Source organism: Coptis chinensis, chromosome 9 (genome assembly GCF_015680905.1).
Source record: "Coptis chinensis isolate HL-2020 chromosome 9, ASM1568090v1, whole genome shotgun sequence".
NCBI lineage: Eukaryota > Viridiplantae > Streptophyta > Magnoliopsida > Ranunculales > Ranunculaceae > Coptis > Coptis chinensis.
Window position 1 is genome coordinate 54,209,442 of NC_141464.1, and position 144,179 is coordinate 54,353,620.

Sequence of the window (144,179 nt, forward strand, 5' to 3'; positions counted from 1 at the left end):
CGTCACCGACGATCAGGTGAAGCTACGAGTGTTTCCTTTCACTCTAGCTAGCAAGAGTCATGCTTGGCTTCTTTCATAGAAGGCTGAATTTTTCAATACATGGAAAAAAGTTGTGTTCTCCTTCATGAAGAAGTACTTTTCGCCAAAAAAAATTGAAGAGATAAGAAGCAAGATACAGTTCTTCAGACAGAGTCCGAGTGAGACATTTTTTGAAGCATGGGATAGATTCTCTGACCTACTCTATTCATGTCCTCTCCATAAACTAGAAAAATCCACTCTTGTCCAATGTTTCTTCAAAAGCCTTCTCCCATAACACAAAGTAACCATCGACATCATGAGTAATGGTAATTTTTTGGATAGAGGTGCAACTGATGCCTTAACCTTTCTTGAAAACCAAGCTGAAAAGAGTACCCATTGGGGTGACATAAACAATTCCAGAACAGCCCAACCCAGTACATCTAAGGCTAGTGGTATTTTTTAGGTGAAATCAGATCCAGAAATCAAAACCCTAATAGAAACCCTCACAAGAAAGATAGATGCCCTCACAACCAAACAAAAAGACCAAACCCCTCATCCTGTCATGAACGTAAATACCTTACCATGCAATTTATGTCTAAGCTTAAATCATATAGATGCCACCTGTCCCTTGATACAAACCTATCATCACTTCAGCCAGAAGAAGTATGTGCTTTCAATGTACCAAATGCACCGTGGAGACAACATCCAAACTTCGCATGGACCAACATTCCACAAAACCAAACACCACCAGGTTTCAACAAACCAACAAATACCTTCAAACAAGGACAAGGACAAGGTACCTATAACAATCAAAACAGAGCATTGGTTCCATCCCAGTTTAACCAAAACTATCAAAACCCACCTATCAACAACCAAAGAGACCTAGTTCCCATTACACCGTCAACTAGTGTCCAAACAGATAAGCCCACTGAAATAATGCTATCTGTCATGCAATAACAAACCCAGATCCTAGCATCCATGCAACAATCTCTGAACTTGTTAGCCCAAGATAAAACCCGGAAAGGTGTGTTCCCAGGTCAAGCTATTCCTAATCCTAAACCAACAAACACAGCCTTTGAAGCAACAAGTGACGTGAACGAAGCTGGAGTGCTTAAAACTCTTTCTTAATCATCCTATCTATGAAGATTAACTCCTCTTGTTCTGATGTATTCTTTTCTATTCCATCTTTTGCTTTAAGAGGATACATCAATAAGGTAACCGAACCTCTCCACTTGGAGGGTGTGGTTGTAAGTGCCAGAGCCTTAGTCCACAGTATATCTAACATATTTTTTGTAAAACACTTTTTACTCGTCGTTGGAGTAAGTGTGAACATGTGGAGCGAGTATACAATTTTTCTTTTCTTTATTTTACACATCTTTTTCAAAAATGTTTGTTTTCTTTGTGCTGTTAATGATAGATTCTTGATACATCAATAGTTAAGTGATTTTTCAAAAAATGGGCAATGGATTTTACACAGACCAACCCCTAGAATAACGCAATCTAGGGGCAGTTTGAGATCAACTTTTCTTACTAAGGGTCGCCTATATCACCGAGCTATTCGCCCGGGTCAGGACATTCCATGTCTTGCGCAGTAAATCCCCAAACTCGCGTAGCTGAAGCTCTGTCTGTCTAGATTGGGTTCGCCACAGAGCCGACATGAAAGTTGCCTAAGATTATCTGTTTTGTTTTTAAAGTAAGTAACACCTAGAATCACTGCTTTTGAGTACGAGTTTCTTACAACATCTCGCCATAGTTTTCAAAACCATAAGATATAAAAATGAAAGTTATACGTCCGTAGTAACCAAAATAATACCGGATTAACGTATAATTTTATCTTCTTGGCAAAACCTCTATATGGATAGAAATATATTTTGAATGAGAAAACCAACCCAAAAGGAAAAAAAAAAAAAAAAAGACGAGGAATCTTCAAACGAGAATTAAACAAATACAGTGACCCAAAGTGATACTATTCTCTGTTTAATTCTATCTTTTTACCTCCACCTCTCTATTTTGTCTTGAGAATCTGACGTTAAAAGACTCAAAAAATTTCCAAAAATTTCAAAAATTTCCTTTCTTAAAATCTTTCCCCTCTCGTTTAAATCTTTTCCCTTTCTAAATCTCTCTCATTTCTGAAAAACTTTTCAAAAATGTCTTCTGTAGCAAACAAAAACCCTCCACCAAGCAAGACTAGATGGATCAGTTTCAATGATCGTGTGCAAGCACCTTCTAGAGAATTGCAGCTTAAGATATGGACACATATACTGAAAATCATTCCTGGTTTAGGTAAGAGTTCATACGCACGTAAGAGACGAGCTAAGAGAGAAGGTTGGTGCTTGAATTGTCAAACACCAACTTACCCTGATCTTCAATCTCATAACAATTCTATTTATAAAGTCTACATGTGTTACCCTCAAGTGCATTATTAAGAGAGTAATCCAGCCGTTTGGTTGGGATTGACTCGAGTTTTCAAAAACTTCCAAGTCTTGAGGATCTGACTTAAAACGACACACTTTTTTTAAATTTCTGTCAAACTTATTCAAAACCCAAAAAAATTAATTAAAATTTTCTTTCTATTATCTATACATATTTTTCTACAGTTCCTGTACAGTTCTTTCCATCATCTGTTTCTCATCTACCATTGGATGTGAGTGTATCCTATACCGTTATGTTGCATTTTTGATGTTGATCATTTTGGTACCTCACGGGATAAGATCGGATGAGTAACGAAGCATGGATCGACTCTTGAAATTGGTAAGGCACTGAAGACAAGATCAAAATTTCCTAACTCATTTGGGTTTGGGCCAAAATTTCGAACTCTTAAAAGAGGCACATGCCATCAAACCCTTAACCCCACGTGATCGCCCTCGTACCTTCCTTTCTTCCTCATCACAAATTTCAAACCCTAGCCACCACTAGCCGACTCGCGCTCGCCCTCTCCTAACTCGTGCCCGCGACCTCACCCCAACACACCACCATACAATTTTTTCACAACCTCCCCCATTTTCAACCCCATTCCAACTCAAAACCCCAATTTTTTAAATCCCTACTCTAAATGGCTTGAATTCTTAAAATCGTGCCAGAGCAAAATTTTCAAGGCCTCTTCTGTTCCAATATGTTTGAAGTGCACTTCAGTGCTGAGATTAGAAGAAGAGGATGGGAACCCTTGGTTTTGATGGAAGATGAGGTTTATTCTCCATTTCTTACTCTTTCATTTTATAATTGCATGATCAGAGGGGAGGATGACCGCATTACGATTGTTAAGGATGGCCACTCACTGGAGGTCACCAAGGAGGTGGTGAGTGGAGTTCTGGGGATTCCTATAAAGGCCTATGTTTAGACAGAATAGTCCCCAGATGGTAAGACCATCGACATGATAATGGTAGAGACACTTCTCAAGGGGTTAAAAACCCCAAGTCTCACTGCGCTTATCAGAGTTTGCTACGAAGGAACCAGCTAGCAGTATCTCAGTGGATAGCCTACAACCTGCTAGGTTCGACCAAGCCTTCAGATATAGGTAAGGCGATGCTTCATCTTTTATGGATTATTCAAGAGCAGAAGAACAACTTTTGCATCGTCTCCTTTATCTTCGAGCAACTATGTAAACCGAAGAAGTTAACTGCCCCTCTACCAGTGCTGGTCACCAAGATCATCCAGCACTGGAGGTTCCAAGCCACATACGCCCTAGTGGAGGTCAAGGATGCTACCATAGGTCCTATCTATGCCCACAACGTTCAAAAGTCATGGCTTCCACCTGAAGCCATAGCCGCTGAGTAAGCACGCCCGACTGAGAGGGTGGATTACTTCGCTGAAGATGCCACTCGATAGTTCACTCAGCCCATGGACGAAATTCACTTCCTCCATGGAGGCCAGAGGATTTTGCACTCATATCTCCACCAACTTAGGGAAACTCAAGGTAACATCATAACGGAACAGTGGAATATCAGAGCGGAACAACATACCCTTAGAGAGGAGCAGCGGACCTTCCAGTAGGAGCAGTGACATTTTCAGCACAGTGTTACTAGAACACTACAGAGCATCAGAGATGTGCTCTAGCATAGTGGTAGACATGCCAGGCCTCGACGTTAGCAAGGAGAAGGATCTTTTAGACGTCCAGACAAGTCACGCACAGATTCTGACTAGGATTCCTAATGTCCGTATAGTTGGATCTATTTTATTTTTATGTTTCTTTTTCACGTGTATGACATAGTATAAGTTTAATTTTATGCTTACTATAATCTGCTTGTTTTGTTTTTCTTATGGAATTTGGTTTATGAGTAAAAGGTAAAACAAATACGTCATTCCAAAATTTTCCATTTTTCTTTCATGCATGTTTTCAAAAATGCAAAAACCCAAAAAGATTTTATAGTAGAATAAATATCCCTAGTATAATAAATCATATATTTCTCGTTCTATATCAAACAACCAACGCCCCAAACTTATTTGGGGGTGGCGTATTTTCATCATGAAGAACAAAATACAGGTGTGTCGCTATTTTTGCTCATGTTTCTATGGTAATCTTTTTCCTTATTTTTTCATACTTTGAGGACGTTCTATTTGGGGTATAGTAACATTTTGCAAAAACTATGCATTTTCTATATAGTATATATAATAGTATATTTTTTCATTTCAATTTTTTTTTTCGAAAAAGACCATTTTTTTTTTGTTTAGTATTAAAAAGTCTTGTTTTCTTTTTTATGATAAATAAAAAGTTTAGAAGTCTCATTATAGCAATAGAATAAGGACTTGTTCTTTGTACTTAGACTAATATACGTACAATAGTTTCTGCATCTTTTCATGAATGGCATGCATCAGCATTTGTGTGTATATAGCAGTGAGTTTTCGAAGCCAAGGCTAGAACAATTAAGTTCCATATCCTATGAGAATCTAACCAAAAGCCTCATTTGAATGATTATTGAGTGATGACACAAAGGATGTCCGGATAGAAAGACCACACGTCCACTTGCTTGATCACCACACCATATCCTATGAGGGAATTTAGGCCATTTTTGGATCGATATAGCTAAATAAACTTTAAAAACCCAAAAATATAGTTTTCCTCTAGTTACCCCTTTTGAGCCTTTACCGTTTTTTAAAAGCTTTTTTATTCTTCACAAAAAATTCCTAACCCATTACAACACACAATAAAAAGCTTATCCAGTTGATGAGTTGAGAACTAGATGGATATTAGAAAAAGAGAAGAGATGTCATATATCATTTTTCTTACCGCGCGTGCCTAATGGATGGGGTGGAAGTGGACAACGCCAACTCAGAAATCAAAATCCAAAATCCCCCAAATTGAAACCCTAGTTCTCAAGTAAAAATTCCCATGCCCACAAATTAAAAACCAAGCCCAGCCCAATAGGTTAATACAGACAAACATATATCTCTTCTCTAACATCAGAACTCAGATAAGTTATTCAATCAAAATCTAAAATCAACTATGAAGACCTAAACCCCCAAATTGAAACCCTAGTTCTCAAATTAAAATTCCCACACAGATCCTTCCCACGCCCACAAATTAAAAACCCTAGTTCCATGGAGAAATTCTACCTTTTACAAATATTCTATGGGGGTAGGTTTGAGACAAGTCCTAGCTTACAGTATATTGGGGGGGGGGGGGGATATGAAAAGCGATTATGAAAGTTTTCCAAGTAGTTTGAATGTCTTCACTCTGAAGGAAATGGTAAAATGACTGGGGTATAATGTCAATAGTTGTAAGTTATATTATAACAGTCCTAGTTTATGTCTTGAAGAGGGTTTGAGAATGATTCTGAAAGATAATGATGTTAATGAGATATTAAAACTGACAGATATTTTTGCACGCATTGATGTTTATGTTCAACACATGGAACCTAGTGAGAGTAGAAGTGACAATGAAGAAGACAGTGATGAGTATAATGACTCTGATAATGATGTGGCTAGCTTAGACCATGTCAGTGATGATGATGAACTAATTGAGGTGAGGAAGAAACTTATTAAATTGAGGAACGCTAAAGATAATAAGAGAGTTAGTCCTGGTGAAGGTGTTAGTGGTGGTGTTGATGAAGGTGAAGTTGTTAGTAGTGGTGTTGGTGAAGGTGTTAATGGTGGTGTTGGTGAATATGTTAGTGGTGTTGGTGAAGGTGTTGGTGCTGTTAGTGAAGGGGAAAAAGTTTTGGAAGGTAACAACACTGGTGACTTTGAAGATAGTGATTATAGAGACTAAGATGACTATGACAGCCCTGTGGAGACTGGTGATGATAGTGATGGGGTGTGCATTAAGAGAAAGAAAGCTAGTTGGCCTGTGTTTGATCCAAATATAGATATGAAATTGATTGAACCTGTTTTGGGGATGAGGTTTTCTAGTAGAGATGAGTTGAAGAACTGTCTCAGGGATTATGGAGTTGCAAATGGCCATCCTATATTCTTTAAGAAAAATGAAAATGGGAGATTAACAGCTAAGTGTGCTGATGGATGTAACTGGAGATTGCATGCCAGTCCTATGCAATGTGAGAATAGCTATTAGATAAAGTCCTACGTACAAGAGTGTGCACACATGTGTCAGAGATTTCAATTCAAAAGTTTGTAATTCTAGATGGATTGCAAGGAAATATCGTTAGGATATACAATAATCTAAAGTGGAAGTTGACTGACTTTAAGCAAAATGTGTTGAACACGTATGCAACAATCGTTTCAATGAGTCAGTGTTCTAGAGCTAGGAGGATGGCATTGGGGGAGATCGACTCAGTGATGGTTAAACACTATGCCAAGCTTTGGGACTATGCTCATGAGATATTGCGCAAAAATCTGGGAGTACTGTTAAAATTAATTATGAAAATCCCCATATTTTCCAAAGAATGTATGTTTGTATTGATGCTTTGAAAAAAGGTTGGAAGAAAAGTTGTAGACATATGGTAGGGCTTGATGGATGCTTTTTGAAGGGTTATATCAAAGGTGAACTGTTGACAGCTGTGGGTAAAGATAGGAATAACCAAATGTACCCAATTGCATGGGATGTGTTTGAAAGTGAGAACACAAAATCTTGGGTTTGGTTTCTGGAATTGCTGCTTCAGGACATTGGGGAGGTAGATGGGCTTGGGTAGACTGTTATCTCAGACCAACAGAAGGGTCTCATAGCTGCAATGGATATGTTATTGCCTTTGGCAGAACACAGGTGCTGTGCAAGGCATATATATGCGAACTTTAGGAAGACTTTTAGCGGTACTTTGTTGAGGGCATTATTTTGGAAAGCTAGTAAGAGTCCTATTGAAGAAGAATTTGAAAGTGTAATGACTGAAATTAAGGTTGTTTCAAAAATGTTGAAGATATATTACTTGCGAAAGAAGCAACCCAAAGCAATGGTGTAGAGCATATTTCCTTAACACGTCTAGCTGTGATGCAGTAGAGAACAACATGAGTGAATGCGTTAATGGCCAAATCATTGAAGCAAGAAGGAAACCAATCATTCCTATGCTGGAGGACATTAGAGTTTATTTGATGACCAGGATACAAAAGAAGAACACGGAAATTCAGAGATGGACTAACAAGTTGGTACCAAGAATTAGGAAACTTTTAGAAGAGAATAAATTGGAGAGTAGAAATTGGACTAGTATTAACTCTGGGTAATATGTTTGAAATAAGAAAGCCAAACTATGATGATTCCTATGTTGTTGACACATGAAAGAGGACTTGTTCTTGCAGAAGGTGGGACTTAAATGGCATTCCATCTGCTCATGCAATACTAGCCATTTTTTTGTAGAAAAGAGAATCCTGACAGCTATGTGGCATCATGGTATACAGCTGATTCGGTGTCCAAGGCTTATGAAGAGTTCATGCTTCCTTTGTGTGGTGAAAGACAATGGAAAAAAACACAATACCCTAAGTTATTACCTCCAAAAAAAGATAAGAATGTCTAGAAGATCATCAAGGAATATGAGAAAGCATCCACATGAAGATTTGGACAAGTCAGGAAAACTATCAAGGAGAGGAAAGCAAGTGTGATGCTCCAATTGTAAGGAGTATGGGCATAACAAAGCAGGGTGTAAAGAACCACCTCTGAACCACCTGTAGAACCAGTAAGTATGTCTATCTTGTTTATTTGATGTATATATAATAATAAATTGTCTAATTTAATTTGTGCTCATACAATTTTAGGTCACTGAAGTAGAGAATGCAATACCAAGCAATGATGTACTAGGCAATGAAGTGTCGAGCAATGATGTACCAACCAATGAAGTCTTAAGCAATGATGTACCAGCCAATGTACCTGTTCAACAAAGAAAAATTAAAGAAAAGGCGCCTATTGGATTCGGAGTGCATACATCCGAAATAACTGGGAGGACTTTTGTGAAGGTATCATATAAGTTTTGATATACAAGTGTAAAAGAGTTATTTTGTGAAATATGTAGTTGGATTTAATTTGGAAATTATATTCTTCTTTTGTGCAACTTGTGGGGGCAGAAAGGGCAAATGGTATGAGCCAGGTACGTATGACCCAAGTATGATGCCAAAAAAGAGGAAACCACCTAAGACAAGTACTGATTTGCATACATCTACAAATGCTAGTAGTGCAACACCGTTAGGCACACAATCATCAGGTGCTTCCAGCCCATCCAAGAATACAAGATCTCAGGTTGCCGCAGTTTTGAAAGATGGAGCAACATTAGGAACACAGTCATCTAGTGTTGGCAGCCCTTCCAAGAGTACAAGATCACAAACTGCTACAGGGAAGAAGAGTTTGTGTGCCATGGCTAACAAGAAGGGATATACATAATGTTGGATTTATTTCTTATGTTTTGGGGTTTGTTTTGTTTTTTACTTATGTTTTTGGGTATGTTTGTTGGTCTAAGACAATGTATGAACCATGTTTGATTAATGCAAAGTGCGTTCTCAAATTGTTGTATAATCTAGTAATTATGGTTGTATGAATGATGAATTTAAACATGTAGTTTCAGAAGAAAAAGACCGTATGGAGTATGGACTATGGACTTGCAATACTTATCAGTATCCGAGACCAAAATAGTGGCTGAGAGGTTTATACAGGTAAGAAAATAGTGGCTGACAGGTTTATTGAACTTCTGAATTTTGTAAGAAAATAGTTGTGTTGTTAGACGCAGTTTTTAGTGAACTTTGTCAAATGCAGTCTGACTTAGTTAACTTTGTTGTAACCTTGTAGAAATACTATCATTAGCATTTAACAACGCCCATGTTGAATTATAAGCTTTGTGTGCAGTTTGGGAGTATCAAGTAAAATTTTGTACTTATCAAAGTATAGTCAATATTTGAGCTCTTTACTTCATAAGAAATTTGAAGTAGAATTATGAACAACACTAGCTAATGTTTTGACCTTGTACTATGTGCACTTGTTGGTTCTTATCTGAGAACTTTAAATTGTTTTCAGGTTCAAGTAGGTGGTTCCCCTACTTGAAATTGAAATTGAGAACTTGAAATTGTTATGGAGGTAGTTCTCAGTCTATTGCATTTCATGTAAAATTATTTTTTTCTATATTTTCTGAGTTGGTATGCATGCTGCTCCTATTAACTTTTATGAGCAGCAAAGGTTGTTAACTATAGTCCTCCTTATGAGTGGCAAGTTTACAAGTATGTATGATAGCCTATTTTGTGTCTATGTGATATCCTTTTGTAACTTCTGAATTTTACAAGTTGTGAGCAACTATCTTCTTACCTGTATAAACTATATAGTTCCTTAGAATTTTTTGACAGGTTGATAATAGTGCCTGAATGTTTCGGTCTACCGACATTGGCCTGTCTCGCGACTATTACCTCATCTGGGGAGTCTTATATTGCCAAGGACAACGGATTTTTTATGATATTAATTTGCATTTCATCCTCTTTTAGATGAGGCCATTGTTAATCACTACATTCATATTCAAAACCTTGTCAGAATCAGAACAAACCTATTCATGGGAAGTTATTCACAAACCTTGTCAAAACTCGAATCGACCATCATTTTGCACCACGTTACTGAACAATACAATGTATGAACTGAACTGAACAAAGTTATTCACAAATTTAAGGAACATTTCATCCATTCATGGCAAGTATTCAAATACAAATTCCAACAACATTTCATTAATAAAACTCCACTACATCACCATTACAGTCACTAACAACACTCCATTACCACATTTTAGACTAAAACTCTATTATATCACTCCATTACAGTCACTTAAATAAATAAAAACATATGAAACAAACAAGAATAACAATGATCATTTTTTTCATTTCATTCGCCTTCTTCAGCTTAGAAACTTGGCTCTCCAGTCTTTCCTTTTCCGTCTCAATTGCTTTGATCTTTTCATTCTCCAGCTCATCCGCCTAAGTGAAGAATTCACATCTTTTTCGGATAGTAACGTATCTACACCCGATGAATTTTCTACCTGGATTTTTTGGTGTACCCGACCTTCTTATTTTAGTCTCAACCCCACAGAAACAAGAACCAATTGAATTCACTGATGCAGATGACATGATGTAGTTGAATTCAAAAGTGTTAAGAAAATTGAAGGAAATTGATAAGAATTTGGGAGAATTTGTGATAGGATTTGGAGTTAGAGAAGGGATTGGAGTTGGAGAAGAGATGGATGTTCGTCTGTCTGAACATATTGGGCTAGGATTGGTTTTTAATTTGTGGGCGTGGGAATTTTTACTTGAGAACTAGGGTTTCAATTTGGGGGATTTTGGATTTTGATTTCTGAGTTGGTGTTGTCTACTTCCACCTCATCTATTAGGCACGTGCCGTAAGAAAAATGATATATGACGTCATGTGAAAAATGAAATACGTCATATATTTCTAAGAAAAAAAATGCATAGATGGGTAACGAACTATACCCTTAATCAAACATTGGGGTTCAAACTTTTTTTTGAGCAAGTTTGGGTATCCCATGTCTATCACATTTTGCAACGTTTGGTTCTGTTTCGTTTCCGTCCATTTTTTTTACATGTGGCATGCTATTTTTCATTTTCTCTAATTATTTTCCTATGTGGCTATGTACAACTTGCCACATCATTGCCACACGGCAGGGGGTGTTCATTCGGGTCGGGTCGGACACTCTGTCTGTTTTAGTTTCAATTTCGGGTAACCCGATTAAAACCCGGTTCTTCAAGACAAAAAAAAAACAGATATGAGAAGAAGGTGGTGGCTTAAATAGTTATTCAAGATCTAAACCCCAAACATTTAACAATAAAAACAAATCCAAATCCCAAACACTTAAAAGTTATTTCTTTCTTGATTCCTCCTTTCAAACTTATAGTTTGGACTTTGGAATCAGAAAATGAAAAATTGAAAACCCAAATCTCTAATCGAATCGGAAAAAGTTTTGAGTTGATGATTTATTGTGGGTAGTGATAGCTTTATCTAAACTAATCAACTTTTGTTATCGTGTTTTTTTTTTTTTGATAGTGTATCGCATGTTTTTGGAAAGTAATAAATTGAAAGCCAAAGATGGTGGGGCAGTTCAAACAATGAAGACGCCACCTTAAACCGCCGATAGGTTCTCTTTCTGCCATTAGAGAAGCTTGAAGGATCGAAATAATGTTTTTTCTTCCCGAAATATTCACTAGGTTGCTATGGCGATATCTGCCGAATAATCGATATATGTCGATTTTGGAGGATTCTATATGTCAGCATACCACAAGGCAACTTTTACATAGCCACATAGGAAAATAATTTGATAAAAAAAAAAGGTATGCCACATGTGAAAAAAAGGGACGGAAGTGAAACAGAACCAAACGTTGCAAAACGTGGTAGACATGGATACCCAAACTTGCTCAAAAAAAAGTTTGAACCCCAATGTTTGATTAAAGGTATAGTTCGTTACCCATCTATGCATTTTTTTCTATTTCTAACGACATCAAACAAACTAACAGTCACGTTTGGCATTAGCAATTTCAGGGTTTTTTTTTCGCTTAGAAATAAGTTTAGGGTTGTAACTGGTTATCGGGGGCAAGTTCAGGGGTGACTTTTGTCAAAAATCCAATGTTATGCAATTGGTCTAAATCCCCCACATTTGTAAACATCACGATTTCCCTCTGCGCCGTCTTACTTCCATTCCAATTCTGTTGGTATTTCACTTAATACCAAAAGTACCCCCTCAATGATGTACATTGACTAAATTAGCCTTGATGATTTCTTTTGTCAAAAATAAAACACACCAATTTTTTTTTTTCATTTTTCAGCGCCAAACCCGAAAAAAACACCCGCACAATATTCCAAAGTAATCATAATCCTTCCAAGCTTGAGATACTCACAAACCCCAAGATAAAAAAGAAGAAGACAAAATACAACAAGAAAACGAAGAAGAAGAAGAATGAGTCACCACCCGAAAGTAAACGTAATACATTGTCTAGGTGTAATGATGATAATGGAGGTAGAATATTTGATTGATTCTCAAACGGCAAAACATGTCACCATGTAATTATTATTATCAAAATTTGATATATATATATATATATATATATATATATATATATATATATATATATATATATATATATATTTTTTTTTTTTTTTTTTTTGTTTTTATTTTATTGATTGAATGTTTTTTGTTTATGATATGTAGTGTCGACAAAAAACAATGGATTTTGTAATTGTTTGCAAGAGGCAGATTAACGAAAAGCAATGCTGTAGTATTAAGTTTTGTCATAAATGTTTATTAAACAGGTTAGGGTTAGGGTTTAATAATTAATTCAATTTGTTACATTTGAGTTGAATTTGTGTTGATTGATGGAAATTTGTGTTGGGTTTGTGGAAGATATGGGGAGAAAGCGGAGGAGGCAATGTACATTAGACGGCGCAGGGGAGAATTGTGATGTTTACAAATGTAGGGGGTTTATTATAAACTGGTGACAAATGTGGGGGATTTAGACAAATTAACCCTTGATAATTTTAGGTTTCGATGGATATGGGGGTGACACTAGCGTTCACTAAGGTGAGGAACTTGAGACCAGGACAGACCATGAAGGTCCACAAAGATACGAAAATGAATGCAAGGAATCACCAAGGCTTCTCTGTTTTATTTCATTCATTCTCAGATCATGCATATTACTATTTTCTTTTTAGATTGTACAGTTTCCAAATTGGATTTGTAGAGATAACCTATTTTTAGCATATGGACTTGTACGGTAATTGGTTCAAAGGTTTTCCAAGTTCTCACCTATTTTTTAGCAAATTTTGGACTTGTAGAGAATATCTTAGGTGGAAATTTAGCTTTCCCAGTAGAGAGTAACTCTCCTTCCAATTAGAATAACTCTCCCACATGGTTTCCTATTTTATTTTAGTACAAACATTTGAACCTTTTGAGGCTCGATTTTATAAGAGAAGAGATTCGATCAACTTAGCACAACAGCAGTAGATTGGAAGTACCTTCCTTGAATCTACAGCATGAGGTATCGTCAACATGCTTCAATCCTTATTCGGATTGGTTGATTTTAGTGCAAAAGATATTTGTGCTTTTGTTTCCTATATAAAGTCTAAATTGTTTTGGATGTTTAACAAATTTAAGGAAGGGCAGGACTCTTCACAAAGCACTCCTAAGCAACGTGGGAGGCTCTTTCATGGGGAAATCGGTGGATGATAGTAAGGAAACTGCATAACATTCCATTCTAAAAAGAGTTGTACTTATAATAGGAAAATAATTTATAAGCTAAATTTCTCATACAACTAGCTTAAATATGGGAAGGGCCATGAATTGTAATAATCTACAACTTTTTGAAATTCATAATAAAATAATAATATTTAGTTGGTAAGTTATTGGAATTCGCTATGGTTGCTTATATATTATAGCAGAGAAACTAAACAAATAAACATTGAGAAGTATAGCAACAATTGCGAGCATGTGAAGGAATGTAATAATCTGGTGGCCTGGCAGTTGCTTTGTTATAAGTCGAGAAGGGTTTCTAGATCAAACACTCATTGCACTTCCATTCGTGTTACAAGCTTACGGGTTAGTGATACATGCAGTTCCCACCGCAAGGGGCGGATTAGGGGGATAGGGTGGTTGCCCCCCACACCCCCCCCCCCCCGAAAGAAAAAAAAATGATTGTTCTTTAATGATGTCCTATATATATGGGCTACCCTTGGTATTACACAGGAAAGTTAGTTATTATTGAATTTGCATCACAGAGGATGCCAGTGGGTAAAGGAATGTGCAAAGAAAATTATGGGAAATGCAATCGGTGAGCCCAAAATACAAGATACTTAAACGTCTATCAGGTTGGACCTGGGGTTACATGATTTTGTACGATAAGTTCTTGGAATTGGCACCAGACAACTACTTCGCCAGCATCAAGTATGTTGAACTAGAATGAATGCGCATTTTAAAGGGATGGAACTACATTTGAACTTGTAGTACCTAAACAATCTTTATTCTATATGCAACAAAATTTGGTTAAACTTTTTTTGGTTGTAGGAATTTTAAATGATTTTGGAGTAAAATGTATCTAAGCTTAAAATCTCTTAAGAGTATTCTACTAAATAATTAATGGATGGAAATCTTGGATGGTTATTGTCACACCCCAAATTTCCAGACAATATTTAAAATAATGATATTTAATCATCTGGAAACTCGGGGTGAAACAAAACCCAATACCCTGTTATCAAACACGATATAAAAAAAAAAAAAAAAAAACTGAAATCAAAAGAAAACTAAAATGAACAACTTTTCATCACATTATTAAACTACAAAGAAACTAACCAACTCTATTACATCTATCTCAAAACAAAACCGCATACACTTCCCCATGAAAAAACTTAAACCAGAAGACTCCAAGAGCAACTCCAAATCACGTGTCCTCATCCACTGCACTCCACCATCTATGTTTCCAAAAACACACCCAGGTTGCAAAACAAAGCAAACATGGGTCAACAAATTGAATTTGCTGGTATGAGTAAGACTAAATATAAAATAACAATACGTTCATATCTTTCGAATAAAAAATATACTATTCAATCATTTCAACTTGGAAGACAAGTTAGTTCAGTATTCTCAAAACGGCATGCAGTTTCTTCCCAAGTAAAATTTCAACCCCCAATATACATTTCCAAGAAATATCAAATAACAGTATTCATCATGCTCACTTTCCAAAATAACTCACAATATAATTTTCACTTACATTCAACTTATTACATACACATATGATAACTTATTTAAATATGAGTTTGATACACTTTACCTTTAAGCCATCACGTCGTCTTAGGGTAGGACAATGTCTCTGCATAAACTTGTCCTACCCTCCTGCAAAACAAAGTTAGATTTTCCAAACGTAATCATTTATAGTATACATCTATTTCACTCTCACTGCAACCATCATGAGTATATATAATCTGGCATAATATATCGCCAATATTAACATTCATGTCACACCACCATATCCATTATATCATAATATATCACCAATATTAATTAACATTTATATCACACCACCATATCCATCATATCATAATATATCACCAATATTAACTAACATTCATATCACATCACATCACCATATCCATCATATCACGCTAACCATATTCACATTCCTTCGTAAGAAATTATATGCATCATATCATAATATATCACCAATCGTATCCAACAACTCACTCATACTTAAAGCCAATATAATATTTTTCTTAAAAACCACTCGTCTACTAAGGAGAACGAGAAACTATATCACAACTAGTGAGTACATTCATCCCTCGTGAGTATCAACTCACACAAACCACGTATACATTTCCTTGTAAGAAATCATGTACATCATAATACATAAATATTCATATGCAATAACTCAGTCACATGTAAAATCAATGTTTTACTTTGATATCATTCATCTACTTATGAGAACAAGGAAAAAGTCACAACCAGGGAGTACATTCATCCCTTGTGAGTATCAACTCACACAAACCACATAAACATTTCTCATAAGAAATCATATACATCATATGCAATAACCCCAGCACACGTAAAATCAATATTTTACTTTGCTTATTAATTATCTCGTTGACTCATTTATTAAAAGACACAACCCAACCTTTAGTTCCTACTCCACGATTTGCACTTCACACATTTGCCAAATCACACATATCCATGTGCCTCACTCACACCGAGTACCACTACAAGACATATGTCCCAAGTGGGGATATCGCTTCCAGGAAACATATTTTCATCTTGTAAATTCGTAACTTGTAAGTCACAGCCATCTCTGGGCTTTCCATACATATACACAAAATTCACAGCCTCTTTGGGCATAAAATCTCAGGTCATTAATGGAACATTCAATGAATACCTTAGGTCATTCCCTCCACATTCAAGGAATACCCATCATATCACTAACGGGTCATTCATGGCACATTCAATGAATACTCGGGTCATTCATGGCACATTCAATGAATACCCATACCTACATTCCCGTACACTCAAGGAATACAGCCCACCCACAAGGCGAATGTCTTAGTTCCCCTTTAAGGCAGCTTTTCACATGACATCATTAGTCATAAACATTTCTTTTCATCAAAGAAGCGTGGAGAGATCTAAAGATGTGGGCGACACATTAAATTTTCACCGAACACTTTTACACTGGATTTTAACACTCAAGAGTTTTCATTTATTATAATATTTTCATTACAAAACAAACATTGTCTCAAACAATAATTCATTGCTAAATATTCCAAACACAATAACTAATCAACTCACCTCATTGTCAATTATATAAATCATAGATATCAAAAGGTTCAATCAAGAATAACGCATTAGTTAAATATCTCGTGAATACATTTTAAACAACCACAATCATGTACACAATTAAGTACTAACATTGTTCACATATATTTATCACAATAACTAATAACTAATATATAATATATAATATAGTGACTGCACTTTTGCTCGAAGCTGCCTACGTATCCAAATCTTTCAAGATTGGAATCAAGCCTTCGTAGTTCTTATTAGCCACATAGTTAAAGTCAAAGAATAATAAGAATCCATGCTTTAAGGTTGCACACTTCATTTCCCTTTCATTCCTCAATTATATATATATTAAACACAAACTTTAATGTAACATGTCACGTGAGATAACATAAATCTATATTAACATTTAGTGTATATGAAACAATTGTACTTGGAATATAATACAAATGTGAAATTAAGTAATCAAGATTCAAGACACTCATATGTCTAAGTAAAATCATTTATCTCATTACAATAAGAAAAGTTAACTAGAGCTCCCCTAAAAAGAAAACATGGTAGGTTATCTAGGTAACTTGCCAAAACAATAACATTTCCTATAGCCATCCAAATGATACACCACTTGATTATTTGAAAACTAGGATAGGTATACTTACTTTTTTTATGTATAACTCAAAGTCCCAATGTCATTCTATCTCAGAGTAAAAATAGTTCAAAATTGGTAAAAATCCTAATTTTTAGCAAACTAGATTTCTGACGGACTATCTTCTGAATGACACAATGCTTTCCACAGGTGTCCAAATACATCAAGGTTTTTTGCGTTGAAAAGCTAACACATAGAATTTACTTTCTTATGTTTTACAAAAATAGTCAATCTCATTCTAAATGTTTGAAAACTAAGCTCGAACACAGTGCGCAGAAACTGATTTCTGACGCACTGTTTTATGCCACTCAAGCTTCCAGACATCATATCTACCACCACAGACCTTGGAATGTGACGAGGCCAATTGGGTTGGAAATAAAACTCAGAAAGCTCACTTTTTCATGTTTTGGCAAGAGTTTGAATCTGACCCTAACTAGATGAAAACTCAATTCCAAACCAGACATAGATTCGGCCCAAAAACAAACTCTAACCCAAAGCCCATCTAAATTAATAGAATCTGGCCCACTTAAAATAAAAAGGATCCAACCCACAAAAATAATAGAAACCAGCCCAACAACTCAAGCCCCAAAACCATAAACTGCTTAAGCCCAAAAGTTTATAAAACAACTCAAGCCCGCCATTCAAATTCGGCCCAAGCCCAACTGAAACAAAACTTAAGCCCACAAGTTCTAATTTCGGCCCAAGCCCAAACAAAAAAAGAAATTGCTACTCTCCTTCTTCCTCACCAGCGCACCACCTCCACCAATCAACCACCACAAACCGCCAACCCTACTCCACTCTAAACCCATCGGTTTTAATCCTCCTCAAAAACCCAACATTTTGCCATAACCAAAACCCAATTCCACCACTCCTCAAAAATTCGATCTCAACGCCATTGACAACCCATTAAAAGCTTCAACAACACCCAAACCATTAACCCACAATATCCACTTCAAACAACAACCAACCAACATAAACCAACAACCCAAATCAACCCAAACAAATAACCCGACAGTAAGCTACCCGCCAGTTCATCACATAGTATTGTAACCCAAATAATAAATATACATCTACATAGATTGATGGCAGTTAAATCGAAGAACAAAGGAATTACATTCAAATCCCTTAAAGAGGATTTTAAGAAAAATAAATGATAATTTAATGAGATCTAAAACTGTTTCTCTGAAGTTTTCTGCATTTATTTGTGATGATAATAAATCATAAGTATACTAATTATAATCGGCATACACGATAATATATAACCATCCAACATAACATATATATTCATGATAGGCTATAAATATCATGTTTCATCGCTAGTCCTATAGAAATTTACACGTATACAAAATATCTACTCACCTCTCGTATCCCGCAGAAAAATATATAGAAAAGAACGCCAAAAATCCGATCGAAAGCTAGATAAGAGGTGCACAATTCCGCTCATTTCTTCTTTCTTCTCTCTGTATAAAACTTTTCCGTGTAAACTCCTCTCTGTGTTTTTTTTTTCAAAACCCCCCGAAAACTCAAGGCCGAAAGTTTCGGGATTTGAAGATATTTCGGACCCTCCCAAAACCGATACATATCGGAAAAATCGAAAAATCGGATCGATATATCGTTTTTCCCCATTTTGGTGATAATATTCAAAAATCAAAAAATAGGGATATATCAGAAATATCACTGATATATAACAATATATATCGGGATATATTGGTCAACAATCAACAAAATCGGTCAAAAGTCAAACTGTCCAAGCAAGTCAAACGATATATATAGAATATATAGGAATATGTCGGAATATATCGCCGATATATATTTTTATATCGGTTTTACCGGTATATATTGGTTTAAAATTAATTTAATTTTCAGAGCCGGTATTTCAAATGTTTCAAAGTCGGTAGGTTGAAAAAATGATAAATATCGGCGAAAAATCAATTTTTCGACCGATATTTTGGGCCTGTCGATGCCGAAAACAGGGAAGAGGGTTTATCCTCTTTTCCCCCGTTTCCTCTCTCTCCACTAATCTTTATCCTATTTATTTTATTTTATTTATTCTTATTATTAATATTAATCATATATTATAAAAATAATAAATATAAATAGCCGGGTGTTATAGTTATGCAATTAATAATTCTTTAGTCCAAAAGAGTGAAGAATGTCTGTATGAATTATTGTTATACTGATTTTTGTGGCTCTTTATTCATACCATCAAATTTAACCCTTTTAATATTAGTGCAATGTTGGAAGAAATTTTTGGTACTATTTTTTTATTATGAACTTCGTTTTGTAATGTGCTTGCAGAAGCATTAAGAATAGATAAACTACTATATATAAGAAAGCAAGAGGTGGAATAAGATGGAGTATTTGAGCACTTTATTGCAAGTTCAAGGTGCGTGCTAGAATATAAACTAAACCTGTTAGTGCTTCAGGTTTGGAAGAGGAATGTTATTTGAAAGACACTCTTCTTCCATCTATTTGATTATTAGATTGTTCAAATCTGAACCGGCCATTACTCATTTTACCCACTCAATCTAATATTAGCTTTGACATATTCACATTGACAAAAGACATAGAACGACATGATCTTCTCCACTATTCATGTTGTAATTGAATAGATTTTACGTTCATTTAAGTGTATTTTGTATATGTATACAAATAATCAATCTCGAAAAAGAAAAGATACTTGGGGGAGCAAGTGAAGGCTCTTGAAAGAGAATTTTCTTTGTATTCATCAATCCATTGAAGAGTACGATCATGTGATAATTAAATCTTTTCGGGTTCGGAATAGGGTATTCTTTGAGGATAGGGAAACAATCAATCTGCTTTAGTGATTTGTTATTAGTAAGTCTGGAGGTGGTAATTGATAAAACACTAGAAATTTAAAACAAAAACTATTATACAAGTTAAAGTTTAAGATAATTCTATTTGAAAATTAAAAAATTGCGGATTAATATCCTAAACCACAAAGTGAAGAGGTTATTCAATGACAAGTACTTAAACACCATACAAATCACTACTCATTAACGTATTTCGGTTTATTTTCAATAAATATATGTTATGATCGATGATTTGAAAATTAGTGTGAGAGAATTTGTAAGCACGCAAAATATTTAATTTGAAAAATTTGTGTGAGAGAAGTTGTAAGCACGCAAAACATATAATAGATCACGGCATATGCCGGGGTCCAAAATCTAGTATTATTTATTTCGTAACTTTAGCCAAAACACTACCTCTTTCAGTCGTCACACTATCACTTCAAAGTTCAAACATCAACTCATGAGACATTCTACCTCTAACATTTGAATTGTACTATGGACCATTAAACGTAGGGTCGTACGATTTGTATCCAAGGCTCACACTGTAGACGTACAAGAGAAATCATACGAACAAAATCAACTGGTCCCACATTTCTGGCTAGAATTGGCCGGCACTTTTGCATTCTCGATCTAGTGAGTGCAGATGATAACATTGCCTTTTTCTTCTAGGCAGGGCTTGCTTTTGTGTTTGTCTCCATCACCTCTGAGGCTCTGACTCTCGACCTACGCTTTCCTCTATGTCTCTGGGTGGCTGTATTTTTTAAATGCTTCTGCAACATTATATTCATCTATAAGTAATTACATCATTAGTTTAAGAAGATAAATGGAATAAAATCAATAGATTACCAAGTTAAAATTCAAAATTTTGAAAAAACATCATGTAAGATTTATTTTTAAAATATGTTTTTGATTTCTTGATTCTATAGTAATACGTAGTTAACTACTTGACTAGAAGAAGAATTACATTGTACGTATTTGAAATGTGAGGGATCTAGTAGGGAAAGACCTGATCGAACGTATTATATCAAACAGAATGCTAACAGTGACAGCAACTGAAACATAACCTTGTTACGTTATTACGTTATTATTATTACAACATAAACATTCATAATGTAATCTCTTATAAACCCTTAATAAACATAACATGATCATCGACTATATATTTGATTAGTAAGCACCCCCACTGGCGGTAGTAAAAGCAATGATATCAGGCTCACATTCAAATCTATCCATGTCTTCCTCATCCAAGGCCACCCATGCTTCTATTCCAATGCCACATTTGGTGTCCATTAACGTTATAAGATTCTGAGTAACCAAATTCACAGTACTTATCCATATAGGCTTCTCCCATCCGAAATCAGCCTCATAGAAAGGGAACCTGCACCAACTAGTAAAAAAGAATGGTACCAGTTCCCTTCTGACAAATTTTTCAGTCGCCCCTTTGAAATAATTACCAAGCGCGAAATGCCCATAATGATCAACTTGAAGTTTTCTCGCATGGTCACCGTCAATTTTCCTTAGTGCTTTCCTGAACTGATTCACCAAACAATGCAACTCTGGGGGGCTTTCAATTTTTAATGTTGTCATTGCATAAGTCATGACGTTTCCGAAAAAAAGATTGGACAATGGCGGAACCATTCTTCCACGCAGATTCACCGTATGAATCGCCACAGATACAGAGTTTACAAACTCTGGTCTCATTTTTAGCACATTCATAGCACACCTCCATATGAGTGCAGAAACAGCCTCTACCCTTGTTGGATGTTTTACATATAAGTTGTTGGAAGATTTAGCTTTGAGTGCAGCTATATTCGATGCATTGAAAACAAACCTTTTAGTAGCAACCTTTTTTGTTGAGCTTCCATTTGAAGGCGTAAACTGTAATTCATCTTTATTAGGAGGAAAAAGAGATGCCAGGTCAAGTTCTGAAGGAAGAATTTCACTGTCTTCTTTCCTTGTGATGGCAGCCCATTGGTTGAGGAATAAACCTAGAGACGAGGCATCCGCGGCTTTATGAGCTATCAACACACCAACTGCCATTCCTCCACAATTAAAGATATTGACTTGAATGGATAATAGTACCTTAGGCCCCAAGCCATATAAGTTATTTTCTTTTGGAAGTAACTTGTTAAGCTCTTCAGGTATAGGATGGTTAAGCATTTCGGAGACCTTACCATTAACTCGTGCCTCAAAGAAGTTGACACCCTCATCATTACAATCGATAAACTGATTACCATCAATTCTTCCTCCTAATATGTAAAAATGAGTTAAGATCTCCGATAAGGATTTCTTTAAATGATCAAGTCTTTTATCTTCTTTTACATCATACTCGCCTTTATTACTCCCTTTATTAGTAGAGTAGAATAAAACCAAAGGAACATAAACTGGAAAGGCATACTGATCTATGCGGGAGAGTTTGAAGGTTCTGAGGTGAAGGGGTGTTGGAGAGGATGGTTTGATGGTTTCTTTGGAGATAACTTCAACTATAAGCGGCATCTTGCTGCCCATGTATGTGACACTTTGAATCAACACATTTTGATCGATCCTATATATGGTTTTTTGTAGACATTAAAATCAACTGATTCAGTGTCCCTAACTTACTTAGTATGGCATATTGTCAAATAATTAAATTCAACCAGGCAGTTCAATATATTAGACACTAAAAACGTCAAATTGAAAAAAGCCAAAAAAAAAATTGTAGCGTGTCGTATTTTGCAAGTCACCAAGCATCTGTGAATCCAATATATCTTTATAATCGGATGAACATCTAGCTAGCTAATAATTAGCACTGAGTAGAATATCTTCGTTTGTTGTACTATTGTTATCAATTCATTAGTTAATCTAAACACCTTTAAAGAGGTGATTAGCACTGAGTAGGATATCTTTGTTTGTTGTACTATTGTTATCAATTCATTAGTTAATCTAAACACCTTTAAAGAGGCGCACCCGAGCTGCCAAGCCAAGATTAGCCGCCATAACATAGAGGCGTGGGCGTGTTGTTTTTAGCCTTCTAAGCCTCTCCGCTGTAATCAAATCAATTCAATCAAAACTTTTTATCTTCTCAACAGAAAAGGGAAACCCCCAAAAAATTGCTTAACATTTTTTTTTTCATGAAACCCAATTTCTTCTTTTTAAATCACAAAGAAGAAAAAGAAGAAAACAAGTAACAAGAGGTAAGAAGACTGTTTCTTTCATTACTTATTCTTATTTTATTCATTATTTCAGTTTGTCAATTGGGAACAATTGGGAATGGGAATGTTATTTTTTTTCTGCATTTTTTATTTAATGGGGTTCGAAAATTGGATCAAAGCAATATTCTTATTTTTGAACCAATATTCTGATTTTGTAAACTGAACAACTTTTTAAAAATAAATTGCACCTACTGGCAAATATACTAGGAAGAGGCATTGATGAGAACTTGAGACCGGAACAAAATTCCAAGAGTACATGGAAGGTGCATCCCAAGATCCGAGAAGCCAAGTGGAAAGTTATTGAAACAGATGCCAATTAAAATACTTAGTGGGTTATGGTTGGTTTCATACCATTTTCGTCTTAAATTAAGTCTTAAAGCTTAAGGATAAAATGTCCCCTGAACTCACTTGAAGATACAAGCTACAACTAAGATTTCAAGATTCAAGATTGAAATTCTCGAAGAGGGGCTACAGAGAGGTATATTGACCTCTAGGACCTTAGGACACTAGCAGATTGATGGATGCTCCAGCTTTAATTTGTAAAATCGTTTTGTTTGAGAATTGGATAAAACCAATGTTCTGCCTATTGTCCACTAAATAGTATATATTGCGATGAGCTTGCAATTTGTATCGAGTCTCCAACTTTGATACTTGGAGTGTGATACGAAACCTCCTCAAAACTCTATTCATGCACCACTTTTAATCAATAGTGAAAGTAAATTGTATTAAGAATGTCATTTTGAATGCTTTTTTAGATCAATTATATAATTGTGATTGTGTATTTATTTTCGATCAGGCCATTGCGGAAAGTTTTAACATCAACATCCACTCTTCTTATGGCAGATATAATGCGTGATTTTAATATTTGAGATAGTTTTGCACTACACTTTTATCGGTGCGTAAAATTTCTTCTATCTATACTACTTATATATGTATGAAGCATATTCATTGCGTCCTTTATTAACACTAGCTAATTTGAACTCCTCCGATTACCTAATTTCTCCATTGCTAATTGATTGATCGCGCTCATGTTGTTTTTCTTTTGCTTCTACATCTCACTATAGACTAGCTAAGTAGACCTTTCTTGCTTTTTGACTCTTTAAAGAAGAAGAAATGGGTGGGACTTTACAAATTCAGTCCTTTATTTTCTAATTGCCCAATGCTTATTGTTTAATTTGTTGTCAAAATATGTGATGAAATGGGTGTGGAACGTTTATGAAGGTGTTTAGATGCGTAGATTAGATTGATAATTATTTGTTTTTATGGGTTTTTTAGGTGTAAAAGGAAGAGGATGATAATAGAGGACTTCGTTTGAATGCTCCAACTCAATTTTCTTGATACAAGTTTCATCGAGAATTTTCTGTTTGTAGATAAATTTTCTATGTACCACTTTACAGTGTTATCATGGTTTTGATTTTTGGGATTGTTCATTATGTTTTTTTTAGTTGTAGAAGACATTGTAGAATATGACTTTAAGCTTTTCGACTATTAAATATCAACCAATAGTTGTTTGGTTTGTTCATTTTCACCATCCAGATATTGAACTTTTGAAAGACATCTTCTCACTTACAATACTATACGCTTTTAGATATATATATATATATATATATATATATATATATATATATATATATATATATATATATATATATATTTTGAAGAAGCTAGGGTTCGTGACCCAACCTTGTATTAGTCATAATCTCATATACATTCTATCTTGCGCATCCTCCATTACAAGTTTAGTTAGATCACCATCCAAAGGAGGTAGAAAAAACAGCAAGGAGTCATGTAAAACATTACATAGCTTTGACAAAAAGTCAGCTACCCGATTAGTCTACCTATAAACATGTTTGAACTCCACTACTTCGAACTGATCTTTCAAAGCAATAATGGAAGCGACGATATTAAGGCAGTACCAAGGGGGTTCCTCTTTGCCTATGATCACCCGAATAGCACACTGTGAGTCAGACGCAATAGTTACTCTTGCAGCTCCAATGTCTACCGCACCCTTCATACCAGCTTCAATGGCTAAAAGCTCCTGGGTCATAACTGACTTCTTAGTAGAACTGCCTGTGAATACCAGTTTCACTGCCCCTGTTTCATCTCTAATCACTCCCCCAAATCCATTTGAATCCTCGGTAACCGACCCATCAGTATTTATCATCAGCTCACCTAGTTTAGGCCTAAGCCACGAGCACCAGTTGGGGTTCCTTTGTGTAAAGGAGACTTGTATACCGATTTTGTCAATCAGTAGTCTTGCTGCTACAGTCTCTGGAACTTCCTTCAACACAGTTTGTAGATATATCTTCATCTCCTTTTGCACTCTGCTGAAAACTTGCTCTTCAAGATGCGTTGTTCTTCTTTGAAATCTCCTCGCATTCCTTTCTCTCCAGATGGCGTATACTGTTGCACAAACAATAGCTTTTATAATTTCAGCTTCCATAGTAGTAGAACGACATAGCCGCAACAATCTGTACCATTCAGAGGTTGACGCTCTAACACAACAGCTCAAACCCATCCACCTCTTCACTTTTGCCCACACTCCTCTTGTAAACTGGCAATCAAAAAACAAATGTTTCGAATGCTCTCTTGAGGTGTTGCAAAAACAACAATTCGACTGGGTTAATACCTTCCTCTTAACCAACCTGTCCTGAGTCGGTAATGCATTTGCAAAGAGCTGCCACCCTGTAAACGAATGTTTCGGAAGAACAAGCCCCATATCAACCTGTACCACTTCACCTTGTTTCGGATCTGCTTAAGAGCCTGGTATGCTGACTGGACAGTGAATCTACCCGTTACTGTTGGCGTCCAAATCACTTGGTCTAGAGAGAGTAGAGGGTTCAAATCAGTTCCTTCTATTTTCCTCTTGAGCTCACTGTCAGGCAAACTGGTAATGATCTGGTTCCATCTCCCATCTGTAATAAGCTCACTCACAAGCGCATTATCCGGAACATGAAGTAGTTGGACTGCTTCGGCCCACTGAATTAATGGAGCGTCATGACACCACGGATCATGCCAGACATAGGTCTGCCCACCCTTCGCTATCTGATGCCTTACAAACTTTTGAGTTGCTCCTCTGTGCTTCAAGACATTTCTCCAGACCCACGAGGCATCGGTTGGTACTTTCATAGTCCAAAAGTGTTGGTTTCGGATATGATTTTCAACTGTCCACTGAACCCATAAGGAATCTTCATAGCTCGCAATTTTGAAAACTAGTCCACAATAGGCAGCCTTATTCCATGTCTTCGGATCCACAATGCCCAAGCCACCCTGATCTTTACCAAGTCTGAGAGTAGCGTGACTTGCATGATGCATTTTGGAGTTCATATCTGGCCCTGACCAAAGGAATCTATTGCAAATCTTTGCGATGTCCTTCAAAGTTCTCTGGGGTAGGATGAAGGTTCTCGCCCAATAGACATGAAGAGAGGAAAAGACAGATTGTATCAATTGGAGTCTTCCAGCATGTGTTAGAGACTTATTCTTCCAATTTGCTATCCTCTTTGTCACCATTTCTATCAACGGCAGGCACTCCTTAATTCCCATTCTAGAAGCAGTGAGAGGAAGGCCTAAGTATGTTACCGATGGCTGGACTAGTTGCACTTCCATTACATCCGCTAATTCCTGGGCTTCATGTTGACTCATACTACCCGCAAGCAGTGTAGTCTTCTGACTACTCAACTTCAGACCAGTACATGCAAAGAACTCCTCAATGGTACTCTTCACAGCTTGAACCGTATTGGGATCACCTTTACAAAACAGCAAGATGTCATCTGCAAAGCTAAGATGCGTAATGCTCAATTTCTTACATTTAGGATGGTAAGAATATTCCTTCGCTGCCACCTTATTCTTCAACATGCCACTGAGCACTTCCATTACTAAGACAAAAAGATAAAGGCGAAAAGTGGATCCCCTGGCGAAGACCTCTAGCACCCGACAAAATAACCACCTCGAGGCGTTCCATTTACTAAAATGGAGAAAAAGGGTGAGGAGTAGCACATTTTAGTCCACACAATGAACTTATCTGGGAATCTAAACCTTGCCATCACCATCTCAATAGTTTGCCAGCTCACGGTATCATATGCTTTGGTAATATCAATCTTGATAGAGCATCGTTTAGTCCCATGAGCCCTTGTGTATCCTCTAATAAGTTCATGAGCTAGTAAGAGGTTATCCTGAATGGATCTGCCCGGAATAAAGGCGGATTGTTGCATGGAGATGATATCCGGCATAAATAGCTTCATTCGATTAGTGAGCATTTTGGAGACACACTTATAAAGAACATTGCAGCAAGCTATCGGTCGGAACTCCTCCACCCTGGATGGTGTTGCACATTTCGGGATGAGACACAAGTGAGTTGAGTTCACTCCTCTATGCACAGACTGAAGAGAGAAAATAGAAAGAATAGCTTGAACAAACTCATCTTTCACCCATTGCCAGTTCTTCTTAAAGAAAAATGCATTGAACCCATCAGGTCCTGGGGCCTTATTATCCTCCATCTCAAACAGAGCTTGTTGAATCTCGGCCTCTGTAAACTCCTATATCATAGTCTCTGCTTCATCTGGGGACAGAACCCTAGGAAAGTGCAGCCTCTCAAGGTAATCAGGATCATATCTAGCTGGGGACGGTTGTCCCAACAAGGTCTTATAGTAGTCAACAAAGGCTGCGGAGACTTCTTCATGCCCTTCCCTTCTAGTACCAGTATCATCATTAAGAGCCCAGATCAAATTACGACCTTTTCTCTCTTTAATCATCTTATGGAAAAACTCATTACATTTATCTCCATATTTCATCCAGTCACATCGAGTACGGTGCCTGAGATCCTCACCTTCCATGATGATAAGCTGACAGAGTGTTGACCGTGCTTCTTTTTCCCTAGTGCATAGTAGAGCATCCATTGGATTACTTTGCTTGTGCTTTCTCAGTATATACTTGAGTTCCTTCCTAGCGACCTCGATCGCTTAGTTAAGTCCGGCGGAAGAATTTTGCCCGACTTTTCAACTTGCTTTTCAACGGTTTGAGCTTTTTATGTCGAATGAAGAGAGGGCTGCCATTCACTTGCACCCTCCAACATTGCAAAAAAGCGCCCAAGAACTCTGGATGAAGGATCCAAAAGTTGCTAAACCTGAAAGGAGGACTAGCGGCAATTCTGTTGATGATAGCGATAACTATTGGAGAGTGATCTGAAGTACCCGAGGGCAGGTATTCTGCATAAGAGTAGGAGAATGTAGTACTCCAGGCACTATTCACCAAACATCGATCAATTTTAGACCACTTCCTATCAAAATTGGTCCATGTATAGAACGCCCCAATAGCTTTGAGATCATACAGCTCAGATGTGACAAGACAATCCCTAAAAGGGTTGGTTTCCCTAGGGTGCATCGCTTCTCTACCAATCCGTTCAAATGAATAAAGAACATTATTAAAGTCTCCTGCAACACACCACTCTCCTTGAGTGCCATTGTGAATATTGCAAATTTCAGCCCATAGCCTCGTTCTATCTGCATTATTGTTACTTGCATATATCACAGTAAAAAAGAAAGATTTCAAAGAGGGGAGCAGATCAATCTTACAATGTATAAGTTGCTCAGTCTCCTTTATTTTCGATAGTGCTATAACCCCCGGATCCCATGATATCCAGATTCGCCCACTCACATCTCTTCAGAGTTGTTTACAAAAGGCCATGAAGGACAACAGAGACTACTGATAAGCTGAAACTTCTCTATTCTGACTTTCGTCTCCACCATAGCAAAAAGACATAAGTTATTCACCCTTCTAAATTTATTCAGGTAACTAGCTTTATTGATGTCATTAAGGCCTCGTACATTCCATACAACGAGCTTCGACATGACTACCGTTTATGTTTCCCCTTCCTCCCAGAACCCTTGTTCTTACCCTTCCCTTTGTTCTTTGGAATTTTGTGGATTACATTTCTTTGCTTAGACCGAGCCCTTGTTATCACTTGCAAAGGAAGTAGGGCTAAGTCTTGTGGACTATGCTCATCATCAAAGAATTCTTTTTCAGTTTCGGAGAGGTCATCATTGATGGTTTCTTCCTCCAGGGCAGCTGCTTCATATAGAGCCTGTTCTCCTTGGAATTGTGCTTCCCCGGCATCTGTTGATTCATCATAAACCACTATCTCATTGTTGTTCCCGGGAGACTCTTCATCCTCTTGTAATAAGAGAAACCTATTCCCATACCCAGCTTGGTTCTCTTGTACTATAACTTCACCCCCCACTGAGTACCCTGGTTCTGGTATTGACTCCTCCTCCACATTGACTGCTACTGGAAAAGTAATACCCATCTCCCCTGTTATAGGACTATTACCAAGGGCATTTTCATTATTCAGACCGATTGATCGCACTAGTCCTTGCACTGTAGCATCCCAACAAACTCCTCCTTCTTGTCGAGTATAAGGGCCTACTGTATTATTTTGATCCTCCTGTAGTGCTGGTCCTAATATCCCAGTCTAATTGTTGGCCCCCAAGTTGGTGCTATTCCGCTGGTTTTCAATCCCTTCAACATTAGTTTCTAAACTAGTAGCTCCACTAGTTTCACCCCTCACCATATTTCGAGCATTCCATCTCCTCACAGTTCTAGCCCCACATCTGCTTGTGGAATGACCAAACTTGTTACACTTCTCACATGACAACGGTTTCCATGTATATTCAACTCTCACCGCTACTTCTCGTCCTTTCACCTTAAGCCGAACAGTAGGTTCGTATTTATGGTTTACAGGGACCTCTACACATACCCTTGCAAACGACAGTCTCTTTCTTTTTGCCGTTGCGTCATCCATGAACATTGGAGCTGCTATCAAACTGGCAGTATAGGATAATCCATCCAAAGTCCACATTTCTTTAGGAAGGTCATGCAGTTTCACCCAAACTGGAACTGTGGTGAGAACACTCCTCTGGCAGTCCATCTCAACACTCCACGGCTTAATAACAAAGATCCTTCCTGCAATAAACACCGGCCCCGATTCCAGAACCATCTGTCGATCTTCATTACTGGTAAAGCTCAAATAAAATAGCTCCTTATCAGTTGTAATTTCAAAGCTTGCTTTAAGCTTCCAAGTCTTAGTGAGAAAATCCCTGACAAATGGGAAAGACAACCTCTTATCTAAGAAGTACCCAACTAAATAGTCATCCCATTGCTGGATACCTTGATCGACCAGTTCGTCAGGAACCATGGCAACCCCATCATTGAAGATTGGTGAGAACCTCCTCAAAGGAGTGAGAGATGATACCACCCCAGAGCCATGGAACAGAGCACTCCACGAAGATGGAGCAGCATCTCTTACAGGAACAGCATTACTAGCTTGATTGTTAAGACCGCTAGCCATACTTACAGGAAAAGAACGGTACAAATCCAAGAGTTCGAAAGGAATGAACAAAACCGGATATTGCTTAAACTGGAAAGAAATGGAGGGAAGAAAGAGATAAGAATCTATTACCAACCAAAAATTACCATTCCTTTGAAGTTAAAAAATAGACTCCATTGTTAAAAAATATTAATCTAACCAAAGTACTTTTTTTTTTTTTTTTTTTTGCATCCGGAAAGTCGGTAAAACCTTTGGGTGAAATTTTTTTTTTTTTTTTTTTTTTTTTAGGTGCCGAAAAGTCGGTAAAACCTTTGGGTGATGATACCAGAGGTCTGGGGCTCGAACCCCACCAGCATCAAAGAGTTACTGATTTCATTTAAAACAGGCTTGCCAAAAAAAATACTTTTTTTTTCTGTTTTCATATGTTTTTAGTATATCCACTAAAATGAATTAGATGTGTACATGAGAAACGAAAACTAGGTTCTGCATAAATTTTATAATCTTTCTTTCATCACTTATATGTATGTTGAGTGCTAAAATCAAGTTTTGATTTCATATATCACCCTGTAAGACTATAAAATGTAGAATTTTTTTGTATCTCGATCTCTTTTCATTAAATAAGTACTTTTGCGAATGATGCAAGCTCCAACTTTGTAAAATCGTTTTGTTTGAGAATTGGCTAAAACCAATGTTCTGCTTCAGTCAACTAATTAATATTGCGAGCTCACAATTCGTATCTAGTCTTCAACTTTGATACTTGGGGTGCGATACGAAGCCTCCTCAAAACTCTATTCATGCACCACTTTTGATCAATAGTGAAAATAGATTGTATTAAGAATGTCATTTTGAATGCCTTTAGATCAATTGTATAATTGTGATTGTGTTTTTCTTTTGGATCAGGTCATTGCGGAAAGTTTTAGCATTAGCATTCACTCTTCTTAGAGCAGATATAATGCACGATTTTAAGATTTAAGATAGTTTTGCACTACACTTATATTGGCGCGTAAAATTTCTTCTCTCTATGTTGCTTATATATGTATGAAGCATATTCATGGCGTCCTTTATTCACACTACTTATTTGAACTCCTCCGACTCCCTAATCTCTCCATTGCTAATGGATTGATCGCCATTTTTTTTTTTTTTTTTCTCTACATCTCGCTGGACTATAGTTAAGTGGAGCTTTCTGGCTTTTTGACTCTTTCTTGGATTTCCTTGAAGAAGAAGAAGAAGAAATAAGGTGAGACTTTACAACTTCAGTCCTTTATTTTTTGATTGCTCAGTGCTTATAGTTTAATTTGCTATCAAGATATGTGATGAAATAGGTGTGGAACGTTTATAAAGGTGTTTATATGTGTTGATCAGATTGATGTTGATTTGTTTTGATGGTTTTTTTAGGTGTAAAAAGAAGAAGATGATAATAGAGGACTTCGTGTGACTTTGCTTCAGCTCAGTTTAATTTCTTGATACGAGTTTCATCGAGAATTTCTTGTTTATAGGTAAATTTTCTATGTACCACTTTACAGTTTTATCATGGTTTTGATTTTTGGGACTGTTCATTATGTGTTTTTTTTGTTGTAGAAGACATTGTAGAATATCACTTCAAGCTTTTCGACTATTAAATATCAACCAATGGTAGTTTGGTTTGCTCATTTTCACCATCCCAACTTTTGAAAGACGTCTTCTCACATACAACAACTTTCACTCAATTTGATTTTCAAACTAAAACCTGCTTTCAAACCGTCCTAGCAATTTTAACATAAATGTTGATTTCACATTCCTGAAATGTTAAAGTTTATATGCTACGTGAGAACTACTTATTTTACGCTTGGGTTAAGTTTGTTTTCACTAACTTCATATAGAGAGGAATTAATTCAAAGTAATTAGATATAAAGTCCTAATAGAACTTATTCTGTCTTTGAGCATTGGTTAATTTTGATTACCCCCTGTGAATCCATCATTGCGCACATTTGCCTATATCCAGTCCTGCCAAGGATATACTACTTCCATTGCCTTCAATTATGAGGTTTAGCCCACCTCTTCCAAATAGTTTACAAAGGCAAAGCTTAGCCACTTATTGTTGCCTAAATTCTACTCAATGCATTTGTGTTAGGCTACATGGCTGTAATTTCATCTTTGAATGTTGGTGCCACTAAATGAGTGAATGGCTGAATTTCATAATGTGACTTGAAAACAAAGCCCTGAGGATGAGTCTCGAAAAATAAGTTAGTAGTACATCGAGCCTTTGTGCATTAGTGTCTTATTTTTAGCATGAGGTGAAACAACACCTATCTATCCCTTTACTAGCATGCAAAAAATATCTATGCCTTTCAAAGTAGTAAGATGCTAAGAAGTTGATTTGAGGCATGTTCTTGATCGGATGAGTCTCAGAAAATAAGTTAGTAGTACGTCAAGCCTTTGTGCATTAGTGTCTTATGTTTAGCATGAGGTGAAGCAACACCTATCTATCCTTTTACTAGCATGCAAAAAACATCTATGCCTTTCAAAGTAGTAAGATGCTAAGAAGTTGACTTGAGGCATATATTATCTAATGTTCTTATCCCCCCTCCCCTAAAAATATTATTGGCTGACATTTTAAAAATGGCAGTATGCATTACTGTTTTTCTTAAATCTTTAATTATATATAGTGGAAGTCTTAAGTTATTGATTGATTATAGTAATTACGGAAAACTATTATTTGAAGAGCTTATTAATTAGACAATTTTAATTAAATTATTTTCAATTTTTGGTAAAAGTTTTCCGACTCTCAGTTGAAAGTCTCCCAATCTCTGCGACATATTTACAAGTTCCACTTTTGTACACTTTCTTCAACATAAGCAAAAAGTTCTTCCACTTTTTCGTGTCAAAGGCCTTCAATAGATTCTCATCTATGTGTTACTTGTACATGAGTGTTTCATATCTTTTAAATGATATGCCACTGTCATAATGTTGCTAACCATGCAATCGATAACTCATGGTTCTTGAGTGTGTGAACAACGTATAGGATGTATTCAAAAAAAATCATGACTAAATACTAATATTGTCTGCTGGTGTATGGACAACACTTTCATGTTGTAAGAAAATGTACATTCCGATCTAAATGCATATTTGTGTTATTTTTGTGAACTAGACTTTACAAGATACATTTTTTAATTTCTAAATGTATTTAATCATTACGTTGTAGACATTTTTGAACTAGCTTAATATACTAATACAATTTATGTTCATATGTTCACCATATTGTGTTGAAGATGGGAAGATGATCTATCTGGAAGCTAGAGTAGTGGGATATGATGCTACTTGAAATATTAAGATGGGTCTCCTTTTGTTCAGGTATTACTCATAACTTCATATGATGTGTTTGGATCCTAGACCTGTGGCTTTTTATGTTAACGCCTATGCCAAGAGGATAAAAATGTGTCACACTTCATGACATGCTTTAAGACAAAGATATACTTATAAAAAGGATAAGGTCTTCACATGTTTTGATATAGTGTTTGGAATAGTCAACTACTGGACTCTATAAATCTAGAATCTAGAAAAATGGCTTCATTCACTACTGATAAACTGATAACTTAACGTTTCTATATTCTATAGAATATAATTATTTATGCCAGGAATAAGAAAGCTATTTATTTATTCGTTTAATCAAAGTTTCTACTCTCAATTATCATGTAATACTTAGAGTAAAGATTTCGTTCCACTTTTAACTGTTTAGAACGTAACATATTTACTAACTTAAACAATTTTACAATATCAATGAGAGCAATGATTTAATTATACTAATATGGCGAAAATAATTAATTAAGATATTCTAAATTATACTATGACAATTTAATGAGAAAAAAAAAATTGGGGGGATTTAATTCCACCTTGATTAATCCTTAATATGCTAGTATAGATTTGTTGCAACCCTAATATTTATGTTTTCACATAAAGGTTAAGTATTTTTATCTCTAATTATTCATGACATCTCTACCAACTAATAATTAGCATGTAAGGCAATTGAAACTCATTCTCATGGTGAATTAACTACCCTCTAGAGTGGAATATCTTATTACAACTATTCTATACTAACACATTAAGTCTTCATCAAAGTTTTAATCAAACCCTTCTAATAGAGGTTTAGCTAAGATTCATTAGACTATCATAATTAAAAGAATAAGAATAAGACATCATAAAAACAATAACAATAACTTGGCTTTTATTAATGGTGGCTAGGCTAGAAGACAATAATTAGGTTTAGACTAAAGAGAAGAAAAACTAATTTATTATCTAATGGGAGAAAGTCCAAGAGAGTCCAAGAGTTTTCCCCAGTCCTCTTTATATAGGAGATATTAGGTTTACAATTTTCATACATGGGCTTTAGAGCCATGTTTTGGGCCACTAAATCAAGCCCAAAAAGGGTTTATCTAATGTAAATTATTGCAATAGTCTTTTCGTCAACTTTTGCTCATCTGATTGGATCAAGGCCTGAACCATTAGAAAGCTCTTTCTGAGCCAGTCGTTTTGACATATAATAGGCCTAATTCCGAGGTCTAAGTCTAAAGATACGGCCTACGTAAGTTCTGTTGACTTTTATGCTTTATTTCTGCTCGCGTTGACTTTGACTTTTCAGTTTTGACTGGGCTTTAAAAAGGGTTTTTCTCCTTGAAACATGTTTTAACTATAGAATTTTTAGCAACCAACCTTTGCTCCTTTCTCTTGCAAAAGTGACATATTTCTTCACATAATTAACTTCAATACCTTAAATACACAAACATACGTAAACAGTACTAACTCTTATTTATTATAAGCATAATTGGTCTAAATATAATATTATTAAGGGATTAAAACTACAGTTTTGGGCTCTTATCAACTACCTCCATTAAACTGTAAGTCATGGTATTTACTTTATTTCTTCATATGGTTTGCACAAAACTATGGAAAATGCACTATTATTAGAAGCGATATGAAGCTATGCAAGCAATTTATTTAGTTATTTAGTTGTCTCTTAATTAAGTATTTGAGTTAGTTAAGTCATAAATGCATGTTAGAGGCATCTTAGTTGTGTTAATTGAAGGGGTGTTCAATAAATTCACATGGAGTACCAGTACCAAAAGGGTGATAAGCCAATACTATATATGCGGTTGCTTTCTTTTACACCCCACCCCTTGATCAACCAAGTATGACACAGTAATTGGTCAGGAGGTTAACCTTTCTAGTGAGATGTCAGATTTTTTTACCCTATGCATATGTGCTTTTGATTACCCCGATGTTGTGTATTTATGTGGTGATACATAAATGATATGTATTTTTCCTGAACACATCACCCTGATAACCAACTTTGATTACCATGAAACACCAAGTTTTGACTAATACTAACATATATAAATACATCCTAGCATATACCACCTGAGCCAAAACACTTTAGATGTGTCATCTTATGTGGTGATCAGCATGTTATGAAATCATGTAAGCTTAGTTATTTTTTTTTATCCTTTGTTGTATTTCCAATTGACTTATGCACAAAGCTACAATTTGGTTAGTAGGTGCCTATGAATGCACTTTGGGCAGTTTTATTTTGACGCTCTAATTGTTAGTGTAATGTGATTTAACTACACCCACGTGCATTAAAACTTTAATTAAAGGAATGTGATTGTACTTGGTTTTGGTTCTTTTCGGAGTTTTTGTAATGCGTTCTTATAAAATTTGATATTTCTGTAGACTCTTTCAACTTCATAGGCTTGATGGATTGTGAATTCCTATAGTTACCTCTATGAATTTGTATTTGTGCTTATATTAGTCATATTATCATGTTATTTTCAATACAAATTATGAAGCAAGGGTTCAGTATAATGCAAGTTTGCAATTAAGGTTGTGTAATTGTTCATTTTATTAAGTCTTAAGGTTTTACCCAATTTAGGGTCTTTTGCATAACATGTTGAAGAAATCGTCTATTGAAGATGAGGTCTAGCAAATATGTTTTGTTGCAAAATTATTTGCAACTGAGCTACTCTAATATATGTAGAAATTTGAAATACATTTAAAAAAAATTGAATGAGTTTTTCTTTATGTTTGGATTTTTTTTTTCCATAGCCTAATTTATTTTTTCTATGATGGTTTTAGGAGTGTCGTGGACCAATTTATATGATTTGAAGCTTTTCATAAGACAAATGCAACATTTTAAGATGATAACCAGGACAGACAATCCTCCTTTTGTCCCATTGAATCTACACTTCAACTTAAAAGATTTGCTTTAAACACTGTATAGCAAGATCAACAACACTTGTGTCAACACGCGTCCAATCAAGTCGAGCTCTCCTGCGGCTAAAAGCAGCTCCCTCCTACCTCCCCCCCTTTTTTTTTCTTCTTCTTCTTTGCTCAAGTGATCTCATCTCTTAGTCATTTCAAAGTCTTTGTCTATAGTTTTATCAGTTTCATCAGCTATATAGATCTCAGGGTCTAGTAGTGGTTAGTCCTTGTATCTCTTTCTTAGCTCTCTCAGAGTCTGAGAGGAGATTTCTTTTGCAGTTTGTGCATCATATCAGTTTGTCATAGTGGGAGGCTGGTTTCATAGAGAAGAAGCTAGTAGATAAGGTTCGGTTCCCCCGAAATCATTCTTTTGCTTATCCTTGGCTCTTGCCTTTGGGGTGTGCCAGGGTGTGCTGATGGACTCTCCACAAGCGGCAATGGTGGATCTGTCTAAACAAGATGGATTGAATAGAGCTAGGATAGAAAAACTTCAAGTTGATATGAAAAATCTTTTTTGCTCAAAAGAAAAAAGGGTGGTAGCTATTAAATGTAAGAATATGGAAGAAACCACTCTTGAGCATACTACCTTGATGGGTAAGTTGTATGGAGGTAAACTCATCTCGTTACAAGAACTTGTGGATGAGTTGCACAGATGTTGGCAAATAAAGGGAAACACAAAGGTGGAACTGATAGCCAAAGGCTATTACAAAATGGAATTTGAAGAAAAGAAGGAATTTGATAATGTCAGTAAGAATGGCCCTTGGTTGATACAAGGGTTCATATTTTCAGTAAAGAAAGGGATACACATAGATAAGGTGGATACATCAAAGAAGTTCGATTTGGTGGACTTCTAGGTCCAAATTTACGGGATCCCGAGAGACCGAATAAATGAAGAGAACGTTCGAGTCTGGGACTAATCCTTGGTAAAGTAAAGGATGTGGATCTCTGCTGCAAAACATAGTTTAGAAATCCGGTAGCCAGGGTGAGAGTAAAAATGGACATAAAAGAGCTTCTGATGAAAGGCATAGATCTCCGTACTGAGATGGGGGAAGTGATCCCAGTAACATTCAAATATGAAAAATTGGAGATCTTCTGCTACTTTTGTGGATGTATAGGTCATGATATCCACTACTTTAACCAGAGAGAATCATACAGTCTGGAGCTGCGCAAACACGGAGGTTCCCCCAGAGATATTAAGAACAACTTCTCCTTCATGATGAGAGCAAATGTCTTCTTCAATGGAGCTGCAAGTACTGGCCCAGCATCTGTAATTATATCTGGATCCCCACAAAAACCCAGATCTTATCAAATTTCGGCCAGGACTAGGGGCTCACCGGCGAGAAGGCTATGGTATGGGTCAAGAGTGTTGTCATCACCACCAAGAGTTGGCACGGTCGGAAAGGAATCTGATGTCAGGGTTTGGAGTACGGAGGACAGAGCATCCTCTGTATCATATATCAGAATGGATAGTCCAGAGGATGAGGTGGGAGTGTCAGTAACCGTTGGAGATTCATATTCAAATTATGGGGGCCTTTTGACGCAAGTTTTAGCTCAGAATGGGGAAGGGCAAAATCAAGCCCAAAGCCTCAGTCTAGAGAAATTGGTAGAGCTTGAGGCCCAAAGCGGGGCAGTAGTGGTTTGGACCTCAGAGCCTGGGCCTGCGGGCATGGATCTTGATAGAAGCCCAAGGGAGCATGAGGTTGGACCCGGCCTGCTACAAAATAAAGATTTGGTGGAGGGTCGCGATAAGGATAGGGAAAAGGTGGGGTGCCAAGCTGTCGAGCTAGGGATGCTAGCTATGGAGGGTGGTTTTTTGGGAACTAGAGAATATCTTCTGGTGGAACACGCCTCACCAATTTTGGGCTCTCCCCTTTCCCAAGCCATCATTCCCATTCTTGAGAACAACGATATTGATGGGAGAGATCACGCTTCTTTATCCTCAGGTGATGGGAAACCCAACTTTTGTTTTATTGGGCTACCAAAATGTGGGAGGGGATACAAAACTCTTGTCTCTAAAGGTTCCAGAAAGGGAAGAACAAAGAGAAGGTTGAGAGAAGTGCAAGGGATCAGGGTGGGAAGTAAGAGGAAACTGTGTAGTGGGGTGGGAAAACAAGTTTAAAGTATGGATGATGAGAGATGGCGTAGGCACAGCTTAAGACTAGCGGCAAGACACTAAAAAAAAAAGCTAAAAGAGAGGCTGATGACTTGAGGGCAAAAGGGTTGGGACACTTGTTGATTCCGGAAGAAGCACCAATTATTGCTATATCCAGTGACTCGAGGGAATTAGTGGAACCATCTATATCAAACAACTCTTTAAGCTCTAGTGGTCAATCAGAAGAAGGATGGGGACCAGAAATACTAGAGGAGGATATCCCATCTGATGCTTTTACAGATGAAGAAGAGGAAGAGCCCTCAGAAGAAGAAGACTTGGATATGGTGGTGTTCAATGCAGACTTTCAAGAGGAAGTCTCGATGGGAAATGCTCCTTTGGACCTGACTCAGGGAAGCCAAGATGGGGGTGGGTATGATTCTGATAGGAGTGTCTCTCAGTCTCAACTTGAACAACCAAAACCTCTGGCTATAGATGATTCCACAGTAGTGAAACAACAAGTAGGCAAGGGAAAGCAACAGTGTAATGCAGATAGCTCTAAGAGGGTCAGAAGTGATACAAGTGGGTACAGTGGTGATGGCAGCTTGAATGATGAGAGTATAGGGAAGGATGTCAATAGCAAAGAAAAACTAGGGGAAGATAACCCAGAAAAAGAGAAGAACTGTGAAGTAAAGAATGATGCAACCAGCAGTGGGGGTCTGTGCTTGTCTCCTCCAGGGTTCGCGGTGGCTGTCACATCATAGCTACCTTGGTACCCATGACGATACACGCCTGGAATTGTCGGGGGATAGGTACCACCACGGCAGTTCAACAACTAAAGGACCTAATAGGGAAGTTTGATGTAGATATTGTTTGTTTGTCAGAAACCAAGGCTTCTTAGGAAAGTATAGAAAAGCTAGGGAAGCAGTTGAAGTTTAGTGGAGTTTTTGTTGTGTCAGCCAAAGGTCTGAGTGGGGGTTTGGCTATTTTGTGGAAGGAGGATGTTGAACTAGAGATTTTGGGAGCATCTCGCAATCAGGTGACAGGTAAAATTTTAAATTATTTTCATAAAGATCCTTAGTTCTTTACTTTTATGTATGGGGGAACCAGTAGCACATAACAAAATAAGGTGTGGGACGAACTGAGGGATGTTGCTCCCTTAGTTCCAGGCCCCTAGTGTATGTTTGGGGATTTTAATGCTATCTCAAGCTTGGATGAGAAAATTGGAGAGAAAAGCAGAATTACAAAGAGCATGCATGAGTTCAACAACTTCATTAATGATTTGGGGCTAGTGGACTTGGGTTTTAAAGGACCCAAGTACACATGGAGTAATAATAGAAAGCCAAAAGATCACATTCTATAAAGGTTGGACAGAGCCATGGCTACGCCTGAGTGGCTTGTGGTCTTCCTTTATGCCCAGATTAGAACTTGGGCAAATGTTATTTCTGACCATATCTCTTTGTTCATCAACCTTGAGAAAAAATAAGAAAAACTTCCAAGACCTTTTAAATTCTTTGATATGTGGCTTAAGCATGAGACCTGTCTGGAGGTCATTGAAAAAGCTTGGAACTCTATTTCTCATGATCTCCCTGACAGAAACTTTATGAATAAGTTGGATAAGACTAAACAAGATTTATCCATGTGGAATAAATATGTTTTTGGTAACATATTTACCAACATCAAAGCTACTCAAGCTAAGCTTGATTTTGTTCTGACTAAACCCTTTAGCATTGCCAATTACAACAAAGCTAAAGGGCTTAAAGATGAGCTGCTTGATTGGTATACCAAAGAGGAGGATTTCTGGAAAGAAAAATATTCTAATTCTTGGCTGAAAGATGGGGCCAGGAATCCTAAGTATTTCCACCTCTCTACCATCTACAGAAGAAGAAAGAACAATATTGATAAGATTAGAAATAATGATGGGGATTGGAAAGAAGGAAGGACTGAGGTGGGGAGCTCTCTAAATCAGTATTTTATGGAGATCTTCACCTCAGACCATCCTAAGAGAAATGAGCATATCCTTGACCTTTTCCAACATTGTGTTATAGAGAGAGAAAATGAGATTCTCACTGCCATTCCTAATAGTGGTGATATCTGGGCTGTGATGAGAAAGATGGGTAGTTATAAGGCACCTGGTCCTGATGGTTTCCAAGGCATTTTTTATCAAAAATGTTGGGATATCATAGGTCCTGCTGTGATTGCTTTTGTTCAGGACTTCTTCATCCAAGGGGTTCTTAATCCTGGGTTGAATGAGACTCATCTCACCCTGATTCCCAAGATTGAGAATCCATACCATGCTTCTAAGTTTATGCCCATTAGTCTTTGCAATTTTGGGTACAAGATTATCTACAAACTTCTGGCTAATAGACTTAAAAGTTTGATGAATAGAATTTTTTTCCCATTCCAAGGGGCTTTTATCAAAGGCAGAAGCATAGGAGATAATATTGGTTTAGTCTGTGAAGTCTTCCATAATATGAAGAATATGAGGAATAAGAATGAAGGCTGGCTTGCCCTAAAGCTGGATATGGCTAAAGCATATGATCGAGTGGAATGGTTTTTCCTAGATGGTATTTTTGAGAAGTTGGGTTTCAATCAAAAGTGGAGGCACATGATTCAACAATATGTGTCTACTGTGTCCTTCCAGGTCATGTTAAATGGGTCTATTCTGGACAGGTTTATCCCTGAAAGAGGGGTTAGACAAGGGGATCCTCTATCCCTATATATGTTTATTTTAGTTTCTGAGGCCTTGTCTAGATGGTGGCCAAAGCTGAGCAAGGGGAGGAGGTGCATGGGATAAAAGTTAAAAGGCATTCCCCTGCTCTAACTCATTTGTTGTATGCAGATGACCTTATCCTGTTTACCAAAGCAAACGTGGTTGAAAATGGGAATCTAAAAAGGATACTAGATGACTATTGTGAGGCCTCAGGCCAAAAAATAAATTGTGAAAAATCCAGTATCTTTTTTAGTAGGAATGTCTCTTATAGGCAAAAGATCAGGCTCAAAAGATTCTGAAAGGTGAGAAATTTTGCCCCAAAAGAAAAGTATCTAGGTGTTCCCATTATGTTAACAAGGAAAAAATCTGAGGACTTTGATTACTTGGTGGACAAGATACATAATAAGATTAGAGGTTGGAAAGCCAAGGTCCTGTCACAGGCTGGGAGAACAACTCTTATCCAAGCTGTGATCCAGGCCACTCCCCTTTATGCCATGTCAACTTATTTGCTTCCAGTCTCTACTTGCAATAAGATTGACAAGGCTTGTAAAGATTTCTGGTGGTCTGGAAAGGAACATTCTAAATGTGTCCACACCATAGGGTGGGATCATATATGTCAGCCCAAGGGCTCTAGAGGCTTGGGTTTAAGAAAATCAAGAGATATGAACAAAGTCATGTTGGCTAAGCTGCCATGGAAAGCTGCCACTGATATTCACTCTCTCTGGACAAAAACTATGTTTAGCATCTATGGTAAAAGTTGGATAGGGGACATGAAAAAACCCCCTGACAAAACTTCCTACTTTTGGAAAGGCATACATAAAACTTTTAATAATATAAGTGGAGGTCTGATTTGGGCCATTGGCAATAGTAACTCCACCTTTATCATAAAGAATCCATGGCTTAAATGGAATGGAAAACCCACTACCCTGGAGGAGTTAGGGGTGGAGGTACCAGCTTGGCAAGACAAGGTGGTTTCTGAGCTGTTTAGGATAGACAAGATTGGGTGGGATAAGGCTAAGCTTAGCATCTGTCTCGACCCTATCATCTGTAATAAGATCCTAGAGATCAAAGTCAGACCACAAGTGAACTCAGCTGATAAGCTGAGATGGGAAAAAGATAGATATGGTTGTATCACTGTAAAATCAGCTTACTATCTTCTCATCAAGCCTAAGGAAGATGTGGGGAAAAGTTCTAGTTGCAACCCACTCACTTTAAGGCATATTTGGAAGGCTCCTATCCCAACACATATACAATTGTTTCTATGGAAAATGTGTATGCATGTGTTACCTATGAGGGACATCCTATCAGAGAGGCATATGACAGGAGATTTCTCTTGCCCTTATTGTCTCAAGGAGATGGAATCTGCAAAACATTTGTTCTTTACTTGTGAATGGGTGAAAATCTGCAAAACATTTGGCTCACAAATAGGATTGAGAATCCACAAGGAGCAACAACTTTCTCTAAGAGAAAAACTGGACCTGGTTTTGACTTGGTGCTGCAATGATAACAAAGAGCAAAGGCTGGCTGGCACCCATTTTGTCACACCCCAATTTTTCGTAGAATTCGAATCGACAACAAATAGATATTTACTCTATTTCCACGTCATCCAAATCCTACAAATCCCGAGGCGTGAACCGAGATCATACATTTATGATAAACATGCATTTAAATCCAGCAAAAAAACAAATATTGGAATAAGAATACTTGCATAAATCCAAAATTTATAACCTCCAAATTACAATCATCCTGATATGTCGAGGAACGTCAAACCGAAATAAAGATAAACAAGAACATCCCAACTTATTAACTCAAAATCCAACATACAATCAAAAAGGTAGAATCTCTAAAGAAAAATAGCTCCTAAGCAAAGCCAGCTACTCCAACTGTAGCTCCATGGTTTTCCAACTCAAACAGCTACTACTGTTGCGGTTCCTGCGAAGGGTCTAGGTTCCATAAGGAACATACCCCCGAATGCAAAGCAAACTGGGGTCAGCATTAAAAATGCTGGTGTGAGTGCCCTAAATGCAATGCTCATGATAGTTCATAACAATACACATTATCGCCATGAAGTTACGTATACCATGTCTACATCATTCGGCTACGTTAGAGACATCGATCCCTTGTTACCAACTGACAAGAGAAACCTAGTTTCTTTTAACGTGCAATCCATGTAGCACATACCAATATAATACATAAAATTTAATATAACATTGTAACCAACTATCTAAATAATAACTTTAAGAAGTATACAGTACCTTAGTGCCTCATAGTCTAGAGTGGGCTTCATCCCTGCAATAAGGATTAGGTAGCCCACCCTCCTACAAAATAGAGTTAATTCAATGATAACAATAAAATATAAAAATAATGTCTCAAGTATTATATAAATTATTAATACACTTTTTAATTAAGACCCCCTCCCCCCATGATTTATTAAATTATCTTAGACATCTTTTATATTTCCTAAAGGACCATTTCCCATTTCCGCACTATGAACTCGTAAAATACCAATATCATGTAAATTCACATAACCAAGGTTTACGTCACATCTCTTAGTGAGGCAAAAGACATTTAGTTCCTCCTTTAAAAGATGGAACCTTGCCATAAATTTTAATCCCGCATTTACGTCACATCTCACAAGGATGGAATGTGTCATAAAATATCATATGAATCCACATATCCAAAGTTTACGTCACATCTCTTAGTGAGGCAAAAGACATTTAGTTCCTCCCCTAAAAGATGGAACCTTGTTATAAATTTTAATCCCGCATTTACATCACATCTCACAAGGATGGAATGCGTCATAAAACATATCCAAACCCGCATTTACGTCACATCTCACAAGGATGGAATGCGTCATAAAATATATCCAAACCCGCATTTACGTCACATCTCACAAGGATGGAATGCGTCAAAACATCAAATATATCCAACCCGCATTCACGTCACATCTCCTAGAGATGGAATGCGTAATCATCATATCATTAATATGGGAAATGTCCATCTTATTCTAATATTGTCAGAATTTTTCTAATGATTTCACATCCATATAGTATATATGCTATACAAAACAAAATAAATTTCCACGATCAACAATACTTTCCAGGCAATATTTCTTATAACACACTCCCAAGAGCAACAGTTTGCACAAGCTCAATCAATTACCATGTTTATATTCAAATAAACCAAGGTTACACTTTTATGTAAATATACTAATTTCAGGGAGTAGCAAATCATGCACAATGATCATAAACAACAATCCATTCAATAGATTAACCCTTTTCCATTCATTCACAACTTTATCCAAAATCAATAGTCTCGTATTGCAATGCCTCGACTGAGATCCCACCGTCAGATTGCCCTCCAATATTAATGGTTATGACTACTGTGTGTTGTAAATATGCAGATCAAATTTGAGGAAGATCCAATACGTGGTCATCCTTCATCTATGCCTAAACCTATGACTGCATAGTGCAGTTTTCTGGCGTAGTATATACTACGACCAGTCACGCTTATGCGTGCCTCGAAAGAAACTCCACCGTTGGATCTATCTAAACTTTATATATGTCATAGTTAAATGTATCAGGTAACTAAGGATTAAATTTGTGAGACATCCGACTAAGGGAAGATCTCCATCTGAACAGAATAAAAAGACTGTGCAGACAAGTTGTTTTTGGAATGATGTTTATTGTTAACTATTCATCTTCTTCACAAAACTCTATACAGTTCATTAATGGCTTTATACTCCCAATATACAATCTATATGATCACACATAACAAACAACATATCATATTTCTATGGAAACAAAAAAAAGAAATAAATATAACTCACCTTATTAAATCTACAAGATGTAAACAACTATGAATATCAATAGTGCGGTGAGCCCAATACTTTGCATTCCCCTTTTCTCTTTTCTTCTTCTCTTTTATTTTCTTCTTCTTTTTTTTAGTAGGGTTTTTCTTTTGTTTTTAAAACGTGGGAGAGAAAGAAAAAGTTAGCTACGTAAGTTATCCTTGATAACTATCCCACGTTTCTCTCCTAGAGTCCTAGTTTTGCTAAACCAAAATTTCTATTTTCTATATTCTCAAAAATTTCAAAAATTATATCAATAAATAATAATACCACACTTAACTAGATAAAAAAAAAAAAAAAAAAAAAAATTTAAAAATTTAAAAAAAAAAAAAAAAAAAAAAAAAAAAAAAAAAAAAAAAAAAAAAAAAAAAAAAAAAAAAAAAAAAAAAAAAAAAAACGGGTTTTACTCATTTTGTGTTCATGCTCCAACAGATTTGGCAAACTAGAAATGAGATCAAGTTTGAAAATAGAAAAGCAAATCGAGACAGGATGATCAGGGAGAGCAGAGGTGGAGCGGACAAATGCTATATGGCATACAACGAAGATTTTCCCAGCCCTCAACCTATCTTAAATATAGAAGATAATCATTTTGAACAAGTTTTTCCTATTATACCAAATGATAGCATAATCATTCGGTTTGATGCTTCTTTTTGCAGGCAGACTGGATGGGCTGGAGCTAGAGCTGGAGCTATTGCAACAGATAATGAAGGATGCATTATGGGGGCAGCAGTTAGAAGATTCAAGGCTTTGGAGGTAGCAGCAGCTAAGTTGGAAGCAACAGAAGTGGCAGCTATACTGGCAAAGCATCTAGGCAGACATTATTTTGTGTTTGAAGGGGATAACTTGGAAGTTATTGGAGCTTTACAAAATAGCTCATGTAGATGGGAATGAGAGGTCATCGAACTTATATTAAACCTGGCCGGTGTCCGGGTGTAGGTCCTATGAGTTTAGATGGATCAATAGGACTTTTAATGGGGATCTTTGATTTGCTAGTGCGTGGGTAAAACAAAGCAATTAGGAAACTCAGATCTTCCAAGTTGTATGTTGTTTTCAAACTGGCGTCCTTTATTTGTGTAAGTTGGTTTAATATATATAGTAGTATGATTTGCATTAAAAAAAAACAAACTATATAGCAGAGTTGTGTAAATGTTATTTTATGGGCATTACTTATTTATAGGACCGAGTTTTTCATTTGGTATGAAGGTTATTATGTTGAACAACAATGCTATTGTTTTTTGGGTTTTTTAGACCTGCCCCCCATTTCAAAGATGAATAAGACCCCCAAATTCAGGGAAATTAGACTTGCCCCCCCAAACTCAGACTCCGTCTAAGTCAATGCAGTTTGACCGTCATCTCTTTGTGAAATGTCCTAACTACCCTTTGACGGAGTCTGAGTTTGGGGGGGGGGCAAGTCTTATTCATCTTTGAAATGGGGGAGCAAGTCTAATTTCCTTGAATTTGGGGGGCAAGTCTTATTCATCTTTGAAATGGGGAGGCAAGTCTAAAAAACCCTAAATATAAATATGTTTTTGTGAGGCCGGAGAGGGTAAACTATTCGAATAGGTTTTGGTATAGTGTGGCGTAGGGAGGGTTCGCTCTACGTCTTGTGGTGAGGCCGGAGAGGGTAGTCAGACTCTGACTAACCCAACCCCATCTTGTGGATCACTATGCGTTTTTAGATAATTATATTTCATTAAGACTGAATGATCACGTTTGGCGATAGTGGGATTAGCTGTTTGAGGACTCGAGAATCTATGCCCGCTTATATTGAGAGAGAATAGTTTAAAGAAATTTCTTAAGTTAAGGTTAGTTTTTAATTTGGGTTAAAAGGTTGGTCTCAAGGCTTTCGGTTCATTCCCACCTTCGCCGAGGTTTGGGGAATAAAAGTTTAAACTACTGAAAAAATAATATAATAGTTATAAAATAAGGTTACCTATTTGGGCCTGGAAAAATAAATTCAGTGTACAAAGAGATCCACATCTTCTCATTGTTTTGATGTTTTTATTTGTTTATTGTTGCCTTTTATCACTAGCATTACCATTTTAGGTAAGGGGTTTCAAAATAAAACTCAAGGGGCTATTTAGGTAATTTTACATGCAAAAGGGTAGTTAGGACATTTCACAAGAGATGACGGTCAAACTGCATTGACTTAGACGAAGTCTGAGTTTGGGGGGCAAGTCTAATTTCCCTGAATTTGGGGGGCAAGTCTTATTCATCTTTGAAATGGGGGGCAAGTCTAAAAAACCCTTTTACACGCGAAAGGATAGTTAGAACATTTCACAAGGAGATGACGGTCAAACTGCATTGACTTAGACGGAGTCTGAGTTTGGGGGCAAGTCTTATTCATCTTTGAAATGGGGGGCAGGTCTAAAAAAAACCCCTGTATTTTTTTTCAGTTGGTGTGTGAAACTCTCCTTATGTGGGTTTGCTCGAGTATCGCACTAGAATATATCTTGTCTTCATCATATAAACTTTTTCGTTAGTTGTTCCTTCAAAATTTGCAAAGTTGCTTGAGTTTAGAATGTGAACGCCTGTAATACAAATAAACATCAAGATGTGCGGCCAACCCCTAGTGAGAAGTGTGTGTGTTCGAGTCTACTAGCGTCGTTGTGCTGTTGTTGTGTGTGGATGTGTGGACCTGCAGAATCTGAATTGCTGTAGGATGTTGTGGAGCCATAACTCATGGTACACCTAAAAATTTCAAAGATGATATTTCCAGGGCTAGTACATTAAGATCAAAGAATTTACTAGTGTCATAGTGTGAAATACAGTTTTATCCTTCGATCTACATGTCTTTCTGGGCAAATGCTAAGAAGCAGTCCTTTGAAGAGTTTCCTCGGACTAAAATGACCTGTCGTACCGGTTTTGATCAACTCTTAGTAGAGATATTTGTTTGGGTCAAGAGACTTTGCCAATGGGGAGTATGGCTGGCCTCTTAGCAAGAAGAAGGGAGGAGGGAGAGATTGACAGGAGATCAAGATGGATCAAAGACAGCTATGAAGGGGAAAAAGACGAATAATTAAGGAGGAAACAGATATGAACTGTGGCATGTGGCTTCAGCTTAACTAAATTCTTAATGCATCCCTCCATTAGCTATCTTAGTTTTCTTACTTCAAATTCAAAGAAAATGTGGAGACCAAGTAACAATAACAACAGTGAATGTCATTCACAAAAAAAAAAAAAAAAACGCAAATCAGATAACTATACTAGAAAGGCCAGTAGTTTATTCTTTCTCCCTTTTTTTTATCCTGAACTTATAAATGTATCTCGAAAATCAGAACTGAATTTACGAACGAGACCACACTCTTCAACTCATCCAACTTTAAAAAAAATACTAGCCACAACTTAACAGGAATTTCACGATAGCTAACTAGCTAAGTATGGCTTTAAGACATTATGACGACTCATATGGAAGTATAAGAACCAACAATAACTAAACACATTCTTCTTGGTAGAGCATGAGCTTAAGATGGTCTGAGACACGAATTTTCCTGATAAATACTATCATTCCAGCATTTGATGTTAAATTTCTTCATCCCACCATTTTAACAACCATGGGGATAAATTCAAGTAACAACATGACTTTACATTTTCCTTAAACTCACCAGCATACGTATAGTCCTAAAGTTGCTCAGTCTAATCTTCAACTACAAGAAAGTTTTGCCATCTCAAGAGATACAGAATTACCGGGATCTCTGCCTCTGTACCTCTGCAGCCTTATTTTACAGCACATCCTTTTGAGAATAAACACTGCAATGAACTCATCAAAAGCGGGATTGCAGCAGGAACCTGAAATGTATCATGATTTCCACAATCTACAACCTCAAAAATATTAGTTCAAGGTGAATGGAAATACAATACAATCAAACTGTTTGATTTACTTGATGGATTATGTTAAAGAATAATTGGATTACCACTCTGGACAAAATGACTATCTACTAATTGCACTGGAGATCCGTAAACAGTTAGTCTGATTGTGGAGTATGTAATTAAAGCTGTCAAGGGATGTTATTGAAAATGAAATTTAGATGTCTCAATTCCAACATTATAAAGAGAATGAAATCTAGTCACTTTGCCACTTTCAGTGACTGCTGAATTTATTTCCGTCTAGAGCAACCCTACATAGTGGTATTCCATAAAATAGTGTGAATGGGTGGGAGTGTTCTGAATATATTTCAGAATCTTATATCATGGAGTGGGCACATCAACATCCTAATCTTATTAAGATGCATAAAGGAAATTCCAAATAGTTGTAACACACTGAACAACTTTGTTTCTACTGTGAACACTGCAGACACTCTTGGGACTTGGCCAATGGATAGTATTCTGAAAGTATTAAGCTCCCCTCAAACACTTCAGTTATCTATGATGATGACTAGTAAATCAAGCAGGGGTACTACAACACTACTCACTATAAACTGAAAAGTTTATTAACTGAATAAGGAAAAGTTTTAAAAATATCGATCAGACAACACATCCATAATTTTAAATATAAAGAACAATATGGAAAAACAAGTAGTTAGCAACAAAAAGGTCCTGTAATAAAAATAACAGAGGACCAATTGATTGTATTAATGTTAAAATTACAATGAATTGTTGAATTAGTACAATTGAGCATTGACGTATTTAAAAAGAACGTTTACATGCCTTCCTTGACAAAGAAAAAAAAAATCATATCATCTCCTCAATTTCTACTCTCTTCCACTCATATCATATCATCTCATCTCCTTGGATACTCAACATTCCACAATGTTGATTCCTATTTCCTTTGTTCTTTAAGCACCTCCTTGTTGTTGTCAGAGCCAGGGAATGGATGACTACTGACTAGCACCTCCTTGTTGTAGTCACCAGCAACGAGTCACGAATGGATGACTGAGTAACTTATCAACACTCCACCGTAACGCCACGTCTTTCACTAAACACTTCTTCAAAAAATCTTGCGCTTCACTTGAAAGATAGCTTGGTATTGACGGCAGTTCATCACTATAACCAATACGCTGCAAGAGACTATTTACTGGAGTGTGGCAATCAGAATTCCACGGTTTTTGTCCAGTTAGCATCTCTAGAACAACAAGTCCAAAAGCCCATATATCAGAAGGAGGCTCATACTCATTATAACGAATTGATTCTGGCGCCATATAAATTGGAGTTCCCCTTATGCTAATTCTGCCATCCTCGTTCTTATTCTCAACCTTCTTCCCAACCCTCTTCGCGAGACCAAAATCGGCAATCTTTGGCACAACGTTAACCCTAGCAGAATCTGATGGAGTAGGGACAAGCAGGATGTTGTCAGGTTTTATGTCGCAATGCACATAGTTCTTCTGGTGAACATACTTAATCCCTTCAAGTATCCCCTTACTATAACGATTAACTTCAAATTCATGTAAGCCAATACGATAATTACCATATTGCTGTCGGATTCGATCACCTAAGGATCCAAACGGCCCATACTCAAGAAACACATTAAAATATGCCTTCCCGTTCTCGATAGTAACATCATCGCCAAAAAAGCCAAGTATATATGGACAGGAGCCTTGAAGATGATAGTATATGTCACTCTCTCGCTCAAGAGAACGCGCCTTTGTGAGTACAACTGACTTCACAGCCATTACAGGTGGCATGAAACTTGTTTGGTTTGGATTGGTGGTCGCCATGTAAACGCTGGCAAAACCACCACTCCCCAGTTTCTTTCCCCTCGTCCATTCTAATTCTTCCATCTCTCAAAACTATATGTGTTTTTTTCCTCACCCTGATCGTGAATCCTATCCCCAAATTTCTATATACCAACTGAACTACCTTCTCCTTGCGCTCCAAGTTAACGTTTTTTTGTTTTGTGTTGGTGACACTTGGTGTTTCTATAAATAAAACAATTATGTACGTCTCCGTTTCCTATTTGAACTTGTAATGGCCAATATACATGACGCATCTCGAGGCATAAGATTCAATCTGAACCACGTTAACTTTCTCTTGAAATAATCTCAGCCACCAACGTAGCCGTTTGAAATCCTCTAGATCAGCTTTTGTTTCTCACCGCGTTGACCAAATACTTTTCCTTATCTGATTTGGTACTTGTATTATATCAGTCTAAGTATCACCGGTAACACCTCTATTGATATATATCATTTTATTTCTAAATATATATAGTAATTTCGGATGGTAAAAAATAACAGTGTTTGGGATACAGCCAGCAATGGCATGGCTCTGGGTAATTCGGTAAGCATGAGCATGAGCACATTAAATCTCTACCGGGACTTGGAACAAATCCACAGCAATGCTTCCAAGAGTTGGTAACTTTTATGGATTGGGGCCCAAGGCATTATGATCTTTGGGCTTTTTCCTTAACAACTAGCCTGCCATTAACCTCCTAAGGATGTTCCATCAAGCCTAACCTGGAAGCTTGTTAGCAAAAGGTTTGTCTTTGTTCCAATATAGATGCACTCAGAGCTAATTCATCCAACAACGTACGTGTGGAACACCAAATGAGATCGGAATCTGTCAAAGCATCCATTCCGCGAGCCATGTGGTTAATATGCGTAGAAGAATAGCTCCACTTCCACCCTTGTTCAATCCATTTTCTGGAAATCTCACAGTTCGTACGATGGCAGCATAAAAAATGGAAAGCACCCCAGAATTGCATTGCTTGGTTGGTCAGTTGCAGGAAGCATTTAAGAAGATTGACAGTGACTATGTTAGATAACTTCAAGCTGATGATGGTCTTCCAATGGTTTACAAGTCTTTCATAGAGGTGAACGAACAATATGTGAAAGGCAAACTGGAACGTTTCACGTTTACTAGTTAGTGCAAGTTTCCTTAATTTTGTTAGTGGATACTAAATGTGGCAATTGAGTAGAAGCATGGGCATCCTTGGATGTGAAAGACATGGCTAGATTTGAATGTGAGCCTGTAACTCAGTCTCTGTTCCTATAATTTTATATATAATTTTTAGAAATTTCCTCCATGCGTTGTGTAGGACTGTAGGCTCATGGCAGTACAAGGCTTCTAAGCCTATAAATTACTTTTCATTTATCATGTGCATACAGAAATGAATAACAGGATGTATACCTTGATCACTTTTCAACCTTAACTGTTCTAAAGTGATATTCTGTTCTCAATGGCAAACTTGATTCTGCTAACAAAGTCGTCTATGCTCATGGTTCCAAGTTCGCCACCAAATCTTGATCTAACTGTAACAGAATGGGTATCCACTTCTTTGGGCCCAACGACTGCCATCAATGGAATCTTCAGCTTCTCAGCATTTCTTATGAGCTTTGGTAAGCGCTCTCCATGAGAAACTTCTGCTCGAATACCATTATCTTTTAATGTTCTTGTGACTTGGTTGCAGTATTCAAGCTGAAAATGCATAAAGAGAATTGAGTGTCAAGATAAACAAAGGAACTTCAGGGTGAACTCATAAAATCGCAAATCAGAGTGAAATCCAACAAACCTGGGTGTCTGTGACCGGTAAAACACGGGTTTGGATTGGAGAAAGCCACAAGGGAAAGTCACCAGCATAATGCTCTATGAGGACTCCAAAAAAGCGCTCCAAGGATCCAAGTATCGCTCTATGAATCATAATAGGCCGCTTCTTCTCTGAGTTTGAGTCAATGTACGTAATGTCGAAGCGTTGTGGCAAATTAAAATCAACCTAGTCACATCATGAATTGACATTTGTTAGGCCAATAATCCATACATGATCCTCTTGCAATCAACATAACAAAAGACGAAGACCACAATCCTTGAGCAAATCCAATACCCGACTCTTGGCACACCCAAACTTTAGATTCTGAATGGGAGGAAGACCAAACACAGGAAGGAAGGACATGATTGAAAGACTCACTTGCCCTCCCAAACAAGTGAGAAAAGTTACCACAATCACTCTTCTCCCCTGTGGTAATATTTGGCTAGGATATGCTCTGAGGACCCTCACCAGGCAAAGAAAGCAATCTCGGGACTTGTGGGAGGCTTTGCTTTTAGATTGTTCTTGTAGTAGGACTTCTCAGTCCACTGTGATTTATTAATGAAAATTCATCACATTACTTGCTAACTAGCAATAGAGATTTCTCTGCCACGTTGACTAGAATAGCATACCTGCACAGTTGAGCATTGCCACTTTCTTCCAAGGGCATCCTCTATCTTAAGATCAATCTTGGGACCATAGAAAGCACCCCCACCTTCATCAATTTGGTAGTCCCAACCTTTGTCTTCCAAGGCATCTCTAAGGGCCCTTGTTGCTTTTTCCCATATATCATTACCTCCAACAGATTTCTCTGGTCTTGTGGAAAGGTTGACTTCATACTTGTTGAAACCAAATTGTAGCAAGATTTCTTCTGTTAGATCCAACACACCTCTAATTTCATCTTTGATCTGATCCTCTAAGCAGAATATGTGTGCATCGTCCTGCAATGAGTAAAAGGTGCAAATATGTTTAATTACGTAGCAGTAGCATAAGCCTCTGCTTCTTATCGGTAGCGACTAGCATTATCATATACCAGAAGCAAAACTAATACATGCGTTAGAGAATAATATAGACGATGCACAAGAAAGGATGGGGAATTACTGAAGCTTCAGTCTAGGGCTCTCTAATGCTGCAGGATGTTACTCACTGATATTTTTGACATTATAGAGAATATATTTACTCAATTTGGCTCTTCAGTCTCCTTAGTGAGACCAGATAAATACTGAGGAGCCTAGACTTAATCACAACCCCTTGCATCTTGTATAGTGGCACTCTAATGATGGAAAATATATTGTTCCAGCATAGAATATCATATGACATCTCTTATGATATGATATGGTATCATATCATATCTTGTCTGCTTTCCTTATTAGTATTATGTCATGAGTTGTAAACAGTATTATAAATACAAGGTGATGGGAGAATGAACACTCAAGTTCTCTCCATCTTTCTCCATCTTCTTCTTCCTCATTTGTCCATAATCTTTTTATTATTCTATTATTAAATAGTGGTGACAAGTTAAGAATTACAACATGGTATCGGAGCAGGGTTGCTCGTCAGTCAAAAAGGTTTAGGGTGGGTCATCAAGCCCTATAACCACCACATAAATCTGTCTAGATCTAATGGAAGTCTTGTCAAAGATCTAAAGAAGTCTTATTCAAAGTCGGGTGATTTTTATTTCTTTAAGCAATGCCATCCACTGAGGATTTATCTTTTTCTTCTCCTAATCCACCAACAGACGGGGGTTTGTTGTCACATGGTACCCAAGCAGACCATAACCCACAACTATGTATCACTACGGTGAAGCTTGATGGGTCAAACTACCTAGAGTGGAAGACGTCTGCCGAGATGTATATTGGCGGAAGGGGATTTGATGATTACTTCACTGGTGTTCTTTCTAAGCCAGCTCCAACAGATAAGGCATACAAGAAGTGGCACCGAGAAAATCTCATGGTGAGTTCCTGGCTGATCCACTCTATGCAACCTTCAATTAACAAAGGTTTCATGTTTTTGAAATCTGCAAAGGAGATCTGGGATGCATTGAAACAAACTTATTCCCAGGAGGGGAATTTCGCAAAACTCTATGATTTGGAGCAGGAGTTACTGGATATTCGGCAGGGGGATTTGTCGATAATAGCCTATTACAAGCCTTACGAAGCAAGTGGCAAGAAATAGATCATTATGACGACTATAACCCAGTATGTGGAGAAGATGTAGCCTCTCCACATTCTGAAACTGAGCGGAGTCGCATATTCAGATTTATTGCTGGACTTAACTCTCACTTTGAGCATGCAAGAGTGCAGATTTTAGAGAGGCAGCCAAAAACTTTGGCAGAAGTATATTCCTATATACAGGGGGAGGATAGTCGACGTTCAGCTATGCGTGTCCGAGAAGAGACTCATGATCGATCTGCTTTTTCCTCCAGCACTACTCAAAAGACACCTTCAGGTTCAAAGAGATTTGGTGATGATAAACAGCCATACATGAGTCAACGACCTAAATGTGATCATTGTGGTCGTAATGGCCACACTAGTGAGGGTTGTTGGGACCCACATCCTCATCTTTGAGGAACAATTTCCAAACAAGGGTCCAACCCTAAACGAGGTTCTTCTACACAGTTTGCAAATCCTACATCAAATGTTGGATCACAAGAAATCACAACTCCCTCGCCAGATTCCAAGTTTTCTGTTTCAGACTTGGACCGACTTTGTCGAATGATGGCCCAACTTTCTGGACAGTCTTCTACACCCACTTCCACTTCTACATTTGCTCAAATAGGTATACCATCCGCATATAATGTCGCATCCACCTCATCCAACTCCTCCTGGATCATTGATTCAGGGGCGTCCAATCACACGACGGGTATGTCTTATGTGTTTTCTAGTTGCAATATCCTTTCTGGTCGTGGTACAGTAGGGATAGCGGATGGAACTTATTCCTCCATATCTGGGAAAGGCAATGTTAGGGCTTCTCCATCCTTGACCTTGGCCTCAGTCTTGCATGTTCCAAAATTTGCCACTAATCTCTTGTCTGTTAGTAGCCTTACAAAAAATTTGAACTGCAGTGTCACATTATATCCTTCTTACTGTGTTTTTCAGGATTTGGAAACGAGGCAGACAATTGGGAATGGTCGTGAAGTCAGTGGCTTGTATTTGTTTGATCCCACAACACCTTCCGCACATCAAACTAGTCTTAGTAGCAGTAGTCATGTCAATAAAGACCAGCTTATGCTCTGGCATAATCGTCTAGGTCATGTTCCCGTGTCAGTCTTAAAGAAAGTACTTCCTGGTTTTTCATCTCAATTGATGATTTCTTTTCTGATAGTTGTATGAAAGCCAAACATTGTCGAACCATCTTTCCACCTAGTGAAAATAAAAGCACTATTCCATTTAATATTGTGCATTATGGGGACCTTCTCCTATTACTTCATTGTTTCATTGTTTGGATACTGTTATTTTGTAACTTTTGTGGATGATTACACTGGATACACTTGGGTTTATCTCATGAAGACAAAGAATGAGGTGATTTCAATCTTCAAAACTTTCCACAAAATGATCGGTACTCATTTTAATATTAAACTAAAAATTCTCCGATCTGATAATGGCGGAGAATACCTCGACAATGGGTTAAGAGATTATTTTTCTGAGTATGACATCATCCACCAAACAGCATGTGTGTCGACCCCTCGACAAAATGGGAAAGCAGAAAGGAAAAACAGTCATCTCCTAGAAGTTGAACGTGCCCTTCGTTTTGGTATGAATGTCCCCAAACAGTATTGATCCGCATCTGTCATACTAGCATCATATCTTATCAATCGCATACCATCTCGTGTTCTTGGTTTCAAGTCCCCAGTATCTCTCTTGTGTCCTGATCATCATACTTTTATCGTTCTACCCAAAGTCTTTGGTTGTGTTTGTTATGTCCACATCCATCGCCCTCATCGGGATAAGTTGGATCCTAAGGCATTGAAATGTATCTTCTTGGGATATCCTTCAACTCAGAAAGGATACGTGTGTTACCATCCAGCTACTCATCGTTGGTTCGTATCAATGGATGTCACATTTGTTGAGTCTGTACCTTTCTTTGATGTCCAGATCCCTCTTCAGGGGGAGCATGTTACAGTAGAAGAGGGATCCATTCCTCTGTCTATGCCAGTGTCAATACTTGAGCCTAATCAAGAGGCTGAAATTGACATGAGTGATACTACTTTAACAGTGCCTAATCAGGAGCCTGAAATTGACATGAGTGATACTACTTTAACAGTGCCTAATCAGGAGCCTGAAATAGACAGAAGTCGTACTACTTTAAAAGTGTACACAAGAACTAAGAAGAAAAATCAAGTCACCGATCCACCACAACCCAATCTGCCTTCCAATCCTAACCTAGGTAATGTTTCTGTCTCTAATGATGTCTCTATTGATGTTCCTACCAGTCATGTACCATCTGATATGGACAATAGACCTATTGCAGTCCGCAAGGGTCTGCGTACAAAACATCCTATAGAACGGTTTGTCTCACACAAAACTCTGTCTCCTAAATACAAGTCTTTTGTTAGTGCAATATTGTCAATTTCTATCCCTTCTAGTGTTGCAGATGCACTTAGGCAGCCACAATGGAGGAAAGCAATGATGGAAGAAATGCAAGCATTTGAAAAAAATAAAACATGAGACCCTGTACCTTTACCAAAAGGGAAGAAGCTAGTTGGGTGTAAGTGGGTCTTCACCGTGAAATATAACCCAGATGGTTTAGTGAATAAATACAAGGCACAGCTAGTCGCTAGAGGATTTACTCAGACATATGGGATAGATTATATAGAGACTTTCGCACCTGTGGCGAAGATAAAAATAGTCCGGGTACTTCTCTCTTTGGCTGCAAACATGTCATGGCCCTTACATCAACTGGTGTAAAGAATGCATTCTTGTATAGAGACTTGTCAGAGGAGGTCTATATGAGGTTGCCACTTGGTTTGAAACTGGCAGAGAGTGACAATTGTGTATGCAAAATGAAAAAGTCGTACCAGTCTCCCTGGGCTTGGTTTGAAAGATTTAGTGAGGTCGTCAAAAAGGCAGGTTACTCACAAAGCCATGCTGACCATACCTTGTTTGTGAGACGCACACAAAGCAATATTACAGTATTGATCGTGTATGTGGATGATATTGTCGTGACAGGGAATGATCCATCAGAGATTACCAAATTGAAGACATTCTTGGCCTCACTTTGAGACTAAGGATCTTGGCCAACTGAAATACATTCTAGGAATTGAAGTTGCTAGATCACAACAAGGAATCTTCATCTCTCATAGAAAGTATGTATTAGATCTATTATCAGAGACTGATTTTTTGGGTGCCAGACCCGCTGATACTCCTATAGATCAGAATCATCACCTGAATCATACAGATGGAGATCCCGTCCAAGACACGGAGATGTTTCAACGACTAGTGGCCAGACTAATCTATTTGTCTCACACACGTCCTGATATAACTTATGCTGTTAATTGTGCTATAAAATCGCTGAGTACTCCCTACTCAGTGCCTAGACGACCAGTTCAGCCCATTATTCCCCATGAGTGATCGGGGACGAGAAATCGCTGAGAAATCGGCCGATATTTCAATTAATAACTACTCAGGCCCGGGCGAGTTAATAGTGTGAAATTGGGCCTTTTTTTTAGCCCGCGAAACAGAACAAAAAAGGTCCAAAGCAAAAAAATTAGGGCTAGCGAAATCCAAAAAGGAAGTTCGTCTTCTCCTTCTCCAGCAAAAGTTCCAGGTACGCTAGCTCTTCTTCTCCATTTTTTTTTTTCTTCTTCTCTCTCACTTCTCACTTCTCACTCTTTCTCATTTCTTCAGTTCTTCTCTTCGTTGACGCCAAGTCTATTTCTTTCTCCCATCACTTGTAATAAAATAAAAAAAATCACAGAGAGAGAGAGATCTGTGGGTTTGGTTTGGTTAGTTATGAAAATGGGTTGGACTGTTGGAGATATAGAGCTGGATTGTTTCTAATTGCAGCTGTGGTCATAATTTGGGTCACTTCTGCTTAAGTCACTCAGATTAATTAAAAACTAAATCAGAGGGTAAAGAACAAAAAGAGGGCACGACCACACCAAACACTATTTGGTATCTACTGTGATTTTTTTTCGACAGCGTATCTGCTCTGTGTTGGGACTTGGGAGGGTAGGCAGCAGTGCAATAGTAAATGGTTCTGTCATGGACCCTAGCCTGTCCAAAGAAGGGTAGATACACTTCTGTCTTTGAGAGTTCCATTTCTTCTAAATATAGTGTTTAGAAAAAATCGCCCGAGTAATCATGATTAATCCCCAACCGAGTAGACCTACTCGCTACTCGCTTTTCAACCGAGTAGCGTCCGATTTCCGATTTAACTGCACAGGCTGTTAGTGCAATTAGTCAGTTTATGCACTCACCACGAACACCACATCTTGAGGCAGCACAAAGAGTGCTGAGATACCTTAAAGGCTCTCCCGGTCGTGGAATCCTATATAAAAAATTGAATACTTTCGAGTAGATGCCTATAGTGATGCAGATTGGGCAGGATCTATCACCGATAGACGGTCTACAACAGGTTACTGTGCCTTTGTGGGAGGCAATCTTATTTCTTGGCGAAGCAAAAAACAACCTGTGGTTGCTAGATCCAGTGCTGAAGCTGAATGTAGAGCAATGGCACATGGAGTATGTGAGCTTCTGTGGTTGAGAAAATTACTTGGTGAGCTGGGAATTCATGTGCAAGAACCAATGAACCTTATTGTGACAATAAAGCAGCTATCGACATTGCACAGAATCCGGTCCAGTATGACAGAACTAAGCACGTCAAGGTTGATCGCCATTTCATCAAGGAAAAACTTCAGCAGAAAGTGATTTGTACCCCGTATGTTAGCACAAAAGACCAGGTTGCAGATGTGCTCACTAAAGGGGTTGCCAAGAGCTGCCTACAAACTGTGATTGGCAAGTTGGGTTTGATAGATATCTTCGCACCAACTTGAGGGGGAGTGATGGAAAATATATTGTTCTAGCATAGCATATCATATTTAGCATATGATATCATATCATATCATATCTTGTCTGCTTTCCTTATTAGTATTATGTCATGAGTTGTAAACAGTATTATAAATACAAGGTGATGGGAGAATGAACACTCGAGTTCTCTCCATCTTTCACCATCTTCTTCTTCCTCATTTGTCCATAATCTTCTTATTATTCTATTAGTTAATAGTGGTGACAAGTTAAGAATTACAACATCTAATACTGATTTCACTTCTCAATATCTGTTTTTCTTGTGTCAACCTGAAATTCCCTCCTTTAAATGATCAACTTTGATGTAAATATAGCGAAGGCCACAATATATCTAACTACGGAAAACAGGGCAACCTAAATGTGAAGTTCATTTTATAATGAAATTTGTTTTTCGATTAAAACTTCCGCCGCTAAGATAACAGGTTGTCTTTTAGTTCTCTGGGATGGACGAAATAGGAGATACAACTCCAACAACTAACAACTGGCTTCAGGACAATAAGACCAGAGGGATTAGAAAGTACCTGGGTAAAACCCCTTACACGAAAAAGACCATGTAAGCTACCAGACAACTCGTACCGATATACTGTTCCCAGTTCTGCAACTCGAATTGGAAAATCTCTGTAAGAATGCTGCTTCCGTTTGTAGATAAGAATATGGTAAGGGCAATTCATAGGCCGAAGTTGATAGAGCTCATCCTCAATCTTCATTTGCTCAAACATATTCTCTCTGTAAAAGTCCAGGTGACCACTGATCTTCCACAGATCCGCCTTTGCCACATGTGGAGTATACAGCAGGCCATAACCATGTTGAGTATGCATTCTTCTCCATGTATCTTCTATAATGTGTCTAACAATCGCCCCCTTGGGATGCCAAAATACTAATCCACCACCTGCTTCATCCTGCAAAAGAACATATTCCAACGCCTTGATATCTTGATAAAAGAGATGTTGTTGTTCAGTAGAAATTGTAAATAACTATTGAGAATACTTGGACTGTAGTATTTTTTTTTTTTTATTTATTTTTTTTTTTTTGAAATATTTAAGGCAGACCCACACCGGTTACATTGAAGGACCCTAGCCCGAAGGCTCATCAACCCCGAAGGCTCTTGCCGATGTGCCATTTTGAGTAGACCAACCATACTGTAGTACTCCAAAGAATCAAATTACCATTACACCAACCATACTTTATTAATACAGGGAAACAAGTAATAAGCCACAATTGCAACAAGAGAACAAGTGCAACTACCTGTATAGAGAACAGATCAAGATCAAGACCAATACGTCTATGATCACGGCGTTTTGCCTCCTCTTTAAAGTGAAGGTATGCTCTCAGCTGTTCTTCTGTCTCCCAAGCTGTGCCATATATCCTCTGCAGCATTTGGTTGTTTTCATCCCCTCTCCAGTAGGCCCCAGCAATGGATTCAAGTTCAATAGCTTTCTTGTTTATTTTCCCCGTTGAATTAACATGGGGACCAGCACAAAGATCCCACCATTCATTTCCTAGAAACGCCAAATAGGATAATAAGAGACATGCAGAAAGAATATAAAGGTAACAAAATGGATCGGAATAACACGCTTGATTGTCTGCTTACATAACAATTGTCCAAAAACCCAAATCTAATAAAAATCAATTACCTAGCACTTTACAATTATTAAAACACGTATAGCAAGAACCCCACACAAATTTAGTATAAGACAACAGAGAAACTGATCCAATCACAATTACAGTAACGAAAAACTTGACGAATAATGTACTCAAACTCAAATCAATTCGCTCCAAAACTAATTTGGTGAAAGGCTTACAACTCTTTAAATAAAAAGCAACTTCTAAATTGGACTTCTAACTTGACTGAAAACTCTCTAAATCTGATATGAAAAATCCCTAAATCACATCAGAAGCTTCTGACGAATTTTGAAAGAACATAAATTCTATAAGTTATATGTAACAAACAGGATGAGGAATTAGAGTTGTACGACCACAATATCAATATAAGGGGGACACAACAAATCCCAGTAAAAAAAATTATCAGGTAAAAAATTTGCCTTGAAAAACGACATGTGAGCAGAACATAGAATTGTGTCATTTTGACTTTCCCATAGAACTACACAAATCTTTCTGAATTCTCAGAACTTTGCGATGATTCTTGGAGAGCCTCTCTATATTCCTTCTTTTATCTCTCTCTATCTCTTCTCTGTTTCAGAAGTCTAGAAGTCTATCTTCTCTTTCTCTGTCTCTAGAAGTCCAAACATTGAACGGTAGATTTCTATGAAAATTTTACTTCTAAGAAGAATTAATTTCCTTTGCTTTCACTGTTGCCCCCTATAATCCAATCACTGTATGAAAGATCATTCTGACAGCACATTTGATCCTACAATACGTATAAGCCTTTGGCGAGCCCTTGTGACCAAAAAGATGAACGCGTGTTGGCTACCAGTGGTCTTACGTCTATTGTTATCCATGTAAAACTGTCCCACCGTGCTCCAGCTTTTCATAGGTTAAATCTGGCGGCATTCAATATGTTCCGTACTTCCATAGATTGTTCTTCTTAGTTTCCAAGGGTCCAAGGGGAAGACGACCAAAGTTCAATTTTAGTGAAGAAACAAATAAAGTGGCTACAGTGTTGAAGTTCACTCGGTTCTATTCACTACCATCATGTTGCGTGATTTTTATTATTACTTTATTTTATATTTTGACCTCTCTCCATTCTACTGTGTTAAATAAGAAACTGAAACTATACAAAACTACTTAACCGGGCGTAACAGTATAAGAAATAAAATGTTGTTACAAACACACCAAACAAAATGGGATTGCATGAAATTGTGTTAGATCACATACACAGCAATAAACTGAGAGAGAGAGAGAGAGAGAGCTGACCTATATGATAAATGGTAATGGGGTCTTGGTTGATACGATCCAAAATCTCCATTTTGTAAGGTTCATTAATAGCAGATATTCTCTTCTCAGCTTCATCTCTAGAAATTTCTTCTCTAACTAGTGGTAAATTGCGGTTTATAATCCGATCCTACATATTGATGTAAGAAATAAATTCTCTGTACCCTGAAACAATAAGCTAATAAATATACTTCCTCATCAACTTCTTCTATATAAAAAAAATAAAATAAAAAAAATTACCATCTCTTTCTTAATCTTTTTCAAGTCTTTATCCGACAAAGGTTCCATATCAAAATCATAATAAAACCCATTATCTATCCATGGTCCAATAGTCACTTTAGCCTCTGGAAAAAGCTTTTGCACTGCCATAGCCATCACATGTGCACACTGCACTCACTCACATCATTAAAAAAAACAAACTTTGGGTCACCATATATACATTACACCAACTCATTATAAACAGTAACTAGTGCCCCATCCCCATAAGTAACAAATATACAATGACAGCTTAAACTTAGTATATACATGAACAAATGAAAGAAAGTGCCTACTGTATGTCGAATACGAAGTAACTCCTCAGAAGAATCATTAGTTGGAAGTACAACTGGTGAGTCATCTGAAGAGTTGTTTTTTCCCACTTGTTTAGTTTCAACTGAAGTTGGGACTGCTACTGAAAGTCCAAGTCTCTTCTTGGTTTGGTTCCTTCTTGAAAAGGGTATGAAGAGAGGGAGAAATGAGGAGTTGGGGTTTAAGAAGAGTTTATTTGAGTGGGAAAGTAAGAGAGAGCTTTTTGAGGAAAGCGCTGCCATGAATGGGCTTTTTTCGGTGGAGAAGTGTGTTTGTGGTCAAGCGCAAGGATATAATCTTGTTGAAATTTCGTGTTATATTTATTTCGGTGCTTTCTCGCAATATTGACCAAAATCGAAATTTCAAGTGGCCATTACAAGTTCAAATAGGAAACGGAGACGCACATAATTCTTTTATTTATAGTCACCAACACAAAACAAAAAAACGTTAACTTGGAGCGCAAGGAGAAGGTAGTTCAGTTGGTATATAGAAATTTGGGGATAGGATTCACGATCAGGGTGAGAAAAAAGTTTTGAGAGATGGAAGAATTAGAATGGACGAGGGGAAAGAAACTGGGGAGTGGTGGTTTTGCCAGCGTTTACATGGCGACCACCAATCCAAACCAAACAAGTTTCATGCCACCTGTAATGGCTGTGAAGTCAGTTGTACTCACAAAGGCGCGTTCTCTTGAGCGAGAGAGTGACATATACTATCATCTTCAAGGCTCCTGTCCATATATACTTGGCTTTTTTGGCGATGATGTTACTATCGAGAACGGGAAGGCATATTTTAATGTGTTTCTTGAGTATGGGCCGTTTGGATCCTTAGGTGATCGAATCCGACAGCAATATGGTAATTATCGTATTGGCTTACATGAATTTGAAGTTAATCGTTATAGTAAGGGGATACTTGAAGGGATTAAGTATGTTCACCAGAAGAACTATGTGCATTGCGACATAAAACCTGACAACATCCTGCTTGTCCCTACTCCATCAGATTCTGCTAGGGTTAACGTTGTGCCAAAGATTGCCGATTTTGGTCTCGCGAAGAGGGTTGGGAAGAAGGTTGAGAATAAGAACGAGGATGGCAGAATTAGCATAAGGGGAACTCCAATTTATATGGCGCCAGAATCAATTCGTTATAATGAGTATGAGCCTCCTTCTGATATATGGGCTTTTGGACTTGTTGTTCTAGAGATGCTAACTGGACAAAAACCGTGGAATTCTGATTGCCACACTCCAGTAAATAGTCTCTTGCAGCGTATTGGTTATAGTGATGAACTGCCGTCAATACCAAGCTATCTTTCAAGTGAAGCGCAAGATTTTTTGAAGAAGTGTTTAGTGAAAGACGTGGCGTTACGGTGGAGTGTTGATAAGTTACTCAGTCATCCATTCGTGACTCGTTGCTGGTGACTACAACAAGGAGGTGCTAGTCAGTAGTCATCCATTCCCTGTCTCTGACAACAACAAGGAGGTGCTTAAAGAACAAAGGAAATAGGAATCAACATTGTGGAATGTTGAGTATCCAAGGAGATGAGATGATATGATATGAGTGGAAGACAGTAGAAATTGAGGAGATGATATGATTTTTTTTTCTTTGTCAAGGAAGGCATGTAAACGTTCTTTTTAAATACGTCAATGCTCAATTGTACTAATTCAACAATTCATTGTAATTTTAACATTAATACAATCAATTGGTCCTCTGTTATTTTTATTACAGGACCTTTTTGTTGCTAACTACTTGTTTTTCCATATTGTTCTTTATATTTAAAATTATGGATGTGTTGTCTGATCGATATTTTTAAAACTTTTCCTTATTCAGTTAATAAACTTTTCAGTTTATAGTGAGTAGTGTTGTAGTACCCCTGCTTGATTTACTAGTCATCATCATAGATAACTGAAGTGTTTGAGGGGAGCTTAATACTTTCAGAATACTATCCATTGGCCAAGTCCCAAGAGTGTCTGCAGTGTTCACAGTGGAAACAAAGTTGTTCAGTGTGTTACAACTATTTGGAATTTCCTTTATGCATCTTAATAAGATTAGGATGTTGATGTGCCCACTCCATGATATAAGATTCTGAAATATATTCAGAACACTCCCACCCATTCACACCATTTTATGGAATACCACTATGTAGGGTTGCTCTAGACGGAAATAAATTCAGCAGTCACTGAAAGTGGCAAAGTGACTAGATTTCATTCTCTTTATAATGTTGGAATTGAGACATCTAAATTTCATTTTCAATAACATCCCTTGACAGCTTTAATTACATACTCCACAATCAGACTAACTGTTTACAGATCTCCAGTGCAATTAGTAGATAGTCATTTTGTCCAGAGTGGTAATCCAATTATTCTTTAACGTAATCCATCAAGTAAATCAAACAGTTTGATTGTATTGTATTTCCATTCACCTTGAACTAATATTTTTGAGGTTGTAGATTGTGGAAATCATGATACATTTCAGGTTCCTGCTGCAATCCCGCTTTTGATGAGTTCATTGCAGTGTTTATTCTCAAAAGGATGTGCTGTAAAATGAGGCTGCAGAGGTACAGAGGCAGAGATCCCGGTAATTCTGTATCTCTTGAGATGGCAAAACTTTCTTGTAGTTGAAGATTAGACTGAGCAACTTTAGGACTATACGTATGCTGGTGAGTTTAAGGAAAATGTAAAGTCATGTTGTTACTTGAATTTATCCCCATGGTTGTTAAAATGGTGGGATGAAGAAATTTAACATCAAATGCTGGAATGATAGTATTTATCAGGTAAAATTCGTGTCTCAGACCATCTTAAGCTCATGCTCTACCAAGAAGAATGTGTTTAGTTATTGTTGGTTCTTATACTTCCATATGAGTCGTCATAATGTCTTAAAGCCATACTTAGCTAGTTAGCTATCGTGAAATTCCTGTTAAGTTGTGGCTAGTATTTTTTTTTTTAATCCCAGTTGGATGAGTTGAAGAGTGTGGTCTCGTTCGTAAATTCAGTTCTGATTTTCGAGATACATTTATAAGTTCAGGATAAAAAAAAAGGGAGAAAGAATAAACTACTGGCCTTTCTAGTATAGTTATCTGATTTGCGTTTTTTTTTCTTTTGTGAATGACATTCACTGAATGTTAAGTTGTACTTGGTCTCCACATTTTCTTTGAATTTGAAGTAAGAAAACTAAGATAGCTAATGGAGGGATGCATTAAGAATTTAGTTAAGCTGAAGCCACATGCCACAGTTCATATCTGTTTCCTCCTTAATTATTCGTCTTTTTCCCCTTCATAGCTGTCTTTGATCCATCTTGATCTCCTGTCAATCTCTCCCTCCTCCCTTCTTCTTGCTAAGAGGCCAGCCATACTCCCCATTGGCAAAGTCTCTTGACCCAAACAGATATCTCTACTAAGAGTTGATCAAAACAGGTACGACAGGTCATTTTAGTCCGAGGAAACTCTTCAAAGGACTGCTTCTTAGCATTTGCCCAGAAAGACACGTAGATCGAGGATAAAACTGTATTACACATTCACACTATGACACTAGTAAATTCTTTGATCTTAATGTAATAACCCTGGAAATATCATCTTTGAAATTTTTAGGTGTACCATGAGTTATGGCACCACAACATCCTACAGCAATTCAGATTCTGCAGGTCGACACATCCACACACAACGACGCTAGTAGACTCGAACACACACTTCTTCTCACTAGGGGTTGGCCGCACATCTTGATGTTTATTTGTATTATAGGACTGGTTGACAAGCATAACAGATATCAAACAGTAGGATTCCCTCCTCGCACAAAGTATGCAATTAATGGCATACAAAAGGCACACACGCAAGCGCAATTACTAGTTTCCTAAAACTAAAATTAGGACTTCTCTAAGACTCTAGATACAAAATCAGTCTAGCGACCACGTCAACAAAGTAATACACTGTGCCATACTCAAGGTACCTCGAATTGCAAATCAGCTTTACCGTGTGTCAAGCACTCAAGCCTGGTATATTCACAAATTTGTTTGGAAACAACAAGGTTCCAGCCACCTAAAATATTAAAACCCACTTGCCAAGAAAACCAGTTGCCAACTTGGACCCAGAATACCAGCAGCCCGGGAAAACCTATTAATAATAATGTAAAAAAATAAAAACAATATTAAATTTACCGTTAGTTTTCGAAACCAAAAAGAAAAAAAAAAACTTTCTATAATTGGAAGTTTCACGCCAAAGCAAAAGAAAAACCCCAAAATTGCATTCTTGACACAAAGAAAACCTCAATATTCTCTTCTTCAAAATCCCATATCCTCAAATTCATCAAAATATCCATTCTTTTAATCTTTACTTGAACAATGGAAGGTGGGAAAACTTGGGTAAGAGTTAAAACCATTGGTAAAGGTAGTTACAGTACTGTTTCTTTGGCAAAATCAAGAACAAGAAAAAAAACAAGAACTAGTACTAGTACTACTAATACTAATACTAGTTTCTTTCCTTCTGTAATGGCTGTGAAGTCTGCAGAGATATCTGACTCGTGTACATTACAGAAAGAAAGAGAGATACTTAGAGAACTTGAACAATGCCCGTACATTCTACGTTGCTACGGCGAAGAATTTACGGATGAGAAGAATGGTGATATGGTTTATAATCTTTTATTAGAATATGCTTCTGGAGGAACCTTAGCAGAAGTTGTCAAGAATTCGAACAATGCGGCGTTGTCTGAATTGGAGATTAGGCGTTACACGAAGTCGATTCTACGTGGACTAAATTATATTCATGAGAATGGGTATGTTCATCTTGATATAAAACCTCAGAATATTTTATTAGTACCTTGTTTGAATAATAAAAAGAGGAAGAGGAATAGGGGTTTGTGTTTCGATGCGAAGATAGGAGATTTTGGATGTGCTAAGAGGTTGGAGAGGAGTTGGAAGGAAGGGTGGAAAGAGAATGCTTGTTTAATAGGTACTCCGCAGTATATGTCGCCAGAGGCTATTACGCATTATAAACAAGAGCCTGCCGCGGATATTTGGGCTCTTGGATGTGTTGTGGCGGAGATGGTAAGTGGGAAACCTGCATTGTGTCGTAGACCGGGTGAGGATGTTGATAGTCTGCTTTATAGGATTGGGTCGGGATTGGAATCGCCTAAAATTCCTATTGGGATGTCGAAAGAGGGACAAGATTTTTTGAAGAGATGTTTTGTGAGGAATAGTGAGTTTAGGTGGACAGCTGAGATGTTACTGCTTCACCCCTTTGTAGCAGTGGACAATACTTCAGACGACATAGAAGACACAGGGGAGTTTGCAATTGCAACTCCCACAGAAGTAACAAGGTTTACCTCATTCTTGGCAGTTTGAGTTGGGGACAAAGACCTGTTTATGTGCATCTGCAAACAATTCGACGATTCTACATTGTTTTGAAATAGCATGGAGTTTTAAGAAGAAAAGAAGTGATGATAGGAGTTACAAAGATTTAGTATTGCTAGTTCTACTACCATGATAGTGACAGGTTGTATTATTGTTGTTCATGTAGAGAAAGGTATATCGGGGTTTTGGCCTATTTCCGCCAAACTTATTTGATATTTACATTGGGAAGTTGGGAATATTTGTGACAAGACAAAGAGGTATAGTATTTGACTGGAAGAACGCCCATTCATGCTTTTTATCAGGAACAGGTATCTTTTCGCTTATTCGTGTTTAAAATTTTGATGGTATATTCATTCTTTTTGTAAATGATACAGATGAAATATTCAATTCAATTCTTTTTATTACCCTAGGCTCCTTTTTATATATCTTTTAGTAATAACCTTGTTCGCACTTTTGGTTTAAGTTTGTTGGTTAATTTGCTTCTATGTTCATTCGGGCACACTGATAGAATGTTCTGACTTTCAGTTTTCTTCTACATTTGTTGATTCATTTGATTGAATACACTATGTATATCTGTTAATATTACTTCTATCTTATCTAGCTAGTTCGGTTGACAATGTGAGTCTTCTTTTGTCATTCAATCTATGTTGAGCTAAATGTTTAGTTTAGAATGTCTCTTCAGGTTCTTCTTTTCTATCTCTCTGAGCATTTTATTTTGGCATCCTACCTATGTTGTTACTTCTGACAATCTGACCTACATTGATTGGAAATGTCGTGACAGTTATGAGGGATTGGAGCATCAGCTTAACATTATTTTTTCTTAAGCTCCATCCTTCCCATTCATCTTTCCAGATATGCTGTTGTTTCATGGCTTAACTATATGGAATCATTATACATTCAGTAGGCATGTTCTGTAGAGATATCTATTGAAGTAGGTTTTATGCAGAAATAATCATGTGCTGTTTATTTCATGGCTTTCCTATACTCCATTGTTAGACATTCACAACCATGCATGCTCTGTTTGTTGAATGTTGGAACTCTAAATTGTCTGCTGGCTTTTGTCTACATATTTTAGATTACTGTTTTCATTAAATTGTCAGAGCTCTGTTGAATCATATCAATATCGAGTGATTTTGAAAATAATGCATTCAGAACTGTATCCAAACATTTACATTGATGTTGGTTGCATTCTGAGGTAAATGCTAGTACTGCATTTGTCCTAATATCCACGTAGTGCATTCTTCATTGAATAACAATTGCAACATGAACAACTCTAAGAGAAAGTCGAAAAACCATTTTCTTAACCTTATTAGTTTGCTCTTTTCATGGAAACAATTCTTTGTGGATGTGTTACTTTCCTGTACGCTGTCACTGGTTTGCTTTCTCGTTTTCTAGAATTTGGTCTGCTTATCTTTTGACCTTATTTAGAAGAACTTGTGGAAGCTAGTGTCCCCACCTAGAATATAGGAGTTTCTTGAAACAACAATGATTGTGATAATAACACAATAAAAGTACCACGAGGCAAACAGAGGCCTTCAAAATTGGAATATGATAAGTAGCTTTCTCTATTGAAGAAAATGCGTGTTTGTAGCTCGTAATCTTAGCAATTGTCAGCACCGAGGCTTCATTTTCTTTTCTTTCTGGTTTAGGATGTTTGTCAGTTCAAAGGGAGTTTCAGGACTTCATGTATGCTAATATGAGACAGGCTGATGCACTTCTTTGGCTTTTTCCTTATAGGAAACTACCTTGTCCTACAGGATTCTTTTTGTATTTGTTCTTGGTTTGATAAATTACACTGGAAACAAATGCGAAAAGAATCATGTCTATTTTCTTTGTTCGATTTACAAGGAGTGGAGCTTCTCAATAAAGTTTTGAGTGATCTTGATAACCTAAAGCAAAAAAAAAAAAACGGTTCAAGCTAAGTGTAAAGAGCTGGTCTTCAGTCTTGTGGCTTTATCCGGTAATTTGTTGGATTCAGTACTTCAGCCGTCCAATACACACGCACCCCTGGCATGAGTGGCCCAAAAATTCACAGCGTAAAAAAAAACGGTTCAAGCTAAGGGTAGATTTAGCCAAGTGTAAATTGTAACAATACATCAAAATTACAAGCTAAGTGTAATTTTGATGTTGTGGTCCAGTTTCAATTACAGTCTAGACCCGCTCGGAATTGAAATGCCGATTAGGACTGCTCATGTGCCTTTTTTGAATCTCTAGACAACTTTACGTATAGACAAACTAGGGCGATTTTTCTTAACTAAGTTGGCATGTATGTTAGGCACAATTGGGATTCCCTATTAGCAATTCTCCTAAATATAACAAACCCCAACTACCGAAGACAGTAAGACACCAAAAGAAAACAGCCGCTTCCTTGCCTACAGTTTTTTTTGGTATAGTGTTTGCTCTTGGCTCGATAGACTACAAAGGAACCAGATCAATCTGTTTTCTTTGTTCGGTTTACAGAGAGTGCAGCTTCTAAGTAAAGTGTGGCCGGTTTGCTATTAGAATGTGCTATTGTCTTTCTTGTAGTTGTTATCAGGTTTCTATCTTGTTTATTTTGCTGCCACACTCAAGTGATCCTCATAAAAGCCAAAAAAAAAAAAAAAAAAAAACAATTCAAGGTACGTTGTTCCAAGTGTAATTTCAAACACTGTTCACTATTTCGTGTGGCTATGTTGATGTTGTGGTCCAGTTGGGAAAGATGCAAGCAACATTCTTTTGATTTACTTCTCATCAGTTAGAGAGCCAGTTTTTTCTGTCAGTTGTCAGTTCATAAACAATTAATGTATTGTAGAAGTGTTATAACATAAAACTCCCCTAAAACACTTAGGGCCATTTGTTTTTGCCTCTTATAATACCTTGAGATCTTGTAATCTCTTATAAGATATGGCCCAGTGATTTTGGACATTTTTTTAATTTGTTTTTTGCCTCTTATAAGAGGCATTCTACTAGAAATCCTACCTATATTAATATCCGTTTCTCCCAAGATGCTCATAATGAGCCACATCAGCAAAGTTTTTAAAATAGTCCCTATTTGAAAAATAATTATTTGCCTTCTTACCAAACTAACCCTGAATTTGGCCTGCTTTCTAATTTAATATAAATTAAAATTGTCCTTTCATGTGTTATGCTAAAACAAAAAACAAAGCTACGCATTATTTCATTATTTCAAATGTACGCATAGGATAAAAAAAAACAAATTCTAAAAAACAATGGATTAGTTAATTGATATGTATTAGTTATTGGATATGGACATGGATATGTATTAGTTAATACTTAATAGATATGGATATGTATTAGTTAATAGATATGGATATGGATTACTTATTGGATATGGATATGTTAAACTTCCAAGTGCTTCCCTTAAATATAGGCCCAGACATGATGGGTTTAAGAATAACAGGCCCGGCCACAGGTCGGGCTGCATGGCTAGTGTATTATAAGAAGCTCCAATTCTATAAGTATCAAAATTTGATTTACTTCAATTTTATAAGTCTTATTACTTGAAAAATGACTCAAACACCCCCGTCCATATACTTCTAGCCTCATTTCTCTTTTCTTCCTTTTTCATTATCTTATTTTCTAAATAACTTTATTACCCTAGCCACCACCGGCTACCACCACCACCACTGCAGCCACTACCACCACCACCATCACCACCACCACTACCACCGTACTATTAAGACTATCACTGCCACCACCATCACTACCGTTGTGCTATTAAAACCACCACTACCACCACCACTACCACCACCACCGTACTATTAAGACCAATATCATCACCTCCACTACCACTACCACCATCGTGCTATTAAGAGATCCACAACTTCTACTACCACCACCATCACCATGTTATTAAAACTAATATCATCACATCCACTATCACCATCACCGTGCTATTAAGACCACTACCACCGCCGCCGCCAATTAAGGTAGTTTCCTAAAATCGATATTCTAATTATCAAAATTGATTTGAAACCGAAAATCAAACTATACGTTTGTTTCAAATTAATATATTCAAGTTAAATGTGATGTAAAATAGAATTATATTTGTCAAATAACCATCTATAAGATGTCATGTATTTGTTTTTTCTATTTTTACAAGTGCTTATAAGAGGAACTTAAAATAAAAAACAAACCACTTTATAAGACCATCTTATAAGACCCTCTTATAACACATGGTCTTATAAGACCCTCATAACTTAACCCAAAAAAACAAATAGCCCTTTATTCAATTTAGTCAGTTATAGACTGGCTGTGTCCAAAATCTTCTCAGGTAATGACTACTGACTAGTTAATCAAGCAAGGAGTACTGTAAAACTCTCACTATAAAATGGAAATGTTTAAATATCAGACAAAACATCAGTAATTGTAAACAATAATCTAGAAATTGGGCTTTAGACACTTTCTTTAGTGTGTTTTTTGTTTAGAGAAAGACCAATATTATTTTTTGATTTTACTCTAATTTTAGCAACACGTCACTTTTTGGGTGTATTAACTGTTTTTAAAACTTCTTATTTCTCCTTTTTACCTTTTTATTTATAACTGTCAATTTCTTCTACAAATAAATAATACAAAAATCTAATGTGCACAGGCTGTACGTGTGTGTGTCAATCGAGACCACTCATCAGGCAAGGGTGCTTGTGTATTGCTCCAAGATGTACTGCAATCAAATAATACAATTGTCTTATAAAAAAAAATCATTTGTCCTTTCATAATTTCACAATTTGAATTACATCAAGCTTAAACATGTTATTCAAAATTATCAGATATACATTTTAAATTGTTAAAGCTGTATTAAAATTAGTTGTAATCAACATACATTTTTTCTATTTTTAAAGTTGATGTTTTCCACATTGTTTTGGTCTCTCCATAAATTCATCTCACTTTTAATTGGAATTTTGTAGATTTCGGATGAATTTTAGTTATTTTGATTAACCCACTACTCTTTTGGTAACTAATTTAGTACGTAGTTTTTTTTTTGTTGGTAGTTGGTTTTTTTAGTTGGGACTAATAAAAGAGGTCAAAATTGTAAAATTCAGCCTGAAATTTGAGACAAATGTCAAATTTCAATTTTTATAGAAGAAAAACAAAAAAAAAAGTTTGCTATTTCCTCTGAACTTAAAAAATTTGCGTTTGTGTAAGTATACCCAATTTCCTGAAACAATAATATGGAAAAACAAGAACAGTAGTTAACAGAAGTCAGAAGGTCATATAACAAATAAAGAAGACCAACTGAATGTATTCATGATAAAATTACATTGAATTCGGTATTTACTGTGAAAATACATATACAGGACAAATAATGAATCTGTTCAGTTTTTGAATTAATTAGTACAATTGAGCAGTGACGAATATAAAATGGAACGTCAATGCCTTTCATAGTTAAAAAAATAATCAAATCCCCTTTCCCTAATCACTTCCAAGAGGTCGATATAATCAAATCAGCCTGAAGAGATGGAATCCACAAAGTCGCTTGCACTGGGGTGAAGATATAAACTTAGAAGCAGGGGATGAAGTTAACTGGCTGAAACACCTTTGGGAATCTCGGCGTAGGTGTACAGAACCACTCTGCCTCCTTGAACTCTTCAGCAACTCTCCTCCTCTCGCCACCTTTGGAAGATCCTCCTAAACTAGCAGTTATGTGTATATATACTAATAACGAAGGCCACATGGGCAAAGGCGAGTGGAAAGGGGTCCTTGGAGACTCAACAGACCCTAATGCTGCATCCACTTGTATTTCATGTTTAGCTGCCTCCTTGTTGTCAGCGCCGACAGTTGGATGACTACTGACTAGAACCTCTTCCTCCACTTCATCTGTTATCTTCCTCCTCTTTGCAGCTTGGAGTTGTATGCCAGGTGATGCAACTATGCTTCCGCTGCTGTGAATACTAATATAGGAATTGTTATGACCCAATTTCTTAACCTAATTCTTCCTCTCCTTTTTCTTGGCACTTCTCTCTCTCTCTCAGTTTTTTCCTTCTCCTCTATTAGGTTTTTCTCTTCTCTCTTATACTCGGTCCTCCGCTCTCTACGCTTAACCTTTGATCTTGCTTTCATCCATCCACTGTGCTATTCCCACGTGTCCTCTACTACGTGGCACATACAGATCCACTGCTATACTCGGTCCTCCGCTCTCTACGCTTAACCCTTGATCTTGCTTTCATCTATCCACTGTGCTACTCCCACGTGTCCTCTACTACGTGGCACATACAGATCCACCGCTATACTCGGTCTTCCGCTCTCTACGCTTAACCCTTGATCTTGCTTTCATCCATCCACTGTGCTACTCCCACGTGTCCTCTACTACGTGGCACATACAGATCCACCACCTAGCCAATTATTCAATATCCTCCGCTTTATGGTTTTTATGCTCTCTCTCTTTGGACTTCGGCCCTAATAGCCCATTCATTCCTCCCACCTACAAAGCCCATTAGGTTCTCCGGACCTATGAAGCTCATTAGGTTCAAACTAGACCGTAACAGTTGCCCCCTCTTAGAGCTGCAGACTATAAGTCCGCGGTGCCAAGAACTCGTCCTCTGTAGGAACAGATGTGGTGCGGAGAAATCTAAGCTTGATTTTATTCCTCTTAATCGACTTTATGATTTTCCTTTAGAGGACATGAGCTTATCATTTATGTTTTCTAGATGAGACTCCATATCGCAAAAAGAACTGCTTAATGATCATCATCTCTAAGAAAGCTAGTCTCGCATCGCAAGGCAATGAAGAAGTATTTCAACGGAAATTAGTGGACTTTAATCCCTATATACAATACCCCCCAATACCTTTTGAGGTAAGTCTTCACACCATGGCGGAATCAGCTGCCAATGGAGTTATGGACGACTCCACAGTAGTTATTTGAAATGCAGATTGTAGAGTATTCAGCGCGGTATAGCCAATGGAGCCCAACAAGGCTGGTGTTGGGATGATAGTCTGCGCACCAATCCAGTAGTACTACTACTAGTGTATAAAAATTGTTTCATTTTGGCATATAGATTCGACTATTCTACTACTGCTTAAATTGAAATCATCAACATCTCATTCATTCCTCCGGACCTATGAAGCCCATTAGGCTCAAACTAGACTGTAACAGTTGTCCTCTCATGGGGATGCTGACTACAAGTCCGCGGTGCCAAAAACTCCTCTGCTATGGTTTATTGTGGTTTGAATATTACACTTATCTCAAATTACCAATTCCACGCGACATCATTGATACCTGAGCCAATGTATAACATATATCGATCATTGTTCACGGGTTAAACCCTTGTCCCCCTAAGTCCTCCAAGATTTCCATAAAGAAGGTCAAAAGAAAATAGGTCCCCAGTTCCTCATTTGAAAGCTAGACTGCCTCGTTCTTCTCACTCACACTCTTTTTTCCTACTACTCGCGATAGCTCTCTAACCACCAACTTCCCTTCAATTAGTGACTGGAAGGATCCTCCAAATTCACATTAAGTTTCCCACAGCTCCAACACTGTTTCCCGATCGTGATTCCTCTGATGATGACGCGCATGATATTCGTGCCTCAAATGACCCCCAAAAGAATATCAGGTCCGCGGACTGCCATGCCCCCAGTTCCACTGTGTCTGCGGTTCCCACTGCTTCTCCCAAGGCATCTGCTGAAGAACATGGGAAAGTGAAGGTGAGAGCTGAGAAAGAAAAGGAACTCCACCACTGATTTCTAGGGGAAATTTCCAAACTCCGTATCAATGTGAAGCCCTGGAATATGTGGAGCAGATTAAGAAAGGTCGAAAGGTGGCTCGTTTGGGCAGAACCTAATCCATTCTCGAAATTTCTATGGGAGAAACTTCCTTGGAAACTATTCACCATGTTGTCCCCGAAGATCAGCCACTTACTCTTTTAGTTGAGCCGGATTCTCCTATGGCCGGTAATCAAGAGGAAGTTGCTGCTAATTCAATTCCCTTGATGTTACCGAAAAAACCATCAAGGAAGAATCAAATCCCGCGGATGTGGACAATACTCCAGCTGCGGGAGTAACCTTACTACTATGGCGCTTTCACCTCTTCTGGTTTAAGACTTGTTGTTTATTTTTGTTTGTTCCGCATATCAGCCCCTAGTGTATTTTCTGGTATCCCAGGCACTATTGGCTTTTGTCTCGATATGGTCATTTAAGAAAGCTTTTGAATATCTTGGTGAAGAATTTTGCCTCTAATAGTGATATAGGGATTTAGTTCCCCTCCTTGCATGTCTATTCTAGACTCAACAAGCTCCTTTAGCCACCCTTGACTCATGTAAATAGTCTTTTTACACTGAAAAGTATTTATCGCGTTGCTCCAGTTCAAAATAGCATCTCAATTAGATTGCCCCGCTCGATCTCTTAGTAGAAGGGTGAATATACTACAAAAGGGAGAATCGCTTTAATTACTTTGTTCTTTCATCTATTTGTCTCGAGGCATATGATTACAATTCCCGTTTGCCCCCTAGTACTGCTCCGTTGAGTGTCCATAGGTCCGCGGTGCCAAGAAACTTCAGTTTACCAAAACTCACTTAAGATCTTTTAGCTCAATCTACTACGTTTAATTGAAAGAATTTTATATATAGATCTGCGGTATCAACAATACACAACTCGCTCTGTACTATCCAAAGGATAGGTTCGCAGTATCACCCATAGCCAATTCGCTCTATCAACTAGTTTACTATCCAAGGGATAGGTTCGCAATATCACCCATATCCAACTCACTCTGTCAACTAATTTGCACACCTATTAACTGCCTTCCCCTTTATTCAATGCTCCTCTGCTCCATGATATTTGTGTGCTCCAGTCCGCGGACCACTTTAGGCCCATGAATCCACTGCATCCTCCGGACCTATAGAACCCCTTAGGCCCAATTTAGACCGTAACAGTCTTGGTATCACGGACTTGTATTAATCTGTGGTATCAAGAAGTTCACCTATTTTCCCTTTTCCTCTAGTGGTAGATGCTATTCACATTGTCTGTGCACTCAACCTCTCTCTGAGTGATAATGAAAATCTAAAGATAAAACTCCAGGGGTCTAAAACCCAACCAGGTTTTCATTTTAAGTATGAGAATGCTCAGGTTGAAATCAAAACTTTGAAGTCTAGCCTTGATGCCTTCGAAAGGTCCCAGTCCGCAGAGCTAGAGAAGCGCGTGGCTGAGAAAGAGCGTGAACTTCATGGCCAATTTATGGTGGAGATTAACAATCTTCAAGCACGATACCAACTCATGAGGCTAAGGAATATGCAGAAAAGAAGGTTCGTAAGGAGTTAGCCCGTTGGAACAAAAATTGAAGTTGGCCACTTGGGAATATGCTCCAGAGGAAGTCTCCCCAGTGATACCGCACATTATTATCGAACCATAAGTCCAGCCATATTCTCCCTTGATCGTGTTAAACTCTTAAGCTGTGGATATTCATTATACATATGCCCTTTTTAGTTTTGGCATTTGTCATGTGAACTCTGAGCGAGAATGGCAAAATTAAACCACTAAAACTTACAAGCTATGAGCGCATAGTGGAGTGGAACTCTTACTATTTCGCGATGAAATTAACCTTAAGGCGTTGTGTACTGCAGTCTTATCTTTTCTACTGAATAAGCTTTATAATTTCCAGTTATGCAAGCCGTAGCGGCGAACATTCTGTTGTACTTTATCAATGGAACCACAATGTATGAGAAATTTTACAAGTTGGAACAATTGTAAGTGAAGTCAATTCACCAAATTCATATTAAACTTGATATTTATTTGTTTTGATACGGGATAATTTGTCACGCTCCGTCTACCAACTAGCTTTGCCTTGTCTTGCCCTCTTAAACATTTGCCCCCAATTTTGATTCGACAAAGTATTCGCCTAGTCCGGGGACATCTAACATATGCTCCCGCCAATGAAATATTTCATCCGGTCCGATGTCGCCTTGTATACTACACTACCATTTGTTTTCTTATAATTTCAACTGGAGTGAGAAGGTTCGAGTAACCATTGAAGCCTATAGAAGGTATACCGCGGACCTAAATTATGCACCGGCCAATGTCACTTCATACAATTTTCATGTCATTATTGCACATGTACTTTATTTTCGGTTACAAATGCGTGGAGTGCAATGTGATTGTACAATTTGACCCTTTGCTTGGATACTTTAATAGTCTTAGATTAGCTTGCCACACCTAGTCTCGGAACAACTAATATTTGCTCCCGAGTCTTTGATTCGGACCGGTGTACCAAGCCAAGTCCAGGGACAACTAATATATGTCCCCCAGTATTGCAACAATTTTGTGTTAAGAAAATTGCGGCATACTACAACCAAATTGTTATGATTGTCATTCTCTTGTATGCACACATATCATTTCTTTTTTAATCAATTTGTCTTCACAATATACTTGAGCTATCTTTTACTGTAAACCTCTTCATTGCGTATTGTTTGTAATTGTATCTCCTTTTGCATCAATTGGGGCTATTACTATTTGAATATAGTTGTGTTTTCAACCGGCTTGGGCAGTGTCTTGTTTGTGAACTAATATTCGCTCTTCAGTTTTGATTCAGACCGGCATACCATGCTTAGTCCGGGAACACCTAATATCTGCCCCCAGTTTTGATTCGGACTGGCGTACCATGCCGAGTCCGGGGACAACTATTATATGCCCCTAAGTCTTTGATTCAAACTGGCGTACCATGCCACATCCAGAGACCTCCGCCTCTATGTCTTTGATTCGGACTGGCGCACCATGCCAAGTCCGAGGACAACTATTATCTGCCCCTGAGTCTTTGATTTGGAATGGCATACCATGCCACGTCCAGGGACCTCCGCCCCTATATCTTTGATTCGATTCGGCGCATTGCCGCGCCCGGGGACCTCCGCCCCTATATCTTTGATTCGGACTGGCGTACCATGCCGAGTCCGGGGACAACTATTATATGCCCCCAAGTCTTTGATTTGGACTGGCATACCATGCCACGTCTAGGGACCTCCGCCCTTATATCTTTTATTCGGACTGGCGCACCATGCCAAGTCCAGGGACAACTATTATCTACCCCTTTTTCTTTTGGAGAACCAATAAAAAGATTTATGTTATGGAAAAGAAAATATCATTTTCATTACATATCATTTACAAGACACTATATCAATTGCATTATTTGATTTTGATCATTTTCCCCGTTTCTTCTTCCATGATTATGCTAACAATGTTCCCACATCAGTGAGTTTCACTTCATTATATCCTTGCTCAAATTGACCATTTGTACCTCCTCCACAGTTAGACTTGGTCCGCAGATGAGGCTTATCCATGGACAACCCTATCTATAATTGAAATGTTTTCTCTTGAGGCTTTAAACTTTCTACCCCACCATTTCTCTTCACCATATCTTTCACCGCACCGCTATCGTAGCGAAATAACTTGGTTGTGCTGCATATTGGTCTCCCTTGATTTCATAAGTCCCTACTGTAATAGGGAATCTAACCACGTATTTGGTAATAAGAGGTAGATGGTACATCCTTCATTGCATATATCCATTTGCGTCCCAAAATTATATTGTACTGCAACGTGGAATCTACCACCACAAATGTAGTCATAACGATAACCGGACTTGCAGATACTGGCAAATCTATCTCCCTAACTGGTTCAGTTATGCTTCTATTGAACCAAACAAATTATTTTACCTTCGCCACTTGTCTCAATACCACAGAGTCTATATGCATTTCATCTAAAGCAATGCAAAATATTAAATCAACAAAACTACCACAATCAATTAAAATTCTTTTGGTGAGAAGACTTACACTTTCTTTGTCCCCCTCCGTGAAAGTGATATTATTGTATCATGTGACACTCTGTTGTATTGCCCTGGGTAAAAGACTCACTTCGCACACTTGCTACATCTGCATAGTCTGCCTCATCTTATCCTCTGCGCGTCGCGTTGGAATTTCACCACCTGAATATGACCTTTATGGTTCCCCATCGCGACTATCCTCCAAAGATCCTTACCTCTTTTCTATTGTCTTTGATATAACAAAAGACACAACAAAAGGTTATAAACTCTCTTAAATTCCCTTCATCTATCATTTTTTTTTCACCTTTTCCTTTCCTTTCGCTTTCCTTTTCCACCGCACTAACTCCTTTTCCCCCTCTTTTGCTGGTTCGCGGTATATAATCTTCACATTTGATGTATTTTTCCAGTTTTGGATATATACAACTCCGCCAGACTTGATATTTTCTCCTCATTTCTAACGATGGACATGTGCACCTCGCTCCCTTGGCGGACTCACCCTCTCTAGGTATGGTTTTCTGCCCCTGTCCTCCCGTCTCTCCCTTTCTTTGCGTCTTTCCATCTTGTAACTCCTATTTTCGTAGACCCTTTTGCCTTTCCTTTCACTTTCCCTTTCCACCGCACTAACTCCTTTTCCCCTTCTTTTGCTATTCCGCGGTACATAATCTTCACATCCGATGTATTTTTCCAGTTTCGGATACAACTCTGCGAGACTTGATATTTTTTCCTCATTTCTAACGATAGACATGTGCACCTCGCTCCCTTGGCGGACTCCGTTTATGAATGCTATCACCACAGTCTTCCCATCCAGATTCTCAACCTTCATAGCCTCTGCATTGAATCTAGAGACAAATTCTAGTTATGTCTCTGCCTCTCCTTGCTTTACATAGAATAGCGCGGATACATCCACTGCCCTTTTCTTTTGGTGGATATAGTGAGTGACGAATGCCTTCTCCATATCACTGAATCTGTGTATACTTCTCGCCGGTAGTCGGTAAAACCAATCAGAAGCTCCTTCTTTCAAACTCACCGGGAAAAGCATACACCATAAGCTATCGAACTTATCTTCTTGCCATAACGCCAACTGTTGGCGAAAGTGTTGGACATGATACGCTAGATCCCCTTTTCCATCAAATCGATCAAACCGAGGCGGTGTAAATCGCCTTGGGACCTCCGTTGCTCTTACCGCTAGTGCTAGTGGATTATGACTCAGTCCTGCTATTATCTAGTTCGCTACTCCTCTGTTCTCCTGCTGTGTTGGTCGGATGGTCTCTCTCTCCTTTTCTAGCATGTATTGAACTTGCTGCAAAGTAACCCTATCTGTTATTCCGCCGCATTCCATTTGTGGATCTGGCCTCTGTCTAACGGCTGCAAAGGTTCTCCAAATGAATCTTCTTCATCTGACTCTCCTTCCTTTTCGTTTCCTTCTACTCATGCCTCCGCCGTTTCTCTTTCTCTTCTAAACTTTCCATTCTCTTCCCTCAGCCTATCCATCTCTATCTCCATCTCTCTCATTCTCTCCACTGCCGCCAGATCTGCTTCTCTTCCTACCACCTCTGTTTGATTAACCACTTCTCTTGCTTTTGCTTCAACGACTTCCATTTCAGATCTTCTCTTGTTTTCTTTTCGGTGGTGCCATCTCTTCTCTTAGCACCGTGACTTTTAACCGGCGTAGTCGTGGGTTCAGTCCACTCGGACGGCGCCAATGTTATGACCCAATTTCTTAACCTAATTCTTCCTCTCCTTTTTCTTGGCACTTCTCTCTCTCTCAGTTTTTTCCTTCTCCTCTATTAGGTTTTTCTCTTCTCTCTTATACTCGGTCCTCCGCTCTCTACGCTTAACCCTTGATCTTGCTTTCATCCATCCACTGTGCTATTCCCACATGTCCTCTACTACGTGGCACATACAGATCCACCGCTATACTCGGTCCTCCGCTCTCTACGCTTAACCCTTGATCTTGCTTTCATCTATCCACTGTGCTACTCCCACGTGTCCTCTACTACGTGGCACATACAGATCCACCACTATACTCGGTCCTCCGCTCTCTACGCTTAACCCTTGATCTTGCTTTCATCCATCCACTGTGCTACTCCCACGTGTCCTCTACTACGTGGCACATACAGATCCACCGCCTAGCCAATTATTCAATATCCTCCGCTTCATGGTTTTTGCATACTCCTCCTCTTTGGACTTCGTCCTAATAGCCCATTCATTCCTCCGGACCTACAAAGCCCATTAGGTTCTCCGGACCTATGAAGCCCATTAGGTTCAAACTAGACCGTAACAGGAATGACATTTAGGCCAAGGCAAATAGGAAGCAGAAGGTGTCCTTGGAGGCAGAACCGCAGAACTACCTCTGCTGCTGCTTCCCTTGTTCCTTTTCCTTTAGCCACCTCCTTGTTGTAGTCTCCAGCAATGAAAGGATGACTAAGTAACATATCAATACTCCAACGCGACGCAACATTCTTTACTAAACACTTCTTCAAAAAATCCTGTGCGTCGACCGAAAGATTGCTAGGTATATACGGTAGTTCATCTGTGTAACCAATACGATACAGGATCTCATTCTTTGAATCTCCTAAATCAAAATCCCAAGCTTCTTTTCCAGTTAACATCTCCAGAACAACAAGTCCAAAAGCCCAAATATCTTATTTAGGCTCGTACTCAGCATAATGAATCGACTCAAGTGCCATGTACAGTGGAGTTCCCCTCAAACTACCCTGCTGCTTCTTTTTCCCAACCCCTTTTGCCAGCCCAAAATCTTCAAGCTTGGGCACAACACCATCAGAAGTCTGCACAAGAAGTACATTATCCAACTTTAAATCACAATGGACATAATTACTCTTGTGAACGTGTTTTAGCCCTTTAAGAATCCCCTTAGTAAAACCTTTAACTTCAACTTTAGGTAATCCAACCCGAGAACAACGTCGTACTCGATCCCCTATTGACCCTAAGGATGCATACTCGAGAAATAGATTATAAAACTGCCTCCCCTTCTCAATACTAACATCATCACCATAGTACCCAAGTACATTGGGACTTCCTTGAAGATCTGCAAGAATAAAGTTCTCTTTCTGAAGGGATCTTGATGATCCTAGTTTAGCAGACTTCACTGCCATCGTGTGATTGCTTTGATTGCTAGTTACCACATATACGGTACCAAAACTGCACTACCTAGCTTCTCTCCCCTCCTCCATTCTCCTCTCCAATCCATCTTTCCTCTCAACAATTCTATGTGTTTCAATGATAAGAATTAGATGAAAGCAGGGACGGAATCAGGATTCTAAGAGGGGTGCGAGATTATGAGCACACCCCACCCATCTGAAAAAAATGCAAACAAAAAAAAAAAAAAAATTGTAAGGTCTAAACAATAAAAATTAACAAAATTATGCATTTATTTCAATTCATAAAACTAGAGTGCGTTGACTACTAAGAATTTAATATGTATTGATGAAGTTAACTACTTAAGCACTTTAGCCATTAATTGATACTACTATATCTATATGTATTTACATAATCTAGTCTACAAGTTTACAACAATTCAACAAATTATTAATTTCCTATTATGATATAAGTCTATATAACTCTACTATTATGTGGAGAAAACTATAAAAAATTACCTTGTTTTGTTTTTGTTTTTTTTAAATGGAAATTTTATTAATAATGATAATGAGTTTTACAAATAATTAGAACAAGCGTGCAACAAGCTGCGCCGCAAGTCCTTTATGAATTTGTTTTTTGTTTTTTGTTGTTGTTTTTTTTTTTTTTTTTTTTTTTTTTGAGTTGAGGTCTTACGCTTGTTTAAGAATTAAGAGTGAAAGAAAGGAGGGAGAGCTTACGGGTTTGTTATAGTAACCGGTTGGGCTTTAGGCCTTTAGCTATTTGTTTTAGTCTCATTAACTCATCAAACATTCAAAGACACATTTGTCCATCTTTAATAATTTTGGACACAAAATAAATGATAAATGATAATTTTGTAAGGGCAAAAGGAAAAGCAAAAAAAAACATGTTGGTTTATTATAATGTTTTTTATTAGTTTTTTTTTTTTCATACTATTTTTTTTGTTGATTATATTCTCACTATAGTTGTGAAAATTATAGAAGTTTACTAAAATAATTGGGGGGTGTGAGCATAGCTAGTAAATTCGTGGACGGCAAAAGTTCGATACGTCAATTATTCGCCTAAGATTCGAAATTTTCAACAATAATACTTTTAAATATTCGGTCCAATAAAACGCTAACGGTAAAAATACGATATACGTGTTTTATACGGGTATAATACGAATATATTTCTTTAAAATTCGGCTATATATTTTACATTTAAAATTTTGATATATAACGTATTTATTTTTATTTTTACAATTTTATTCATGAAAAAATAATGCAAATATCATTTTATTAAGCCAAACCTTATAATTAAATGAATAATTCGAATAATTCGCAATTATAAGCCCGACCCAACCAATTCGCTAATTAAACCAGATCATTCAAAAATTAATTGACATTATTCGTTTTATTCGCCAAACCTTATAATTCGTGAATAATTCGGCGAATTACTAGCTATGGGTGTGAGCTTTTATATTTAGAAAATTTTTCTAAGCAATTAATTATGTGGTAGTGAAGTTTTTCTAATATAAAGAGTGCAACCGCCCCACACGCACCCCTATATATCCATCTATGAATGAAAGAAGGCTTGTATATATACTGGTTACTTGGTAATCACTCCTTTCTAATTTCAATCTCGAGTGTTTGCTACTCTACTTTTAAATTTCCAAGGGTACACTTGTAATAAGTTGAAACAATATACACCACCAAACTAGCACAAAAGAGCCCAAAGCCAAATAAAGACCCAAGTCCAAGTTAAAAAGCAATAGAAAATTTCTTTGCACCTTCTAAAATAGTTAAACCCGACTACCAAAAGTCTGTAGATATATCCGAAATTGTTAAACTTTTCATTATGCATATTCCGATAATTATGTTGGAAGAAAATACTATGCATTTCGTTAAAATGTCTGACAAAATTGATGATGGTGGGATATTTGAAAATTTGTTTGGGCCGCTTTTTTTTCAATAATCATTTTGTTTGGGCCGTTATACATGACATGGGCGAGTTTTACTATATTTCCGTAGATGAAGTACGAAACGAAACTAGATATCGATATCCTATGTAACCACTTTCTTAATCACTAGAAAGTAGACATGTGCATATGCACCGGCTCTTTTAAAAACTTGTTCAACAATCGTATATATATATATATATATATATATATATATATATATATATATATATATATATATATATATATATATTCTACCAAATCATGATTCATGTTTTCAACAAATTAATTAATTAATTTCTCAACAAATTATTTTAATTAAGTTTTAAAAACTCGTTTTAATAAGAGAATGATTCATATTTTAATAAGAGAATGATTCATGTTTTAATTAGAAGTGCTAGAATTTCTTTTTTCTAATAAATGAAGAATTTCCGTTTTAATAGGAGAATGATTCATGTTTTAATTAGAAGTGCCTTAAAAAAATTAATAGGAGAGAAATTCCCGTTTTAATAAGAGATGATATGGAAGTTTAATAGAGCTCGAAAAATACCCCATGTGGGAGCTTTAATATTAAGACTAGAAAGTAGACCCGTGTATACGCACCGACTCTTTTAAAAATTTGCTCAACAATCATAACTATACATATATAAATTTTACAACAAATTGTAATTCCTGTTTTTGTTGCTAACCCGTTTTAATTTCCTAACAAATTGGTTTAATTTAGTTTTAAAAACCCGTTTTTTAATATGAGGGATCCTGTTTTAATTTAAAAAGTGTGATTCCCGTTTTTAATAGGAGAATGATTTCCGTTTTAATTAAAAGTGTTATATTTTTTTTTTTCTATAAGGGAATAATTTTCATTATAATAAGAGAAAGATTCCTATTTTAATTAGAAGTGCTAAAATTTCTCTTTTTAATATGAGAGAAATTCTCATTTTAATAGGAGTTGATGACGTAGAATTTTAAGAGAGCTAGAAAAATACACCTTGTGGGAGCTTTAATATTAAGATATAGATAGGAGAAGGATTCCCGCTTTAATTAAAAGTGCTAGAATTTGTTTAATATGAGAATAATTCCCGTTATAATAGGAAAAGAATTCCCATTGTAAAAATAGATTTCCATTTTCAAATATGAGAGAAATTTATGTTTTAATAGGAGATGATATGGAATTTTAATAGAGCTTGAAAAATATCCCTTGTGGGAGCTTTAATATTAAGACTAGAAAGTAGACCCGTGCATATGCACCGGCTCTTTTACAAATTTGCTCAACAATCATAACAAATCGTGATTCCTGTTTTCGTCGCTAACCTATTTTAATTTCCTAGCAAATTGTTTTAATCAAATCTTAAAAACCCGTTTTAATTTCTTAACAAATTGTTTTAATTATATTTTAAAAACCCATGTTTTTTAATTGGGGGAGGGATACCATTTTAATTTGGAAATAAAGAGTTTTTATGCTATTATTTGAGTGTTGGTTTTAAAAGGAAATGAGATTCCCGTTTGAAGTTAGATTCTAAAAGGAAAAGAGTTTTCCGTTTTAAGTTAACTATAAAGTTGATGACGTGGAATTTTAATAAAGCTCGAAAAATACCCCTTGTGGCTCTTTTGAAAACATTTAGATTTTTTTTAGAAAATTGGGACTACCATTTTAGTTGCTAACCCGTTTTAATTTTCTAACAAATTGATTTAAATTAAATTTTAATTAAATTTTAAAACCTGTTTTTCAATTGGGAGAGAGATCCTATTTTAATAGGAGAATAATTCCGTTTGAATTAGATATGCTAGATTTTCTCTTTTCAATAGAGGAAGAATTCTCATTTTAATAGGAGAATGATTTCCGCTTTAATTAAAAGTGTTAGAATTTGTTTTAATAGGAGAGGAATTCCCATTTTAATAGGAGATGACGTGGAATTTTAATAGAGCTCGAAAAATACCCCTTGTGGGAGTTTTAATATTAAGACTAACTTGTAGGCCCATGCATACACACTGGCTATTTTGAAAATATTTAGATTTTTTTTTTAGAAAATTGGGACTACCGCTTTAGTTGCTAACCCGTTTTAATTTTATAACAAATTGTTTTAAATTAAGTTTTAAAAACCCATTTTTTTCAATTAGGAGAGAGAGAGATTCGGTTTTAATATGAGAATGATTTCCGTTTTAATTAGATACGTTAGATTTTCCTTTAATTTTCAATAAGGGAGAAATTTCCATTTTAATAGGAGAAGAATTCCTGCTTTAATTAGAAGTGATAGAATTTGTTTTAATAGAAAAAGAATTTATTTTATAATAGGAGAGAAATTCCCGTTGTAAAAAAGAATTTACATTTTTCAAGTAGGAGAGAAATTCCCGTTTTAATAGGAAATTACGTAAAATTTTAATAGAGCTCGAAAAATACCTCTTGTAGGAGCTTTAATATTAAGATATAGATAGATATGAATGTTCATACATAATTAACATAATTAATGGCGTTGTACGCATTATACGCACTACGGAGTCATGAATTAAAGGAAACAACAAAATAAGTTCTATGTGAGGATTAACAAATATAAAATGTGTGAGTGAGCCTCAGTAATATACTAATGAATAAAATGATATAGTTTATCGGAAAAAAAAATGATATAAGTTGGCGAGATCAGTGTCTCATTTTAGTGTTTGGGTCACTATCGCATTTTGTCGGTACTTATACATACTGCCAACTTACTGTAGTAATTTTATTTAGAGTTCGAATTTGTGAACAGACTTGTCAGAAACAACACAATTCTATTGGTACAGTTTTTTTGGGCAGTAGGTACAGTTTTTTTGGGCAGCCACTCCACCAATAAGAAGCTGAGGTCTTGTGGACAACAAACAGTTGCTTGTCCACAAATTTATTCTGTTTTACTTACACTTTTTCCTATTCATTTTAGTGGTTTATTCGTTTTACTTTATTGAACTCAAAGAAATTCCAAGTGTGAATATGTTGATGAGATGTTGGAGAAAATTGAAAGTGATTGTAAACAAAATAATCTGGCTTATTGCATAGACCCATCCTCGTGGCTAGGGCTGGCAATGGGTCGGGTAAGAACCGATACCCAATCCAGTCCGAACCAATAAAAACGGGTCTGGATCAGGTAGTTAGTATATTGGACCGGTTCTGGGTTTTGAAAATCAGAACCAGACTCTTATTGGATTGGTTCTGGATTAAGTATGTACCGAACCGTTATAGGCCTGATCCGATTAAAATTTTTACTCTTATTCTTCCTAATTTTCCTCCACCATATATTCCTATTACCTTATGCAACATCACAATATTTAAAGTTTCAAAATAAGATATGCAAAATGCATATGTAATATTACAATATTTTTTACATAATAAAAAGATGGTTTCTATCTAATGGAAAATCCTTCCTTACAAATTTGGATTTCAAATAATTCATTATGTCTTTTGGATTTGTGTACTTTGTTTTTGTATTTAGCAAAAAAAAAATTATTTAATATTTATATAACGAAAATTATGATCCAATTATAAAAACTTCGGTTCACCGAGTTGAAATTGAAATTGGTTTGAAACGGATCGGATCTGGAATCAAAAAAGTTTTCGGTTGGTTCTGGTTCTCTAACTCAAATATCCATTCGGGTCGGGTCCGGTTCTGGGTCTGTATTGTTGAAAAGCGGATCGGTTTTGGATTTGCATATATCCGGACCGATCCAACCCATTGCCAGCCCTACTCGTGGCAGCCACATTCCTAGAGTTGAGGTGGAAGACTAGGTGTACATTTTGTAGTCCAACCTGGCCGACTACGCAAGTATCTATTATTTTCTTATTATAAAACAGTGTCGAACTTGATCACCCAATGCTCTAATGAAGCAAACTCGAGAAACAAGTTATGATATTGTGGTTTCGATAATGGCATCGTCTCCATAGTAACCTATTATGTTAGGATTTCGTTGAAGTTCTTCAAGAATATGAACCTCCTTATTTTACTGCCGCATGCTTTGTTGTGCTAATTTATTGACTAAAAACTAGTTACAACTTACAAATATATTGGATTCGAAGTTAATATCACATTTTTAGGCTATCAGCTTAATATCAAGATCTTATTTAACAGATTAAATTGTCTGGTGTTGAATGCATAAGTGATACGATTTTGAAAGCATGATAATGCTTTATTAAGTGAATAGTATTTATTTCGTTGAACCAGGATGGATACAAGCTGCTAAAAAGATGATAGTAACTTCTACCCGATTCCTTGCTCCAGTGCTACTTCTCTAACATATGTTTGAAGCATGGACCAAAATATCGCCGATATATCTTATATATCGCCGATATATATCGGTATTTTGGTACACCGACATCAATATTTCCGACATATATCCACCGAATATAGAATTCTTTTTTTTCCGATATATATCGGAATTTCCGATATGAAACTTTATATCACCGATATAATCGATATTTCCGATATAATCGATATATATCGGTTGACTTTTTGACCATTTTAAAATATAAATCCGATATTTCCAATATATTTCCGATATATATCTAATATTTCCGATATTTTAAATAGTTTGGACTGGTTACCAAAAAAATGGATATATCCGAAATATCCGATATATCCGATATATATCGGTTTTTGGGTACACCGATATATTCATCGATATCGATATTTTGGGCCTTGGTTTGAAGCAGGTGAAAATTAGAGCTCATTCATGCTTTCACAAAGTACTGGTCTTATTTCTTTGAGCCTTTTTCTGGAATAAGGCACAAGATGCTTCAAAGTACAAATTAATGTGGTCCAACTCACAATTACTGCATTATATTATAAAATACAAGACAGGTTCTGATAGACAAAATTCTAGTACAATGCTTAGTGCCGATGAATAATAAGAAATGTACGCCTTCTTAAGGGGGTGACATGTAAAAGAATTTGCACAATGATTCTGACAGTATAAGATTCAATAAATCATAGCCACATCTGTTTTTCTTCTGGCTGCTTCATTCTGTTGGAAATCCTGCATATCGCCAAAATTGAATTAGGCTCTTCCGTAGTGGGATTTACTGGAATATTCAGCACAAAATCTCTCTCTATCCTTCGGTGTTTTTCCTTTTTGGTTTACGATTTTTGTGCTTGTTCTTGAATTTGAGATGGACTTTAAGACTCCTCTCCCATGCCTTTTTGTGTTTCTGGTATAGTAACATTGCAGCTCGCGCATCGTCAACCTGAAAATACTCTATATTTTAGTTCTTAGCTTCACATGATTAACTTTAGAGAGACCCACCAAGCTCCAGAGCATGTCAGAGGTCCTAACCACAAGTAGAATTTGATGAAGCAGCCAACAATAATAAGAAATGACTATTCAGAGAATAAATGGAAAGTCAAAGGATGTAAAGAGTGAAAGTCTGAAATGCAGCTAGCACTCGGGAATATAAATCAACAAAGTTACATTAGCAGCTAAGAAGGATCACATATACAGAGACATTGCGCTAGTGAACTGCCAAACTTATGTATCTATAAATGATAAGATACTTATAACTACAGAACAATTATCAATAGTAACTTGATGCCCATGAGCACCACATCCATTGGTATTGTGAATAGACATAAAAATAGAACGAGACCTATATCTATTGGCATGTGTTTCGCATCAATTGAATCTAAAACAACACTTTTGTCCTTCATTATTTTTCTTTTTAAAGTTTTATTTTCCTCTCTGGCCAGCAAAAAACATTTCCCTACAGAACACCTTAATCTCATCTAGAACTAGATGATGACAATAGGAAGATTTATTGGAATCATAAAAGAACAACTTACAGGGCAATGCGCCCCATCTTGAATTTTAGCATTTAGGAACTCCAATGCAAGACTTTTAAGCGCCCTTCTACGACCTTCCCTGTTTCAAAAAGTGTACATGTTAGAAAGAGGTTCATCTAACTTTAATAATAAATAACAGTTTAGAACTGAATCTAAGGGCCAAGACAAAGATACTACTTCAGAAAGGGTTGATATTCTGATGTATCCCTGATGTGATTCCTCGGATGACTTAACAGCAAAGCCTGTCCAAAAAAACAAGCACTTAAATTACCAACATTACCGCTTCATACATCGACTACAGAGAGAGACTGCTAAATGTTACCTTAAAATCATTGTGCAAGGCATGGCCAACAAGAATTCTTCCCTTAACCAACTCTGCCACTTTCGTTTGAACATCTCCGAAGTCCTTTGCTGCACTTGTTGGTTACACAATACATTCATTCATTGTTACTCTGATCAAAGTTGTTCCAGTAAAAATAGCATAAGAATGTATTCTTTAAAACAAAATTGAAGTCAACTGAGAACAAGGTCAACCTTTCCTCATATCACGAGGTCGAATCCCACTAATCGTAGTACGAAAATCAACAACACGTTCCATTGGGCGTACAAACTCATCATAGACAATATTTCCCCAAGCATTCACCTGCAAAGAACCATATTACAACTCCTTACCAAAATATCAAAATCAGCAATATCTTGATCGCCAGCGTCTCCTAATATATGATCCTTAGTGCATCATACGGAGTGGAACTCGAGTTGCCTCTCCTTTATTTTTCTTAATTTCCTTTCTTCATTTGTTTAACCCCAACCCCAGACTTTAGCTGTAAGTTATCTTTTCTCAGTTAACTTGAGAGCAGAATAGCATCATAAAGTTTCCGATACAAGTCAAGTTAGTTTAACAGTTATACAACGAAGAATTATCAGTGTTTGATTGCACGTAGGTCTGGAATTTGAGCCAAAGGTTGAGCTTCAGTATGCTCAGCCTCGGGTTGTGCAAACAAGCTCTACAAACTGATGTAGGATTACTAGCACCTCTTTCTTACTATAATTCCTTCTGCTTGTGCTAAGATTATTATTTTCAAATTAGAATTATTATTTATTAGGAATTTGGAATATTTAATATTTTTCTATTTAGAGTTTAATTAGCTTTAGAAGTCTAGGTTAGATTTAGAAATCTAGTTTCTTTGTTAATCAAGTATGACTTATCTATATAAAGAGGCCATTGTAGTTTAGTTCATTGATTCAATTATCAATTATCAAACTATCAAATCTCCAAAAACCTATTATACTTTTCTCCCTCAACTTCTACAATTCTTTTATTCAATCTTCTTCCTCCTTAAATCTATTCCCCCTTTTAAAGATCTCCACATCTTTTCTTCTAAATCTCTTTTATTCCACATCACAAACTGTTGAGGCTCAGCACATAAAGTAACAAAGGAGCTACAATGAGGCAGAAATGAATCGAAACCGCAGTAGCTCAGGTAGTCTACTAGTAGCAATTGCATTTAAGCTTAGGCGAGCATCTATATGTTCAAGCTAGACTCATTCTAAAATGAACCTAAAATCTGTTCTGACAAGTGACTAGGCTAGTACATGAACCAACCAGCTTGAGCAAGTAGTGCCCCAGCTTCGCTCGTTTTCCAACATTAGTTGGAAAGGAGGATTTTAAGTGAATCCCAGTATGTAGTAGAGATTCACCGAGAGTAGAATACTTTCTTGTTGATAGACCAAAGTATCAGTTATCACTGTCTGTCTTTTCAATCTTACAAAAGGAATCAGGAATCATAGTCGTGGGAGCAACCACACTCACAGTAGATATCTTTGAGAAGGTATCCAGTATTCGCAACAGTTTATTTGAAACAAACCAAGTCAAGTTAGTTTAACAGTTATACAATGAAGAATTATCAGTGTTTGATTGCACGTAGGGCAGGAATTCGAGGCAAAAGCTGAGCTTCAGTATGCTCAGGCTCGGGTTGTGCAAACGAGCTCTATATACTGTTGAGGCTCAGCTCATACAGTAACAAAGGAGCTACAGTAAGCCAGAAATGAATTGAACCCGCATAGCTCAGTTAGTTTACTAGTAGAGATTGCATTCAAACTGAGGTGAGTATCTATATGTTCAGGCTAGGGTCATTCTTTAAACGAGCCGAAAATCTATTCTGACAAGTGACTAGGCTCATACATAAACCAACGAGCTTGAGCAAACCAGAAAAAAAGTAGTGCCCCAGCTTGGCTCATTTTCCAACATTAGTTGCAAAGGACGATTTTAATAGATAAATCTCAGTTTGTAGTAGAGACTAGAGATTCACCGAGAGGAATATATACATTTCTTGTCAATAGACCAAAGTATTAGATATCAGCTATCACTGTCTGTCTGTTCAGTCTTAGAAAAGGAAATTAGGAACATAGTACAACATAGTCGTGGGAGCAGCCACTCACACTAGATATCTTTGGTATCCAGTATTGGCAACAGTTTATTAGAAACGAACCAACACAAAGCACGTGTCGATATTGTCCGAACTTAGCCACATAACCAAATGCCCACATGGGTGTGGACTGTGGAGTTTTCCTAACAAGGCGTTGACATTAGCATGTGGATCATATAAGTTTATAACATATTTGGGATCCAAGATGGCTTCCTGTCCCATGTGGGAGTAGACCCTTAGGGTATCACAAATTTTCAATCCCACTACCTTAGGAACGAGTTGCTCTTGACTATAACACCAAGTTCCTAACAGCCAACAACATACCACATCCACGCTGTCCCCACTTAGCCACCTAAAGCCTACCATGAGCTCAGGGCCTCGACGTTAGCTATAAGTTCAGGATGCTGCCTATCCCATGTGGGAATTATTACTTATATTAAAGGATAAAACATAATTTCCTAGATATTTTGGGTTGTATGGACCCCATACCAGAGGGAGACATAGAGAAATATGAGGATGTCATACATGCATACATGTAAATTCTAACTAGGAGAGAACACACCAAAAAACAATCCAAATTTACCCCATCCACTCTGATATTAGATCGTAAGGCTCATATGCACACAATAGCTTCATCTAAAGTATTACGTAATATGATTACCAAAAAAGAAGTTTTCTGTTATAGAATCTCCTGTACCTCTAGATCATTCTAGTGGGGATCAATCATAAATATGCCTTGCCATATTTTGATCTAACAGTGACTTCACATTTTCCTATGCCAATTTTGCAGCTTTTTTTTTTTTTTTTTTTTTTGGCAAGCCTGTTTTAAATGAGATCAGTAACTCTTTGATGCTGGCGGGGTTCGAGCCCCAAACCTCTGGTATCATCACCCAAAGGTTTTACCGACTTTGCTAGTCGACACCTGCTTATATTAGTAACCTATTCAGCAATTTGGTGGAGAATTTCATTACAAGGACGAAAACTTGATGCTTTAAAGATCCAAGTGCCATCAATAATATATTTATTACTATTAGCCTTTGTAACCACGGTGCAACAGGTATTCTGTGGGTGGGAGATGCTGGAGGAATCCTTTAAATGGAGTAACCCTCCGCCCACCCATTTGGTAAATGAACTCTCTAACTACAGTAGGGCAGATGCCACCTCTGTCCAACTAAATGTTCGATATATTATACAACTCTAGCCACCCAATAACTACTGAGTTGTTCAACTAGCTATATACTGCAAGACATGTGAAATTGGTAGGCAAATGCAAGCAATTTCCGCAGATAAGGTCAACGGTTTCTACATTTCATATAAACATAAATTATGCTACACAGTGTCACTGCTTATATGATGTAAGAAATCTAAAAGACTATACAGGGGCTCTTATGATTTAATAAGTAAAACCATCTTTGGATCAGACAAGAAGAGGAAGAGTGAACAGCGTGAGGTAAAACTCAAAGTTTCAACATTTTGGTTATTTTTGGTTCACTTGAAAAGGGTTCCAGGAAAATGCGGCCTAATAGTTTCATTGATTTGCCATTAGTTGATACTAATAAGTAGCAAAGTTCCTTCGTTACATGTATTGAAATCTTGGGAAGTAGCTTCTTTCCAAATCAAAGGGAAGTTGCTTAGTCACTTCAGTTTCTGAAATGAGGCAAAGATCGCTAATGGAGAGAATGAGAGAATGGAGAAAGGGTAGGCATCTACAATGGACAGCACTCAACAGCATAAGAATATATGCTACTTTTCATGGAATCACAAGTCCATGAACCAAAAACAGTCTTTCTTTTTCTTTTCACAATTTTGGACATACAAAATCCATGCATACAAATACCAGCTTAACACAATAACACACATCATAATACACAAAGCATAAAAAGAAATGTATAAACATAAAAGTATCAAATGAACAAAATGCAGACAACTAAAGTACAAAGTAGTATAGTACCAATGTGACGCGTGCAAGAGCGCTTTTATTTCCTTGAGAACTAACACCAACCATTTCACAATCCATTGCAATAGTATCTGTCAAGCTATTCAAACAAAATCCTTTCAAACAAACAACAAATTAACACCATTTGAACTACAAAAACAAAAACGACCCCCCAAACCTGCAATCAGTATTAGTTGGAGTAAGAACAGATATTGAATCATCATCATCTTTCTCCATCTTCTCTCTCTTTCCTTTTCCCTACAAAGAAGACCAAACTTACAAATACAGTGGCATGATAATAAAAAGATACTAACTTTATCTTCACTTACCTAATGAACTCTTTGGGGCTTCTTCTTTTGAGCTAAAGGATTGTTTTCTAAACTTATTATAACCTCCTTGGGCTTTTAGCTTCTGCAATATAAGAATGAAACACACACAGAATGAGAAGAAGAAGTGAAAGAGTTGAGGGTAAATAGGTAATAAGGAACTTACTTGTTGTAATTGAGCCCAGTTTGGATTGATGGTTAATTGATTCTTGGAAGAAGGCGGGTTCGTTGCTTCACTTTTCATCTTTTTTTTTTGTGTTTATTTGTGGCGGCAGTTCGGTGGTTTGGTATATTTTCACTAGGTTAGTATTTACTATTTAGTTAAATTTGGGGGGTACTATGGTAATTTCACCAGTTGTTGGTGGTGATACTGACTTCCGTTTGGTAAATCCGGCAGTATTCTGGTCCGTTAAGATGTTATTCGGTGAATTAATCAAGTGAGCGGAGCGAATGTTCTAGGCCACAAAGGGTATGTGGCCCAAAATGTTGTTTCATTGGTTTCTATCCCTCCAAATTCACCTTCCCTCTCTCTCCTTCACTCTCCCCTCATTTCCCACTGCTAGCAGTTATACTAGTATTAGGTTGCAGCAACACGCCATTTTGGAAATCGTGCAGATTTAGGGGTTGTTTGTTTTTTTGAATTCAAAGATTGAAAAACTTAAGTTTTAAGCATTCGGGTTCAAAACTTGTTTGTTTTTTTTTAAGTAGTTTAAGCATTCATGGTTAGCATTAGATTCAAAGACCAAAATTTTTTCCTCAATTGAATTCTAATACTTGAAACAAGAAAGTCCCTTCTTGCCTTTTCTTAAGAACCCATCTACTTTCCTATCTTGACTTTTATGGCTTCAAAATTTGATGTTGGCGTCCACTTTTTTTTTTCATTTTTGGGTGAATGATATCCACTTTGTTAAAAATAGAATTACATATATATATTCTAAAATAAACAAAATATGAAAATAAACCGTTAAAATATATTTGTGAAAGCATATTTTAAATAAATTTATTTATCATTTATTTTTTTTCGATAATCCATCTCTTCTCCTCAAATATAATATATATTTTGTTTAACAAGAAATCAAGTTAGTGTTTAAAATAAATAGCATGAGTAAAATTGTCCAAATGATTTATATTCAACCTTGAGCCGGGTTATTCAACGAAAAAAACAAACATGTTTTTAGAATTCAAAGAATTTTAGCATTCGAGGATGAGTCATTCAAAGATTCAAACTTTATAGGCTCAGAAAAACAAACGACCCCTTAGTGTGTGTTGAATCCAAGTAACCTAGATGCAACACAGAGTAATAATCATCATGACTAATGTCCCTCTGATCACCCGGGTAGTGTCATAGATGGATGCATAATGCATGTTGCGTTTGTTGATTTGTTTCGCGTTGTTTGTAGTGTTTCTAGGCAAGGCCCAAAATATCGATATCGATGAATATATCGGTGTACCCAAAAACCGATATATATCGGATATATTGGATATTTCGGATATATCTATTTTTTTGGTAACCAGTCCAAATTATTTAAAATATTGGATATATCGGAAATATAATATCGGAAATATCGGATATATATCGGAAATATATTGGAAATATCGGATTTATATTTTAAAATGGTCAAAAAGTCAACCGATATATATCGATTATATCGGAAATATCGATTATATCGGGCGATATAAAAGTTTCATATCGAAAATTCGATATATATCGGAAAAAAAAGAGTTCTATATTCAGTGGATATATATCGGAAATATCGATGTCGGTGTACCAAAATACCGATATATATCGGCAATATATCGGATATATCGGCGATATTTTGGTCCATGTTTCTAGGTAAGTAAAAACGGAAGCATATTTGGACTGAAGATTATAATGAGTGACATTACAATAGGGAAAAAAACAATACATATTCTCTCACGCCTAGTCTTAGCACAACATGCATATATATTGCTGGTGAAGTAGTTTATGTATCACTTTTTGACCATGGCCTTCATCTTTTCCAATGAAGTGTCAATGCAGCTAGCCTCAAGGTCATCTCTTAACAAGAACTCTTTCAGTTTTAACCGGTTAGCGCGTACTTGTTTCCCTGTCTCGTTGTTTTCATCCATGACAGTATTCACAGCATTACATACATTCTCTTTCGTATACCACCCATCTTCCTCCCGTGCTTCAATCTCCACCGCAACCTTTAAGTCTCCACTCATGAGCCTCACAATGATGTACTGATCGCCTCGTTGAGGAATAAGAATGAGTTGAGGATTATTTATCAAGGCCTCAGTAACAGAGGACAATCCAGAATGGCCTACAAAACACCCAACAGAAGGGTGGGCCATTATATGTTGTTGTTGCACCCATCCACCTTCAACAATGCCTCTTCCTTGCACCCTTTCCTTGAACCCCTCTGGCAATGCTTCATCAACAGTATTAGTCCCAGTTGGTGGTTTCAACGCGACAAAGAAAGGTAGGCCGGTGAGCTCAAAACCCAAAAGCAATTCCTGGAATTGATTCTTTTCCATGACACACTCACTACCGAATGCGCAAAATATTACAGAACCAGGCTTACATTGATTAAGCCATTTAGCCCATTTTTCTTCTAGTTGAGTTGAAGGAGGTGTAGGTAAAGTTAGACCAAGTAGTAAAGTTGGTTTGCCAAAATGGTTTCCTACATAATCACAATAAGGGCCTTCAATCTCTTTGCATGACCTGAATCCAAATGCATCCGCGTCTCGTAATGAATAGACAAGACGCTCATGGAAGGAGATGTTATCACCATATTGACGATATGTGGTATGGGATAGTGAACGTGCTTCATGACGGTGGAGTTTGATTGATGAATTAGGTGGAAAGTCTGGTGGTGGATTCATCAATTCTTCTTCAGATAATTGAAGGCCTTTGTCGAGCCTGCTACTTGCAGGAACCAAAATGTAAGCAACAGTTGCTGTGCTCGTGATGCAATACTGCACAGATTTGATACCAAGTGGTCGAGTTACTGAGGGAAGCCAATATGTGAAGTCGAAAAAGACTAGATCAGGCTTAAGTTCTTTCAAGGCAACTTCAACATCTGGCCTAGTTCTATCCATAGCAGTCATTATAAGAGAACCCTTGTCATCAGGCACATCGGCTGTGGTCTCAGCGCCAACAGGAAGGCCTTCAACATGGGGTACAACGATGGGGATGAAGCGAATGAGGTTGGGATAGGCATTTGAAGGCTCTAGTTTGGCTTGTGCTTTTGTAGGTGTGAAGAAAGAAATTCTATGACCTCTTAAAGCAAATTTGTTGGCTAGATTGAGGAAGGAATTCATATGGCCAAAGGCAAACCATGGGTACATAACAATGTGTAACGTAGATTGATCCATGGAAACAAAGAGAACAAAGAAGAAACCACGAGAACAATTAGGAAGAGAAGATAGGAAGGAATGAAGCAAAGAATACAAGCCAAGGAGCACTCTATATTAAAGAGCTCAAAGTTGTTAAAATGTTGCTAGAACCTAGAAACTCTAACAGCATACAACGTAAACATGGTCATTATTTGAAAACGTGTCTTTATAAGATCTATCAATCCAATTAGACCCATTCAACTACATAACTATTGTTTCGAAGTCCTGAATTGGCCGACATCTTTTCGTCGGAAATATTACCAAAATTTCAATACATTTCAGCATGTGTACAATAATACCAGTGTCTCTGGTATGCAGACCAGAACTCTGACAGTGTTGCAGTCTCTGGTATGCCGCGAAATTTTCTATTATGATTGCACTGGTTGTGTTTTATGACAGATTACATATATCTGTTGAATTATTACGCACTCTATGATTGGATCAAATGCTCTAGAAAAGTACCACTCCACATGAAAGTTTTTTCTATCAAATAAAATTTCGAGGAATGAGCAGGAAAATGTTTATAGGAAAAGTGGTACAGATATTATCCGGCCGGGGACAGTTGTGAGGAATAACCACAAAAAGGGTTACATTGAGCGCATCGACAAGGAAGTGACGCTTTTTGTAGAACTACTTCTCATTTGAAACACTGTCACTAAATATTTATATGTAACGGCCTTCATCAAAAAGATTTTGGTGGTACATATATGACAAAGCAAGAGTCACATGTGTAAACAAAACATATACACCAGAGGAGCTGACATTTTTTTTATTAATGTTTGAGATCTTTGGTCATCCCTTCTGTAACATAGCCAATATAATGAACGAAATAAGGATTCACATATAAAGTCTGCTTTTATCTAGATATAATTAAATTGACAAATAGATTGGACAAGTACATTTACTGATTTACACTACATCATCTTAAGCAACTCATTTTTATATTAGATACTAATATAAGCTTTAGTGTTATCGACTTCTTTTGGGCCATAAAACTCTGGCTGGTATCCCTTTTTACTATGTCCTTCAACATTGAAATACATTCTTCAAGACGTATCTGGAATAAGTTTATTGAACGTACATTTTCAGAAGGGCTGCCTCCATTGCCCCAAGCGGGTATCACAATACAGGCACCTATTATTGACAAGAATAAGCAACAGAGCACACACCGGTTGCGGTTTTCCAAATATGAGACTAGATAGAAGAAATTATTGTTGCAGAGAAGACCATGAATTAGCTGCAATCCAGTCATAAGCTATTGGACTGAGGAAAGAATCAGGGATGCCGAATGAGCTAACAACAGCGAGGGCATGTGGTCGTAATTCACTGCATAACTTTGTTACTTCTTTTCTCACAGCTGCGGCATTTTCTGTTGACAGGTAACCATACCGGAGAAACGAAGCATCCTCTTCCAGGCTCACTAATGCATATATGGACCTCAATAGTCCCAGAATATTCTACAAAGGGAAAGGAGACAAAAACAACTGATTTCAACTAAAATACTGTATGGACAAAGTAATTTACTGCAGCATAACTCCACAAGGGAACGTTACAGAGATTTTTGAAGCTGAATGTAGTAGTTTTTTCAAGAAAATAGTTCAGAGGACCAATTTGGGGAAAAAGTAACTCTAGAGGACACTGTTTTTTGTGAGTAACTCACAAGGACAAATTTTGGGGAAAAGTAACTCACAAACCCACTATTTCAAAATTAGAAACCCTCAAGGGCAAAATAAGTTGGCATGGCCCTTTTACTTTTTTTAAATGCCAATTATACATTTCCGTGAAAATAACCCTCAAGAACAAATGGCCCGGATTTAAAATAAATATTTTCCGATTTTACCATTTCTGTCATTTTACTATAAACAATGAGTGTTCATACCTTCTGCTGGTGTATGAACAATGATTGTTCATATTCAAATAGGTGAATGTACCTTATACAATATATTGATGATGTATGAATGTTTATACCAAAAACTATGAACATGAACATTCAATGTTCATAACCAAAGGACTATGAATATCAAATGTTCATACCCAAGGACTATAAACATTGAATGTTCATGTACCAAAGACTATGAACATCGAATGTTCATACCCAAAGGACTATAGACATTGAATATTCATACTCAATCAATGTTCATACTAAATACACCGAGTCGTTTCGTCTGGACCGGGCCATTAATTATTTCGCATCAGGAGTATACTGATATTTCATCTACCCGATCCGTTTTTTATTTCATGTCAAGGGTATACTTGACCTTTCATCTACCCGGTCCTTGTGAATTACGAAAAGAAAAAAGTGTCCTTAAGAGTTACTTTTTCGGCAGTTTTATCCTTGAGAGTCACTCCCTATAGTTTTTTAGGGTTAGTTATCCCCCACCCCAAGTTGTAACATCCAACAGTAATGTTTCTTCATGTGATAAAAAAAAAAAAAAAAAAAATCATCTAGTAGCCGTTGGATGTTACAACTAGTAATTTTGTTGGGGGGGGGGGTATCCCTAACTAACTCGATTTTTGACACTAAACATTTTCTTTAAGTCATTTGCTATCTTATTACTTTAGGGGATATTGGGACATCTTAATCACCCCGACTAGGGCAGGGATCGGGTCGGATATGGCTATATCCGAATCCAAATCTAAATAGTTTCATAATATCCGAACCCGATTATATCCGAAATTTAATATCCAAACCCAATCAAACCCGACCAACCCGATCGGATAACACAAAATTTAAAAAAAAAAACCCAAAAAATATATCCGAACCCGAACCCAAATCCGATAGACCCGAACCCGACCTGAATAAATAAACGGATATAAAAATCGACCTGAACCCGAACTATTCGGGGTTGGGTCGGATTCGGGTCAAACCCGACCCGATTCCCTGCCCTAACCCCGACGACCTAACATTGTTTCCCATAGTATAAGGAGGTTTTATCCGTCATGAACCAAGATATAGAAAAGTCACTTTGTAAATTACAGCAGAGCAAGTACAGCAGTACAACTCTCTTGAAAGGATGGTATTGAAATCAGATTCCATAGGAAACACCAAGATATAGTTAGAGCATATCTGACATGTGATCAGTAATGCGTGCAATACTCATATGCTTATTGTTGCTTAGCCTATTGAGGCCATTTAAACCCATTACAAAATCACACGCAGGCGACCTACTAAATTGGATCAATGTCATATAAGGTATTTCTAACTTAATTACAATAAAATAATAAATATTACTTAATTATTTGTTTATAGTAGATTATTTGATGACACTTCTACTCTTGGAATAAGTATTAATCTCTTGCTACAATAAGCTGCCCAAAATAACAGAAAATTATTGTAAAACATCAATATGTTTTTAATAGAAAAACTGGAAGGTTTTCAAGATTATTAATTATATAATGTCACACACATCTAGATATTTAGATTTGAAATAATCACTATCAGTCTCACTAGAAAAAATCTCACTGAGATTCTTCCAACATAACCAATTTTACATCACTTAGACATAGGGATCGCGGAGAATGACAATTTAAGGTTTCTAGTTGCTCAATTTATTATCAGAAAAGAGAACAAAATAGGAAAACTAAACACATCTATCCAACATGTGGACATAGTCATGATTCCTCGGGTCATTTTAAAATGGTTGATTTTATTTGTGTTGCCAAGGACTTGATCATTCACCAGACAATCTAACTGCAGCAATTGTAATACTCATAAGACTAACCTTCAGTGGAGCATCAGACAAGGTCAATTCAGTCTCTATAAAGGTCTGCAGTATAGCTCTTTCAGTGAACGCTCTAGCCAAGTCTTCCGCAAGTTGATAGCTCTAATGTACATAAAAGAGAGGCAAGTATTATACACACATGACACGTGCATGTGTGTGTGTGTGTGAGAGAGAGAGAGAGAGAGAGTCGAAATGACCTCATAAAATTACTAACCAAGATAAATGCATACTCTTTGCTTTCTCCTCTTGCTTGGTGTTGTGATACTTCAGCAGCAAAACGAATCAACAAGTCTCGTTCTCTCAAGCAAAATATGGCAGTCTGTTGCAGATGGTGGATTTTAAGTATACATTCCTACTTGACCAAATTAACCACCTAAACTTAAATTTTACTACCTGGAACTGGTTACTTCTGAGGATAGTGCTTGTGAGCTGTGGTGGAACAACAGGACTAGGTCCATTCATGTGTTCTAATCCCAATTCTTTAAACGGTTTCTTCCTCCTCTGAGCAGCTATATATTCAGCAATAAGTGCCTTGCTAACCTGATGTCACTCATCCAAAACCAAATACTTCTACTTTAGACTGTTCAAAATTATAAGAAGTCTTCATATTGAGATGACTCGGGTTGATTGTACCTAGTGACATAGATAGAGACTAGAAGAGACTAAACATTATTAACAAAAAAGGTTGGCAATAAAGAATAGATAACTATACTCCCTAGCATATAAACATTAAAATTTGCAAATACCTGTTGCATCAGAACATTGTTGTCACCCTCAAAAGTGGACTGCACATCATGCTCACTCTTTAGATGGCCAACACGGTTTTCCGTCTTTAGACCTTGACCACCACAGGCTTCACGACATTCCTGATACAAGTGTTGTGAAAACAGGGTCAAAACATGTGCCACAGTGTGCAAAAAAACTACATACATAGCATAGAATGAGTTTCCACCTGAAGAGTCTTCATGTTATGCCAAGTGAATGTAGCCTTAAACGCACTAGAAACAACATGGATGGTTTTATTTGTCTCTGGAGTCCGCTTGACATATATCCTTTTCAAGTAGTTTGCTGCAAAACTCATTGCACAACTGTAAAACAAGGAGCCAATATTTCAAAATGATAATATGATTTATCCCCTTGGTACTCTAACTGAGAATGAGCCGCAACTTTTCTTTCTCCATCAATGTTTTTTGTTGAATTGGAGTCTACTAATCTACTTACCCACTTGAGCACTTAAGCAGAGACTAAAGGTGATCAAGTCTTAAGATGTGTCCCCTAACTTTAGCCTGTAGCTTAACAAGTATCCCTCGATATGACGAAATCTGAGTTTTAAGATTGCATTATGAAAGAGATATTCGAATTCAAAACAGTTTTTATTTTATTTTGCTTTTCTAGAATTTGCAACGCTGAGTGGTCTCATTTTATTACAATGTTTTGATAACATAACCTAAAAGTTAAATCTTGAAGTTCTCTGTTCGACTTATGATCATCATTCAATAAAATAGCTTCAACATGTGTATGTGGAGCGACATGGTTGAACATTTTACATTGTTTAACTTCCAATTATCTTTTTATGTCTTACAGTGATGAGCTGAACTTTTGGGAAGATGGTCAATGTGGCATGAAAAATATTGAGTAAAAAACTAATATGAACCTAACCCTGCAACAAGAAGCAAAAAGAATGTTAAGGAAACAGGCTATTCTTTTCTTTTCTTTTTTGATTGGCAAGCATGTTTTAACTGAGATCAGTAACTCTTGATGTTGGCAGGGTTCGAAGCCCAGACCTCTAGTATCATCACCCAAATGTTTTACCAACTTTGCTAGTTGGCACCTGCAATTCACCCAAAGAAAAGCTTGAGTTTGATGAAACACTAAAAATGAGAATCTTACGTTTTTGCAAGAAGAGGTAATAGCCGGCGTTGATGACTTGGGTAATCCAGCAATAGAACTTCAGGTTCATTTGGTGAAAGAGAGAAAGCACGTCTTGTCAATCCGTACCTTATAGCAATAGCTAAGCTGATCTGAAACAGAAAAAAGAAATGTGAGGCCTAAAGCTCTGGCGCAAAGAATCCGTTTCCTTCTCCATGACAGAGGAAACAAAGGTGAATTATGCTAGCCATCAATGAAATTCGTTTTAACATTTAACACACCTTTGAAGAATAAATTGCACTGACAGCAATGGTTACACGACCAGATGTCAATGGGGCCATGAATGCTGCAAACCTCTGACATTTAAACATCAAAGAAACTTACGCATGAAACAGTATTACAAACTTAGCAAACAAGAATCTTCCAAAAATTAATTTCCAATGAAGTATTTCTTAAAGTCAAACAACAATAGTTTCTAGAGGAAAAGGCACAGAGTTAAGAGGGAACAGTATAGTTCCTTATTACCTGATCTGGATCTTTTATTGCACTCAAATATTGACCATCCGGCGATACATCAGCAACAGCATTCAGTAAGTTCTCTCGAGGGATTCGGACATTGTCAAACCTTAAAATGTGGGCAGTATCAAGTGAACACAAATTTTAGGGATGAACAAAGTAAGAGCTGTCAAAGGAGAGTAGAGAAAAACGAACAGTAAGATTACCATATACGACCGTTATCAACACCATTCAACCCAATTTTATGACCACAGTCTGCTACACAGACATTTGGGCATATGCTTCCATCTTCATCTCTGATCTGAGCTATGAATGCATGAACCCCTTGGTTACTCCCATTTATATTAAGCTGCGAAAAAACTATTGTGTGCGTCGCATGCTACAAAACACAACATAAGATTCTCTCAGCGTGAAGGAAATGATGAACTAATCGCCATAACCATCATAACAACAAATAAAAAAACAACAGAAAAGAAAAGGTTTGGTCATTGTTAAAATCTTCCCATACATTGGCAGCTCCTCCAATCCAGTACTTCTGAGCAGATTCACATGGTGTGTTGATGACAAACTCTCCAGTATTTGAATCATATGTTGTTACTGTTTCTATTCCTCTCACCTACCTCACATGTCAAACACATAATTAATTGGAATAAAACTACGGAAAGAACAAAAAAAATCCAAATGTGAGGAAACAATTTTATCATTTCCACATACATTACTTCCATGTCCCAATTCAGACATTGCAAAGCAACCCTTAACCAGATAGTTTTCTGTGTCCTTCAACCACTTGTCATGATGCCGTTTCGTTCCAAAAAATTGGATGGCGCCACCCCTGCAACCATCAGGTAAATAGTTTGTCAGTGTTGGCATTCCTCGCTTCACCAACTATATTGATTGTTAAAATTATAATTATAATTATAATATGCACGGCATTTTGTTATAATTTTTGGCAAACCCAATACCACTTAAATAAATTTGATGCATTTCTCCTAAATAATACTGATACTTATCTCACTTTCTGTATTTTACCATTAGCATAAACCAACAAACCATAGATATAAATTACTGGTGTAACTTCTCACGAAGGATGATGGAATAAATAACTAGCATTAAACTAACCACAGCAAGCTATCACACTGACCCTCCTTTTTATTTTTATTTTACTATAATCTAAAGGGAAGAAAACTTGAACAGGAGATATTTATAGTTTCCACTATATGAATTTGAAAACATAACATGAGGGTTAATCTGGTAGTAAGAAAAACTACACTGGTCCACAGATTGCCAATATGTAAATGGCTTTTGCATGCTCTTTTGTATCCACTTCTAAACAAATTAAGTTCCTTCACAAAGAGCTAGTGTGCTGGATAAGTATATATCAAGAGATTCAACATGCTCTTTAATCTCTAATAGTGACATCTGGCTGACTGTACTATACTGTTTCTGTCAATAGCATGTACAGTTAAGTAGTTAAGTATTTAAAATGTTAAACCAATTATATGGCTAAGTCACTAGGTACGATATAAGATTCTCTTTGCATGGTTTTTCTTAGGATCCGATACATACTTGAACAAATTATAGAAGAAACTATATGATGATGGCAAAGCCCATATGAATAACTAACCAGAGATGAGACATTCGATGGATAGGTCTGCCACTAAAAGCCTACCGCAGATTATCATAATAATCATATACAACCTGAATGATACGTATCTTATAGTCTGTAGTTACTTTCTAAACTTTTCTATGTTAATGCAATACTAACCATTATTTGCTCTCCTTGTTATTGTCATTTTGGCCACAAAATATCCTACATATATATTTTATCGATGTTAGGAGTTCTTTTAGGGCTAACATCCACATCTTGACTGTGACAGTGTGACACCCCTTCTTCTACCTTCACTGTCTCCTCTGCCCCCACCCCCTTCACTGTCTTCTCCTAGACACGGCATTCGTCTTCACCATACGCCAATCGTGACAGCCAATCTTCTCCTCCTCTTCACACAGCCTTCTTCCGTGCCCATCTGATCCTTGTCACATCCTTACTCTTTGTGCTTCAAAGTTAGCTGCCCCTTCGCGCTTTACTAGTCATAATACTCTTTCTACCCAATGCCAAATGGTTCCAATTGATCCTCAAAAACAAGATCCATACAACTAGTCTTATTAGTTAAGACTTGATCCCATTTTTAACTACTTGGGCATCTCTTAATTCACACATTTAGACTTGGGCACAACAAATTTCAATACTTTAACTAACATAAAACCAAATAAACTGTAACAAGTAAATAGAGAAGAAAGAAAACTCACCAAAGAAAGAAATGAACGCCAAGCTTAACAGCAAGAGAATGATCATACATACCAATAACTTCATTTAAACCAAACTTTCTCAAATCATTATCAACCCCTTGACCAGTCAACCATCCATTAAACACCCCTTTACTTGTCAAATACTCAATTCTCCTCATTGTCATTTCTCTTTGTTGTTCCATTGTTGTATTATAATCAGGTGAAACAAAAACTCTTCCATTATAGTTTTTTGGACAAAATAAATTACTTTGTCTCATTATTCCAAATAACCAGTCCCTTTCATATAAGTTATGTCCATCTAGTAGTTTTCTTAGCTCATTTGTATCGAAACTGATATTTTCCGATATTTCAGGTGGTGTGTAACTTAAACAAGTTGATGTTTCAAGTTGTGGGGAAAGAGAAAGTGATGAGTGGTGTTGGGTTAAGTGTTTTGTTATAACTGAAGTGCGCCATGTTACGGGATCCATTGTTTTTGTGAGTTTTGAGGATGGGGAATTTTTTTTTTTTTAGAGAAGATGAGCTTCAAGTTTTTTATTTTTTGTTCGGGTTTTTATTGAGTGTTGGAAGGCTAACTTGCGCTGCAAACGTGTGAAAATTATAAGTTTGTCAAAAAGGTCAAAGGTATGGCGCAAGTTAGAGAGTATCTTACGTCAGTTTGGACAGTTGGATTTATGTTGACGTGTAACATGTTTTTTTTTTTTTTGATTGGCAAAATAACAGACGTGCAACATGTTGGTTAATGACTTGTCTTGATTTGCGTGCAATCGGATAGCCAATCTCGTCTTTTTCGTTTTTCTAGAAGACTAGAACTTTCAGCTGGGTTCGATTTTCAGACCAAGAAATACGGAATAGCCCCAACGGTTAGCTGGTAGGGCTGGTCATCCAGCTACTCAAGTCAAGTTTTAGGGTGCTCACTCAAATTTTGTTAGAGCTTTTATTTCGTGTTTAAACTCGACTCGTCAAGTATCCGACTAGCTCAATAAGTCTAGATTTATATTTTTTTAGACTATGAATTCAAATTTAATAATAGGTTCCAGAGTTTGATTCCATTTGTTTTGTGTATAGGCTTCACTTTGACCACATGCTAGAGATAAGTGAGCACAAATAGACACACAATACTATCTCAAGACCAAATTAACTTGTTAAACCCATTTAATGAATTATTAAAATGCAACTACAATCCACTAATATCACAATAAACCATTATCTAACAACTATTACAAGGTATACACAATATGATTACAGCCGTATATGTTGAATTCCTATAATCCAACACACTAACATAAAACAATTATCCTAATTAAATGTTAAAATAACTATATAAAATGCGAGTTTCGAGTAGTTCGCGAGATTCTCGAGTTCGAGCTCACATTTTAAAATGTGCTCAAACTCAACTCACATTATTGAACGAGCGAGTTTGGTAGAGCCCATAACGAGTTGAGTGCAAGCTGCTCGCGAGTTACTCGACTTGATGACCGACCCTATGATTAGATGTGTGAACCCCATCCCAACGACCCATACCACACAACCTCTCTGTTATAGCCCAACTTATGAACCGATAAAGTTGGGACTTTAGGCTAAGTCCAATGTATAATTTTTTTTTTTTGGATAATAGTCCAATGTACCGTTGGATCATGAATGAATACGAATGTTGAACACATTGGTTAGTGAATAGTGCTTGTCTTGTGCATACAATCCAGTAACAAAACTCAAAGTGTGTGTGTTCTGAAGGAAAGACTATAAATGGAAAGGAAAGGAAAATAGGTGTGGTTCACCTTTTCCATAGTTTTTTTACTGTTTGTTTGCCCCATGGAAAGAAATAGGGTTTTCCATATGGAAACCAAACCACAAAAACGGAAATGGTTTTGTGCCCATGCCCAACCCCTAAAAAAATTATGGAAATAAAACGAAATAAAAACAACAATAAAAAAAAGGTGAACCACTCCAACAGCTCAAGCCACCACACCCTTCTTCTTCTCTTCTCTTCTCTTCTCATCTCTAACACCACTCAACGTAATGTCCTTCAGCTCTCAAACTCTACCTCTGGTACTTTATTCCTCTCATGTCCTTCTCTTTGTGGGATAAGCATATTTTTAAGATATACATTTTTTCTTCTTCTTATTATTAGTAATTAATTCACTTTATGGAACCAATCATTTCGATATCGCAGACATTTTCATGTTAGTTAATATTATATATGTTATTATTAATATTTTATTCATGTGCTTAATCATAAAATATTTTTTAATACATTCTATTAATCATGGTACAACTCCTTGGTAGTATTATATGCTTATATGTTAATTAATTGTAACTCTGTTGATCAATAACGATTGTCTTAGGAATATAGATGACTACAAAATAGCTGCAGTCTTTTGTGTAATTGCTGCATATTTTGTAATGTCACACATGCTTGAGAACATGCCTATTGATAGGGCGCCATGTAGAAATTGGGACTACGAGAGACATTTAGCTCTAGAGAGGTTGTATTAAGAAGATGATAATAGTTATCATAAAATGCTCCGGTTGAATAGAACATATTTTAATAGCTTATGTGAACGACTTCAATAAAGAGGTTTGACTGCTAGTAGATGGGTTCCTATGAAAGAACAAGTGGCAATATTTTTTTACATTTTAGGCCACAATACATGTGTGGGGCCTACTTCTTGGACTATGATAAAATCACGATAAACTATCTACTAACATTTTCATAGAGTTTTGCAATATGTATTGAGGCTTGGTAGGGAATACATAAGACATGCACGTCAAACAAACTCCCCAACAACATGAAGTAATCTGAAGCCTTGGGCCATGAGATATTTTAAGCTAGGTAAATTGAGTTTATAAAATACTTACTCTTAAACCTTGCTAGCATTTATCTTAAAGGTATAAAGTTAGTCGTAATTTTTTTTTTTTTTTTTTATTTCCTCGTTTTATAGGATTGTGTTGGTGCAATTGATAGTACTTTCATACCAGCAATGGTACCTATAGCATGGAAGGTGGAGGCAATGATGTTATGGAAGGCATGAGGCTTGTTATGCAGAATGTGACAGATTTTTTGCGTGTGAGGAGTAAAATTGAGCGTGAGAGGATTGCAATTGAGGCTAGTAAGAACAATGCTTTAGCCTTCACTTGGGACAAAATTTGTTTAGCCATTGATGAAATTGATGTGTTGGATGAGGAACAAAATATTGCAACTACGGAGTTGTTTTCACAAGGCGGTGCTTGTTATGGACCGATTTGGGATTAATGGGCCCAAATGTTTGGAAGAGCCCATGGGTTGATAGGTCATCGCGGACTGGGGCTAGGCAGCAAGCATGGAGCAGAAATATAGAGAGGATAGCGCAAAAGGCGAGGGACAAGTGTGCGAAGTCAGAGAGGACATGTGGGTTCATCATAATGGATGGATGGAAGGAAGATCAAGGGGAGAGCGCAGACTATGGAGGAACCACATATAAATAAGGGGGGAAACCCTAAAGAGAGGGAAAAAAAATTGAAAACACTAGAAAAAGAATCAGGTCACAACAATTGGCGTCGTCTGTGGGAATCGAACCCACGACCATGCACATGCGTAGGTTGCCATTCTTCTCTGCTCAAGTTGGACCTCACACCGAGAAGCAACAGACTGGAATGGAAGATGGTAGAGGGGGTGCTTGTGCTCCCTAATGCAATATAGACTGTTGTCGAAGAGAAGAGGATATCCCGTATCTGCGTACAAACCGAGAAAAGCATACTGAGCACTCCCTAGATCTATTATGTGTTGCAGCAATGAATATATCCCACCTGGTCTGCCTTTGGAGTATGTAAATCTAGAACAACAAGTTAAGACGAGGGTAAACTATATATAACAAAGGGAGTATAGTTATAACTCACCCCCAAAATGGAATTTGGAATGGTTTAAACGAACACGAGGTTCAGCTTCCACAGACTTCCAGCTGCCGAACAAATATAAAGGAAATAATTCCTAATATATATTTATTAGAGCAAGGGAGATTTAGTATAAAATACTTCCTACCAAAACGAGAGCATAAATAGTAGTAGCCCATGCTGTCACACCCCGAATTTCGACAAAATCGGAAAAACAATATTAATTCCCGACTCTTCGATTTTCAAGGTGTGATATACTCTCTACTTCCAAAAACCCATCATCTATTTAATTACACGGATAATTCAAAACCAATAAATTTTTTTAAATAAACAAAAGTCCTCTTCATAACCAAAAACTCACAAATAAGATTAAATTACAAATCTCATTTCAACAACTCTTTAATTATAATTAGAACTGAAAATACAAAACAACATTTTTTTTTTTTTTTTTATTGGCAAGCCTGTTTTAAATGAGATCAGTAACTCTTTGATGCTGGCGGGGTTCGAATCCCAGACCTCTGGTACCATCATCCAAAGGTTTTACCGACTTTGCTAGTCGGCACCTGCAAACCACTAAAATCTATTACACCTTAAGGGAAAACAAAACATATCATGAATGCAACGCTAACGCAAACCACAAGCAGCAACCAACCTTCTTCAACACTAATCATGTCAAGACTTATCAACTATGTTCATTTAATGAACACACCCGATAAGCAAGCATGCAAATCGGGTCAGCATTATAAACAATGCTGGTGTGAGTAGCCCTAAAATACAAATCATACTAATATACTAATATACTAGTTAGTTAGTTAGTTCCTCCACCGAGGCGCCTTAACATCCAATGAATAATACAACATTCTTATTTACACTAATTAAGGCAGGTAGTTTCTCCACTGAGGCGTCTTAGCTTCCAATTCATTAATAGTAAGGCATTTCCTCCACCGAGGCGCCTTAGCTTCAAACCGTACTATATCAACTATATCTAATAATCAAATAATAAACATAAACTTACTCTATACTTACACTGGTGTAAGCCAAATCACAGAGTGGGTCACACCTGCATAAATAATCAATTCAACCCACCCTTCTGCAAAACCTTTGTGAATGCAACATAAATTATAATAAACCAAACATATCATATACATAATTTCAATAATCTCATTGAACCAAATTTCACAACCACCATCAATCATTTATTATAGATTTAATGTACACTTTGATATATCATCACAATTATTGTTTAGAGTTTCTTCAAGTGTCTCTAGAATCACGTCGTCTCTATGTATTACCTAGTTTCCCTACCACAATCGCTTCCCAATGCCGAACATGTACATCCACATGCCTCCCCTCACGTAATGAACCACTCCGTGCATAGCTACCCTAAGCGGGATATCACATACCAGGTAACCCTCACACGAAAGCCATTATGTGAGTACTGTCACTATTCGGCATAAAATATCGCGCGTCTCGTTCTAATTTTGCGAACGGAATAATCAAGCCACTATTTCGCCCCGGAAAGGGCCATTCAGATTCAACTGAAATGCCGAATGGCCAATCAAATTACTTACCGAAGGCCATTCAGATTCATCAAACGCCCGGAAGGGCCAATCATATCACATACGCCCATCTCAAGGGCCAAATCACATGAGTTGTGGTAGCTAGGTTATAGAATTTTCGTTACGTAATTTATTCAAGTGTCATATATAACTATCTCGTAATCATTTCACTATATCATGTGCATGTCAAATACATTATTGCACTAAGCCAAATATATTTAGAATTATCTCAATACATCTCATAATAACTTTCATTCTTTCACGTGCCAATATATTATTGCACTAAGCCACAATCCAGTGGAAAATATCCATAAATACTATACTACCTCAGAGTAGCATCTCACATATATAATAATAGAGCGTTTATATAAATTTATCAAAGATATTGCATTTAATAGATATCCTAATATATGATCTCATTTAACATAACAACAATTTCTACATACCACATAATGTCACAATTTCTCCAAACGTGACGTATAACATTTTTATAGAGTTTTAGGAATATTATGTCTCCTAAGATTTCTATCTCCTCATGTGTCAAAAATTGTACAATATCACCATCAAATCTTTCTTAGATAATGACTAACCAATTATGCAGGCTTTCGCACCATTTTAGCATTTGATTTGTCCATACAATTTACAACATAAAACGTAGAACAATTAAACAGTCAACAGTCCACAATCAAAAACCAAAAACCAAAACTCAAAAGTCTAAATATTTAAAGACCCCATTTGGATCTATATTAAGTTATATGGACCGACCCCAAAACAAACTTGAAACTGGCCCAAAGAAAACTAATTGGTTTCGGCCCAAGCTAACTAAAAAAAATGAAACTTAAACTGGCCCAAAACACAAATGGGTTCGGCCCAAAGAATAAATGAAATTTGCCTCAAAGACTAAACTGAAAAAGGCCCAAACAGCTAACTTATTTCGGCCCAACCAAACAAAATAGAACTGGCCCAACCAAACAAACTAAAATCGGGCCCAAAGAAAACCAACTAAGGCCCAAGCCCCACTAATAGATTTCGGCCCAAGGCCCAACCCCATCAACATGTCGTCTCCTTCACCTCCATCAACTCTCCTCCACCACCGGAATCAGCCACTATAAGCTCTTCTCCTCCCCTACTCACATCCCCGCGGTTGGACTCCTAGTGAAAACCCCTAAAACTTTAATTCACACCAACACCAATTTTGGCAACTGTCGAGATCACGCTCCAACATATCTCGACCGCCATTGCCAGCTGTTTAAGCTCCCCACAGCCCTCATTCGACAGTCCTCATCCCCTCAATCAATCCTCATAACCCAACTAGAACAACAACCGCATAACCCACCAAACAAACAACAAAAAGGTAAGCAATATAAATTCGAGCTCGCGCCTCCATTAACGCCTGTTCAAAGCTTCAACAGAGCTTTAATAGCCCCACCCAAATCCGGCATTCAAACCTCCTAATACAACCAATCATACATCCAACTAACACACCACATATTAAACACCATAAAAGTTAAAAAAGTATATAGAGACGATCTCTCTGTCTTGCGCTACCATTAACGCTTCTTCAAGCTTTGCCAGCACAATAATTTCAATAATTAAGAACAACAAACCATATATAACAATAATCAGTTTAACAATTTGGCAAGTTTAACACTTTAGCGCGATAAGAAAAATATTGAAAGAAGAATAAAGGCATCACAAGGAAACTGAGCAGAAAAATTCGGCAGTAAATGTTTTTATTCTAAAACTCTAGTTTCGATAAAAAAGAAAAACATAACTACTCACCTTAATTAAAAGCTCCACGAATCCCTCGTAGTCCGAATCGTTACGCTCCAACTCTCTAGCAATCGAGTTTTCTTATCTCCGCCTCCATTTTATTTTATTTTTATCTAAAAACCCTATTCTCTGAAAAAATATGAATATATACCTGGGTTTGAAACCTAAGCCCAACACAGACTCGGGCCTAGAAATCAGGCCCACATATCCCCAATCCAATCCAACAAATTTTAAATAAAAATAAATTAATAAATTAATAAATGCATATCACAAATACGGGCGTTACAGATGTCATTGGCTTTGGTGGTTCTCTTCAAGTAGTAATTTGAAGATTTTGTATGGGGAGGGATCAGTATACAACAGATTTTGTACAACAGATTTTACAATGAATATAGGCCTTACAACACATCAAATCCTAGGGTCCTCAAGAGAGTTCACGTGCTCAACTACGGCTCACGTGCTGAACTACGGCTCAAGCCATTTTGACCAATATATTTGTCATGGTCTTTCTCTCCCCTTTCAACGTGTTTCTCTCTCTCCCGTCTCTTTTTCTTCTTCATAACATCCCCCTCTTAAAATAAAATTAAAAAAAAAAAAAAAGAACTAACAAAGCAGACAACAAGGAAGTCAACAGGAGGGAAGACACCAAGGAAGCAGCTTGGAACAAAGGCAGAAGAAAATTAAATCGGCACTAGCAAAACAAGGAGTGAAGGCCTGGTACTGTTCCTTTCTCTTAAAATTTTGTTGTTGGGATGAGACTTTGTAAAAGTAAAGTAAATTTTGCCCATACAGTACTTGTGTGAGCAGAATGAGCAATAGCTCTTAACAAATATTAGTATAATTAAAAATCTTTGTAAATGGGTGAATGTGTTGTTCAGTTGGGTCAATTCAATATTTAGTTTTTTATGTGGATTCAAAATTTGACATGGAGGGTGTATCCCTATGGAGCAACTCTTGGCCTGAGTTTGTTGGAGCTGTAAAATAATGTCCTTGTAGAACTTATTTTTGGTTTGCCTAAATTGTTCGAAGAGTTTTGTTGTTGTAAAGGGATATTCCCTACTGTAACATTTTTTTCTCTACATTAATACGAAATACCTTATTTTGCTCATCAGTGTGATTTAGAAGAACAAATCTCTGTTTGTAATCCCCATATTGATTGCCTAGCTTGTATTGAAAAATGCTTGGTTTTGAATATGGTTTTTATATGAGATATTGAAATGAAAGATTTATATATCTGATCTTGATTGCTTGACATTATCTAATTGAGTTGATTAATTAAGTCAATCTGAATTTCTCATTTATTTGTTGATTCATCTGTGCTAGTCTTCGATCAATTGTTGTAGTCAATCAGTTGTTATAATGTTATTAATTGATAGAGAAATATTTTCTTATTGTGTTGTCTTGGCTAGTAGGCGGTAGCGCACGTCCAATGTAGATGGAGAGCTTTCTTTTGATTAGGTTGATTTTGTTGTGGTGGCCTTAGTTTATCCGGCTCCTAAGGCATGCTTTTGATTGAAAGTAATTCAAATTGCTTTCCGCGGTCTTTTTACTTTATTATAGATAGTTGTGGATACATGTGATTCTGCTAGATTTTGTCTGCGAATTAAATGAACACTTGTAGCTTGATTGTGTTAAATGGATATGATCAGTTCATAACCATTGTCGCCAATGTTTTCAATTGAATTAAATTTACACTCTTTTGTCGTTTAATGGCCTAGCTAGTTGTTACATTTAAATCCCCAAGTTCTTGGCAGATTTGGAATTAGTGGTTATCTTCTTGTACTTGAACTTAGAGTCCGACACGTAAAGGCGTTATACTGTAATAATTTGTTCAAAGATCCTAGAACAATAACGACCTAATTTGTACGTAAAATATTTGTTCTCCATGCAGGGGAGTTTCAAAAGTCAGTAAGAAAGGAACACTTACCTTCTCGATGAAGTCCCAACCAATTTCCTATTCAAAAAAAATTGTTTAGTAGAATATATAGAAGATGAATATGAATCCTGTTGTTCTCAATCCATTTTCAATTAATATTTTTCATGTGGTTTTGTTGTTCTCATTTTTGGAAACTTTTTATGGGTTTTTGGATTTAATATATACTTATGTTTGACTAATTAAAAATGGGTTTCTTGTTTTGTCATGATTAGATTTGGGTTTGCTCTTTTTTCTTGCTTTTTAACCGCTTTTATATGCTTATCAAACAGATTTGTTCTTATTATGGTAAGATCTTTCCATGAGATTTTTGATTCACTCAGTACTGTGGTTATCTATGTTTAATAAAATGGCATTTTTTGTTGTTCTCATTCTGCTCAAATCTTTCCATGGGGTTGTTAGATTCATTATCCGGTTGCATTTCTTTGATAAATTTGCTTTGGTTTCTTCTCGCCTTAATCTGATTTGGGTTTGTTTTGTTTGTTTGGTTTAGTGGCTAGGGTTCTTGTTACAATTTGATTTGGGTTTGTTTAACGATAGCGAACTTCAAGCGGTGGGGCTCTTAATCGATGACCGATGATTGGGAAGGGAGCAGGGGATACTAGTCCCCAAGCAACAACACTTTCATCACCTTCCTCAAGGCCTTGCACAAGACAAGCACTTCACCATCGGCAAATAGCAATGGCAAAATAAATTCCCACATACAAGGCTGCAACTAGAACATAGATTGCTCTTCAATGGATGAACCACAACAAATGAGTATCTTGAGAAAGTCAAGAGGGTCTCTCTAGTGTCTAGGGTCCTCTTAGAGCAATTTTGTGGGTTCTTGTTACTTAATTGAACTTCACGGCTTTTCTTCCCCCTCCACTTTTGTGATTCAGAACATATCTACTAAATTGTCCAACTCTAAAAGTGCTCACCTTTGTTACGTAGCAATTCCAACAAGAAGAGATGATGGCGGATCTACTCCTTTAAATAGAAGCACCGAGCTACATTGTAAAAGACAAATTTCTAGGAAGCAAAGTTTTTATATTCATTTGCCTAGGGTACCCTTTCAAAGTCGTCCATCTTGTATTGTAAGCGCTTGTATTTGCATTTACAAAAAAGTATTAACAACTTAAATGTCCGACCTCATGAAAGAGACTGCTGATCTTTGTGTAATGTGGAGCCTGGACATCCTCACCGTGTGGTTTGGAACTTGGAATTCCAGTCAAAGGGTTCCCAAGATAGTTGAACTTGAGTCGCGCCTGTAGGTTTTAATCCACAATGAACAAGCTGGCATGTGCCTTGAGTATGTTTCCTTGCTATATTACTTATATCAGATTCAATCTCCCATTATTATAAAAGAAGTTAATTGTTTCTTTTATTGTTGTCTAGCCATCTAGCCATGATTCCCTTAGTCAACCTCCTTAATGTGTAGACAGAAGAGACTTACTATGTGTATTACAATCACAGGCCGGAACACACAAAGTATTCGAAAGCAGAAGATGGAACAAACACTAAACTGCAACTTGCAACAGGAAGATGGAACAAACACTAAACTACAACTTGCAACATAGAACAAACACTGAACTGCTATATGGATCGGACTATGCGTAAATGGAGATTGTCTATTAAAAAAAAAACATAAACAGATAGCGTGCACTGCACCAAAAAGACTCACTACTCTGTTACAGTCAAGAAACAAGGTCTGACAATCAAAATTTACAAAGTAAAAGTGTAGCACTTCACCATTGCTATACTCTAAGCAAAAAAATTACAAGCCAAAATAAATATAGTGTAAGCCACCAGCAGAGCTCTACCCGTTGCCCCCTTCCAAGTATAAAATAACAATCAAACCGAACCCGTAAATAATACTACGTGTTACTCAAATCTTCAAATTCCTTCCACCATTGACGTGCACTAGAAAAAAATACATCAAACTGTATTAATAACTGTGAGACTATATGAAAAAAAATGTAAAAGAATAAATAAATAATACTATAGTAGTTTGTACCTTCGTGATCTGACTTTGTCTTTTTTGAAGGACAATTTCAACTGTCATGATCAGCATAAGAGTTGCAAGAGTGACATTTTCTTTTGTTCTTACTTCCTTGTTCTTCCATAGGATCTAAGTATCTACCATGTTTTCCCTGTGATGCATCATCTTTTTTGCCGGGTCTACCTTTAGTTCATGAAACAGGGGGATCTAAGAGCACAAAAGGCAAAGAAGGGTCATCGCTTGAAGCACATGGTGCTGATGGCAAAGAAGGGTTATCTCTTGAAGCACATGGTGCTGATTCACTTGGAGCATCTTCGTTGACAACTTCCCCCGGAGTGATACATGAGATTTTTTTACCGAGTTCCCGTAAACCATCTAAGAATATCTTGTAGCTTGCTGGAGTTCGCGAGGCAATACATGCCCATTTAGTTGCTTCTTGGCATAAATAGCTAAGGTTCATCACGTCAATTTGTTCTTGACATTGTGATCCTCCCTTATCATCTCTCCTAAATCGGTTAGCCCCTTTCAACCATCTTTCTTTTATGAAACATTTAGGAATTTCATAAACATCAAGTTTGGATAATACCTTTAGTAAGTGGGCACAAAGTATTCCAACAAACTCATAACGATGACATTCACAAACACTTTCACAAGTTTGTGGATTCCATTTCACAATCCAATGCTGATTCTCACCATCAATTTTATTGCGCATGAACTCCACCTTATATATATTCAACTCACCACCAACAAGGTTAGCTTTATACAACTCGAGATCAAAGTACTGAGCCCTAAATTTTTCATACATCTTTCTTGTATATATCTTTGCTGCATGATTCAAAATAAAACTTTTTCCAGTAACAATACGATTTTTCTGCTCCGACTCAAAATCCTCATGTCTCTCCTTTACTTCTATAGTCTTCAAAGCTTGTTCATATTTTTGAACGAATTCCTTCAGACTAGTAGTACTACAAATATAGTCTTTGAAAAAACTATTAATTCCCTCACTACGCCCCGAGAGTATTCATACCAAAGAAAGAAAGTAGTTCGATTATACACCGGAACCCATGCCTCTCTATCTTTATAAAGTCCGTCCAACCAAGTATTTTCAGTCAGCCCATATTTAACTATCAAAGATTTCCATCTCCTCTCAAAATCCTCAATCCTAAATGTAAATCTCAAACATTCCTTCATGTCCCTTTTGAAACCTGATTTTTTGTAGTACAAATATCCTAATTTTTTACCAAACTTCTTCTTAATATGCCAATAACACAACCTGTGTCGTGTGGTAGGAAACACCTTAGGAACAGCAGCTCTCATGGCTGGATCTGAGTCAGTAATAAAAGAAATTGGAGCCTTTCCCCCCATCGCTTTCTTCCAAGTCTCGAATAGCCATAAGAAACTCTTCTCCGTTTCATCTTGTAACAATGCACATCCAAATTGGATGGTTTGAAAGTGATGGTTTACACCAGTGAATGGTGCAAAAGGTAACTCGTACTTGTTAGTCTTGTATGTTGTATCAAAAGTGACTACATCTCCAAACTGTTCGTAGGACATGCGTGACCTAGCATCAACCCAAAAAAAATTAACAGCTCTTCCTTCTAAATCACACTGATGAGCATGGTAAAATTGAGGATTATCAATTTCTCTTCTTTGGAAGTGATTAAAAACCCACTGAGCATCACCAACATCAAGTTTTTGTCTCACATCACAAAGATGATTCCAACAACCACGATCATTGACACCAATCACTTCACCTCCAAGAACAGTATTGACTTTGTTTATTTGTAGATTTGTGTCATAAAAACGCTCAACCATACTTTTCACTGCATCGGGCATTTTTCGATTTGGCTTTAGGTGGTTTCTTTTTGAGGGTGATACAAAGGAGTGATTATGCTCGTCACAAAACTGCCTAACCTCCCATTTCATTGTGGTTCGAATGAGCTTAATATACATCTGTGATTTGCATTCCCCTCTTTGTGTTGAGGTATTCAACCGTGACCTTGACACCTCCTCTTTAAACTTTTTTTTGTATGACCCGAAATGTGAGCATGCAAAAGAGATGTTTGTCACCTTATCACAATTACTCCAGGATTTGTTAGACGATCTTTTAATGATTGAAAACCCCTTGTTAAGACCATACTTTTCGTAGTATTCTTTCGCCTCTTCGCTTGAATCAAAACCCATGCCCACAAATGGTGTTTGAATATTATGTTCAGCATCCTCATCAGAAAATCCGGTGACCTGCCTCATATCTTCAAAAAATTATGTACGTGATTCTTCCATTTTTAACAGCACCACACCTATAGTAAAATTTTAGTGATTAGCCACTTAATAATCCATAAACTCAATTAATTTTGTTCATCTCAAATATTGCTTATTTTTTTTAAATTAAGAAAAAGAAAAAAAAAAAAAAAAAAACATAACTAATACACTATAAAGAATCAAAGAAATATAATACAATTGAAAGAGTAAATTAAAAGAAAAAAAAAATCAAATTGAAAACCTTAATAAATCTTGTAAATGAGAGTGTGGATTGTCCTAAAAAAAGTGTGAACTGGAAGATAATGTCTGATAAGAGCCCAAAACTGTAGTTTTAACCCCTTAATAATCATAATGTTAGACCAATTATGTGAATAATAAGTAAGAGTTAATACTGATTACGTGTTTTATGCATTTCGGGCTTCAAAGTCCATTATGTGCGTAAATGTGCCACTTTAAATGAGATAAAGGAGCAAAAGTCGCCAGAACTTCCGAAAGCCGATCTTTGGACTCGGACCTCGAATTGGGCCTACCTTATGTCAAAACGACCGCTCGAAAGAGCTTTGCAATGGTCCAAGCCTTGACCCAATCAGAGGAGCAGAAGTGGACGAAAAGTCTGTGGAAGCCAACTGCAGCTGAAGAGGCCTTTTGAATTTGAAAGAATTGGGTTTTGGGCCCGATTCTCGGCCCAAAACATGGCTCCAAGCCCATGCACGATTTTTGATCTGGATGTATAAAACAAAAGCTTGACTCGGTGTTAATGGCAGTCAATGGTAGGCGTTAGGTTAGGTAGATAGCTTAGAATAGAAAGTAGCCATTAGAATAGCTTCTAGATCTAGATTTAATTGTTTTATTTAATTAGTTTCAAATCCTTGTTTAGATAAAACCTTTGAATCTTTGTTCTTCATTTCATTAGACAAATAAATAGTTATTATTATTCAATTTCGTTTTGTCATTTACAATTTATTAGATCTAATTTCAATTCTTGTTATCATTCAATTCTTAGTTATTAATTAGATTCCATTATTGTTTCATTAAGTAAATTTCAATGCTTTATATTATGTTTAGTTTAAATTTAAATGGAAATGATTAGCTGAATGATTCAAGGCTAAACCTCCATTAGAGGGGTAGAGAAACCTTGATGAAAGCTTGATTCCAATTATCTGAGATTGTCGTAGTTTCCTTTCCACTCTAGAACGTTTAGTTCACCATGAGAATGAGTTTAATCGCTCACATGCTAATTATTAATTGGTAGAAATGCCATGTGTAGTTAGGGATTAGGAAGAACCGATTGTTCTTACTTTAGCGATTCGATTCGATTACTTAACGACTTCGTCGCTAAGTGGATTAAGTTGAGTTCGGTGGAATCAATCCCCTCTAACTCCTTAACATCGAATCAACGTAAGATTCCCTTAGTATTCCTGATAACCGACTAGTGCATTTTAGTGGGTAGTTGCATCGTAGTCTAGTCCCCTTTTCAGAAAAGCTCTCATTGACTTTAAGTAGAGTATTGAGACTAGAAAACAAGCATACCAAGGACTAAGAGAGTGGAACGAATCACTCTACTCCACTATATCTCATAGGATTGAGAGTAGAAAATAAACTTTGATAAACAAAGGCTCACAAGTCTAGTTTTAGTTTACTTACGTTTTGAATTCATAGTTCATTTCGTAGGTAAACTACTCATTTTCACTACACCATAACAGGCTATTTGCAACGGCAAAAAAGCGTTGCTAATAATTTTTGCAACGCTTTTTAAGCGTTGCAAATATAGCGTCGGTAAAGTGTTGGAAATATTTGCAAAAGCGTTGCAAATAGAAATTTCCAACGCTTAAAAAGCGTTGCAAACAGAAATTCAAAGCGTTGCAAACAGAAATTTCCAACGCTTAAAAAGCGTTGCAAACAGAAATTCAAAGCGTTGCAAACAGAAATTTCCATAATTTAAAATTCATTTGTAACGGTTATAAACCGTTGCTGATGGGTTGCTAATAAAAAAAAAAAATCTCATATTTTGTAGCGAGACCAGCTAAACCTACAATAACCAATGAATACAAGAATCCAATGAATACAAGAATGGTTTAGACAAATATATATATAGCTACAAACTCACTCCAAACTGAAGCAAACAAAATTAAGGACAGAAAGCAAACTCCTGGCCTTTGAAAGCAGTGTCGGATAGAGTTCAACTACCAATATTCTAACAAGAAGCATTGGCCTTTTGATTCCATTTATCAGCCAGGTCGAGGTCCCTTACCACTAGAAATTATCCGGGTCGAGTACTTTCGCTAATTGCAAATATCAAACAAATGGTTTTCAAATGCGCCAAAAAAGAAATTCTATTTTCACTAACAACAAGCGGTCATAATGCGAAAACCAAAATTCCAAGATTATAACAAGTATAGTTAACTATAGGTCGCGATACAAAACCCTTTAAAGCGTATCTTTATAAACGTCGATCTAAAGCTACTAATTACCACCAAGGCAAAGAAACTATTTATATCTCAGATGGACACTTGTTTGAAGCAATCAAGCCTAGCTTGCGGGGTTCGATATGGCTACAAGTACAATAGTCCAAAACCCCTCTTGACAAATCAATTCTTCAGTTGTGCGTCCCTGTTGCACAAAGAATGTTTATCAGTTCAATTCTATAGTGTGAGTCGGGATGCTAATATGATTATAGCAACACTGTGATATATTGAACGTGGCATCATTAACCACACTGCACGCAACTAATCTATTCTTATTACCAGTGGATACATGCTAGAAAGCAATCTAAAGGCTTCTCATTTCCATATTATGTTATTGAGAGCTTTAACATACCCTTCACAACTTCCTAAAAACATGCATGTGGCAAGAGAAAGTCAAACTATAATGAGATGCACGAAAACTTATAGATTCAACTAAATCATCTGGCCCGCACGGACCAAATCGCGAATCGGTTCCAGGCCCCCAGATCCTACTACCACACCTTGAGGAGTTGCGCGACGAGGAGGATGAACTTCGGCGTGGGATCACCATACCAGTCCACTTCCTATATATAAAAGTGAGTCGCAAAGGCCAATAAAGCAAGTATGTAATAAGATAATTTCAATTACTACTAGGTTGCCCCTTGGATTCAAACCGCACTTGCAAATGGGAGTAGTAATCTTGTAGTAGAAATAGAAGCATAGCCTTGACATGAAAATTCCTATTGTGTGGAATTATATGTGCGAAAACGAGCTTAGCTATGACTTTAACCTAAACCGGTCTATAAGTTCATTCCAAGAGTCGCTAAACCCTGAATCGCCTTTTACACACCGAGAAGTTAGACTACTAGTTACTTATTATGTATATTAGAACTATGCATGGAGTTTTGGAGGTTCATGGCACAAGCAACAATAACAAACAAAACGCAAGTGTACACAATGATATACATGAATTCTAACAGAGTAAAGATTTGTGTCTCTTCTTCACTTAATATCATACAATGACTGAGGCGCATATTAAACAGCTTCAAATGCACAAATATCTTATAAACCCCAAATATGTCCAATTTTGCATGCATTGTTAAGAAAATACGACACTCCACAAGACAATACTAGCTTGCTATCACAGTCCGCAAGACATGACACAGCACAACCTTCTCTTGCTAATTCACTATCCCTGTTCACCATATTAATGCACTAGCTTGTTTACATCATTGAGTAAATGCATCCAAATGAGAAAAGAAACTCGAAGGACATGTTAATTGTTCAAATAACAACAAGAATATTAGAAACACAAAAAAGTGAAGCCCACTTCATCAGATGTGTAGGCACGTTAAGTAGTTGACAATAGATGAAAAGAGAACAAAGATGCTCGAGATTTAACCCGACCAATAAGAGGGTTCATATTATGGACTTCCTAGGCTATCATCCATCGAAGAAGTGTGGATTGTGTTTGTGTGTGTGCTGCTCACAATAAGTCATAGTGACTTGTGAACAAAACAGTTTCACAAGCATGCCCCAAAGACGACAAAGACCTATCTCACAAGCATTACGAATGTAAGTCCCCGCCTTCCAAATTCGACGGATGGATTTTTTTTTTTGTACTATATATTTCTTTTTCAATGCATTGATCCCGCTAGCATAGCCTGCTTGATAATTATGACTTAATTTATTATTACTTCCTCAGTAGCTTTTTAATCGCTTTCCGAAAAGATAATTTACGATGTGATCTTCTCTTACATTCTGAGAACAAGTGGAAGAGGTTTGTTTGAAGTCATTCATAATAGGTTTCTCGCCTCAAATAAGGTCATTAAATCTAAATTAAATAACAAAGAAAAATGACCAACAACACCAAGGATCAACAAAATGAGCCATGAACACAACGACGTGGATCAATCATATGCCATATCCCAACATTTACATAACACGACCTTTTTTCATTATCTTAAAAGTTGAATCGAGTAAGTCATGTATAAACAGAAACTTCTCTTGTGATTAACAACAAATAACCTCTATGTATAAGATAGTACACATTAACGCAAATCAACACACATGTTATCTAAAAGTAATTCATTCATTGATTTTTCCATTAAGAACCAAGTATGAAACAGAGCATTAGATGAAATTAAATCATATACATGAACACTACCCATGAACAATAGTACTAAAAGGCAGCTAAAAACAGAGAGATGGTGAGAAATACTTACAATAGCACACAAAATCTTACAGTTGATGCATATCATCTGCAAAAAAATTTAAAAAATACTTGACGATCAACAGTATATGAACAACGACTTTACAAACCAATATTTCTTCCATATCAAAACAGTAAAACCAAAATATTACCTTGATGTTATCAAAATGTCCTCCACGTAGATTCTTAAGCTCAGATTTCGCCATTCTTTCACCAAAACAAAGTTTCTGTTTTCAAAATGAAGAACAACAACTAAGAAAAACAGTACTAATAACACAATATCTCTTCAAGTCAATAAACATTACCTTGTAGTCAATATAATCATCATCACGTCCAAGTTCTTTGCTAGTCTTCATTTTTTGTTTTTTAAGGATAGAAGAAAACTATGAGGATATTGAAAACTTTAATGATATCAGTGACGAGAATTTTGAAAAAGATTATACGGAAAAATGGACGAACAAAATGATAAACATGAAGTTGTGAATAAAAGACGTCTCCAATTAGAAGAAAGAAGATACGGTCATAAAGATGAACGAAAGAAAATAAGAGATTGCCCACTACAAGATGAATAAGAGTTGATGAAGTAGAGAAACAGTAAGAAGTTAAAAAGAAGTAGGAAGTAATGAGTATAGATACAAGGAAGATAAGAAGGTACCCAAAACGTTGATACAAGGTGTACGAGACCATTTTCTCATTAACCCGAAATATATATATATCAATCAATAGAAAAATGACTTAACCGAAATTCGAAAAAAGAAAAAACTTAAACTTGCCTTTATCGAAATTATTTGGTACGATTCGTTCGAATTTTGAAGGTACCAAGTAGAAGCAATTGAGAGAGGTGAAGAAGAAGAAGAAGCCCATAGGAAATCAATGATCAATGCAAATCCAAGAAGAGCGCCAATACTAAGAAGAGCACCGGTTTTGAGGAAATGCTACTCGCTTCTTCCCAGTTGTTCTAGCCATTTATAGGTCTCGCAAATTGGCTGTCACATTGAAAGTTTATAGATCCGGTTCCAGCCCTTTGATTGATTTGGGCCTAATTAAATACCCATGAGCTAAAGGCCCCATTCTTATTTTGGACTCAGCCCAAGAGGATTGTGTGCCTTCTATTGAGTCTCGACAATTATAAGATAAGAGCATCCAGTATGTCTACTAATTCTAAACAACTCCCTAGCCATAAGCTAAACAAGAAAAACTCAATAGAAGACAACTAATGCCACGTCATACAACAACCTCTCTACTACGGGTCTTCCTCCACAATTGAACTTCAGTAACTCTAACAGAAATTGATGACCACAAGCATTTGTGTCATTGCCGTACTTACAAATCACAATCAAGATCTACGAGCTCATCCAAGAACAAGACGTAAGAATCCAGTAGCAAGCAAAGACAGCCACACCACAGCCGAATTAGACGCCAATGGATTGGCACCAGATAACATTATACCAACAAAGGAACGACATACAACTAGCTACGTCTAACTTTATAAGGTGTAAGAGACCAAACGTGTCTAACTTTATAAGGTGTAATGAGACAAAACGCTTTTTACCTTCCTTCAGATTCAGCATTTTTCTAAGTTATATAAGAGTAATGCTTATCGCGATAAGAAGAGGAAGATTGCTCGTTAGTAGTAATGAAGTTCTCCCGGATCTAGGAGGAGGAGGAGTCCCACTCCTACTCCTGCTCCTCTCCCGGCCCCCTTGCCATACGCTTCGGCTCATGCTCCTACCGCTATCCATACTCATAACTCCTCCTTCTTCACCTCTTTCTCAAAGAAAACCAAACTTCCTTCCACCTCCACCTTCCCCGTCCACATCACCACAAAATCAAACCACCTCCATAATAAGTCCATATCATCCATCTTCTTTTTAAACACACTTAAACTATACTCAATCCCCACACACTTAAACAAATTAGAATTTAAGTACTAACAATAAGCCCATGTATTAAGAAATATATATATATATATATATATATATAGTTTATAATAAAAATTTCCCAATCTATGAATCTAAACGACTTCTTTCTTCTGTTTTTAAGCAATAACTTACGGTCATAGCAAAGAGCCAAGATTCTCAATCAGTCTTATGAAGAAAAGAAGAAGCGAGGAGATAAAAAGCCGACACGAGCATGATGGAGGTTTGGTTCAATGTGCTTTCTAAACAATGGGAAAATGTCATCAATGAGGGAATCCAAAGAACACGAATCCCCAATGTCATACCGCGACTTTGGAAAGCAAACTAAAATGAACACCCCCAACCCTTATATCTAGCAAAGAACGCAGCTTTGAGTGTAAAGCATAAGTGCCATCGACAACTACCTACGAGGATGTACAAATTTAGCGAGAACCACATGCTAACAACAAAATAGTTGCTTGCAAAAATTTTTGAATCTTACCACCCTCAGAGTACTCTTTAATGTCTTTGAACCAACACGCCTCTTTTCTTGGAAATCAAACAGGCATCACCGCGATCTTTTCCTTTCATCAAATCCTGATTCAACATACAAGCCCGTCAATTTGTCTCTCAATCTGAAAATTAGGTTTTGAGGAGTCGCGAAAATAATGCGCGTGAGAGAGAGAGAAAGATGAGAGAAAAAAAAAAAAGTTATGTTTTATATTTCGATTTTTTTTCGTTTATCTCGTCACAAAATTTTTAAGTTTGTAACACTTCTCCAACGCTTTTTAAGCCGTTAGCAATTAATTCCGGAAATTCACCCAAATAAAGCAACGCTTTACAACATTTACAACGCTAAATAAGCGTTGGAAACTTACTAACGCTAAATAAGCGTTGCAAATCAAAAAAGGTGCGTGTTGCAAATATCCTATTATGGTGTAGTGTTTAGGTATATCAAATGGCGCCGCTGCCATCTTAGTTTCACTTTCGTATTGTTTTCGTAGTGTTAGTACTATTTTTAAAGTCCCATTTCACCCACCCACCCTTGTTGAATCATACTGTGGTTGTCCATTTTATAGTTGAAAAATTCCGGGCAAAATTTACACCGAAGGCTGCAAGGCCTCCTTGAGCGACCATCTATGTTATTGGACCGAGCGACCCGCCCCATATGGAGCGACCATCTAAAACACTTGTAATTTGAAAATTACTCGAGCGAAGGCCTTTTCTATGCGAAGCTGCCAAGCGCCTCACTGTTTAAAATTTTCGGATTTCGACAGTTTTGGATTCGAACTTTGCTCTTTCATATTTTTCAGTGTTCTAAACTCGCTATATACATCGAACAAGCGTAAACAAGACGCTATTCATAAGCGAAGCAAGGACGAATCGTATATTCCTTTCTTCCACACCTCGCGTCTCCCGTTAGAGTTTTATACTAGTATATCGTAATTGTTTGGAGTGTTGCATGTTTAGTTAAGCTCGACTTAGTCTTGCATGAGATTAAGGTCCGGTAGAACAAAACACCTAACGTAAATACACAACAACAACAACAAACAAGTCTATCTAGTATACCACACACTACACCTCTAGCTACTATTTCACACACACCACCGATATAATGGGGAAGAAAGAGAGACTCCTCTCTCGACTTCTACAAAGCCTTGGCGATAGCCCCAAATCTTGCATCGTTTCTAGCGGAATTCCAAATGGGGATTTCAAATTCCTCCAAATATTTTTAATTTGTTACCCGTTTTTCATGGTTTAGACCATGAAAAACCTTATCGGCTACGCGTAGGATTGAACAAGTCTTAACAACATTCCACCATCCTACGGGTTGGTACGGAACAAATTAAATTAAGGGTATTCCCTTTCACCTTAGCCGATAAAGGCGTCTTGGTTAACTGCCCAAAGCGCTTTAATTACGTGGACTCGTGGGCTAAACTTGTTCAAATTTGTTTATGGAACATTTTACCCACCCCTAAAGACGGATGAGATGCTTTCCAAGATTCATTTCTTTTCGACAAAATCTTCATGAATCATTTTCGAGGCTTGGAATCGTTTCACCGATCCGCTTATAGAGTGTCCACACCATAACCTAGCAAAAGACACGTTAGTTCGGGCCTTTTTCAAAGGACTTCAACATCACCATAAAGAAGTCCTTGACATAATGAATGGGGGTAGTTTCTTAAGTAAAGGAGCCTCGAGGCTTATAAATTTTTAGAAGACCAAACTAAAAGCGAAATAATAATTGGGGGGTAGTGATGATATCCCCGGCCAGCCTAGTTCTTCTTCAACAACGCTAAAGGCGGCGGTATGTTTGAAATTAAACACGATTCCGAAGCTTAAAACTCTAATCAATCACTCACTAAAAAGGTAGAGGCCATTTCAGACAACAAAAGCCTATCCCCGTCATGAATGTAAATTCAAATCCATGTAGTTTCTGTTGGAGTCCCGAGCATCCCGACTCCCCATCGTCCTATAGCCTACTTAACAGGCTTCTTCCATTAATAGTGAACCTAACGCCTTTGAGACAAAATCCCAACTTCGTTGGAGAAATAACCAACAAGTCACACCCCAAGGGTACAATAATCAATATGTTAGGCCAACGCAAAAAGCTTAACCAAGCTCCACCACGACAAGGATGAGTCGGGTAATTTTAATAATTATAACAACCAAGTGCAACCTCGACAAGGTCAAGCACAAGGTCAAGGTAATTATAATAATTATAATGCTAATAGAGGTATCGTCCCTTGTAAATAATAATTATCAAAATCCACCTATAAATAATTCACGCGAAATAGTTCCAAATCCACCACCCGTGACTACTACACCCACACAACCGATCTCCTCGACACCTTCATACAAGTGAGCCAAAACTTTTCCAAACCATGGCTCAATCTAACCAACGGCTTCTACAATCCGTTAATAATTTAACCCAACAGGTTGGCTCAAGATAAAGCCCAAACCAAAGGTGTGTTGCCAAGTCACGAATACATAATCCTAAAACAACAAACACGACCTTTGAGGTAACGGATAATACTAGTAATGAATTTGAAAATGTAGGTGAGATAAATGTCATCATCACTCTCCGTTACGGTAGAGTGGTTGATAACAAGGTAACTATGCCTATAGTTACCACCAAGAGCTCCCCTACACCTACTATTTTACTAGATACCCGAAATAGAAACTCAAGAGCCTACCACCGTAGAGGTACCATTCACAACCTAAGAAAAAAAGAAAGCCACAGCTTAAACATCCAGTGATACCATTGCTAAATATAGACGAAACCACCGCTTCCACAAAAATTAGCCATGTTAACTAGGGATACAAATTACGAGGAGATTAGGGATGTTTTCAAGAATCTAACTATAAACCTTCCCTTCCTCGAAGCTATTAAAAGCTACCACATCATGCTAAGTTTCTTAAGGAATTGTGTACTACTAGGCGTAAGACAAATATACCAAAAGACGCTTTTTAACGAACAATTCCCAACCTTATCCGAACATAATGGAATTGTTAAGTACAAGGACCCCGGTTAGCCCCATCGCATAAATGCACCTTAGGAGATTCTATCTACGACGACCGCGTTATTAGACACGGGGGCTAGTGTTAACTTACTCCCATTTTATTTGTATAGACAAATAGGTCTAGACAAGATGCAACCCACTAAAATGACGCTGCAATTAGCCGATCGGTCTATTAAGTATCCTAAGGGTGTAGTCGAAAATGTGTTGGTAAAAGTTCGGGATTTCTACTATCCGGCTGATTTTGTCCTCGTCCTCGTCTGAAAATCGCTAACGACTCTGTCCCGATCATTCTAGGGCGTCCTTTCTTGGCAACCGCCAATGTGCTCATTAATTGCCGTGATGGTTCAATGTCCATGTCTTTTGGCCATCTTGTCATTGAAGTCAATGTTTTAAAACAAGGACACAAGCTACCCGATTCGTCTATGGATGGAGAGGTTAGCATGATCGAGAGCTTTGCTCGAGATTATTTCAACAACACGTTCCTCGATAGTCATATGCCCAAAATTCTTTCCTTTGGAAAGTCGGACTCAACATTTTCATCCCTACACTAGTCGATACACGATTATTGATGAGGAAGGGATAGAGGATTTTCTCAAAGATGTAAAGGACTACCATAGTAATGTGGATATGACCAATCTAGATGAGGAATTTGATGAGTTTCTTCGGTAGGTGACAATTCACCCTATCAAGAACTAACTTGCACAACATCCACCTCGACTCCCTCCTTCCACCCTTTCAAAGGAATCTCGAGTTTGCACTCGATCCTTTTGTTTCTCCCTGCTTTCATAATTTTTAAATCCTCCTAGCAAACAGATACTTGGAAGGACAAACTATTTGACACCTTCATTTTCAGAATTGAGACAGTCCTACCACACAATGAATGAGTTCTGCTAAAAACCACATCCTCATTGTGTACAAGCCGCCTTTCTACAACTTATCCATATCCACCATATTCTCCACACCCATTCACTTTTCCACACTTATTTACTAGAACACCCACTCATTCAAAAATTAAAAAGAAGATGCATGATAGGTTATACAATAGGGTAATCCGACTTCCCTTTCATATCACTAGGTTGAGTCATAGGGAAAATTGGTGTTTGATTGTGTTTGGATATGTTTTCTGTGATATTTATTTATGAAATGATCCACAACTATTTCGGTTGTTGATATATGATCAATTGTATGTTCATACATATGTTTTAGATAAAGTCTCGAGTATCTGACTATAAACGACTCAATTTCTGTGTTTGGTGCACTTCCTTACACTTTAATATATTGGCGAGTGCACCATTAAGGTAACCGGGCCCTCCCTATGGAGTGTGTGGCTGTAAGTAAGTACCGGATCCTCCACGGTTCACATAGTTCATGTTTTCCACTCTTGCATGTTTTTCTCGGATTTTTGAGTCATGTTTCTCTATGGTGTGAATTATGTCTTTATTGCTTATTGTTTTTCTTTCTAAAAATAAAAATAAAAATAAAAAATAAAAATAAACATAGTAATCTAGGAAGTCTCGAATCGACTCTAAAAGACCATCGCTAAAACAAATTTTCTAAGCTTCGTTGTAAAAATTTGTTTGGGGTGGGGTGTTAAATGTTCCATACTAAAATGTTTATGTCCCATTAGAGTTGCTTAGGCCGTTTTATTGTATTACGATTTGGATTGACATAATCTATTAATTTAGAGTTCATTCTTTCGCGATAGCTTTACGTCATGCACTTCGAGGCGTTTTCCACTATCTCGTATGTTATCTGAAGTCGGAATAGAGTGTTTTATGGATCATTGGATAGGAAATTCTCTCCTGATCATTTCCATATCTCATTCGCACAAATCGGACCGGTAACTAAGCGGGAATTTTGATTTGAAATTCGCGAAAAAATCGAAAAAATCAAAAATTTCGATTTTGGGCTTGGGCCAACCAGCTAACCAAACCCGACCGGACACCACAAGGCCCTTACATTCTCAGCAACAGTTCATCGTTTTTTCCACTCCATTCCGCCATTAACAAAGCTCAAAACCCTAACAAAAATAAAAATTAAAAAGAAATACCATAAACTCACGCCAACCATCAAATTTCCAAGCCAAATCTTTTCTAAAACTAAAACCAAACCACCTCCACCAATTTAACCCAACAAAACCACCAAAATTCAAAAATTTGGTCTTTGCGCCACACACGCCACCACCACCGTTCTTTCGGTCGGTCAAGTTAAACCACCACTACCACACCCTTTACAAACCCCAAACCGTATTCAAACTTCAAATGGCTCAACAACGCGAATCATACCGAGCAAGTTTTCATCGCCATTTAAGCTCCGCTTTTACGGTGACGAATGGCTAGTAGAGACTGGAATAGTCTCGGTACCGCGACCGAAGCCTTCTACCATGAAGACTTGGTCCGACGGTTCTACAACACCGGGGAGTTGGAGGGGAGTAGGATTTTTGTGATGGTAAGGAAGAGAAGAAGGAGTTGACTCTCGGGTGGTTATCGAGATTCTAGGCATTCCGCCTAGAATCCATCCATCGATGTCACTCTACAGAAACCCGGTTTGACGGGTAGAGCCATTGATGGGCACGACCGCCATCAATGGAGCTACAATACAAACTCCCATTGTGTTCGCCAGGCATCACTCGACCAACCAACCTACTGCCCGGTGGATTGGTCGAATGTCCTAGGAAGGACAAGGTCGGCCGACATCGGCCCGACCTGCCTCCACGTACTATGGGTACTCCAGAGCGAAGTACGATTTCAGATCCCGGAGTTTTTGCCGAGCATGATTAGGGGTCGGAAGGTCTTTGGCACCTCTTCCCGTGTTAATCACCAAGATCATCTTTGAGATGAAAGCGCTCAAATCCGGTAGGATTTACATTACCCCGCACCGAACACGCGTATCTATAGGGAGTGTGTCCAACAAGTTTGGAGGAGGGGAGGATAGAGAGGAAGAAGAAGAGGATGGTGGGGCTGGGAATGAAGAGGAGGAGGATGAGGATGCCTCCGAGGATGAGGAGGGGCGTGACTGCTTTGATGCGGATGCCTTCGGAGGTGTTGGTTCGATCGCGACGCATGGCTATGCTTCATAGGGGCATCGTTCACTAAACACTATCTGCCTGCACCTCGGACTCGACAGGCGACTATTCATCATCAACTTCGAGATCCGCACCCACGAGAGGATGAGAGATGGGAGCGAGGGAGGGCGAGATGGAAGCCCAAAGCCGGTTTAGAGTGGATATGCTTGCACGCTTCCCACCTCATCTGGGACTTCGGCCCGGGACACACCATTTAGGCATGGCGTCGTCGACGAAGGATCGGCTACCGGACCTTCCGGAGCCCGGGAGCCACCACTAGAGAGTGTGCCCTCCGCCACCGATGGCGAGCTGTTTAGAGAGTCCGAGGATTGATAGTGGTTGTTGTTTTATTTACTTCACGTTGTGTTATTTACTTTTGTTGTTTTATTTACTTTTGTTGTTTTATTGTAATGTAATTTTTATTTCCGTAATTTGAATATTGTAGTGGTACTCCAAATGAAATTTTAATATAAGGGCTTATTTTCATTATGCATGGTTGTTTCATATTGACCCCACCTTCCCAACTTGTTTGGGGGTGGTTTTATCAATTCAAGCATTATTTTTGTATAACCCTCGTATTAGAATTAATTCGCGAGTCAAGGTGAAAATATGGTTGTTTAGGCAGAAATATGATTAAGTATCATTGTAGGATGAAATCTAGATTAAATAGGTACATTCTATCATAAAATCAACCTAAAAGATACTGGGTTTGAATTAGAATCCAGGATATGAGTTGTTTCCGTTTTCGAGTTTGGAAATTTTAGGATTTCCGGAAACTGCCGTAATTAGTTTTGGCAACTTTCCGATCCTTTTTAGCAACTTTAAACCTATATAAACTTGATACAAACTATCCTCACAACTCACACTACACCTAAACTCCATCACTCACCTTTCACACCCGCGATTCCCGTTTTCGACTTCATTTTCGCGAAAATCGCAACTTCGGGCCAGCGCCATGCTGAGAGTAAGCTCGCTCATACTACTTCTTCACAAAAATTTGTCGAAGGGCAAGCCCAAGTCAAGCGCGACTCGCGCTAAAACACTGGAATTCCAAAATACTAATAAGCGCGCCAGCGCTCCTTTGGCGCGACTTCGGCGCTAGTTCTTGGAATTCAAATTACAAAGCGACTTCGGCGCCCTAGTTGAAGCCTTTCATGCCGACTTCATGGACCAGAAATTTTCCAGTTTTTTGGCGTAGTATCCGGATCTTTCGCAGCTATTCCAAAGCGTAATTTTGAGATGACATCTCCAACATTGATACCGGAACAGTCTTTCGAAGATTTGTTCCAAAGCACTACTTACGGTGCTTGGTTTCGTGAGGTGATCACATACGTTGGCTGGGAACCTCTTATGGTAAGACCGGCTGAACTTTATTCTCCAGCACTTGCATCTTATTTTTATAATAACTGCATTTTCTTTGAGAGACCGGATGGAGAACAAGTGTTCTCCATCAACATTGACGATGAACCAATGGAAATTACCGTGTTCTTGCTAGCATTTGTTCTTGGACTTGCTATGCCCGCTGAGATACAAGACCCATGGTGCTATTGGGTCGTAATAAGCATGTCTTAACTTTTTGAGTTTTTCAAGAAGGCTTTTGGGCCAGGCATTTTCCGTATTGAGGACCAAGGGGACTATAACGTTGCCGCGGTAGCCCGTCCATGAACATAGGAACTGTTATGTTTTGGATTATGCTAAACATTTTAGGGAATGGCGTTTTTTTCCGTGAATGGCGCCACTTGCAGCGTTTTCCTTGCTTTAGCCAATGGGCCGCCGGTTCTATGACCTTCCCAGAACTTTGATGTCTAGTTTAGCACGAGCCCATACCATGAGGCATAAGTACCTTCTTATGCCCGTTCTAGTTTCATTATGCTATGTTTCTTTCCCTGTTTTTTGTACCGTTTCACGGATTGGATTAGGGTAGACACGGTCGCGACCCACCAATGTATTATTCGATCTTTCAGGTGCAATGACTTGGCAAAGGGGGTGGCGGATACTGACCTCACCAGTTGCACCCTACACCCCATCGGACCAAGTGACACTTAATAGGTTAGCAACCATAGATGATAAATGGCGTGAAGCCCGGCAAATTATCATAGCATGGCAGGACGCGAAGGAGCCTCACTTCTTTATATAAGTAGAGGATGACGAAGATGACGAATAACAAATGGAGTGGAGGTAAGTTTTATTTCTGTTAGTGTGCGCTTATGTCCCAAGCAATTTAATTCTGTTAACCCCATAATGGGTAGAACTTCATTATAAGAGTTGTGTCGGTTTTATTTCCTATATTAGTACGTTCTAACCTTGTTTTACAGATGTTCCTGAATTTTCACGCGCTTCAATGGTATTTTTCCTACCCTCTTTATTTAAATGCTTTGAGGACAAAGCATGCTTCTTGTTTGGGGGGCATAGAAACTCGTGTAATTAAGACATCTGTTAGGATATAGATAGACATAATATGCATTGTTTTCTAGTTAAAATTTCAAAAATTTAAAAATATAAATAAATAAGTCATGCTATACACTTAGGAATATTGGTATTGTTTCTTTCTCCATGCTCTTAACAATCTAGAAGTCTCACATAGCTTTTGCATCAGAATAATTGTTAGGAACTTAGGTTAATATGTAGGTAATAATCTTTGCATCTATCTATAAATATATTACATGAGTATCTATGATTGGTTGGCAAGATAAGTTTAAAATCTAGGCTAGAGTACTTATTCTACAAATCTGTGAGAATATAGCCTAAAGCCTTATATGAAATAAAACATTTGAGAAATGACACAAGGGAGAAGTAAAATCGGATAGAAAATCACACGTCCACTTGCTTGATCACTAAACCATATCCTAAAAGAAATTTAGGCCCTTTTGGATCGATATAGCCAGAAATTCAAACCTATGAATTATTTTCCGCTAGTCGCCCCTCTGAGCCTTTCATTAGCCCTTCCATAAACCACAATTCCTTTACCCTGTTACAAAAACAAAAACAAAATAAAAAATATATATATATATATATATATATATATATATATATATATATATATATATATATATATATATATATATATATATATATATATATATATATATATATATAATAAATCAACCTACCCAATGAAGATAAGTCTGAGAATAGAATGAGTGAAGAAAGAAGAAGAGAAAAACCTGTGTAAACAAAAATTAGTTAGTTGCTTCAGAAAAAGAAAAGAAGTTTCCATCCAAGGAAAAGAAAAAAAAATAGAAATAAATAAAAACTCCAAAAATAGAATAAAAGGGAGTCAAAAGCCAAAGAAAAGAAAAAAAGAAAAAAATATGGCTAAGGATGGAAACAAAGTGTAGAAGCAAAAGTAAATAACAAGGTTTTCTCTAGTTACATAATATGAAGACTCTATTATCTCAGACTTGTCCTTTAGAATATCCGTTCCTTCCTTCTTAAACCATCTCCTAATCCCCGTAACACCTAATAAAGACCTCTAGCTTTCAATTAGGAATAGGTTAGTGTGATAGTAAGTGGCGGATGTGTTTGATCGACTCGAACTTCCCTTGTATCATTGAGATTGTAAGGTAAAGTGTGCCCAATGCATTACACCTGGAGTAGCTTAAACTTGAGTGGAAAAATCGAGTGTTGTTTCTTGACTATTATTGTGAGAACTCTACTTAAGGGCGTTATTCCGAAGTTCTCGAAACAAACCTCGCTAAACATTTTATAGTACTACTCATGGTGTATATGTTTATTGTAGATGATAGATTATTATGTATATATTAACTTAGGTTTTTGACTTAGTTATTCTTGTTCATAGCTAGTGAGATGTATAGATAATTTGGAGCATGAATAAGGAACAATAGTTTTATTTTTCTTAGTCGTTGTAGTATAGATGAAGTTTGTGAGTACCTTCATCGGAAAACTCTCACGAGGCTATAACTTCGTCCACTAGGGAATTCCTAGTGGTTTAAGGCCTTGTTGCATATGGTCAATGCAATCGCACTCAAATAAAGCGAGTAGTTAGAACTCCATTTTTGGTCACTTATTCTAATTTCTCATCTTTGCTTGAGGACAAGCAAAATGTTTGTTTGGGGTGGTTTGATAAGAGCCCAAAACTGTAGTTTTAACCCCTTAATAATCATACTTGTTAGACCAATTATGTGAATAATAAGTAAGAGTTAATACCGATTACGTGTTTTATGCATTTCGGGCTTCAAAGTCCATTATGTGCGAGAAATGTGCCACTTTAGCGAGATAAAGGAGCAAAAGTCGTGAGAACTTCCAAAGCCGTATCTTTGGACTCAGACCTCGGAATTGGGCCTACCTTATGTCAAAACGACCGGCTCGGAAAGAGCTTTGCAATGGTCCAAGCCTTGACCCAATCAGAGGAGCAAAAGTGGACGAAAAGTCTGTGGAAGCCAACTGCAGCTGAAGAGGCCTTTTGGGTTTGAAGAATTGGGTTTTGGGCTGATTCTCTGGCCCAAAACATGGCTCCAAGCCCATGCACGATTTTTGGATCTGGATGTATAAAAACAAAAGCTTGACTCAGTGTTAATGGCAGTCAATGGTAGGCAGTTAGGTTAGGTAGATAGCTTAGAATAGAAAGTAGCCATTAGAATAGCTTCTAGATCTAGATTTAATTGTTTTATTTAATTAGTTTCAAATCCTTGTTTAGATAAAACCTTTGAATCTTTGTTCTTCATTTCATTAGACAAATAAATAGTTATTATTATTCAATTTCGTTTTGTCATTTTACAATTTATTAGATCTAATTTCAATTCTTGTTATCATTCAATTCTTAGTTATTAATTAGATTCCATTATTGTTTCATTAAGTAAATTTCAATGCTTTATATTATGTTTAGTTTAAATTTAAATGGAAATGATTATGAATGATTTAAGGCTAAACCTCCATTAGAGGGGTTGAGAAACCTTGATGAAAGCTTGATTCCAATTATCTGAGATTGTCGTAGTTTTCTTTCCACTCTAGAGCGTTTAGTTCACCATGAGAATGGGTTTAATCGTTCACATGCTAATTATTAATTGATAGAAATGCCATGTGTAGTTAGGGATTAGGAAGAACCGATTGTTACCTTTAGCGATTCGATTCGGATTACTTACGACTCGTCGCTAGTGGATTAAGTTGAGTTCAGGTGGAATCAATCCCCTCTAACTCCTTAACATCGAATCAACGTAGCATTCCCTTAGTATTCGATAACCGACTAGTGCATTTCGCTGGGTAGTTGCATCGTAGTCTAGTCCCCTTTTCCGTAAAGCTCTCATTGACTTTAAGTAGAGTATTGAGACTAGAAAACAAGCATCTGGAAGGACTAAGAGTGGAACGAATCACTCTACTCCACTATATCTCATAGGATTGAGAGTAGAAAATAAACTTTGATAAACAAAGGCTCACAAGTCTAGTTTTAGTTTACTTACGTTTTGAATTCATAGTTCATTTCGTAGGTAAACTACTCATTTTAGGTATATCAATGTCTGTGAGCACCGAATTTTTGGTAGAATATTTTTAACAAATGGAAGAGATAAGAGATAAGGGGGGGTGGGGGTGGGGGTGTTTTTTAACTCTGAAGAAGAAATGGAGGAGAGAGAGAGAAAGTTGGGAGAAAGAAATATAGAGACCGTAATAGTTTGGTCAAAGGCTTAATTGCCCATTAGTTGAGCCGAGCCGTTATTGTCAATATTTGAGATTCAATTATGAAAGCCTAACTCTATTGAGGACCTTAGGATTTGATGTGTTGTAAGGCCTATATTCATTGTAAAATCTGTTGTATACTGATCCCTCCCCTATATATATATATATATATATATATATATATATATATATATATATAGGGGAGGGATTAAGGTAGAAATTGTACACTTCGCGATTAAGGTCAGTTAAGGGAAAGCGCAAGCCAGCCGCAATCTGGCCAACAACGGCTACCAAGCGTCTCTTTTGAAAAGGGGTCAGGTGTGGAAATTGAGTTAATTTGGGCACAAACTCAACTCTAACGTCGTCAAGGATTCCAAACACTACACGAACAACCTCGAGGTCAAGCCATCTATGGGTGGCAGCCGGTGGTTTGATAACAGACTGTTCTGAAGTAGATGGGTTCGATCTCGAAAGGGAAGGGGGTGTGAAAGGTCAGCCATGAACTAATTAATTAACAGCTCTATTGACTACAAATGGATAACAATGAGACGGTGGCTAGCAACAACAAAGCCAAATACCAAAGGGGCGGCGGCTGGTGGAGAATGAGTTATTTGGAGAGAGAGATATACTTTGATAAAAACAAAATAGATGAAGCAACATTAAAACAATTAAAAAATGAGCAAGATGAACATATCTAACCTTGAAGCAACTAAGAAGACTTGAAGAACTTCATTCCCAAGCCGGCAAACAAAGAGAGTTCACCAAATGGTGAGTTGGACAGAAATAGGTCGGAGGTTGAAGAGGCTTAATGGAGTTTGAGAGGAGAAAAATAATGAAAAGAGAAGCAAGGCAAAAGTGAAGAGGTAATGGACGCGACACGGTTCCCTAGAGGTTTTTCAAAACAACCTAAGAGAAAGCGGCACATGGCTTCAACATTAAAAAGAAAGTCAATTAGTTTAGTAGGAGTAGTCGGATGTTCTTGGCACCACACCCCAACTAACAGTGGTCTACACTCCCAAGAAGGGGCAATTATTATGGACCGATTTGGGATTAATGGGCCCAAATGTTTGGAAGAGCCCTTGGATTGATGGGTCATTGTGGACTAGGGGTAGAAAGCAAGCATAGCGCAGAAATAGAGAGGATAACGCAAAATGCGAGAGACAGATGTGCGAAGTCAGAGGGGAAAGAATCAGGTCACAACAGTGTTGAAAAGTTGAAAATGTTTTTTCTCGAGATGAGTACCAAAAAGCGTGTTAGTTGGTTATTGAAGAAGCTTGGCGATAATTGAGTGGATGGGTTCTCAAGTCTTTTGTGGGTGTTTTAGATACACTTTGGATATGCTTTAATGTGTTCTTTTTCTTTTTATGATGGAGTGTTAAAGTCTTTTGTAGTGTTTCAGATCTATTAAGTGCTTTGGATGTTTTCAAGATTATTGTAGTTTTTTTTATTGTTGTTTTAGTGAATGCAATAATGGTTATGTGTTTAAGGGAGTTCTCTATTATTATTGTTAGACAATATTATATATGAGTTTGCAGGTGTCATACAAGTGTTTATACTCTTAAAACATGGTAGTTTTTGTTGTTTTGTTTGTTTTTGGTTCTATGTGCTAAATTCATTGTAATTTACAAGTGTCATGTATATATCCGCAAAATGAAAAAGGTCATGCCATTTGTTTTTGTTTTTTTTTCCCCCAAGAGCAGTGAGTTTTGGAGAAAAATGATAGGTAATATGGATGAATTATTCATGTTTCCGTTTTCTTTTCTTTTCCACAGCTTTTACATAACAAACAAGATTATTCATTTTCTCAATTTTACTTTCATTTTCACAGTTTACCAAACAGATACATATGTGAAACTCTTTCCATTCCATTCCGTATTGGACCATTTTTTTTTTATTTTATTTCCTTTCCATTAGTAAAATTTTAGCAAACACACCCTTAGATAAAACAAGGTGGGTTTGGATTTTACACCCATCATGACGTAACGCAAATCATTGCTTTTATTTTGGTAAATTGCTATCTAAGTAGTTGTTTGCTATCCACCTAGAGATGTTCTAAAACTACCACTCCACTCCTTGAATATAAAAGAGAAAGATAAGCATAATGATTTGGTGGCTATCTAACACAGCAATTCTGCTAATTTTGACGATACGACTACTACTTTAGCCTATATGGTCTAAGGGCATTTCCAATGGAGGGTGTAAATTGTTTAAGGTAAAATTTACACTCTAAATGTCAAAAACATGTTTCCAATGGGGGTGTAAATCCCGGTGATAAGCTAATAACTACTAGAGGGGGTGGGGAATTCCCCATCTGGCTATTAGTTAATAAACATCTCGAACGTCACTTGAAGTAACGTCCTAATTAAAAAGAAATTTGGACGTCGCTTAAACTCACGTTTTTTTTTTTGAATTGTAACGTTTGTGACGAGTAAAGACCGTCATTTATTGGTTGACCCAGTTTTAATAAACTACGGACGTTACTCAAAGTGACGTGCGTTTTATTATTTTTTTGGTTAAACCCCTTGCGACGGACTTTGACCATCGATTTTTCTCAATTTTGTAATTTTACAAACTCTTAAACTTTGTTGCATTGGATACCATTTTGGATGTGGAAACTATTAACGTGTAAGAGAGGCCATAAAATCCTAATGACACCTATATGATAATTATGTGGAGGTGTATATATACACTCTTTACTAGCTTTCGAACCCGTCCTACGAACGGGTGCCGTTATATTAAATTATTGTAAAAAATATTAGCAACTATGCATAGCTATGAGATATGAAAATTATATTAATCAGTCATTCAAATTTCTTGCACAACTCTCTATAAAAAAAAAGCACCAAACCTTGATAAAACTCATCGACTTCTTTTTGTTGTTAGGTTTAATAATAGAAGTTTGATTGAAGTTTTGTGATAATGCCCAATATGACGAAGATAATATTGAAGCTACTTGAATAGCATGACATTCTTAATCATAATAAAAAAATTATGATAAACACTACTTAAAATGTAAAACTATATTTGTCGAGACATTTATTCCCCCTACATATAATACAAACATGTTTTAGGGTTATTAGTTCAATGCATTTGCATCAAGTTTCTGATTTTCCATTAATTATTCTTTGAGGTTAGTTCAATGTAGTACGTTGCATTCAGTTTCCAATTTCTCATTAATTATTATTTGAAGTTAGTTCAATGCAGTTGTATTAAGTTTCTGATTTCCCGTTAATTATTATTTGAGGTTAGTTCAGTGCAATTGCATACACTTTATAATTTTCCGTTAGTTATTCATTAAGGTTAATTAAGTACAGTTGCATCCAATTTTTGATGTTTCGTTAATTACTCTTTGTGATTTGTTCAATACATCTGCATCCAGTTTCTGATTTCCCGTTAATTGTTTTTCTAGGTTAGTTCGATAGTTTATAATTTCTAGTTATTTATGTTTTGAGGTCAGTGCGATACAATTACATCCGGCTTCCGATTTCCAGTTCACTATTCTTTGAGGTTATTTCAATGCATTTGTATCCAATTTCTAATTTTCCGTTAGTTAATCTATAATTTTAGTTTAATGCAGTTGCATCCAGTTTATGATTTTCCGTTAATTATTATTTGAGGTTAGTTCAATACAGTTGTATCCAATTTCTGATTTTATGTTAATTGTTTTTTTAGGTTAATTCAATGCATTTGCATCAAGTTTCTGATTTCATGTTAATTATTTTTTAAGGTTAGTTCAATGCATTTAGATCAAATTTATAATTTTCTGTTAATTATTCATTTAGGTTAGTTCAGTGTAGTTTCATCCCTTTTTAAATGTTTTGTTAATTAGTCTTTGAGATTAGTTCATTGCAATTGCATCTAATTTCTAATTTTCCGTTAATAATTCTTTAAGGTTAGTTCAATACATCTGCATCTAGTTTCTGATTATTTATGCTTTGAGGTTAGTTCGATGCAATTACATCCTGTTTATGATTTCCCGTTAACTATTTTTTGAGGTTATTTTAATGCATATTTGCATTTAGTTTCTGATTTCCCACCAATTATTCTATGAGGTTAGTTCAATACATTTGCATTCGATTTTTGATTTTCTGTTAATTATTTTTTGAGTTTAGTTCAATGCATTTGCATACAGTTTATGGTTTCTCATTTATTATTATTTGAGGTTTGTTTGATG

The 144,179-nt window shown here is 37.0% G+C and overlaps 6 protein-coding genes, 2 long non-coding RNA genes and 4 pseudogenes across 16 annotated transcripts; 3 read left to right on the forward strand and 9 right to left on the reverse strand.

Moving 5' to 3' along the window:
• Nucleotides 1-21,127: 21,127 nt before the first annotated feature.
• Nucleotides 21,128-22,752, reverse strand: LOC147476719 (stemmadenine O-acetyltransferase pseudogene; annotated as a pseudogene). The gene has a single exon (XR_015207892.1). The product of XR_015207892.1 is annotated as a stemmadenine O-acetyltransferase pseudogene (transcript).
• A 203-nt stretch (nt 22,753-22,955) lies between these two features.
• On the forward strand, nt 22,956-46,652 carry LOC147476720 (uncharacterized). 3 transcript variants are annotated; one of them, XR_015208085.1, is made up of 7 exons: nt 22,956-23,305; nt 24,120-24,218; nt 24,599-24,685; nt 31,814-31,881; nt 32,040-32,140; nt 33,893-33,974; nt 46,184-46,652. It is a non-coding gene; the product is annotated as an uncharacterized LOC147476720 (long non-coding RNA). The 3 variants fall into 3 exon arrangements; XR_015208087.1 differs by lacking the exons at nt 31,814-31,881; nt 32,040-32,140; nt 33,893-33,974; nt 46,184-46,652 and having other exon boundaries at nt 24,167-24,218; nt 24,599-24,845; XR_015208086.1 differs by lacking the exons at nt 24,120-24,218; nt 31,814-31,881; nt 32,040-32,140; nt 33,893-33,974; nt 46,184-46,652 and having other exon boundaries at nt 24,599-24,845.
• Nucleotides 46,653-50,071: 3,419 nt separating this feature from the next.
• Nucleotides 50,072-51,636, reverse strand: LOC147476721 (mitogen-activated protein kinase kinase kinase 20 pseudogene; annotated as a pseudogene). The gene has a single exon (XR_015207519.1). The product of XR_015207519.1 is annotated as a mitogen-activated protein kinase kinase kinase 20 pseudogene (transcript).
• An 878-nt stretch (nt 51,637-52,514) lies between these two features.
• LOC147476722 (threonine--tRNA ligase, chloroplastic/mitochondrial 2) lies at nt 52,515-63,745 on the reverse strand. Of its 4 annotated transcripts, none has more exons than XM_086582260.1 (8): nt 63,452-63,745; nt 63,141-63,287; nt 62,883-63,030; nt 61,254-61,507; nt 60,530-60,907; nt 53,616-53,924; nt 52,972-53,172; nt 52,515-52,877 (listed from the first exon to the last, which is right to left on the reverse strand). In XM_086582260.1, exons 1-8 carry the CDS (start codon nt 63,707-63,709, stop codon nt 52,617-52,619), a joined length of 1,956 nt encoding a protein of 651 aa, XP_086438386.1. In that variant the 5' UTR covers nt 63,710-63,745; the 3' UTR covers nt 52,515-52,616. The 4 variants fall into 4 exon arrangements, with proteins under 4 accessions (XP_086438386.1, XP_086438388.1, XP_086438387.1 ...); XM_086582262.1 differs by having other exon boundaries at nt 63,141-63,296; nt 63,452-63,573; XM_086582261.1 differs by lacking the exon at nt 63,141-63,287 and having other exon boundaries at nt 63,452-63,744.
• Nucleotides 63,746-64,006: 261 nt separating this feature from the next.
• Nucleotides 64,007-64,879, forward strand: LOC147476723 (mitogen-activated protein kinase kinase kinase 20 pseudogene; annotated as a pseudogene).
• Nucleotides 64,880-67,601: 2,722 nt separating this feature from the next.
• Nucleotides 67,602-69,202, forward strand: LOC147476724 (mitogen-activated protein kinase kinase kinase 20 pseudogene; annotated as a pseudogene). The gene has a single exon (XR_015208771.1). The product of XR_015208771.1 is annotated as a mitogen-activated protein kinase kinase kinase 20 pseudogene (transcript).
• A 13,600-nt stretch (nt 69,203-82,802) lies between these two features.
• Nucleotides 82,803-83,648, reverse strand: LOC147476725 (mitogen-activated protein kinase kinase kinase 20-like). The gene is made up of 2 exons (XM_086585806.1): nt 83,249-83,648; nt 82,803-83,176 (listed from the first exon to the last, which is right to left on the reverse strand). The coding sequence occupies exons 1-2, from the start codon at nt 83,646-83,648 to the stop codon at nt 82,803-82,805; spliced, it is 774 nt and encodes a 257-aa protein (XP_086441932.1).
• Nucleotides 83,649-90,356: 6,708 nt separating this feature from the next.
• LOC147476726 (Polynucleotidyl transferase, ribonuclease H-like superfamily protein) lies at nt 90,357-96,596 on the reverse strand. The gene is made up of 9 exons (XM_086584177.1): nt 96,232-96,596; nt 96,069-96,150; nt 95,918-95,997; nt 95,755-95,839; nt 91,912-92,020; nt 91,700-91,788; nt 91,555-91,619; nt 91,378-91,456; nt 90,357-90,785 (listed from the first exon to the last, which is right to left on the reverse strand). Exons 3-9 carry the CDS (start codon nt 95,974-95,976, stop codon nt 90,651-90,653), a joined length of 621 nt encoding a protein of 206 aa, XP_086440303.1. The 5' UTR covers nt 95,977-95,997; nt 96,069-96,150; nt 96,232-96,596; the 3' UTR covers nt 90,357-90,650.
• A 1,306-nt stretch (nt 96,597-97,902) lies between these two features.
• LOC147476727 (cyanidin 3-O-galactoside 2''-O-xylosyltransferase FGGT1-like) lies at nt 97,903-99,543 on the reverse strand. The gene has a single exon (XM_086585064.1). It carries the CDS (start codon nt 99,420-99,422, stop codon nt 98,037-98,039), a length of 1,386 nt encoding a protein of 461 aa, XP_086441190.1. The 5' UTR covers nt 99,423-99,543; the 3' UTR covers nt 97,903-98,036.
• Nucleotides 99,544-100,279: 736 nt separating this feature from the next.
• On the reverse strand, nt 100,280-108,398 carry LOC147476728 (acyl-coenzyme A oxidase 3, peroxisomal-like). Its single transcript, XM_086585063.1, has 13 exons — nt 107,858-108,398; nt 106,265-106,382; nt 106,059-106,166; nt 105,757-105,929; nt 105,560-105,659; nt 105,316-105,390; nt 105,056-105,186; nt 104,118-104,253; nt 103,912-104,031; nt 103,559-103,705; nt 103,380-103,484; nt 103,166-103,267; nt 100,280-100,900 (listed from the first exon to the last, which is right to left on the reverse strand). Exons 1-13 carry the CDS (start codon nt 108,322-108,324, stop codon nt 100,652-100,654), a joined length of 2,031 nt encoding a protein of 676 aa, XP_086441189.1. The 5' UTR covers nt 108,325-108,398; the 3' UTR covers nt 100,280-100,651.
• Nucleotides 108,399-119,160: 10,762 nt separating this feature from the next.
• Nucleotides 119,161-120,806, reverse strand: LOC147476729 (protein FAR1-RELATED SEQUENCE 5-like). Its single transcript, XM_086585808.1, has 2 exons — nt 120,025-120,806; nt 119,161-119,935 (listed from the first exon to the last, which is right to left on the reverse strand). Exons 1-2 carry the CDS (start codon nt 120,804-120,806, stop codon nt 119,161-119,163), a joined length of 1,557 nt encoding a protein of 518 aa, XP_086441934.1.
• A 4,949-nt stretch (nt 120,807-125,755) lies between these two features.
• Nucleotides 125,756-126,600, reverse strand: LOC147476730 (uncharacterized). Its single transcript, XR_015209323.1, has 3 exons — nt 126,194-126,600; nt 126,041-126,115; nt 125,756-125,937 (listed from the first exon to the last, which is right to left on the reverse strand). It is a non-coding gene; the product is annotated as an uncharacterized LOC147476730 (long non-coding RNA).
• Between the last annotated feature and the right edge of the window lie 17,579 nt (nt 126,601-144,179).

What these genes read in the sequence shown, in the direction of transcription:
- LOC147476722 (XM_086582260.1), bottom strand. Translation starts at nt 63,709, where the DNA reads ATGGCAGCGCTTTCCTCAAAAAGCTCTCTCTTACTTTCCCACTCAAAT. An exon ending in CATTACCATTTATCATATAG is followed by an intron (nt 61,508 to 62,882) that starts GTCAGCTCTCTC and finishes TGGCGTTTCTAG; the next exon opens with GAAATGAATGGTGGGATCTT. An exon ending in TACCGGTCACAGACACCCAG is followed by an intron (nt 52,878 to 52,971) that starts GTTTGTTGGATT and finishes ATGCATTTTCAG; the next exon opens with CTTGAATACTGCAACCAAGT.
- LOC147476725 (XM_086585806.1), bottom strand. Translation starts at nt 83,648, where the DNA reads ATGGCAGTGAAGTCTGCTAAACTAGGATCATCAAGATCCCTTCAGAAA. An exon ending in TGGGAAAAAGAAGCAGCAGG is followed by an intron (nt 83,177 to 83,248) that starts GTAGTTTGAGGG and finishes AGCCTAAATAAG; the next exon opens with ATATTTGGGCTTTTGGACTT.
- LOC147476726 (XM_086584177.1), bottom strand. Translation starts at nt 95,976, where the DNA reads ATGGAGAAAGATGATGATGATTCAATATCTGTTCTTACTCCAACTAAT. An exon ending in ACCTCGTGATATGAGGAAAG is followed by an intron (nt 91,789 to 91,911) that starts GTTGACCTTGTT and finishes CAACAAGTGCAG; the next exon opens with CAAAGGACTTCGGAGATGTT. An exon ending in GAATATCAACCCTTTCTGAA is followed by an intron (nt 91,457 to 91,554) that starts GTAGTATCTTTG and finishes TTTTTGAAACAG; the next exon opens with GGAAGGTCGTAGAAGGGCGC.
- LOC147476727 (XM_086585064.1), bottom strand. Translation starts at nt 99,422, where the DNA reads ATGGATCAATCTACGTTACACATTGTTATGTACCCATGGTTTGCCTTT.
- LOC147476728 (XM_086585063.1), bottom strand. Translation starts at nt 108,324, where the DNA reads ATGGATCCCGTAACATGGCGCACTTCAGTTATAACAAAACACTTAACC. An exon ending in ACAATGTTCTGATGCAACAG is followed by an intron (nt 103,706 to 103,911) that starts GTATTTGCAAAT and finishes GAGTGACATCAG; the next exon opens with GTTAGCAAGGCACTTATTGC. An exon ending in TGTCTGATGCTCCACTGAAG is followed by an intron (nt 100,901 to 103,165) that starts GTTAGTCTTATG and finishes TTCCCTTTGTAG; the next exon opens with AATATTCTGGGACTATTGAG.
- LOC147476729 (XM_086585808.1), bottom strand. Translation starts at nt 120,806, where the DNA reads ATGCCCGATGCAGTGAAAAGTATGGTTGAGCGTTTTTATGACACAAAT. An exon ending in AGAGAGGCATGGGTTCCGGT is followed by an intron (nt 119,936 to 120,024) that starts GTATAATCGAAC and finishes CTATATTTGTAG; the next exon opens with TACTACTAGTCTGAAGGAAT.